The sequence below is a fragment of the Enoplosus armatus genome, chromosome 4 (genome assembly GCF_043641665.1).
Source record: "Enoplosus armatus isolate fEnoArm2 chromosome 4, fEnoArm2.hap1, whole genome shotgun sequence".
Classification (NCBI taxonomy): domain Eukaryota; kingdom Metazoa; phylum Chordata; class Actinopteri; order Centrarchiformes; family Enoplosidae; genus Enoplosus; species Enoplosus armatus.
In genome coordinates, this window is record NC_092183.1 from 18154330 (window position 1) to 18297401 (window position 143072).

The following is a 143072-nucleotide window of genomic DNA, read 5'->3' on the forward strand; positions in this document are numbered from 1 at the left end:
GCACATTTTGTGTAGACTCATCTCTTCCCTTAGCTTCTATGGGATCTTAAAAGTATATTATAACAATATTGACATATGCACAGCAATGACCACATTTGATCAAACTTACTGATGCCAGCTTAATCACCTTTTCTTCCAAATATTGTGTTTTAAACTTATCTCTGTAAAGGAGGAAGGTTTTCTTTCCCTCCAAGACTGCGTCATGGCCCTGTGGAGTAAAAGTCATAACTGAGATGCTAATATGGCATTTTCATTCATAACAATGTCTGGAATGAATAAGACTGCAGATATTGAAAATCACGAGGTATTTACTTCTGTCAAGTGTAAAACCCATATGTCAAAAATATTGGTACTGTTTTTAGCAAACAAATCAATCAAATTGATTCCATGTATTATATTTGAGGAGTAAGAACCTTGTCCTTGTCCTAAGATAGTTTCAGATTTTCTCCTTTACTTTTATTGCTCAAATGCATCCCTCTTTTAAAAGAAACTACTCTCCATCTACTTTCATAATATTTCTGGTTATTGGCTGTGCTCTCTGACTATTAAGGGGTGTAGGTTGTATGTGAGGCACAGAATTTATATTGTTGCATTGTTATCAGCTGGAAAAAAAAAATGTTGTACTGGTCAGTAGACATGGCAATCAGACTTAAAGAGAATATCGACTGACAAATGCAAAGGCCAAAAGAAAGGTTCAGAAAAGCAGTGCCAATGAGAACACAGTGCATACAGAAATGAGCTTCCAAGGCCATGCTTTCCCTTCCCTGCAACAACCAGTTTTCACTGCTGAGCTTCCTGGCAAGTGTCCACTTATTTTCCAATTAATTTGGCCTCAGAGAGTCTTTTCTCAACTCATCTACGTGGTTAAATGAACAGACCTTCTTGCACTTTTTCAGATAGTTCAGATAGAAGTTCACACACCCTGCAACATCTAACTGTAAATCAATAGTTTTGTATCATAATTTTTATTTTTTATTTTATTGCATGGATGGTCATCGACAAATGAAACTTTTCTGAGCTTATCCCGAGAAAATGCAACTGAAATGAAAATCACAACTTAACAAACTGAAAATGTAACTTTTCACACATTACATTTCACAGCATTCCTTATTTCTGATCTCAGATAATTAGCTTGATAGTAACTAAGATTCAAACATTAGATTGGGATTTGCCATGTTAAATCTTTCAAAGAGTAATGGCCTCTAATGTAAACATCATGTAGCAGACAGCCTCATGGAGTTAGAACAAATATATATATATATATATATATATATATATATATAAATGAGGTGAACAAAATGTTTCCCTTTAATGTTTTTATAGAATAATTTGATGATCATTATAGACTCTAAATCATTTTTAATTTATTTGACCAAATAATTGCTCTTGATTTGACATTTGCTGGTGAGAATGGATGCTTTTAATTATAATATATAGAATGTGACCTCCTCTAAGAGAAAACTGTGTTTATGTTGCTTTGTGTTAAGGAATGGTGCGGAGTAAGGCGGTGACTACACCAAACTATTTCCACATCTAAATGAAGCCATGTAATTACACACTTTGCAAACTCAATACTTCATCAGTCATATCATCTCACTGTGTTTGCCACTTTTGTTTTGTGACACTTTTTGTAATGGACAGATAGATTTTGTAGAATTTATATGATCCCTCCATCCCACTCCCTCAATATAGTTTGGTGGTTGGACAACAATACAGGCTGCACCATGTTCTGCTGAACAATAATCCTTCTGTGTAATGTGTGAATGCTATAGATATATGTCAATGACTTGTTAAACAAACTCAGTAACAACCCCCTCTTAATAGTGCTTCTCCAAGAATAATTTATTTTATGTTTTTTTTTATGTTCTATTGTCCTAAAGTGGGCGGCTGAACGCTCTGAAATTGGAATTTGCCTCATCCTCGTTCTCTGCTCCATGTTGGATCCAAGCCAACATCAGCAGCCATCTTTGTGCCAAACTGGGTTGCAGGGTTGGCTGATCAAAAACAATATGTGATGAGAACTCCACAGGAGCAACAAATCATAAATGTGACCTCAGTCCGCTAGCAGTTGAAGGCAGCCTTGTGCTAATGTTTGTGTTTAACTGTTTGATTTAGCCTCCGTGAATATGGCTTTGGGCTCATTCATGACAATTAATAATTACAGGATTTAAAAAAAACAACAACTCATGTTTGAAGAGATTTCAATAATGTGTAGATATTATAGGCTACTCATGTCATCTTATGGACTACAGGGTGGCTTCAGGGATTTTGTGTTCTTCAACAGTGACACTATGGTGTTCAGATGGAGTCGATACTCACTGTTTTCTGTTGTGTTGTGTTTCCTTTTCATTACAGTATATCCTCATGTTTGCATGTGCACGGAAATGTTCCAAAGTGCTACCCTCAGATGCTGTGGGTGGTGCTCATTTCTTTATTATGCATGAAAATAAAAGTCACATTGGGTGAAATGGGATAAACAGCAATTCAAGACAGACAATTGAAAACACACACTGGGATAACTGTTCTGTTTTTTTTTTGTTTTTTTGTTTTAAGAAAACAAGGGGTCTTGTTTAAAATGTTGTGGATGTCTTTAGCCTATTTCATGTCTTTATTACCTTATAATAAGGTCCTTTTATGATGAGCTGAATATTGAAATGAATTTTACTATATTCTTGTGATGGGGAGATGTGCTCCCCTGTTTACTTGGCACTTCAGTTTGTTGTAATGCAATTGTTTTGTTATTTCTATGTAAGTACTTGAATAAAGAAAAATATCACTTGCCTTCAGTTTACTTGGGTCTCTACGTCCACGCGCGCACGTGCACGCCAGCGCGTGTACCGAACACACATACACGCGCATGGCATTTAACTTGATGAATATGAACGGCATTAAAAACACACATTTCACAAAAAACATGTAAGCAGTTGCCGTCAGGCATTACTATATTAACACATAATTACGTTTGTAAGTATTTCTTTCGCTTTGGTCGTTTCTGTCAAAAAACTTCCTTAAAGGAAACACGAGCGCTGCGGACTTCCTGTTTAATGCTCGACTGTTGACTGGTAGAAAGGGATGAGGTCCTCGGAAGATAATAAAACTACCCAATGAAACCGGAATAAAAGTTCACTCAAAATGAGCTGGTATGTATGTTGGCTACACCGTTAATATAGCGTATTAGATTAAAAGTATAACTTTAAACGATACATTAGTGACCTAGAACAGATGGTTTGACGACCGGGCTCCGGCTATTTCCTGCTAGCGCTACACAAACAGTAACACTACACTAGAACAGGAGTTAGCGCTAGCTTGTTAAACTCACGGCTCACGAATAAAATCTCTCCTACAGACTTTTTTTTACAGTTAATCGGTGGATAGCAGTGTCTTGTCTTGTTAAACATTTACTAGCAAAGCGGTAGTTGTTTCAAGCAGCTAATAACTTCGATCGAAATGTTTTTGGTAAAGTCGAGTGTTTAGCTAACTTGTACCTAGTTAACGCTAGTTTAGTTGCTGAAACGTTAGCGAGAAAATTACCTACCAAAATACAATGGACTGACACTACTATCTGGAGTTATAGCTGTTTTTTTATACTGTTGAAATAAACCTAGCTAGCCTGTGCCTTTAGCATACCATGGAAACTCAATGTAGTTAACTGTCAGGTCAACAGGGTCAACACTGAAGCCATTTAAAGGGATTTGATCATCAGTTTACAGCAGTCTGTTAGCAGCTAACGTTAGCATTTTGACATGCACTTCAGATCCATTGACGATTTATATACTTTTTGTACTCCTGTATAGACATAATAGTAACAATGATGATGTGTAGTTTACCATTTATGAATGCATGTGTATTAATGTGTAATATCAGGTTTTATGGGCACAGTTGACATTGTTAGGTCTGCCGACCCCATCTTTGGATAGTATTTAACTGGAAGCGTCTGTATCCTTTGTCAGCTCCACATCTAAAGCCACCTTAATAAGTATTGTAGCTGAGACAATTAATTTATTAATCAATTAGTCAGTTGACAAAAAATATTCAGCAACTATTTTGGGGACCAATTATTCTTTTAAGTAATTGTTCAATCAAGTACGCCAAACATTTTCAGCTTCTCAAATGTGAGAATTTCTTGCTTTTCTTTGTCTTACATAATAGTAAAATGAATATCTTTGGGTTTGGGACAAAGCTGTCAATTTCAAGACATCACCCTTTGTTGTGATGGGCAGTTTATACTTTTTTCTGACATTATTCCATGGAGATTAATCGAGAAAATAATCGGCAGATTGAAAATAATAGTTTCAACCGTAATCAGCGGGTAATATGAAAATGATTACCATGTCATTATTATTGTATGATATTTGAATAGCTATATACCTTTAAACCAAATTGTGTTCCTTGACGTTTTTAGTCTGTAGTGCTTTGTCATTTTCTATGGAGCCGCAGATGGTTATGGAATTACGTTCAGTAAATGAAGAGAGTTGGTGTGAACAGTTGGTTTTATGACATAGCCTGCATGGATGATCTGCACAGATATTAGCTGAATCTGCGAGTCTTGTAATCAGAGATCTTCCATCCAGCTGGTTACCTCCCTGAGAAAGTAAACAACAGCAAACAAGTCTGTGCTATCATTTTCAGCCAAATGGCAACGAAAAAAAGTATTAGTCCACAGCAGAATATGTTTTGTGCATTTCTGATTCTTGACTCTTCTCTCAAATAAGTTATGTTTATTTAAATAAAATGCATATGACACAAAATGTGTCAGTTGGCCTGACAGGCCCACATCAGCACTAGTTCCTGACCAAACCCAAGTTCTCTCAGAAGACGAGGAAGCTCATAAGAAAAAGTTCACTCAAGGGTGTATGAGAGTTTATTTATCATTGGCTCCACCATGTCTCCTCATGTAGGCTCTTTGTAGAAATAGCTATAGTCTGAATTTGTAGCATTATGTACTTTGGTCATGTTTTGTTCAATATAGGATTTCTTTTCTTTGGTAGACCTTTGTGTCGTCTTGATTTTTTGGCAGCAGGCTGTTTCATGTTTAATAGCAAGGCTTGTTTGTGTTCCTGGGAAACAGTTACCCACCAGGTTCAGCAAGATTTGTGATCTGCTGTAAAGTCTGCGTCCATCACTCTGTATTGTATTGTTTCACAAATGGGGATGGCATGTTCCGTTGTCTTTCACAGCCAACTGTGTGTGGTACCAATAGTCTGTTTAGGTCTTGAGGGATTTTAGGAAATCAAAAAGGCTGTCGTTTTTTAATAGATCAGATCTGTAGCGCAACATTGATAAACTTTTGGTGAGTGTTATAATATATATATAATGTGTTACTCTTTGGTTATTTGACAGAAACTTATGCAAAGAAATGGCTGTTAAAACAGTAATAGCTTATTTGGTATGAATTTGAATCACTCAGGATTCAGCTATGAGTGTAGTTTATTTTTTTAAGTATGGGAAAGTTTGCCTTACCAGTCCTGAATTGTGTGCTGCTGTTTAGGAGTTTAAAAAGAGGTTTGAATAAATTCAGTTTCTCACAATTCATGAATGCAGTTCAATGTGTATTATAACAAACTCTTTCAGTACGTCCGTGACGTGTGTGTACATTAACTCTCTTTATAATACGTTACACATTCTTAGTGTCATTTTCAGGCAAGGCAGTAATCAAGTAAGCAAGACAGCGTTACTCAGTTCAGTCAGACAGTCAATAGCTGGCAAGCGGCGCTTCTACCAGCACGCACCGCCAAACACAAGGTCAAGAGTGGGGTGCTCGACCAGTGAAAAGAGTCCTTTATGGGCTCTGCTGACTGATGCATTCCAGTAGGGCCTGCACACTTGCTTCTATGACGTGAGAGGTTTGACTTTGGGGTCATCATCAGAACAATTCCACTTCCCAACATCTTCAACCAGCCCTCTGTGCTCCGTGGAATATTCAAGGTCGAATGATGCACTATCCCCATAATGGCATACACATTTGCAGTTTTCATGAAAAGCCATTGGTTCTTCCAGTTGGTGCATAATGTGTCCCGGATAGAGAAGACTGTCTTGTCTTTGTTCTTGCCTACGTGCTTACTTGATGGCAGTGACGTGTAGCCTATTACAGCAAAGATCAGATAGCTCTGTAAATGCAAGTTGACCAACTTGCTGATGATGACAGCAAATGTGTAACAGAGCAGTTTTTTAATGCATCTGGGCTTGAAAATGGGACTGAATATTACCAATAACCTCAAGTTATCGTGATTCTCTAAAAATACTATTCCCTAAAACTATCCTGTTTACGTATCTCTTGAGTTATTGGTTTGTATTTATGTGTGTGGGTAAATGTTTATTGGTTAACTGAATCTTCAAGTACTGTAACATGTACAAATACTATAATGACTGTGATTATATTTATTAAATTGTCCAAAGTATTTAAGGCAATATTCAGCTGAGCTACCCATGTCTGCCATCACAAGGCTAAGGTTTCTTCAGCTGGTGTAACGCATACGTTTTCTGTCTTCTGCTGTCTTGTGTCCGGCCTCCACCATGTCAGACACTAGTTCTGGATTCACAGGACCCAACTTACCAGTGTTTCTAAATGTGACAGCCCCCACAGAAATATTGCTGTGTGAAGAAACATTAGAAATGATTCTCACAGTGACTACCATCCTCCCTCTTTCTCATTCTCTCCCTCTGGTTGCCTGCTACATTTTCCCTCTCCCTCCACTTCACTCTGTGTGTTTGCCAGTTCTCATGAGCAGTTGAAGAGAGTGACCACTTTCCTTTGGCTCTTTGTTGAAGTGGATATACTCTGAATCTATAAAATTAAGGACTCTCTTCATTTTTTTCCCCCAAGCAAATATATTCATTGGTACATTAAAGGGAAAATCCACCCTAATACAGTTACACTTAGACGACCTCTCTTGATGTCATCGCGAAACAAATCCTGTCATGGTCAGCCCTGCCAAAACATAGCAAAAGAGAACATTGAAAGCAAACATTTAAATATATGTTTCATGGTGCAACGATGGCAGCTTGGAACACTGTAATGTTTATACTTAACTCTTCCATTGGGTTTTTGCTATGGATGTCGTGATTTTCTCCCCGTCACACCCACCAAATGGGAGCAAACACCAAAAGCTGTTGCCAAACATTGTGCAATGTTGGTAGAAAACTGATTGTCCAACCAGAAAAACACCAACTAATGCAAAATCTGAATGCACCACTAGTGCTCTGCATTTAAAAGGGAATGTAAAACACCAAATCCACAAACTTGTCAATTTTCTAAAAAATACAACCACATTGGCTGGGTTTTAGCACTGTGCAACCACCATGTGTCCCCTTTTTACTTATGAGTCGTATTATATTCCCTTAAATTTCAGCTACAAAATTGTTAACTGTTAAAATGGACACGCACTGCTATTGCACATATTTGTTAGTTAAGCTTTATTTATTCAGGAGATCTCACTGATCAAGATCTCTTTTACAAAATATACCTGAGGCAAATTACATATATACAACATCATAACAAGACGATTCAGTCACACAAAGCAGTCATCACACACGCAGACACACTAATTAAAGTAATCACAAATATTATTAGCAAGAAAATCTCTAATGTCCCTCAGAGGAATGAGTGTCGTCAATTTGTTTTGCGGTTCATTCCAGTAGCAAGTTGCATAGTACCAATTAGTATAAAAACCTATTAGTATATATGAGCTACTTGTGCAGTTGTGTGTAGTTGTAGTTTCTGCCTGAATTAGGGATTTATCATTTATAAATACTGGAAAATGTTGTGGGTAAAGGTCTCAAAAATCATGAGGGCATATGTCAAACAAAGAAATACTGCATTAGCAAGAGGAACAGTGGTCACAAGCAGTAGGTGCTCAACCACACTGACCGAAAGGGTTCATGGGAGATGTACTCAACACCAGACACTAGTGTTATGGAGGCAAGTCATAAACCTTTGGTGATTAGTTAGTATGTGTCTGACCAGGCTGAATTGATGCTCTAGTTATCATAGTGGGAAATGATCTGTTGTATTTTGGAAACGGAATTCAATACATTTTCAAAGACAGCTACATACGTACGTGTTGCACTTAATGTGACGTTATAGTGTAGTAATCAGGTAATCAAAGAAAGGTGAGTCACATTACGTGGCAGTGAGTAATTTCTGTGGTTATTTTCCGTGTTGGCTCACCCAAATGATGACACAATGGGTGAAACTGCTTTCCTGAGCCAAAAGCAACAACGTTTTTAGGCATCACTAGTCTGTTCATATTCCAATGAATAAAGGATAAATTCAAAACTTAAATTAATTTAAGGCCTGGGCAATTCGTACCTGATACAACCTAAAGTACAGCATCAACACAGAGCCAGCAAATCAAAGGAAATCTTGATACCTGAGCCACTTGTGAAACCTGTTTTTTTCTTTTACTAGATTAATCCGGCTGTTATTTGACCATGTTGAGTTTTGTGATTGAGCTGTCATCAAAAGGATCTTCCCCTCTTCCCCACACATCAGTGGCATTCCCTGGTTGCACAACGAGGCCCTATATCACACCCTCTCTTTTCCATCTCATTAGTCTACACACCTTTCTTTTGACGCAGCTGCTGCCTCACCCTGCCTGTCAGCGGCAACTGTCCATCATATAGCTTAGATTTCAGGCTATTAGTGCCACATCAATGACAACCTACAGCCAAGCACATTGGCAAGGCAGTGTTTTCTGTCTCATGGATTCCCAAAGCACTCTGATGCTCGGCAGCAACTTATTAAGGCAAAGGCAGGGTTTTGAAATGGGGATAAAAGATTGTGTTTTAACTAAGAAGGAACATGTTTCTGTTTCTTTTCCAAAAACTATAGTCAGGTTGTGTGTTTTGTCTTTCAAGACTGGAGAAAAGTTTGTATTTCATTCTGGAAATTAGGTGCAGCTACTGCAGTTACACTAAACCCCATGACATGTTTTGTTTCTTGATTGATTTGTTACACTGGTATCAAGTTTTCTTTTAAAAGCAAGTCATTGTCCCGGCTGTACCCTTTTGAGTCTCAATATATTAGGGTGTCTGCATGAAATAGGCCTGCTATTTGTCTGATATACAATACAGCGGGTGCATCTGTGTTTGATTGCCAGCCTGGGTCACGCAGTAAAGCCACACTGAGAAGAGGGGACAACCACTTCTGTCTAGTGATATCCGCCTGCAATGGTAGCCAGATGTGTTTAGTGATGACATGAAGTTAAATTACATGGCTTTGACAGCACGCTCTGGAGAAGCGGGAATTAACAGCTTCAGGTTGTCCGTATCAGGGATCTGAAAGAGGCGCTTGTTCACCTTTCGACCTGCACCAGCCTCGAGTCAGCCATCATGCAACTGATGACAATCTAAGCTTTCAGTAATTCCACCTTTTAGGTAGTGATTTTCAATGTGTGTCACCTGTCATTTCAGGATTCCCTTCAAGATTGGACAACCAAAGAAGCAGATTGTCTCAAAAACTGTAAGTCACTCACTGGAACAAAAGTTGACTCAATTCACTCACCACTCAAAAAGGTTTAGTGCATAAAGTTCAAGTCTATGTAGATTAATAAAAACGTGCTTTTTGGCAGTATTTGTAAAATGCCTTTGTGAAGTTTAGCTGTAGTTGTTCAGCTTTACAAAAGGTATGTACAACATGAATAGTAGTCTAAATAATGTCATCAGAGTGCCTCACCCAAAAGACTTATTGGATGCCAATTTGTCTGAGCCATGCAAGGGGGCAGAGGTGGTTACCTTGAAGTGACAGTGAGTGGGTGTTCTCCTAGCTGGAGAAAACCACTTCCAGTGTAATGGGTCTGTGGCCCGGTACTCACTGTCAGACTGGTTTTCTAGCTTCCTGTGCCATCCTAGGCAAAAACCAGGGAGTGGGTTAGAGACAGCCCAGTTAGATGATCCACTAGAGACAAAGTGTCAACTGCCCTCCTCGTTGTTTTGGCCACTGTGTTTAAATCCAGGAGCCCACAGAACCACAAGACAGGAACCCATGCTGCCTCTGTAACCTGCTTGGCATGTTTTAGAGAAATGGTTGGACAAACTGTCTTAGCCCTTATTGACCCTGGGAAGTTGATGTACTCAAGTATTTTACCTGTATTTCAACCGCTAGGACCCAATGGAGTCCTAGTTCCTTAGCTGTGGTCTATGCCCCTGAACTAGCCCAGGAACTATTGGCGTAAAGGTACAGGAGTAAATCATTGAACCATGGTTGAGTGGTAACACAAGCCTTGAGACTGCAACAACGTATGTAGGCTACATCTTTCATCCAGACTACAAACAAGCACTGGTTGTTGCTAGTATGTATTACATCTCAAACCATGTGGTCACTTTTTAATTTGTTAACAGTCTAATTTGTCTAAACATCTTCAGATGATGTGGAAACGTAAACAGGAATTCTGTCCCCAAATTTATTCCTTACTTAGTTCTTTGGATGTGTAGTTCCTCCAACTCTGTGGTCAAAAAGTGCCATACGATTATCGTGTGTTCATACCTTGATTGATTGATTATCCATTTGCTTAAACAATTAAAATGAACATACGTACTGAATAATGGATTCACAGAATCTGACATGAAATGTGTTTTTTGTTGGGTTTTTTTAGGTTGAAAGAGACTTCGAACGAGAATATGACAAGCTCCAAAAGTAAGTTTGCATTTTGAACCAAGGTCTATATTAAGGTAGACGTTCAAAGAGGTTTTTTGTATGTGGTATTCATATCTCTTTAGAGAGTTTGTATTTGTGAGAAAATTGCGGTCTTTTGGTGCCTTCAATTTGGTGAAAGGTGATTTCTCCTACACCATATCTGTGCCCACATAATGCATTTTATTATATCTGGAAGAGAGGTCAGAGATGTCCTTGAGCCAAGATGAAAAATGTGTTGTCTGATGGTCAAAATTAGCATATTAAGTCAAATCTTGTCATCAACATTTAATTGTCAACTTATTTCGAAATAAAATGTGTTTTTAAAGAAAACTTAAATTACAGACTTTCTATAACTTACCAGCCTGCTGCTGTGTAAAGTGCAATGTGGGATGAATGAAGCTATAAACTACTGATACAAAAGTTTGGTATTATTTATTATTATAATATATATTGGTTATTGTGCATTCCCTAGTCAGAAGTATAAAGTAAGAAATATGTATCAGTCACACTGTACTGGGGATGTCGGAAATCTGAAAACATTGGAATCTTTTCACAAATGTATGCATGTTGATCCAAAATTAGATTGTTGTTGTTTGTTATACAATCATTGTGTAATTTTACTTAACATGTCGGTATTTTGGCTTTACATGTTTATAAAGCACCCTGAGAAACTCACACTTAATATGCTCCCCATCGTACATACAGTTTCTTTGTCGCACACAATTTGCCAATCCCTGCTGTGTTTGGTCACTTTCTTTTCTCAACAATGAACTGTGAAAGGACCCATGTTTGAGCTATGGTGGAGTCTGAAATTAGAAATTGGGAAAGAGAGCTTACTTTCCATTAGATATTCCCCTAAACCTCTGATTAACCTAGATTTAAGATATAAGTTATATTCCTATGAAATGCATAATTTCAAATTCAGAAGAAGCTTAAAAATATTTCCACAATTTGTGGATGTTGACATGCTCAAGGATTTTTACAAGTAGCCTAAGATAAAAAGTAAATTTATAAACTGTTGACAGCTATTATCTAACCAGCCTACCTTGAATTGAGTAAAATGATGTCAGTATTTCTATGAAACAAAGGAGAGAGGGGTTCAGAGCACATAAGCACCCAAGACCTGAGAGCTCAGTACATCCGGGCCTTCTCTTACTGTGAGGCCGAGGTTATAGAAACTCCCTGAGGGCCCCACAGAATGAGTGGGAGCACCATTTTCCTCTCAGGTTTTGTTGAGTAGGAGGGCCCATTATCAGGAAGGTGTGGTGCCAGTAGACCTTATAGATGAGTCAGAGTTGCAGGCATGTACAGACATTTAAGTTCCCCACCCTAGAGATCCATATCAACACATCATGGTGCATCTGTGGCCTAAATATACTTGATAGGCTTCACCATGATTCCTGTTTTTGTATTCTAGATACAAAGATAGATGACTTTGGTGTAGTTTGACTTGTGATTTTGTGCCATGTGCACAGCAGCATGCTTCTCAATGTCAGTATTTGAGTTACCTTTTTTCTTTTAACATAAATGCATATCATAAACATTTTTCATAAGGAACTCTTACATGTGTTGTTATATATGATTGTGACCAAAATATGTGGTGCTGTAGCTGGGCATTGTACGTTTTGAAAAATAAACTTGTCAGAGTTCTCGAGGTGACAAACTATGTAACGGTGTCACTTATCTTAAATGACATAAACACTGATACAATATATCTGCAATTAGCAAATATTAGCTGATCTATTGGCCAGGGTTATTTATCTGTTGCGCTCTAAGCTGGACACACACATACACACACACACACACACACACACACACACACACACACAACAGCAGCTTGAATGCTAACTGGATTCATGTCCATTAGTTTATTTACCTTTCGAGGGTCTCCAACCAACCTTCCAAGATCAGCATGTCTAAGAGGGGTGTGAGAAAATGAAATTTGGCTTGAATTATTCTGCGAGATGCACACATGCCAGGTACTTGTGTGAATGGCAATGAGCAGGTATTAACCCAAAAGGAATCTGGTGTGAATGGTGAAACGTGGTGGAATACCTGTTCCTTTTCTAGCGTCGTACAAAGGGTTTGTGTGTGAAAGTCATATAAAATGCAGTAGTGTCTTTCCAGTTTTCAATAGGCCATGTGGTTAGGTGATTGTGGCTGCACAGGCCCAACATTGTGGCAGGGAGCAGCAGCTGTTCCACTAGGCCGCTCTATTTGCACCTTTTGGAGAGCGACTCCAGGCTCACCTGGCGTTCATCCAGAATGGCTCTCACTGTCAGTGCTGACAGAGTAGGCAAGATGTAACAGCATTGTGCAACACATTTTAAAGTAGGAGGTACTATCTGGAACATGAGTTTCACATGCACAAACAAGCACTACACAAACACAAGAGTGTGCAGGCACTGGTCTCAGAGCATGCAAGTTTGTTTACATGGTGAGACGCTTTCACTCACTATCCCGCAACCCGATCTTCATGACTGGCAGGGTTTTACTGTTATACTGTTATTTTCCTCATCTCATATTTGTCTCCTTTCATTACTCTCCAGTGTTAACTGTGTCAGCCAATTTACAAGACTATTTTAGTTTTACATGATGCCCTCCATTGACTCCACTGGCATTCAGAATTGCATTCAGTCTAGTTTTGTAGTATGAGTTCTCAACTGCTTCTACTTGCTGCCATCACAAAGACAGAAAAGATAAAACTGTCCACATATCAGAAGCAATTTGCTAGTTGCAGGTATGACTCAAAACAGAATTGTAATAACATAGCTGCATGAAAATATTGTCTCTTAGCTCTTTAGATGTTCTCAACACAACAGAAAAACTGTGATTGTCTGATCATACAGTGAACTGAACTCTTCACAGCACATTCATAGTTCTGGTCTACATGTACATGAAGATTTATTTACTGGGCAACCTATGTTATGTAAACATAATTATTAGATACTGAATAAATCCTGCCTTAAATATTGCTAATAATGTTGACTATAATGTGAGTAGCATCTTCTGCAATTAGGAATGTCTATTTCTAAATATATTTTGATTACTTTAGAGGAAGGCTGATATGGCTGATGAGACCCAGTTACATCTAATTGGTGAGAGAAATACAAGAAGTTACTGTGGAGATTGTTCTGACAGAATGTTTTTTTTCCGGTGGTGTGAACAATAAGGGATGAAGTTACATCATTTACTGCAATTGACATTTTTGGAACAACCTCCATCTGGTCTGTGGCGATTGAGTGCAAAATCCTAAAACACGTCAAGACAAACAAAAGCATGTAGAGGACAAGTTATGATAGAAAATAATTAATGATTTTTACTTACCCTTAGACCCTACTTCCTCAGAGTCTACTAGTCCTTTGTTAGGGCAACAAACAAATAAATAATTGAAATTGGATTCACGGATCAGAATTTAAAATAAAAGCTGTTATGATACAAATGCAATCTGACATCGGCTAATACCACAACATATACGTTTTTTTCTACTGTTGTTGACAGTTGCCCAGGACCCCATATGCTCTTTTGTGACAAAATGTACAAAATGTCTGTGTTATGATTGTACTGTATGTGATTCAGAAGTTTAGAAATGACTTTAACTAAGAAGTTATTTGGCTTCAACACTCTTGGGATTATCTTGCACAAAATGTTTGGTTTAATTTTATGATAACACAGTATGTTGCCCTTTTTTAGACTTTAGAATTTCCTTTACTGTCCTATCACTTGTGTTTTTGTTTTATGAAATGGAGCTGTGTTAGCTAACTCATTGTGTTTTCTTTGGACAAATTAAAAGGGCTTTTGAGATATGTTATTCTTTTGAAGCCTTACTGCTTAGGTTTAACAGTTTAAACAGCCAGTATGGAGGCAGCAGAAAACCAGTCACATTCATGTTTGGTTCATGCACTTGTGGGCTTGCTGGAGTAAGGCACAGTTTGTTTCCCAGCTGCTGAACAAAAAAAACTGCCAGAAATCTGTATTTGCAGGCCATTTTTGGTTTGCATAGCCATATGTGTGTTTCCATTACCTTTTAAATCTTGTGGCCAGTGGCCATAGTGCCCCCACCAGAAATCCTATGGGACTACACAGCTATTGTCTTCCTAGTTAATGTCCTCCCTCAAAGCAAAGATGGAAATGAAACCCCACCACATTCCCGTTTTCATCAAACCAGGAGAAGTGATATGACAGCAGTCTCAGGGGAGATTCTAAACCCCTCGTTTGCCTTAATTGATATAATGAATGGCATGTGTTTTCAGCCTCCATAGTCTGGTAATTGCCATTTTTAACACCCATCAATGGAATATGTGCAGTGGAATGATTGAAGACATTAATGCTTTTGAGCGCAAATGTAGTTGACAGTAACAAGAAGGATTCCCTGTGTTATTAATTAGCTAACGGATGTTATAATGACATTTTATGTGGAATCAATGAAATGTGTAATTCCTTCTTGAACCAGGTTTTTTAATATACCGATTTCCTTTTCTAGGTTTTTGATTTGGATCTTTTCTTTGTCCATGTCATCACGTCTTGATTGGATGGGATAGATTTTGAGTTATATCTAGATTCATTATGATACGGGTGTGAAGACGGTGTACTTTTTTGTTATTTTTTTCTGTTCTGTTTCTGTTTGTTATACATTTCAGCCCATATTCCCCTTTTTGTTTTCAGTGTTACTCATGCTTTACTGTATTACTAGACCAGAAGCTGGCCAATAATCAGTCTTCTTCTTGTCTTACAGGCTGGAGGATCAGACGAAAAAGCTTCACAAGGACATGAAGAAAAGCACTGAGGCTGATTTAGGTGTGTTCTGCCACCATCATGTGTGTTACCGCTGGGTGTGACATTGATCTCCACTTGTTCACCAACATACTTGATGTTGCTTGGCAGGTTTTTCAGGGCTAGAAAGACGTTTGGTTGTCTTGGTTTGTTTGGTGGTGCGTCAGCTCTCCGAACAACTTGACAAATGAGACGAGAGAGTGCGGGCCTTCGCCTTAATCTTTTATAGGTTTTTCTATCCTATCATAGTGTGTGTGTTTTGGATTTATGTGTGTATCTTTTTATTCGGTGTTCAGTTAGGGCTCGATTTATCTACCATCTCTGCCTTCATTTAGTCAAGCATTTGTCAGCCACAGAAACCATGTTTACTCTACTTTTTATTTGCTTATTTGTTGGTTTTGGAGTTGTGTATTTGGGAAGCAGCAGTAGACATGGCCTGTGGTAAGTAGTCAGTTGTGGGGGTGGAGGAGCGGGGATGGATGGAGGAGTGAGAGGCTTCTTCATTTCCTCTCCTTTGTGCTCTGGAATATGGATGTCTGCATCATCAAAGTGTCATCGCTTTCAGGCCCTCATTATAGTTAATGGATTCCATCTGTTGCACAGGTCCTGTCTCCACCAACTGCTACCAAACAAAGAACTGGACCTACTCTGCATGTCAGCCCTGCATTTAATACGCTGCTTTCTATATCGACCATCATTTATCAAGTCAAGGGTGGTGGTATGCAGAGCTCTATTGAACTCACTGCCAATTAGCTGGTGGGGGACGATAATATCTTTTAAGGGCTACTCCGGTTTGCAATTTCAATTAGACTAAGTAACAATTGCTCAATTTGCTTCAGTCATAGGTGATTACAGGAGATTTCTCACATTTTCACACTACTAATACAAATAATTCAATCACTAGGTCACCTTTTGATTTTCACGACCCTATAATCAACATGTCTCTCCGTTATATCAGAAATTGTCAAGTCAAGCAGTTACTTGTCAGATGGAGAGAGACGCAGAAATGCTGCACTACAATAATTGATTGGTTGAAAATTGGTCTTTAGAGAATCCCATCGTAGTGTGAAAAGACTGTTCCAGATCTCTATGAAGCCCATTTTCACCACAGCCTCACCTGTCAGCTTGTGTCTCCTCAGTGAAGCTCATTTATTTTGACTGTGAAGCCATAATCTGATATGTGCTCTGTGTCTAAACAAAGTGGCATGAGTGCAGATTAACAGTAATTGGTGCCGTCAGTGTAGCAACATTGCAAAGATTCTTGGTGTTCTGGTGAATATTCAACACGGCAGCCAGCCCCACCAACCCCCATAGATTTTTACAATGAGGGCAGCGCTGTGTCATTTTACTCTCTACCTCACTTTTGAAGAGCCGACCACATACAAACACATACACTGATGAAACCCTTAAAGCCTAAGTGTAATCCACAAAAATTGCCCCCATGGTTTAAGAAAAATGTAAAAAATCTGGTGTTGATTTGGATTAGAATATGTAAATGAGGACACCTTCAGTAACCCTATATTTTTTATTTATGCATTTATTTTAAATCAGCTGTAATCTACATGATTGTCTTTTCGCGAAGGTATTTAATCACATTTTAACAGTATCCTCTTCTTTGTGTTTGTGTGTGTGTCTGTCTGTCAGCCATGTCCAAAGCAGCAGTGAAAATCTCTGCAGACCTGCTCAGTAACCCGTTGTGTGAGCAGGACCAGGCCTTCCTGGAATCCATGACTGCTTTAGATACAGCCATGAAAAGGATGGACTCCTTCAACCAGGAGAAGGTCAGACTCAATCCCACAGTCTTTCACACTTTAAATTTTTAGTGTGTTATCTCACTCTTTTGCTGTCTTTCTCTGCTTTGTTTTCTTGGCACTTGCCATTGGCACAGATACCATTCGATTGGTACCAGGGGAAATGTCTTTCCTCAGACATACAAAGTAGGAAACTAGACGGATTTTTGTTGAAAATGCATGTTTTCATATTTGTCAATATTGTGCAGCCTGTGGACTAAAAACTATCCGTATGTCTTTCCTTCTGCTGTTTTTGAAAAGCATCTGTGGCATCATCCTCTATAAGCTCAAGCTACTGGTTATCAGCTGTGAAAATTGATGCATTTGTGACTCACTGGTGTCTGAAATAACTCATACAATGGGAAGGCCTTTTCTCAACAGGAAAATATGCCCTACCACAAAATTCATAGAAGTAATTCTTTTTAACAGCTTCTGTAGTGAACAGGTCTATTATATTGCTTATATTACTATATTACTTATTGACTTAAACATTTGGCTTCAGTTCAACACTTTTTTTACATCAATGGTTCACCCCACCCAATATAGTCTTTGAAAGTTACAGTCCATTGTTTCCTGTACAAGATCAGCTGTAATCGGCCTGAATCACCAAAGACGGACAGTCCAGCAGACAGACTCAATCTGACAGCCATCCATAGAGCCAAACCTCTAGTGTGGCTAAAATGTGCTCCATCACTTCCTTCACCTACATTTCCTCTCTTGCTGCGCATTTCTTTTTGTTTGTATTGAGAGCATTTGTTGATTTGGAGTGCGTTCTCATAATCTTTGTGCTTTTCACTCTTGTATGTTTTGTCCTAAGGGGCAACCAGACAGGCAGACATTTCTTTCCAGAACTCTAAGCAACACAGCATTGTCTTGCCTCGCTCTCTCACAGCTGTACTTTGTGAAGATCTCTTCTTTGGCTGTCCTCTTCAGATTATTTGCTGTGTGCAGTTCAGGTTTTTGATTAGAATCATCGCCACAGGTAGTTATAATGTGAATCATAGTGGCATTGCATGTGTGCATCCTCAAGGCGCTACACTGTGAAGGGTAGACTTTTAAAGAGGAAAAATACAGGAGAACACAGGAGATCACACTAAAGCATATACCGATTGACTTTTTTCCATCTGTGTTTTCTTGACTCATTGCCCTGCTGTTAGGTGTTCTGGGCTTTTTACATTTGTTGCCTTAAAATATTCCCCTTTCTTTTCACATTTAGTTGTGTACCAGAATGATTTCATAACCTTTTACACAACAATGATCTAACAAGGTGGAGAAAATGAATACTTGAATACAAAGTGCATAATTTATTTTACTCTGTGGTAAAATTGTAGTGTAGTATCTCAGGAATAGCACACCATCTGGATTTGTACGTATTGGGGTGAGTGGACATGATTTATATTTTCTACGAAACCTCAAGAACTGGACTAAATTTCCATAGGAAGTCACCAAATAACCTATTCCCAAGATAAGTGAGTGAAGCAGTGTCTATGCTACAACCCAAACTCCCAAAGAAATGTCTTGAAGTTTTCAAGTTTTCATTAAAACTAATTTTTAATATTTTTAAATATATATTAGATAAATCTCATCACAAAGAATGTTGAATACGAGATTTGTGTTTTAGGCGTAATGTCAAGAACTTTCTTTCTACTTTGATAGAAAGCGACTTAAATGTCACAAGGAAAAGGAAAATCATTGTGTTGAATGTAAAGTAGGTTAATGTGTAAGGTGGAGTTTAAGAATCTATACTGAACTGTTTCTTTCCTTTCTTCTTCAGCTTTAGCATACCAGTCTTTCAGACTGGCTTTGCTCACAGCTCATCAAATTTTACAGGAGCAATTTTGAGTGACTAGACAAAGTAGAATGTGGGTTGGACTGAGCGTGTGGGTTTGTGACCCGGGGTGCGTATGTTCCAGGACTTGGCTTGGTCGAGTGCCCAGGAGAGCACTCCTGCCAGTTAGACTGTTTTCAGTATAGAGTAACTTTTACATTCTTCAGATTTTATACAATATCAAATTTGCTTTTTTAAAATTGTTTTCATTGTCTTTGATTTTTGAATTGAAGAAACATTTTCAACAGCACCACCTCGCACACTTGACTGTCAATAGATAGTGATGTTGGGTACTCTAAATCCACCTCTTTGTTTGTACATCATTTGAAGACGTTAATTAAGTTAAGTGGAAGATGTTAATCTCCGCCAGACCTGAGAGGTCAGCCCATTACTGGATCCTGCTTGAGCTTTCATGTCGCTCCTCAGTACCCTCATCAACTCAGTCAACTCTCATTTTAATGTGATTTTGTACTTTCACATTTTAAGCAAAAGGCGCAGCTTGTCTTTATAGTGTATAGTTGTGATTTCATTTTCTGGCTCCATGCTGTGTAGTTTTCCTGTTTGGCTCTGTGACTGGGATGTGTTTGACAGTGATTCAGCTAGGCAGCACAGTTCTTCACTTGTGGAGGACAACAGTCACCAACTGTATTGACGTGGTTGTATTTTTTTAACACACTTTCATCCAGAGTGGGTTTTGACAGCTAGGTCACACCTGATTTTCTCTGCACTTCTTTCAGTCTTACTAAATAAAAATCCTTGCCTTAACACAATGTTCAGTTCCAGGTTTGGGCCGGGCTGTGTGTCTCCTTTTTGTAGAGTGGCTAAAAGTGAGCTAAAGGCAAAATAGTGATTGTGGGCACTTTTTGGTCAGCCTGCTATGTGGAATATCACCTCAGGTTTGCTAGGTGTTTAAAATCCAGCAGAGCTCACTCGAACACTACTCGAGCTTCTCCCTTCAAGCTGACTGTTGATTCTGACGGCACCAACAGCAAACCCTATTGCTCCAGCAAAACAGACACAAAAGCATCCACCCTTTGCTCTTCTCCGTGTTGAGACGAGATGTTCCGCCGCGGGGCCTGCAAGTGAGAGAGCCAGCAGATAAAACGTGCAGCGATAATGAAGGCAGCAGTGGCCCAGGTCTGTGTGTTTATTTCTGGGGCTGAGGAGGGCGCACAGCCCCGCCGGCACACTGCTGCCGAAGCTGAGCCCCAGTGTAGATGGCGGCAGCGCAGTAGAGGATGCTCCGTTTGGAGGGATATTGATTTCCTCTGCGATCTGTGTGTATTTTTGGGAGGCCTGTGTGCCAGGATGGCCTCTGCCCCGTGACTCACTGATGGAGACTACTGCTTGAGCGCCGGCCTCAGGCTCTGCGGGGCCTCCAAGGAATAGCTCTGCCCCCCCTCTCTGTGGGAAGGGGCAGAGGGTAGAGGGCACCAGCATGCTTAAGCAAATCTGCCGCTGTTGTTCTCCCTCCTCGCTGCATGCTCTCACCTTAGAAGCAGCGGCGCAGCTCAAGTCGGGGAGGGGGGGGGGGTGGTGGTGTGAATATGTAAAACAAAGAAAATGTGAATTCCCATGTACTTATTTGTTATTGGTTCTCTGTTTTCCCTCAAACCACAATCAACCATTTTGTACTTGGAAATCTGCCGGTGTGAAGCAGTGAGTGTTGCTGTATGTTCTCATAGATGGTCAGGGCATTTTTACAAAGCACAGCTGCGATCTCGCTTCCTTGTTGTTGTGTGATTGACTGTCCTTCCAATAGCGAGTGAACATATGATTAGTGGAGCTGCTCACTGTTCTCATGCAGCTGTCACTTCACATCTCGCTGCTTTAAATTCTCCTTCACTGTTCACAGCATCTATTCTTCGCTTGACTCGATTGCCTGGATAACTCGAAGATATAGTAGTAACAGTCATATTGAATCTGCAATGTAAATGACGCTGGAAACTTTATTAATTGTGCGGCAACTTCTGTCGATGAGACGTGGTGCCGGGGCTGGAGGCCTCAAGATGAGATGTTCGTTTACTTCCATTTAACACCCCCCTTCCCCTCCTTCCCTCCCCTGTCGGTTCTGGCAACCAGAAGGAGAATGCAGGAAAATATAAACTGTTATTGTTAAAATGTTTGTTTGCAAAAGAACTTTCATCTTGTAAGGCAGCCCACCCTCCACAGGATTTGAAATCAGTTGGGCTTTGCTTTCATGTCCGTCCCCTGACAGTTCCATCCTTTTGTATCGCAAGCTCGATGAATATTCAGGGGTTTCTCCTCAGGGCTTGTGTACAATAAAAGAGTCAACGTCACGAAAGTTTCTTTGCACCCCCCCCCCCCTTTTTTTTTTTCTTGTGTGCTCTGTTTGAATTACACACAATTGTTGATGTTTGTGCAGTGGCATTACTTAGCAGCTAATGAGTGAGAGATGTAGAAGCTGTTTTGTTCTGACTTCAGTTTTGATGTTACTCAATTTGACAATGAATAACAATTAGTAATGTCACTTCCCTTGATATAGTGGTGCTCATTGCTTATGTTAACAGTTGTTTTTTGTATCACAGGTCAACCAGATCCAGAAGACCGTCATCGACCCTCTGAAAAAGTAGGTGTCCATCTGGATTTCTCGTACTCTTGAATTCTTTTTGTTACTTATATATTGTTAGGGTTGGCTTTAAATGTTTCTCTCTACCAGACCAGGGTCAAATACTTGTTGCCGATAACTTTAACATTTACTTGGAGTAGCAGAGCGGTGGAGTTTGTCACATAGACAGTGAATTTAAAAATGCATTACAAAATCACATGAATGTTCTGTAAATGCAATTTAGTTCAGTTTTTGTGGCTTATGTGGCAAATCCATATGACACTCTGGGCAGATTAAGTCCAGTGCCCCATAACATTTTTATTATTTGACCCAGCTCTGCTCTTCACACTCGTAGTGCATGACCACAGGAAGGAGTGCAGTGTAGTAATACAAACTGTAAAAATGAACAAGGGAGTGAGTGGTGCTGCTGTGGTGGTAGTGTGTCTGGAGGAAAGTTTATTTGGTTCTCATTCCTAATACTCGCCCCCATCTGAGCAGGCTGTGAGTGCTATTCCATTCTTCAAGCCTCACTTTTTCAAACATGCACACACACACACACACACACACACACACACACACACACACGCATGCAAAGCAGAGGTACTGAAGGGAGTGGTTGGACTATCCCACCCGTCTTCCGGAGCGCTTGTTAAGGTTTTGCTTCCTCCTCTTGGCTCCTCCCAGGAGATTAATCACATGCTGTAAGAGAGCATGTGCATATGTTTCTATTGCTAGTTTATGTTGAACCCCATAAGCCTGTTTCAAAATAACCAATGCGAAGACATTCCTCCATAAAACATGAATAGGTTGGGTCAGTGTGTGTGTGTGTGTGTGTGTGTGCGTGCGCGCTCTAAGCCCTTTCTTCCTCATGTGCTCTGGTGGCGGAGCAATGACAGGATGGAATGGTTCTAATTTCCTCTTCCTGGTGGGCGGCAGGCGGACGTGTGGGCAGGCTCACAATATGGCAAAGGGCCCAGCTTCCTGGGCCCAGAGACGTGGATTGGTTGAGCAGGAGAACTGTCTCAGGACAGTGCACGCTCTCACACAAACATACACAAACACAAAACCCAGATTTTGGAGGGGGCGCTGTCTTCCAAAGATGGTATTTTAGACCATAAAGTTAGGCATTTACATGTTTCTGAAATAGAGCAGAGGAAGTTTTAAAGCCAAGCTAAACTGACCTCTTCATTAACTTTTTCTCTCCTTAAAAACAGCACTATTAGTTATTAGTTTATCAAAGTGCCCTCTATAGAAAACTGAGACACAAAAGCTACTATACTTTAAAGCTTCCATTAAGATTCCATTAGTCCATCACTAATGAATATTTTTCATTGTTTACTTAGTCTCTAATACTCTACTGATGATCTTGTGTCATCATAAAGAGAATTAGAGAAGAGTTGAAAAGGAGAACGTTAATGTTAATGGAAGACCTTGAATGTGTGTGTGTGTGTGTGTGTGTGTGTGTGTGTGTGTGTGTGTGTGTGTGTGTGTGTTTGTGTGTGTGTGTGTTAGTGTTAAGTACATGCCTGTGTCCATGTGTGATTGCTTGCTATTTAAAATTTTGGCATCCATCCTTAATACTTAGTGTGGTAAAATGTACAGTAAACAAATGAAAAAGAGGCAAGCCCCACTTCCCCTCTTTCCCACCCCCACCCCCCGTCTCAGGCCTGAGAATGCCAGACCTGAATTTCATCTACTCAGTGACATCACTGTGTTTATGGGAGGGGAGGGGAGCGCGTGGGCCTTTTGGGCATTTGTGTTATCTCGGCCTCCTAACCTAGCGCTTTCTGCTCCGTTGCTCTTTAGGGTGAGACAGAAGTCGAGCCTGTTTTGAGACCTCTGCCTTGGGTTGAGCACTTACTGGTTAGACCACATTGACCCCTCTCAATCAGAGGAAGACTGCCCCCCTGGAGCAGGTTGTAAGGCCTGGAGCTGACGGGACTATATGGCCCTTAAATGTGGGGCTGATTTTTGTAGGGGCAGGGATTGAATTTCGTTGTTAAATCTTTGTAATCAAAGTTCAATTTTTTGCACACAGGATGTTTGCTATGAAGTTACCTACCTTTTGTTTTTAAATCTTGTCTGGTGTATCATGTATCCAGGCTGCATGAGTTGTCCTGAGTTTTGATCAACAAAGCATGAGGCAAGTTGCGGCAGATCAAACTCTCCTTCTGCTGAGACAAAGGAGGTTCTGCTGACATTTACGTCACACACACACAAGTTCCCATGGCCCACTGCTCTTAAACCATTTATACAACAGGTGGAAGTTCTTTTGCGTTCACAGCAAGCATATTTTAACAAAACTTGCCACGTGATGTAACTTTGTCTGACACTCTTAAGTCCTCATCTGAGACCATGACACATTGGAGGTGGTAATTTTCACCTAAACAATTCCCTTTCCCATATTTTTAGTGGTTTGCTGTGTTTTTTTGCAGTAGTGAGTTATGTGATGGTGATAGTCAAAAGGGACAGCCAGCCTCCTAGACTGAGGGTGTCTAGACCAGACTTGGGCTTGGCCGATGGGTCAGACTGGCCTGTCTGTGGATTGGCAGCTGCTCATAAACACACTCTCTGGTCCAGATGCTATTTCCATCCAGCCTGTTCACCACACCCTGACCTATCACATGGACAGTGGTATGCCCTTGGTCCCCGTGCAGCCCACAACCAGCGCAAGACCTCATTCAGGCAAGAGCAACCGCAAATGCAGACCTAGCCGGCTGACCGGTAGTTGTCCAGCCAAGGACATCGAGGGAAAGACCAAACTATCATTACAAAGTATAGTCACCTTCAACCAGGGCCACTGCTGCATATTCTCCTGTGGGAGCCTTTGACACAGCTGAGTCACTGTAACCTCTGGACACAGAGTCCTGAATATAACCGTGAGACACTCGGCGTGGAAAGGACAGGAATGGGTTAACAAGCAATTGGCTTTGTGTCTAGCTCTTCCTCCTCCTCCAGCGCCAGGAGAGCAGCGGCCCTTAAGTCTCTCAGTGTGCTGAAACATAGTAGTTGCTGGCAGTGTTGTCCCACTTTCTGAGCACAAGCAGCAGGCCATCGTGGTGTGTCATGAGGAAATTGCACCGTGCTGTCAGGTGAACTGCGTTGATAAAAATGCGATCAGCCTGAAAGCTGGTTTGCTGCGTGTTGCCTATGCGTTGTCATCCGCCAATAGGATTGTGTTGGAGAGCAGTCATGCCTAGAGGGCAGTTACATAATCCCTTGGCACTTCAAGTATGTGTACACTGGAACAGATAGTAGACTTGAGGATCGGCATCCACCCCTGCCATAAACTGGGCCAAAGTGGTATTTTATAAATAGCGGTAGAGCGTGGGCCGCGGGGCTGGGCTGAGCTGAGCTCCGTGATGTCACTCGAACGCTACAAGACCACTCCTTGCTTAACTTCCTGTAGTAAACAATCCCTGCTTGTCTGAGACTGAGCCTCAGTACGCATCACTTTCTACCCCCACCCCCTCCTGCCCTCTGGTAAAGGTGCACGGGCAGACACAGCCGCGATCTAGGATTTCACTGTCACTCCACAGGTTCTCAGCGGTTCCCTCATCTGCTGCACAGAGTAGGGGCAGGGGTTGGCATGGAGAGGGACGTAAATCATGAAGCCCACACATTCTGTGGCCAATAACGCTATGGGCGGAGGCGCACATATTAAACTATTGTAGTAGTGTGCCTACACAGTTGATGAAATGCTTTAAATGAGTCATTCAAAAAGGCAATATCTCACTCTTCATTACGATTGTTTTTATTACAGGCTCACATGTAACAGACACCTGCGTGAATAATCTTGTGGCCTGGATTTTTAACAACACTGTCACTGGTTTGTTTTTACATGTTAGAAAGGCCAAGAATTAATTTATCAATGCACTTCTTGCCTAATTTACTTTGCTATTCCTTTTATAATTAGTAGATTTAATAGCAGCTGTCTTAATTCCCCCTCACATATATAATTTTTGTATATTCTTTGTCTTTTAAAATGTATGAAAATGGAAACTACCTCAGTTTAAAGAAATAATGTTGGGCCTTTATAGCAGGCTGTATGTTAATGGTGCATACATTCGACGATACTTTAATCCTGTAGTTTAGATGTTAACTTTCATTTAATATTTTTTAAATAAATATTATTACATTGAATATTTCCTGTATATAGTATTCCTGCTTCCCATTAAAAGCAGCCACAAAACCAGTGCAACAAGTCCCAGGATGAAGCTCAGACTCCTGTTGCTAAGTTACAGATGAGTGTTTTCCTATTTTTAGTGCTGAAGACTAGGATTCTCGTTGCAAGAATATATTTTTCATTTGGAATATGATAATTGTCACAAAATGAATTGTTTCATGCCATTTTGAACTACAGTAATTAGATAATAGATTAGAGGAAGCTTAATGCAGAGCTGTCCTCTGGGGTTTGAGAGTACCTCTACAATAAGATGTTGAGGAGAGGGATTTTATTAATTCATAATGACTTTTATTAAGATAGGATGCAATGCAGAATGCATGTCTACAAATTTCATAGAGCAAGGAAAGCTGTTTTAATGATTTCAGTAAGTTTTTCCACTGAAGATTCTGTGGAATATATATATATATATTTTTTTTCATTTGAGTACACTGGTGTGAGTGTCAGGGTATTTTTTGTTTGCATGCATGAATGCTCGTGTGTTGTTTAGTGCTCTATTGGTTGTGTCAGAGATGATATAAGGTTGTCTGTGTGCTGATTTGTTGCAGGTACAGCGGCGTCTTCCCCAGCCTCAACATGGCAGTGAAACGCCGGGAACAGGCACTGCAGGACTACAAACGGTTGCAATCCAAAGTGGAAAAGTATGAAGAGAAAGAAAAAACTGGGCCCGTTATGGTCAAACTACATCAGGTACTGTGAGTTTGAATCTTGCAGCTGTGCACGTGCTGGTCCACTCCAATGCTCCCTCTATGTACAGAGGAGCAGAGTTCACTTGCTCTTACATGTTGTGCATATTGTGAATTGAGCGTAATAAGTAGAGAAAGACACAAATGCTGACTGGATATGAACAAAAATAGTTGAGCACATGCATACTGTACATGTGCGCTCCTTCACCCACGCAAGCTACCAGGCCCTCAAGTAGTGCCTTTTCAAAAAGGCACTGCTGCACATCTACAGGCACGTAATTGAGAATTGTAGACACACACATACACACTATGAGGCCACTACAGAAGCGCACACATTCACAGATAGCGCTACAGTGTTGCCTATGCTATTGCCTCTAACACATCCTCACATGGCGAACCACCCACACACATTGAGAAAAGCACTGTCAGGGGAACAAAGCCTTGAAGAGGCCCCTACATCCCTGCCCTTTGAATCCCTGCGTACTTTAAGAAATGATCCTGACAAAACACTCGTATGCCATTTCAACTGGCATGTGTAAAGAAAACTAACTAATGATCATACCATAATGCAGCAGATAAACAATATGTTGCAGTTTGAATATAGCGACTCCCCCCTTCCCCTTAATAAAAATTCTCACCCTCTCACACATATTCATTGTGCATTCCATAACTCCATGCCTACAGTAGACTACCCACTAATACATTCACACACAGATCAGTGGTGCTGGAGTCCACTCACAGCCAAGTCTGCCCACATTACCCACTCCTCCTCACTGTGGTCGTGATTACAGCCTTTTTTTTCTTTTCTTTTTTTTTTTTTTGCACTGCTTCTCCGTGGGAATTAGGCAAATATTTTTCTGAACAATAAGAAAAATGACACTAAAGATGTCTCCAGTGCTGAAATATACTTACAATACTTAGGACTAACTAACTATTTGCAGTTATTTGATTTTCTCATAATCTGCCACTCTGTGCACCACTTCTTGTGGAAGAATGTGTAAATTATAAACATGAGCTGACATGAGTGAAGCGAGGGGATGTTATGTAAAGCTAGAACTGATAGTGACCGCTGGTGACCTGTTCTTTTCTTTCCTCTCTCCCCTTCACCCACACCCCAGGCCAGAGAGGAGCTCCGACCGGTCAGGGAAGACTTCGAGGCCAAGAATAAGCAGCTGCTGGATGAGATGCCCAAGTTCTACCACAGCCGCATTGACTACTTCCAGCCCAGCTTTGAGGCTCTCATCAGGGCGCAGGTTAGTGGACACCCCCCCGCCCCCCAGAGATGTGCACACAATGAGGCACTCACACGTGCACGCACACACCCACCCCACAGTGTGCTGTTACGCCCTCTGAGCACTGGTTAAACAGTGGATAAAGTATCTGATAGAAGGGAGTGTATAATCCTGGCAGTCTGTCTCCCTCCACGCAGTCCTAATGTGATTAACCCCCAGTGATGGCCCACACTACTGTGTTTAGCCCAGGAAGGCCTCATCTGTCTGGCACCACTGCAGCCCTGCAAGTCTTCCTCTAACCTGAAGCTTCTTTTAAAGCAGCTGGACATCTCAAGTTAGCGCCACCATGTCCCCCTCCCCCACCCCAGACCTGCCTGGCCATGTCATTTCCTCTTTGGGACGGTCACTGGCACACTCCTAATTAGTAAACTAGATTATCCCAGACCTAATGACAATTATGGAGTTCTATGATGTACTTTGAAGTTAAAATGAGCAAACTGAGCAATCAGCTATAACCAGCATTACATATTTGCACAAATTTCTCTTTTAAGTTTAAATCCCATTTTTACCTTTTTTATCTGACTTTGCATGGTTCAAGAGTTCTCATTAGTCACACAGATGATATTTTATTCTGGCTACATTGTCTTTATTCATGTAGCTCGCACACATGAATGAGCATTTACACATGTTTACACACACACGCACAGCCACACGTGGGTGGCCAGTGGACTAGTGGACCTCATCCCCAGCCTTACTGCATGTGCTCGGTTTCATCCTCCACTCCCTTCTCTCCCAGCCGCTGTTGCTGCTCAGCTCCCAGCGGCAGCAGGAAAAGGCACAAAGGCTGCCTTTGTTGTGAGCCTTCAGCTTCACGACTACGAGTCCTGTCCAGCGACTGTCAGTGGGACATTTGGCCTGACCTGTCCACCTGTACAGATGTTGATGAATTGAGACATTGTCTTTTTTTTTCCCCCTCAGTTTTGCATTCTCTGCTGCATGCAAAAAAAAACAACCACTTAACAGATTACTTTCTTTGTCCCTTTTTCAGTTGATTTTCTTTTTTTTCCTGAAACAGTGGCCATGCATTGTTTAAGGACTAACTGGACAGAATGTGACTTAAATTATTCATTATTTTTGTAGGCTAAGAGGTCAAAGTGTAATCTCTCTGTATATATATTAAGCAGCTGGGACTATGGTATGTTAAAATGCCCAGACAGAAGTCAAGTAAATTAAAGCTCTGCTTTACCCAAAGGCTCCTTTATGTATCGTAGGTGGCCACAGTTGTGTGAGGCTGCGTTTACTCCTTGTGGTGACTTGACTAATTGTCTGGGTGCCCTCTGTAGCAAAGACACTCTACTATTACACAGATCTGGTGTACCTTATCATCACTGGTCCTATGGACATTTCCGATGGCCCTTTCAACAAACCCCTTTTGGGGGGGAAAAAATATCCGCTTTACCCCCACAAAGAGCAGTAACCGGATACTTCTGGCCCACGCGTGGTTTAGGTGGCAAATATTGGTATAAACATACAAAAGTCTTTCAGACTAAGCTCTTAAAAATGCTCATACAATGTGATTTAGAAACGGGACTCTTTTTTTCCTTTTGGCTGACAGTATCAAATCTGCTCATGACAGAGTGAAACAAATGTTATTTCTATACAAGATGCATGATTCTTAGTTTATTTCCAACTTGACCTAGCCCTGATTCTGTCATGACCCTTAGCGAATCAGTAAGCATTTCTCCCACTGCTGGCTTGGTTGGTCTTGTTGTTTCGGCCTACAATAGGACACACATGCAGTTTCAGAGAAGCCAACGATGCCCCCTTAAGAGCATGGTATCGTATGCATCGTTGCATGAATAAATATTGAGGTGTGTGTGTGTGGGTTTCAAGGGGTTGTATTTCCCAGTACTTTCATTCTCTGCCTACTCTTCTGGAGTCTTGTAATGTGATTAAAGTCTATTAATCATCAAAGCAACTCTCTAGGGAGCCTGACTCATGAACTAAGGGGAAGAAGCAGGGGTGGGAAGTGTCAAGAAAGCTTTCAGTGAACACTCGCTATCTCTTGTTCAGATTGGGAGAGAAAAGCAGGGTCACTACCCACTGAAGTGTTGGGTTTTTTGGGGCTTTGTCGGAGTTGTTTGATATCTGTGGGCTCCCTCTTCTCCTCTCGAATCACTTCTCATTAGCAGGGTTGAAGAGGTATGAGACCAGCAGCTTCCGACTAGTGTAAGTAACAGCAAGGTTAGATTGTGCGAGTGGAGCAGAGTGCAGATATGAATTTGGAGTTTTCTCCTGAGAGGCATCCAAGAGAGGTCTGTGGATTGACCCTGTCGAGTCTTTATTAGAGGACAGACAGGACTATTGTTTTTCTGCCATCACAGACTTAAGTCTTTCTTTTTTTCCTTCCTGCCCCCCAGGTGGTCTATTTCACCGAAATGTACAAGATCTTCAGCGAGTTAACAGACCAGATCGACCAGGCAGGGTTGACTGATGAGCAGAGGGAGAGGGAGACCGAGGCCAAGCTCAGCGAGTTGCGTGCTCTGTCCATTGTCGCTGACGACTGAGGGAGGAAAGCTGAAAACCGGGAAGGGCTCCTTTCATGCCTCTCTGAATGGATCGCACTCTTTTCAGCTTCCTCCGTGCAGTTCAAACGGACAGCAGTGGCCTTAACCTGATTATCAGTTTGTTTCCTCGCGGCCTCATCGCCCCCATTCCTCTTGCACTACACTCCCATGTTTCATTCTCCCTACAAAGACTCTGCAACTCCTAAAGCAGCTGAAATGCCACATTAACTAAGCCATCAGCCAAGTGCAACATCATAAGCCAATATGTTGTGTTTTTTTAGTAAAGGAATCAAACAGTTCTCGTCAGAACTAATTAATAGGGTTACACTTCTTGGTTTCAGAGACGTCTATAAGCATTTGTTTCTAAAGTAGGAAATGAGCAAGGAAATGTTTTTATTAGTCACATCAGCTATGTTACCAACAATCTGTGAAATAGTTTTTATTACCCAGCTTTGAAATTACAAACACTACAGACTGAATGTTATTTAATGTACTGCAGGTTATCAGCAAGAAAATGTATTTCTGTATTTTGGCCTTTGCTTGTTATTTCCATGTTTAGCTCTGTGCCATGTTGTGTGAGGGCTTTTTATTGGGGGTTTACAGGATGATAGTGGTAATGTCACCTGTGCATAATGTGCCGACATTGTCCCGACTGTGGATGTAACATGAAAACTAACTTGTGTGAAGTTAGATTGTGTCTGCGCAGCGTGTTGAAAGGTCGGCCACTCAGGCTGCGGAGAGAGCGAGTCCCTATTGGACTGGAGTCGCTGTCCAAAACAAAGGCTGGTGCTCCCTCTGGTGGAAAATACTGATCACGACACAATTTCCTTTTATTCACACCATCCATCGTTTGTTCTGTTGTTGTGGTTCAGTTTGTCAGCAATGAACCTCACACATTGTTGTCCTCTCTCTGTACCCTCTACACCAGGGTTGGAAGCCAAGTTTCTTTGGCTTTCCTAAATGTTGGACCAAATCATACTGTCATTGCACTCCTTTGTTTCCACCGTTATCAGGTTCTGCCTCAGTATGATGAATACGCTCTCGTTTATGGGGCTACATGGTAGCGTACACACTGAATGTGCCCATATCATGTTAGTGGATTTTTTTTTTTTTTTTGAGGTGTCACACCAAGAAGTTAATTATTTATTCTTTGACATGTTTTGATTTTAGAAATTATTGAAGCAAATGCTTAGTCGATTGTCCATCTTTGTGTTTGTAAACGCAGACTGTTTGAGTTACACGTAAATAACTATTAATGAAGCCGTTTTTCTAAATAATTCATGAGTTTAAGTTGTAGTGTTTTTTTTAACAAGTGAATAATGTTCGAGTGGCTTTTATTTAGGTTTTTAAAATGTATTAATATTACAATCTGTTAAATGTCATCAGCTGTCATCTCAATTTCTAATCAATCATGAAATAAATTAACTGAGAATAGCAACCACGTCTACAATCTGCATTGTTAACCAGTTACTATTGTCTAGTTTGAATATCCGCTGTGTATTACTCAGGGTGAGTGCAGGTGGTGTTAGGAAGTGTTGCAGAACTGAATCACACAAGAGTCATCAGTCACTAATCTTTATTTCTGTTCAGTTTTACTTTACTGGAATTAGTCAGTAGCGTCCTGTCAACAAATCTCAATAACCAGTATTTACAATTAAGCCTTTTTTTGTTTTTCCTTTTTTTTGTTTTTTACAAATCATTGCTGGTTTAAACCCTCATTAGTTTCAATGGTTTAACTTCAGGTGAAGGATAACATGTTCATAATGGGTTATGAAATCAAATTCAAGGATGCTCACGAAGATGGATGTGATGGTGATACGAGAGCCCAACAACCGTAAAATACAAACCTACAGTTAATGCAAGTTCTATGAACAACAACATCCCAAGTACACCCACAATTGTCCCTTTTTAAAATCCTTACATGAGAAGAGAACAGGGCAGCGTAGATTAAACGTCTAACTTTACGTCTCTGCAGGCTGCTTCCTAATAACACCTGTGATTCTTATCTCTACAGCTAGACAATAATTTATTTATCAGTAAAATCTCCCAGTGAATCACAACTCTGCATTAGTGACAAGGACAACGGTGAGAGTGGAATAAAAAAAAAATGGTTTGGTCCCATTCGTTCTTATTTTTACAAGTGAAGAGTTAATACATTACTTTGTGTGAAAGAGGTGGACACGTGTGGACGTGAATTAAAACTTTGAAGAAAAATACCAATATTCCAAAATATATCCAGTTGTATATTTTAGATAAGGCACTGCTGGACGTTTTTAATTTTCTTCTCCCAGGTTCCTGTTGCATTTTTCTCCCTTATTGGACACCAGTAACCCTCGGGTGTTGTGCGTGAATTACTGAGTGGAGTCCTTTTTTTTTTTCTTTTTTCTTTTTTTTTTCTTTTAAATGGCCGTCTTGCTGTACATGTTTGATATTTGTTCCTGAAAGACTCTGCGGATGTCGGCACGTCTACTTTTCAGCGTGGGGGTGAGAAGGCCATTGGCGACACTGAATGTCTCTGGATGCAAGTAAAGGTCCTTCACCTGAACGGAGAGAAAATCCCAACAAAAGTCAGCGTTGGGAGGTTTGTAGCTTCGCAAATTTGAACCAACACTGATGTCAGCAGAGACTTCTCACCTGTTCAAAGGACTTCAGCCCAGCTTCCTTCCCCACAGCTTTCATGTCCTCTAATACTGCACTCTTTAGATCCTGTAGAAGGACCAATAACTCAGTTAGTTCTTTTGGAATGCGTACAAGTCATGTAAAGTTATGAAATTGGGGTTTATGTGACATACAGGATTCTGGCACAGCTCTTCATAGGATCCCACACACCCTCGCTCTTTAGCCCAGTCAACAAACACCTCAGGGTCAGGCACGACTATGCCTATGAGATAAGACTGGTAACACGAAATACAAGCGCAAATCAAAAAGTGAGCCTGAACCACAGCGAATGTTTTGAATCTTGATCACAGTGTATAAAAAGGCACTGTACCTGTAAACTATCTCCGTGCACAAACACCTGCAGCACAGGAACACAACGCATGTAGACGTTTTCTATCTTCTCTGGAGCGATGTACTCTCCCTGGGACAACTTGAAGATGTGCTTCTTCCTGTCGATGATGCGTAGTGTCCCATTCTGGCAGAGGGAAGCGTTAAACAGACACATTTACTCACTGACGAGAGCAAGAAGATGATATCGGTCACCTGTAGAGTGATTATTGTGTCTGATCTTACTGGAAGCCACTGGCCCACATCCCCACTGTGCAGCCAGCCGTCGCTGTCCAGGGCTTCAGCCGTCCTTTCTGGGTCCCTCAGGTATCCCCTGAACACACTGGGGCCACGAATACAGATCTAACAGGACAAAATGTCAGCAGGCATCCAACTGTCAGGTAATATGTATAGCATGATTGCATCTTTAGACTAAGCTCACCTCTCCGTCCCCGTTCTTAGCATAGTAGTTCATCTCGGGGATGTCTACCAGCTTCACCATGGCACAGGGCAAGGGGGCACCAACATGACCTGACAAAGACACATCCACACGCCTGCTGAGGACAGGATTAACCAGCACGGGCACAAAAGCTCAAGCAATTTAGAGGAAAAAAAGCTGGTCTCTTACCTGCGCTCCAGTCTCCCGGCATAGAGAAGGTGCAGCCTGCAGTGCACTCCGTCTGGCCGTAGCCCTCAAAGATCAGACAGCCCATAGTGGCTCTGAGGAAGGACAGCACAGTGGGGGAGATGGGTGCTGAAGCAGTCAGAGCGAACCGCAGATTACCTCCTAAACTGGCCTGTAAAACAAGTGATGCAGTATTTATGTAAAACAGTTCACATACATCATCATCATCATCATCATCATATTGCAGGGTGCAAGCACATTTGCATCTTAACAGCATTTTCAACCTAGACCATATTTTCCCATCTGCATTGACCACAACGAGCCAAAATCTTTCAGTTCTTGCTCGCCTGCTCGCCTGCTCCTCCAATGCACTCCCACAGGACCAATATGCTCTGGGTGATTTTGGCATTGATTGCTGGAATAGTGCTTCTCTTGTAAAGTTTTGGATACAAATGTATTGACTATTTTCAGGGCTGCTGGTCTACACGTACCACTGTGTTAAGTTCTGCAAAAATATAAATAGTGACAACTGAGTCCTGGATTAACAGAAAATATGTCATTAAAGACTGAAACCAAGACTTTGTTTTGTTCGATCTCTGAAGAGGCCACTGGTCCTGTAGTGACTGTAGACTGGAGACCAGCAACTGACCTGAATCCTGTTGAACACCAGTTTGTCCCACAGACTGTTGTTGCGAACGACCCCGCTGCTGAGCTCCGCCTGCTTTCTCCTCACAGCGTAGTGAAGCAAAGCCCGTCGCAACGGAGAGGTCACAGAACCCAGGATCTTTGTAGAAATCAGTGGAAAAAAAATGTTCAAAAACAGAAACCGGGCAAGAATTATGGTAGCCTTCTAGGTGCTAAATAGGGCAGAAAGTGACCAGATCTGAATCTAATTACTGACCTTGTCATAGATGCGATTGAGTAAACGAGGCACAACAGGAAAGAAGGTAGGTCTGAGGGTTTTAATGTCATCCATCAGAAGAGAGATGTCGCCTTGGTAGAAGCCTACTCGGGCCCCATGGCAGAACATGGAGACCTGGGACAGAAATGGACTTAATTTAGAGTTTACATACAAACACACACTTTGAAAAAAAAGTCTGAGAGGAGGATCAACTACCTGAATCATCCTCTCAAACATGTGGGCAAGCGGCAGGTAAGAGATCGACACATCCTCCTGTTGGATCACAAACGAACCCTGAGAGGAAACGAGAAACAAAATGAGCAAAGCACCAGGGAGAGATAAAGATTCAGGCAGCGGCGGCACGGTGAAGCCTCGCAAGCAATCAGACATGCTGTATGGCTTTTTCAACAGCAGTTAGATAGCACAATCGTTATACTGGGGCAATTAGTCAAAGTACCTTGCAGCGACAGGGGCAATCAAACAGCCAATTAATCATACCATTAGACACAGCAGGGAGAGGGACAGTTTTGAGATACAGAGACACAAGCAGATGGGAAGTGACGCTAGCTGTGAGGCTGTTCTCAATTAAACAAGGAGGTGGAAGTGTAGACAGACCTCCAGGATCTTAATGACAGAGGAAGTGTTGGAGGCGATGTTGCCGTGGGTGATCATGGCTCCCTTGGGCTTCCCTGGATAAATAAACAAGACATTATTGCAGTGCCCTGCGCAGCAAAAGGAAACTACAGCGGTGCCATAAAGAGAGGTTGTTAGTGGGCACTGAAGGACACTTCTCTAATGATGTGAGTGAAGGATAATTATGCAGAGTCGAATGAAATCAGACGGTACCTGTGGTTCCACTGGTGAAGCAAACCACGGCCAGATCCTGAGGCTGGGGCGGCTACAGCAGGCAGCAATAAAAACATGAGAATATGACAACAGGCTTCCTCCACTCTTAATCTAAGCTATGTTTACAAGTGAGTGTTAATGACATCCTATGGGACAGGAGCAACGATAAAACTGTCATCCTCGCATTTAGAGGGGGATTAGCTATTTACTAGGACCAGTTTGATGCGGTGATGTAGCAGCTGAGAGACAATAAACTCACCACAGGATCTTTGAGGTTCTGCCTTCCCAGGTCCTAAGATGTGGACAAAGAGGAGTGCTTCATATCAATTTACATATCGCCATCGACGGCTAAATTAAAAAGGGGATGCTTTCGAATGAGTCCGCATTATAGGGATTCCGCTCACCATGAGCTGCTCCAGTTTCAAAACCTCCACCTTGCAGTTCTTCGCCCTCTCCACAAAGGCGTCGCTGAAGTCGCTGAAGAGAACCAGGCAGGAGAGCTTCGGAGTCACGCCTGTCTCCTTGTTCTCCAGCAGAGACGCTGCCTTCTCCTCCCGGTCGCAGATCACCAGAGAGATCTCCGCTGAGGACGCAGAGTGACACGCAGACGAGATCCACTTCATTGAACCCGTGCCACAGCAGCAGGAGTACAACAACCGATGCATAGATAACTTACAATAACTTCTACTTTCAACAAATGAAGCATGAAAAGAACAGAACTAAACACTATAAACAGTAACTAAATGATTAACTACAGTTATCCGAGTTACTCATGAATCAGCAGATTAAGATTTGATATTAAAAACATACAATAAGCTTATAAAATACAATTCATTGTTAAAGATTAAAACAGTGGTTTAATCTGTGCTTTTTTGTAAGGGGTTAAAAGTCTATGAGATGTTAGCAGTCCCAACAAAGAGTGAATTCCCTTCTAGACTTTGAGTACAGAGGGAGGTGATATTATTATATTATTGTACAATATTTAACAAAAAAACTAAGATTAGAAAAATATCTAAAAATAGAATATCTATTTGTACAGCAGAACTTTGTTTTTCCCTTTCTTTTTTTACCCGTACTTTTACTTTCATACTTTATGTACACTTAGCCAATGATACATCTGTACTTTTACTTAAGAAGGATTTTGAAAGCAGGACTTTCACTTGTAATGAAGTATTTTTACTTTAGTAAAAGAGTCTGAGTACTTCCTCCACTGCTGCCGCCAACATGGCGTGTACCTAATTATCTCCTCTATTCTCTTAGATCTTATTTTTTCCTTCCTTGGAGTTGCAAATATACACACAGACTCTCAGTCCAAAACAGTATTCAGGGAGAAGGGTCGCTGTGTGTTGCTCACCGCTACGGTCTTGCACATTAAGTCAAGTCAAGTTTAAGCTAAAAGTTTATATTCTGTGGTGAACTATTCCTTTAGAATAATCATACATTCTCATTAGCAGCGTTTCTGTTATTTCTATATGCAGGTTTTCTCACCCAGGTTGAGTATGTGGACCATGGCCTCCAACCCCAGTGTGTCATACAGAGGCACCACAGCCATGGAGTAGGTGTAGCAGGCCAGCTCGGAGATGATCCACTGTCACCAGCAGAGGGAGACAAAGCAGCACTGTTAGACTCATTTCCAGTCTTCACACGCCACAGAGTACTCGTTAAGTTTGGCATCTAAACATAAGGGCAGTTATGCGTTTTGATCTACATTACTGTGTATACCATTTATACTTACAAAACAAACAAAACCACATTCAAAAAATAACACACCGCCCTGTGTGTAGATTGGTGTGATGAGAGGTTAAGGGCTCTGATGGAGCAGAAAATTATCTTTCACCTTCAGTCTATGCAGGAATGACAAGGATGGCTTTGGCTGACGGATATATTACAAAATGAGTTTGGGAGCAGACATGCTCCAATATTAGCTGCCCTGGAGACCCACATTCAGCACCAGCACTCTGCTCTCAATATGAATGAAGGCAAACATGCTTTCAGGGCAGACACAGACAAAAACAAAATCATATTTTAATTTGCAAAATTCGTAGACAATAATGTGATCCTGGCCTCTAAGGGTAGGAACAAACCTCTACGGAGATGTGCGTGCGAGAATAAATTCAGTTCAGGTGAAATAACATTTTTAACTATAGGGCTGTTTAGAGGTTCAAGGATCAACAATCTTAATTAGAGGCAAGAAACATGCATGTCTTAAAAGTTATCTGACCAATTCTAAAGCTCACAGGAAACAAACGCTGCACTACGGAACAGTGACGAGTCCATACCTCTGGTCTGTTTTGTGCAAATATCCCAACAAACTGCTGCGGGTTCGGCTTGCAGCCTTTGGCCAGCAGCCCAGAGCCCAGCACCTGCGCCCGTTCAGCCACCTGAAGAATCGGAGATGCTCAGTCAACCAACAGCAAAAAGTAACAGGTGACACAGAAGTGCTACTCGAGGATCAAAATAGTGAAGAATAAATAAATAAATAAATAAATAAAAAAGGTGTCAGACCTCGGTGTAGGAGATCCACTCGTAGGGCTGCCCCGGCTTCCTGAAGCCAAGACACGAGCCATTTCCTGGGAGGACACAAGACAGTTTCTTTCTGACAGCTACAGCTAGAGACATGCACGGGCAATACTCTCCCTCAATCATTTATCATGCTCCGGTGGAATTATGTTGTGATGAGTAATTGTAGCTATTACACCGCAGTTGACTAAATTAATGATAAAAGGCTAATGTTAATTATGGCAACCAATTATAATTATAAAACATATTTTAAATCAGACTTCACTTCAGCATCATTAACATAAATGTGACTGTTTAACAAATGAGTTTTACTTTGATGAAATTACTTTTGGTTGTTGAAATATTCATTTGGCCCATTTTCTGCTGCACTGACTGTGAATCAGTGCTGTTGCTTGAAGTCCTACAAAAAGTCAGTTTTGTGCAGAACATAAGAGAACTGCTTCCCCTTTAGTACCTTGACTGTTGTGTGTTTTTGTATTAATGCAATGGGGTTTCATAGTTAAAGCGTGACAGCCACTATGATTACACAACATCATTTAGGCTAAAGTTCACTGAGCCCTCGTCATCACCTGCGATCCTCAGGCCTCTCTGGAACATGTCATAGGCCGTCCTGGTGTCGTCGTAGTAAAACTCCAGCAGTGAGTCATCTTTAAGAAGAGCCGATCGCCTGCAGCTGGGCTCTCCCTACAACAAAACGCCCCTTTAAAAACACCTTGATACACTCCTGCGATAATGACATGAGCCTTATGTGTCTTAACGGTGTCAACAGCGACCGTGATCCACTCACGTTCACAGCTACAGACTGGGCTTGTAGATCACAGGGAGGACGCATGGGTCGAGGACGGGTCACCAGCCAGTACGCAGTGAGAGAGGCCAGGGCTCCTAAACCCAGCAGAGAGGAGGGGGACAGAGACAGGGAGGACAGGGAGAAGGAGGACAGAGGCAGAGATGGCAGGAGACTCCAGAAGTCCTCTGATTCAGACCCTTTGAGTCCGGCGCCGGAGCGAAGTGACCGTAACCACTCCTGGAAATGCATAGCTGAAAGAAGAGGACTGCAACAAAGAGAGAGAAAATACCCAGTGAGACAGAAGGAAGCTATATGCTGCATTTACTTCACAAAAGCTTCATTGTGCTGCAATGAAAAAAATGCAGCATGTCCCCCAGAGGGCACCGCACAGTGAACCTGTAGCAGACAGAGCCAGGCTCACAGAGCCAGTGTGTCCTTTCAAGTCACTTTTAAACATGCAATTTTCCTGCTAAAGCATTTTTATAATGTTTTCGTATTCACTTATTCCCCATTTTATCTTTGGTGTAAATTACTTGTCTTGCTTGCACCTCTCCTTCTTCCTTTTCTTATTTGCTGTGATGCACTTTGTAACTTTCTTGAACAGTAGTGGCAGTATTGACAGTGACAGATACTTATATCAAGGACTGCAACTAATCATTATATTCATTAACAATAAATCTACTGATTAGAGAAAAGGCAAATATATCAGCCAACATTAGCTTATTGCAGATATATCGTCATCAGTTTATATGCTGACCAATGAGTAAAAGAAATTGCAGTACAGAAATGCAGACTGGGTACAACATGTATCTTGGTCACAATTAAAAAAAAACAAATGTGAGGGATCAGTATTAAGTCGTGTGTTTGTGTCAATAATAACAATCAGAGAAAAGCAGCGCGTCCTCACATTTGAGAAGCTAGAACCAGTAACACCTTAATACTTTTGCTTCATAAATGACTTAAATGATTGATTGTCAAAATTGTTGGTGACTAATCAATTAATGGATTCACTGTTTCAGCACTGCTTTTATCAATAAAAAAAAAAAAAAAAAGAAAAAAAAGAAAAGAGATTTACCAGCAGATTTCCCTACCAAGAAGCAGCGGTTCAATGCATTTTTAATAAGAGGAATGAGGGATTTCATTTCACTACAAGTTATTCGATTGTAAATGCAATATTTCAGGATTGTCTAGTCAATAAAATAAACTCACTTCAACTGTATAAAAAAAAGTAACCGATTATATTCCCACTGGATCGGTACTGGAAAATAAGAGACTTACATGATTTAGCCTCGCACTCCTGTAACATAGTCGAACTCTCGATGCACAGAACCAGAGATATCTTTTTCCACACATTCTTACATCTTTCTACATTACTCACTCCTTTCTAACTCCACACCCCCAGATATTTTTCATTTTCGAACTTGTAGCAACGTGTAGCAGGAAGTGACATCACTTCAGGCAATTTGTCATATCTTATGCAGCTCTCTCTGGAGCCACAAAAGCCTTTATACATTCCCCATATGCATAATGCGCTCTCCAAGACCTGTACAAGACCTGTTACATGTAAAATCAGTGGGGTTTACCTTTAAACATCTCCCCTACTATCCACCACAGAAAACTCTGTTCATTTACTACAATCTAGCCTAAACATAAAATGCAACAAAACCTAAAAAGAAAAATGTCACAAAAAACACCAATCATGTCGCTTCTGAAACTGTTAAACAGCAGTCTGAAGAGTCTGGTTAAAAGGCTGAAGCGCACTGGGCCACAGGCTTGGCACCGCTCAGAGAGAGAAGAAGAGAAGAAAGGGCCTGAGCTGTATATGGGGGGGGGGGGGGGCACCAGGAAGTAATAACGATTGGCTTAACAGAAACAGGCACTGAGGTTACTCTCAGTCATGTTGTGCCACTCTTTCATTCAACAGGGAGAGAGACACACTCGGGGTGCGTACAGTAGCGAGGGGCTGGTGGTGAGATAGGGTGAGGGGGAGGACCAGCTAAGTCCACCCCCATGATTCTCTGCCAGATATTGCCCATATCAAAACTGAATGAAAGAGGGAGAGACGGGGGGGGGGGGGGGCAACTTGAGAACAATTTATAGCCTCAAAACAAACTCCGACAGTGTTCACTCACACACAAACTAAGAAACTACACGTCTCTCTTTAAGACTAACAAACCACTTCATCTTCCACCGGGCAAGGAATTCACCTCACTGAATAAATCTCTGCTTTCCCACATCCACTCCCCTCCCCGAACACCCCTCAACCTCTCACCCACTTTCTCCCCCACTACCCAATAGGAGAGGGGATAAGGCGTGATAGCAAACCCCTCCCTCCCCTTTAACCAGGCCGTTCCTGCTCTGCCTCCCTTCCCCTGCATGGGCAAAGCGATTCGTCCTCAGAGGATTCATAATCTACTTTAAGCATCAATTTATCTGAATTAAAAACAGGTTCAGTTTCCACTTCACACCTGCTGGGGCGACAAAGCAGCTGGTGATCCCCTTGAGTCCTTTCAATAAGTAAATACATGGAAAACAAAGGGCTTTATGAAATGTGACAACTCAAAAAAAAATGACTGCGCTGTGAAGAGAGCTTCCTGTAGCCCCTTTCTGTCTCTCCCCACCGCTCCCTCCTCTCTTACTCCCATTCATAATGGCTATTGTCAAGGCCCAGACAGGGACCATTGTGCTCCCAGCTTTTACTCCCTGGAAGACATCAGACAAAAGACATGGCGCACACACACACACACGCACACACAGACACACACAGACACTAAAATATACTGAAGGAAAGCAAATGCACCTTCGCAGCCTGTGCCAGTCCCTGCTGGGGGGGAAGAAAGCTGAATGTTTTGGCAGTTCACACTTGAATTTACATTCAGTGGGCTGACTGCATAGCAGGGCACACATGACGACATCATGCAGAGTGGCGTTTGTATAACAATAACAGCGGATTAAAAGTGGGCTTTGGTCAACAAACAAAATTATGAAAAAATGGAAGATAAACATCCTGCGATAGAGTGAAAATACAACAGCAGAACGCAGGTTCACAGGGAGACAGCAGACGTGCAGCCCGAGGCAGTCGGCATGTCTGTACACATTTACACCAGCTGACAAGTAGAGACGGAGCTGAGAGCACAGAAAATATTCAGAGCTACAGTATACTGGGTGACAGAAACAAGAGAGCAAGGCAGAATGTGGGGCGTACAAAAACAGAAACTCAAAACTGGTTTCGAGACAAATCTGTCATGTAATCAGTGATGACTACAACCTTAATGAATTAAACTGTCAGACATTATTTGTGCACCATTATTTTGGGCGCGCTAAAATGCCACAAGCCTCACATAAGGTGAACAAGGACAGGTGGAAAAACTGGGAGAACTCACTGAAGTGTTTTCAATTTAATTGTAAAAGTAATAATAGTCAAAGTCAAAGTTAGGTCAAAGCAGGGCCTAAATGCAGAATGTGGGGGTTGACGTAGCAGTAGGGAGAGAGGTTTCCAGGGTTTAGATTAATACATGGAAATGGTAGCTTCAATAATAAGCTTTTACTAAGAAGTAGAATGTATCTTGGCATCACCATCAGCATTGTCAGGTAAAGCCTTCTTGTATAAACAAAAGACAAAAGCCAGTCAGCAAGCCAGTGCAGGGGCTTTAAAAGAGGAGAGAAGTTCATTTCTCTGCTCCATTTAAAACTCTGGCAGCCAGACTCTGTTCAAGCTGTAAATGATTTTATGGACTTTTTGTTCAAGCCTGAGAGCATGAAAAAGCAGTCAAGGCTGCTTTTAGCAAATGTATGCACACGATATATTATATTCATCAGGGGAAGACAGAAAAGGACAGGCCTCGATGATGTTCTTTGTCATTTCCCTGTTCAGTTGAACTTAATATATGGATATCATCTACTAGCAGAGCCACAATGGAGTCTTATTCTTCCCCCAAAGCAAAGTTCCTGAATAAGTCCCTGAGTTACATGTGTAGTGAGGTGTACTGTGTCTACTGTGTACAGAAGCCTCCAGAGCTTCTGTGGTGATGAGAGCAGTGCTGGGGAATGTTTCCCCCCTGACCCAGAAAACTACAGGAGGTGACACGAGGAGGGGGTAGGTTTTTTTTTTTTATGGGAGAGAGAGGCGACAGCGTTTTGTACCCACACCAGCAGCAGCAATGAACTCTGCACACTTTCCATGTGCCCAGAGAAGTGAATGGTCCGATGGAGGGGAGATGAGGAGGGGGGGGGGCACACGTGAGGGTGGCCGGGACAGAAGGGGGGAGGAAATGGGCAAAAGAGAAAGAACGAAACGCACGGGTGTTTTCCGGCTGTGATTCCCAAATGAAGCATGAGGAACACAGACACACACTTGGTCACAATGAAGTTGTTCTTGTGGAGGAGGTGAAGAATACAGGAAGCACAGAGAGAGAGAGAGAGAGAGAGAGAATACACCTTCACTTTCCAATTCACTTGAAACCAATCAGGATTCTCACAGACAAGAAAGCAAACACTTATTCATTTTCTCTCCAGCAGCCTGAAGTCTTCGCTCTCATGTAACTAAGCAGCACCAGGTTCAAACATCACCATGCGAGGGTCATCTTCCACATTTCACTGCCACCCCACAGCTCACTTCTCAACCAGTGAGCGTGTTGTCGTGCGCCAGGGCAGATCCTCACAAACCTCAGCTGCCACACTGCACAGTGTCACTGTCAGACACTCAGGAGGGCTGGCCTCTGGCCATGTGGACAACTTTAAACATGTTGCATGACCCAGAATATCTAGACATGCAGGTAGAGAAAGATGCAACACATACACACCCAGCAGCAGGCAGGAGATGAGGACATGGCCACCGAGTGTGACTTGAGAAAAGAATGTCAGAGGGCTGAAACACTCTCCAACCATAATCATCTCCAGCTGGGATCAGACAGAATACCACAGCAGTGTGCTTCACATAACAGCTACACATATGTGCACCCCGGCTCACTTGGAGAATTTACACTGCAAACAAATATCTATAAAACTTCAGATCTCTGCACTATGAAGCACTTCTACAAATGCTACAGCAGAGGGAAAGCACCACGAAGCCAATGTAAGTCAAAGCTTCAGTCGAGTAAGGAACAATGCACATGAAACAATCTCATATAGAGTAGGCGCTGTTGTTAAGAAATCACCGCATTAAACGTGTTTTGAATGCAGCATCACCAAGAACTGCGCCGCCGCGAGGCCCGCATCAAAACGGAATACTTTCAAACTTTATGCAACAGTTTGTTAACAGGTTGATTCATCTTCACAGTTCTCCAAAGACTTCAACAAGCTCCCAGCTCGGTGGCCTGGAAACTCACTTTTCTTGTAGTTAGGTCGGAATCGAAGAGTTTCGCGGTTTCGGTGTGTTTGTGCGCCGAGCTGAGAGAGAAACACAAACCGGACAACAACGAAAGAAACGAAGAAAGACCAAACGGGACGTACCTAACGCAGGCCTCCAGTGTCTCCTCGGATTGCGCTCCAAAGTTACAACTTCAGCAGCAGATCATCTGTCCTCACGTCAAGCTGGAGACAAAGCACCTGTATTTCCGCTCAAAACCTTCAAAATAAAACCTCGAATGATGGAAGCGTTGTTCGCATCCTCGTGAAGTTCGATAGAAAACGCGGGAATGTTCACCCATACAGATAATTTACAGAGAGAATAATGATTTTTTTTTTTAAATATTTATAATTGATTTTTATTCCAATGAGAATACTTTATAAGACTTAATTGAGAATATAATGGAAAACTTAGAAAAACAATGTATCTAAACAAACTATTAATAGCAAAGTATGTCTTTTTTTTGTTTTCCTCTTTTAGCAGTTACTCTGTTTCGTCATTTACTGTTTACTATAAGTCAATCAATCACACCTGTCAATGAAGCATCCTTTTATCGAGCCACAAAATGCATCGAATCAGTTACTTTATTTTGTAGTTAAAATCGCACAACTTCCTGTACTCTTCTTTCTGCCTTTATGTGGCTTGACGCTGTTCTGCAAGACTGGACCGGCTCTGACGTCACTTCTTAATTACGTTCGTGCATTTTGGGGAGAGATCAAACAATGACAGAACTGAATCCCCCATAAAAGGTGAAATTGACGGAGAGATTGCAGATTTAAGAGGAAGGAAAAGACAGCAGCCTGTTTGTTTATTGGGTTACATTCACAGCAGCGACATCACTGAACTCTGTTCATAAATTTATATTATATCACAATTTTACATCAAAAACAGTCTGAGATCAACACAGTAGGCAGCATGGTTCATTTATCAAACAGTATCTGTGGTTGCTGATACTGTGGAAAATAACTTTTTTGTCTGAAAATATAATTACTTCTAGATGGCACTAAGACTGAGGGCAGTGAATCATTTCTGAGGACTAAACCTGAAAGTGATGAAGTATTGTCTTTGTCCAGTTCACAGCTGATCTGTCAGAAATCATCCCAGTTTGTGCACAGCTCCACTGAGCCCTCGGTGTAATGACCACGTGCACTGCTGTCCACAGGGTGCTTAACCTGAAAGACAGTGTGACACGAAAAAAAAATGAAAAAACAAAAGTCCCCCGGACATGTACAGTAGATCTATTCACTGCAACAAGATTATCACAAAACAATAAATAAGCTGAACTGATCGTGTCTTACTTTGGGAATAGCCGGAGAGTTTAATGTGCCTTTACAAAGTCCGTCCCAGTTAAATCCTTCAAACCATCTGAATAAAAACAGAGCATCACAACCTATAAAACCGTGTTTCCAAGCCCAAGGCTCAGTGTTTTCTCTCCTGTGTAATAAACCTGTCATCTTACTTGTGCTTCTGAATGTCCTTGGCCCCATTTCTCTGACTGCCCAGTCTCTCTGAGGGATTGCTCCTTGGTGATGGTAAGCAAACAAGAACACACAAATAAATAAACTATGAATTAATAATCAGATTCTGTCATTCAAGTGGTGGTGTCACAGCAGAGGTCGTGTTCACTACACCTGCAGCATTTCTTAGTTTGCTGTTTGTGCTTGCTGGTGCTGGAAGAGGGGAAATATAATATAATACATAACGGTGGGTGGGTGGAGGGTGTTTTTATGTCTGAAAAAGCACCATAAAATAACTAGAAAACATTAGCTTTCACATTTTGATTCATGGTGTCTAGTGGGTCATATTTACAACACCTGCACAGCTTCTTTATGAGACTGGAGGCACTTTTGCTGATGGTTTTTGGGAAGTGGATCTGATCGATGCCACGAATGGTTGCAGTGAGAATCTTCGTCGGGTCAGAGCCGCTGAATGGGAGTCTGGAGGGGAAAACATGAGCCTGTCACCATCACTTCAGTCTACAACTGGAGAAACGTGCTTAAAAAGTGGACCCTGCACTAAACTGTAAAACTTACCCACCACTCAGAAGGTCAAACACAAAAACGCCCAGTGACCAGAAGTCTGCAGATGTACTGTGGCCTTTGTTTAAGATGATTTCAGGGGCCATGTATCCCAGCGTACCGCAGAATGTCCAGGTTTTCTGGCCCACCTCCACCTTCTTTAGACATCTGGAGCCGATCTACAAAAGGCAGATCTCAGTAACATTTACAGTCACCTTTGGTAAAAATTCAACGGACTACTCAAAATGTGGACTTAAGTTTGTAACCAATTACAGTACCAATTTGGCATAACCATGCTCATCCAGAACAACATTTTCAGGCTTGACGTCTCTGTAGATGACACCGCGACAGTGAAGAAAGGTCAAGGCCTCAACAGCACAAGCTGTGTAGAATCTGGTGCTGCATTCGTCCAAACATCCTCTGAAATGAAACAGTTATGTAGAAGTTCTGATTTAAGCATCACAGCGAACACAACAAATGTGTGAGGTAGACAGAAGCAAGACATCAAACCCTGGTCAGTCTTAACATTGCATTGTGATGAAAGCTCAGCTAAAAACACAGAGGTAGCACTGTAAATATTTTATCAGTATGATGACAAAAAGTGCCTTGCATCTTAATTTTCTTTCGTCCAAAAATACTTACTTATCTTTGAGTAGACTCCATAAATCCCCACCAAGACAAGCTTCTGTCAAAATGTACAGGCACTCAGTGTCTCTAAAGGTTTTATGGAGCCTGTGATGGATACAAATATAGCAAAACGTTAAAGATCTTTTTTAATCATTAACATATTATGTAATCAAAACAATCCCAATTAGATAACTGTTGAAGAACAGACACCTGACTATGAAGGGACAATGAGTCTCCATCAGGATGCGCCCTTCCCTCAGGATGTGCTCTCGCTGACCGTTGTTGAGGATCAGCTTCTTCTTAAGGACCCTCATGGCGAAAACACACTTGATGTTGCTCTTTAGTTGCACCTTACGGACGCGGAAATCAATAGATTACATTATAGAAACATGGAATCCCGAGAAGGCAGCAGCACGGGGGGAGCTGTGTCATTGTGTGTGAGCCGCTATAAGATCAGCCCTCACCAGGTCTACGTGACCAAACTCTCCAACTGCTAGAGTGCAAATCATCTGGAAATCACTTAAGGTGGCAGATGAGAGGAGTTCAGGATCCATGTCTGACCTGCTCACAAGGAAAACAGAGGTGAGTTTGTACCTTCTTCTATAAATGCAAATTACATGTAACTGTTGTAGGAAACAGCGTTGTAATGCTCCTCACCCGCTTCTGGATTCATGGCTTTTCTGCACCTCATGACTGCAGTCAAATACCAACCCACCGATGATGTCCTTGAAGGTCCTGAAACACAGAGAATATTCCCCAAATCTCGGTATAATCCATTTATGACCAACCTGAGAGTTACATTTTCCATGCAGTGAATTGTGTGTCCACTTACTCTCTGTCTATGACCGAGCATGTAACTTCACCAGCAGCGATCACATTCACAGTCCGAACATCCTCTCTAAAGACAGAGAGAGTATCATAAGAAAATCATAATGTTAACAATGCAAAGCACACAATATATATATATATAAAAAAGAAAGCCACTGACATCGTGTTGGCACAAATGACAGTTTTCATAAAAAGCTCTTCTGAGAGTGCATTATTTCCTCCTTACCCCCACAAAGCTTTTTCTCCAAACCACTGTCTCTCAGAGAGGACTGTCTGCTCCTCGTGGCCTCGCTTCTCTTCTGTCACTTTCACCTGGCAAATCCAAAGCGAGAAAAGTAATGAAAAAGATGGTAATGGTGGAAAGCAGCAATGAAAAGCGCCAAAGTCAATTATCACCATCATAATACAATTTCTAAAGCTGCGCTGACATTTTGTCCTCCACAATCTAAATCTTTTTATCTGAAGGCCTCATTTCATCTGTGCAGCAGGCAGAGAGCATGGAACTTTACCTGGCCTTTGCTAATGACATAAAAAGTGTCTCCTGTGGCCCCTTGTCGAATGATGTAGTCACCTTCAGCGTAGTGTGTCTGTGGAACGTAAGGGACAGACGGAGGAGCAAACTGTGGAAAATCATTTAAAAAGAGAGTAACAACAAGAACCAGCTCTCTTACAGATATGAAGATGAGGGCTGTTAACAATGAAGGATTCACTCTCATTCTATCAGAGCACCTGCTTGTTAACTAATGTACCACAAGGAGAGCTGAAAATAGAAAATACAAAGGGACCGCCTGTAAACAATCATGTTTACATGCGTTCCGTCCGGGTGCACACATAATCTCCTGGATGGATTCTGTTTGAAGAACGAGAGACGGTTACACAACACTGCGCCTCAGATTTGAAGTGCTTAATCTGTACCTCCTCCATGAGATCAGACATTTTCATGATGACATCCTCTGGCAACGACTGCAGGAAGGGAACGCTGCAGACACACAGGTAGACAGAGCACACTAACACATCGTCCACGATAACAGCTTTGAAAAGGGTTTGATTGAATTTGCCTGGTGCCAGAGTCAGAAACACATCATAGGAATGTTGATATTTTGGTCAGGCCTGAGTGCAGCATTGTGGTGACAAATAACACAACCCTGGTGATATTGTGTTGGAGGTTTCTGGCCCGCTCCATGTCAAACCAAGTGTACCGGTGTAATGCTCACCTGCTAAGCAGCTCCATTGAATGAGAAAGGCTGTTGAGACCGCTCTGCATAAGTATGGTCTGGTAGCTCTTGCGGTCAATAACCCACAGCTTGCTGTCTGCTTGTGCTGCAGATCAACAGACGGAGGCAGAAGAAGTGATCAAGGTTTGACACACAGGAGCTCAGGTGGAAACACAATCAAGAAAGCAAGTATGGAAACAGCTCTCACAGGCGTATGTAGCTCGTGATGGATGTGGATGTGCCACAGCAGGCCAGGACTCTATTAGAAATGTTCATCGTGTAGAATAAAAAGAAATGTGTGCTTATTTTCCTTACACAGACTTTTAATATAAATCTTATCTTATTTCCTTTACTGTTATTACCCTCTTTCTTTATAATAGAGATTGAAAGAGGCCGTTGTAAATTAATAATGACCCATATTGATTGGTTCACTGAAGTTCCCTGCAAACGGAAGTAGACATCCTCCAGACAGTCTAATAAGATCCACCATCTGATGATATGGTGCAGCCCTGATATCTCACTTCCCCCTTTTGGATTCACCCCGTCGGTTTTCACTTTAGCACCATGTGACACACAATTGAGGGCTTTATTTGGATCCGAGTGCTGTGCAGGATATTTTTGATAAGTGAAACATTGCTCTCAAAGGAGGATTTTCTGCAGTATGTCCTTCGCCACCCTGAACTTCCATGACCTGATGATGAAGCCCTCGTTTTCACCTGCACCTTTATCACTGACACAATGAAAGAGACCATATGAGCACACGCCTCATTGATGGTCTCAGATGGCAACAATGGAAAAAGAAAAAGTAATTTCAGGTCAGGAAGGAGATAAATACAGTGGGCCCTGAACAGATCCAAGAGAAGGACTGGCAGAAATGGACATGGAACAAAGGACAACAGACACATAGTAAAGAACAGTAGATTGGTAAGGCTGACTGTTCGCAAGACAAAGAAAGCAGTTATAAAAAAGGAGAATGAGATGCTTAGGGACCAAACAAGGCAAATAAAGTGATTTTTTTCTATTTAAACTGATCCAGGCTGTTTCGCAAGCCTATTTATTTGTGAAACCAGGTCATGTGCACGAGGCGATGGCTGAGAAGGTTTTCCCACAGCACTCTGTGATCAGACGCTGGAAGGAAATGACAGCACACTTTGTATTTTCTAAAGAACATCACAAATTCTCACACCAGAAATGTATATATGATTGGTTGTGATCCAACCTCGAGAAGAGTGAATTGAATACTAACTATTTGTGAAAATGTTATCTGTAAAGAAAACTCAGTACATGCATGTTGGATTGCAGGGAGGAGATGAGGCAGTCAGACAGCTGGGCTATCTAGAGTAAAGAAGAAAATGTTTTAAATTCCCCACATCTCTGAGAAAACTGTTTGAAGCCGTAGCGTTGTCTACGATCTCAAAAGGCCTTTGATTTTAAATTCAACAGACGTCTTCTGTCCAAGACCACTGCCAGAAATCCGCCAGCTTGTGATATTCTCTTAAACAAGAATTATTTATATCCCCACCATATCATAATTAATTACAGTGAAACTCCACCAGCGTTCCTCCTCCAGTGATATCTTTATCTCCAGCTTCATCAAAATAAAGCGAGAAGGCAACACAATGCTTTGATACCTGAGACAGAGAAGCTGTGGGAGCAGTTGTAGAGGAGAGCCAGCTCTCCAAACATGTCTTCTGGCTCAATTGTGAGAAGCTTCAGTCCGTCTTTTGTCACATCCAGCCTCCCTTCTGTTAATAAACACACAGTCAGTGAGGAAACATAGCACGTACATGGTAGAACCGTTATGTGCATGTGTTTTACTGTCAGGAAATGTAGGGAGACTGTCGAGAGCCTTCAGCCGTCTGAGACATAGTGTACAAACAACAGATATCATCCTTCAGCCAAACGAGGCCACCACTTCTCACTGGTTAGGATGACACGAGGAGAATAGCGACTCCCCATTAGCTGTCACATTACATATGCAGCCAAGATTCCTGCGGACAATCACAGATGAACTCTGCAACCAGGGCGAAGCAGAACCTCTTTTCTGCTGCCTTCTGTATCATGTTGACATTTCAACACAAAACATCAATGTGGGTCACTTGTCATTCCCCTAAGTGCCTCTTTTCATGCTCAAACATGCAATTCTCACTGTGCTTGAGAGAGGTGTCAAATTACTATCTAATCAAATTATGAGCCAGCAGTGACACAACTGATACACAAAGATATGATAAAAAAAACGAATCGTTTTGTCGGACTGCTCTTAAGCACCTGTCATCTCCAGGAAATGTTAATAAATGTCCTCAAGCATGATTAATGTTAGCGATTGTAAGAAGAGAATGATTTACCTTCTAAAACATAAGCCTGAGCCCCGTTGGTCCCCTCCTGAATGACATAGCAGCCTTGATTGATGGTGGTGGGGTACATACAGGCCGTGATGGCCTTGATTTCTCCTTCGTCAAGGTTCTTCAACAAGTCATTTCTCAAAAATGCTGCCTGAATCAGCCTCTGAGACCTGAGGGCATGAAGGTGGGATACTGATGTAAGTCATTAAACGCCTTGAATGCAGTGTCATAGGCTACAGTGTTTTTCTTTGTCTTACTCCTGGCTTTTGTCACAGCTTCTGTGTGAAACCATGGCGAGAGTCACCGGGTCCAGGGAGAAGGGCTCAGAAATTACTGTTTTCCTTTTGGCTCTCTGTTTGTCCTCAATTTGCGCTGAGCAAGCTACAGGGAAAAAAAAACCCAACGCAGTAAGTCAGGTTTAAGGCTACCTGTTGATGCTTTAAAATATGACACATGAAAGCACCATGTTGTGTACACTATACCTGCACTGGCTGCAGAGGGTCCAGGGAGGGAGACAGTGGCTCTGTAGCGATCCAGTTCTTCCTGCAGTCTCCGAATGAGTTCATCCTTTGTATCCAACTCCAGCTCCAACTCATCTATTAGTGTGTCCCTCTGGCGAAGCTCCTCAATCTTTAGCTGCAGGGCAAATTGGAGGTCCCGAAGTGTACCCATTACCTGCAAACACCAGGTGACAAAACACAGCAAAATATATCTCTTTCTCTACGCAAACATGCACATAGTGTACGTGGTATATAGAGTGGGTCCAAATACACTAAATGTGCAATTTCTGTCTGATTGAGTTGCACTTAGTCCTCTTTTTCAGCTACAGTCTCAGTTTACTCAAAGCTTGACAGCGCTACTCTAATTCACCTCTTCCTGTGATTGGTATTATTAATATTAATAATATAAATGGGGAATCAATGAGATATAATGGTTTCTACTTGGATTAGAACACACAGGAGAGTTTGCTTCTTGTCCCCATACTTACTTGATATAAACAGACAGCAATACAAGCAGGCAGGTAAGCAAATAGATAGACATATAGACACAAAGATAGATAGATAGATAGATAGATAGATAGATAGATAGATAGACAGAACAATTAATATTAGGCTTGACTAAACTTGTTTGATGACATTCCTTTTCAACAGGCTGAAGAGGAAAAAAACATGGTCCAGTACAATTCAATGACACAGTTTCCAATGCAATGAAAAAGAAGACTTATAAATCTCTTTGCTCTGTGAGCTTGCAGCACTTAGGCAGCACTTCATTTGGTTTTGAAGGGTAGCGTACATGTGCAAATGCACTATAGGCACAGTATGCTCATGCTGTATATGTCTATGTTTTTCTTTCACCCTAAGAAAAATGAAAATATTTTTCAAGGACACACAATAAAGGATAAGAAAGTAGCGGTGCCATAGTAACGTCACAGAGATAAAACCACTCTTATCAAGATGAGATCATTATAGACTCTTTATTAAGTCACACACACTTTGTATCTCTGCAGAGATATAATACGAATTTTCTTTTTTTTTCGTTTGGGTCGCAGGCGCGCCCGGAGCCATACGCACTCTTAATAGCCTTTGTAGTAGCCTACAGGAATGAGTTGGTAAAATCTAACAACAGAAATAGACTGTTTGTAAACACAGATGCATGCTGTCCTGCAAAACACAACGTCGTACTGTATCTCACATCACACACACACACACACACACACACATAGATCACTCACCACCTGAAGCCTGTCTGGCGTTGTGGAGGTCTTTCTCACTTGTCCCGAATTGGTTTGTCCCTGTTTGGCAGCAGACGGTCCATCCGACAGGTGCAGATCTCCTTCTGTACCCGCCCAAGTGAAAGATGCTCCTTTCTTGCTCGGGGCTGGCCGGGGCTGGGCACAGACAGCAGGCAATCACATGACCAAGACAGCGGAGGCTGGAATGAGAAATGCATGGACTGGATCCCAATTGGGTCAGAGGGTCTTTGGGGTATTTTCCGAGCCCTGGGGAGAGGTGGGTCTCCGGCAAACTGAGCGGTGAACATCAATCATTTAATTCCCCACATATTTGGCGCATGTGAAAGAGACTAAAGGCTGGCCGTGTGCACTGATCAGAGCTTTCCATTGTACCTGCACACAGCACCTTTACACTTTCACGGAGATGTTTCATTTAATGTAAACGCGTACAGCAGGAAAAGGATAATGCTTAAATGGTGTTAGGACAACAATTGTAGTGTTTTTTGAGGTGGCCTGAAACAAACCTATTGTTGTATTTTCATATTAAAACATTTTGAAACGATGATTAGTAATAGTCACAATGATGGCTGGCTGATTAATCGTTAATGTAAATAGTTGTAAATCATTTGGAGGAAAATTAAGACACAGGTCCATAGCTTTGTTCAACAGGACCCAAGCAAAGATATAGACAGACAGCCTAAGTCAATTTCATGTAATAATTTTTACGCTGCATAAATGCTTCACAAAGACAAACAGGCTACAATGTAGAATTCGTAATATTAATGACTAGATTGTAATTATATGTTTTTAAAGGTTGCTCTTTGTCACTTTTTTTATTCCAAACTCCAAGCAGGTTCGTCTTTTTCCTTCATCTTCCTTTTCCCTTTAATGTTTAGCCTAATTTTGGGTGAATTATCCTCCACAGAGAGCAGCCACCAGCAGCCATAACACACTCCAGCCAGTGAGTGGCGGTAGTGTCACATGAGAGAAGCAGCAGCAGCCCGCCTCTGCCGGAGAAGAAGATGGGCCGTTGACAAGAGAGGAATCCCTGTGGCTATCTTGAGCTAGCAAAGTAACGTTATTAGGGAATATTTTGTCGCTGAACATTTGAAGGTCTTGTTGTGTGGTTGTGTTTTGTTCAGGCTATCTTCGAAAATGATCCTTACCGTGAAACCGCTTCAAGGAAAAGAATGCAGCGTGCAGGTAAGTTAAGCACCGCCGAGTTAGCTAACTGCTATTTGTTATCTACCTAACCGCTAGCTGAATTCGCAACATTAGATAGCCATTATAGGCAAGCTAGCTGATTAGCCGACAGCGGTCGAAAAAATTGCATTTCAGTGAAGCAACCGCTCATATGAAGCTTGAGTCTGAAAGTGAGGTTATGAAACGCCACACGGTGTATAGCTTAAATGGAGCTATTGTACAGTCACATGCTGCTCAGTTATGAACCGACGTTACTCTAGCTAGCTTGCTAGCCACATATTTCAGAAAGTAACGTAACGTAACGGCAGCCTAGTTAACCGTAATGTAATCAGACCTTCTGCTGCTAATTCTCTCCTCTACGTTACCACCTGCAAACACAGCAGTGTTGAGCAGGAGCTCTGTAAGTCCTTATTTGGTAGTTCTTGTAGGAAAGGGAAGTCACTAGGCAAATACTTGAAGAAATCCGTGTACTCTCAGCAATCTGTGACGTTATTTGCCCACTGTAGGCCAGACCTAGCGCCAGTTTGTGCCTCTCATATGTAAAGATAATAACGCTACTGTATGAGGCACAAACTGGGGTTACACCAGACCGAATATATAAGCGCATTAACTTTATCAGCATAGTATGTGAGTGTATGGACCACTATAGTTTTTAATATGATCAATATGCTACTGCGTTAGTCTGAGATTTTCTGTGTAGCTGATTTAAAATAACTATATTGATGCCTAGCACAGGTAATCTAGAGCATTTGATGATATGTGTATGAAATGGGGAAGTCCCTCAAATACTGGACTAAATTTTATATTCAGCAGAAGAGAAGTGGCTATAAACCCTATTATTTCAAACTGCGTCAACTATCAATGCTAAAGAGGCCATTTACCTCAGTAGAGGTGCATTTGTCACTTGTGAGTGTGAATTCCTCATTAATTGTTGATTTTATGTAAAGTTGACGCAAAGTAAGAATTTCAGATTGGCTACACTCTTCGGCAATTTGAATACTCTCCGTTTAAGCAGATAGAGGGAATGCTTACCAAATGTATTTTGATTGTGTAGTGTGACTACTTCACCACATTGTTGATCTTCCAGGTGACTGAAGACGAAAAGGTCTCCACAGTGAAGGAACTTGTTTCTGAACGTCTCAACATACCAGCAAACCAGCAGCGGTTGCTCTATAAAGGGAAAGCGCTTGCAGGTAGATTTTTCAACAGTCTAGTGTTTCATAACCTTTTGTGCAGAACTGTAATTGCATGGTCCACCAATCAGTTTTGTACCTGAATCCAGTGTTTACATTTATGACGATTGCATACTATATTGCTTTCCTCAGATGAGCACAGACTGAGTGATTACTCCATTGGGCCAGAGGCTAAATTGAATCTGGTAATCCGTCCAGTGGGGGAGAGGACTGGAGCGTCAGGGACAGCAGCCAGCAGCAGCAGCAGCAGCAGCAGCATCAGCTCACAGGGAAGAGTGTGGCAGACTGTGTCCACTATCCTTGCTAGACACTTTAGTCCAGCAGATGCAGCAAAAGTCCATGAACAGCTTATTAAGGTATTTAAATTCAACATGCTTGCTGCCATGCATTGTAATCTGAGATCAACGCAATCAAATTTTTGCTAATCCATTTTGACATGGATATTTACATTTTCTAAGTTGTTAAATCTTGTGTTTTCAGGAGTGGAGGCTAGAAAGTTAAACAACTAAGTATCAAATGCCAATTTAAAGGCTCTTGGCCCAACTATGTGTGTTTTTAATAATAATGTGGGGATGAGGGCAAAATATAATAATGTGATAATTCCTGACATTTTGACATTTTTTCAACTGACATCTGATCTTTTGCCTTTCGTTCTGTAAGTATAAATGATGCCTTTAAATTTAGGAACTGGATCCTCCAAAGTCTGAACAGAACTTAACAGGTCAAGTTTCCCCCAAATATGGCCAAGAAATGCACCCTTCTTTGCCTAAAAATGGAAGACACAAGCAGTTTATCCTTTGAAGCCCTCTGTATCCCACAATCCATTGTGTGGTCGTCAGTTGTTTAATAGAACATTAAGGCATGCATGGTCAACTCATACAATTGGGAAATGATCATCTAATTTTAACCAGATATTTTAATTCAGGTGTTATCACAGCACTAGATAAATGTAAAAGCCCCTGAAGGTCTCAATAATGAAACCCAGGCATAAACGGCACGTTTTGTCCTTATAAGCACTGCAAGTACTTAATGTATTGTATTGTATTGATTTGTTTTCATTTTGAGTTTACATTTTTCTTCCGTTTATCAATGTCAAAACTCCTAATTACCTTCACTGTGAATAGATATTGTTTATTTGTCTGCCCTGTAAATGGAAGTTATAGGGATATATTAAAACCTCACAACTTTTACTGTAAACTCACTTATCTTGAAATGTGTCCCAATTTGACAGTAGTTTACAATTTGGCCGTTTCATGGCAACTTTCTGGTGATACATTTAGAAGTCTTTTACTTACTATGTTGGTGAGGGCCTCCTGTTGATGTCTCTGGGAGACTAGATGTGCTCATTTGTGAAGAAGCTGCAGGCTAGAGGACCGAGCACCTAAATTAGCACATAACTAACGCATCACACACTCGATGGGTTGGTTAACATGACTGTGCTGTGTCCATTTTACATTACCCTACATTTCTGAAATACTTATCTTTTGTTGGCATTTGTAGCTTCCAAATGATGTGGTTTGGCTTCAGGTCTGCATTACTGTAGACAAAACAAATTACTTGAAAAGGAGAAATCCCATGCTTCATTAAAAATAGAGCAATATCACCAAACACATGATCTGGTTAAAATAGATTAAGTAGAATATTTTTAACTTGGTCTTTGTCTGTTTTTCTTCAAGGACTATGAACGTTCACTTCGACAACTTAGTCTTGACGACATTGAGCGCTTGGCGGGAAGACTGCTTCACCCTGACGGCGAGGGCATGGACACCTCATACATGGACTAACTGCCTAGCTGGAAGTTCCTTATTGTGATTGTCTTTTGAGAGGTGCTCAGTGCTTGGGGGTGCATACAGTGTTTAGAGTGTGAGGAATGGAAAATATACTATCAGTTTTCTTGCAGAGAGCCCCCACTGGAAGCCTAATCAGTGGCTGAGTGAACACAGATAGCACGGACTGTTGATTATCTCAGCAATAGGGCTTTCTTATCCACAACCAAAAGACTTGGATAAGAAAAGTATAAGCCACTTTGAATTGGTCCTAGTCATTGATGTTGCAGTAATGACACAAGACCTGATCACATAATATTTGAATACAAAGGAGTCCATTTATGCTGTTGGTTGAGCATGATCTCTGGCTGCTAAAACTCCCAGGGGGACATGGACCTCTACTGGAGGGTATTTGTTAGTAATGTCTGTGTTGGATTGAGTGTTTTCTGTTAACCATCCATGAGAAGGTAATACATGTTTTATTCCATAACTAAGTGATGTTCATTGTATGATTTGTAAATATAATGTTTATATATACATACATTAAAACACAGAAAAAAAGACTAGTGGTGATGTTTCCTGTTGTGTACTGATATTTTATGTTAAGTTAAAAAGTCTAAAAGAATAATACAAGTTGACTGGGAAGCGTTTTTTGCAATGTTCAGCATAAAAAGTAGAAGTGGTTAAATAAAATGACAAGAGGGAAGAGGGACATTACAAGGCGGGAACAAACAGAGCGTCTTTACGTGTCGACCAATCAGCTTCCGGAAATGCTCATGAGTCATATTTTATGACCAATCAAGTTGACGAAGAGTAATACTGGTACCGCCTACGGCGTAAACGACGGTTATACATTTTGCTGCTTATTTTGGATAACAATTCTGTAAAATGCGATGTTTTTGATGCTCGCCTTTTTTCTACAGAGTATGAAGGGCCGACACGTTGGATAAGGAGGGAGGGATATTATCTGCTGAACATCGGTAAGGTCATCATGTAGCATCGGTTGTTCCAGCGGCTAAACTAGCGTTAGCACATCTATTTGACTTCCTGCAGTTACCAATTAGCTTTAGCCAGCTAACCTTAGCTGATAATGCCGAGCCTTTCGGCTTGTGCTGCTACATTATTTGTTGTCATGTAACTTAGACGTTTGGTCATTGCCGTGATTGAATGAATTGCCGGTTTTCAACTTGAAATCCTACTTTGGTTTGTGATCTGGGAGGATTCGACACAGTGGTCTAACTGATGCTTGGGCGTTAACGTTAACGTTACACCCCCTCTCATCAGGACCACTTGTACCTCTGGCAAAGCAATGGTGTCTTGCCAGCGGAATAACTAGCTTATTTATTTTTTACATTTGCATTCGCATTCATTTAACACAGTGTTATGTTTTTGCAGAGAATTGCAGCCACCTTAATTCTCAAGGGGTTTTGGGATTATCATTTTCCTACGTAGTGTTTGTTCAGAGTTATTCTAGTTTCAGCATGATTTAACGTCACCTGAGTTACTTTGCTGTACCTTCTTTATGTCTGTTCACGTTTGTTCTGTTTCATCCTTATAGTAAGCTTGCCCAGTCTGTTGGAAGGATGGAGACTCTAATTCCCACCATCAACCGGCTGCAGGAGGTCTTTCTCACAGTGGGTGCAGAGGTCATACAGCTGCCTCAGATCGTTGTGGTTGGATCTCAGGTCAGCCAAGAAAAAAACACAATGAAGAAAGTTTAATTTTAAACTAAAACATTAACTGTAACCCCTGCTTGAACTTCACTGCTTCAGTTTGAGTTTGTGATTTGATCACACATTGAATATGTATTGTTAATGTGTCTGCAGTGCACACTGAGAGAAACTGACTGTGTCAGGGCTGCTAGAAACGTGGCTGAATTACTCTCATTATGTGCCTGTTTCCAGAGCAGTGGAAAGAGCTCTGTGTTGGAGAGCCTGGTTGGACGGGACTTCTTGCCTCGGGGATCAGGAATAGTCACAAGACGGCCCCTCGTGTTGCAACTGGTTAATGTTGCCCCTCTGCAGGAGAGACTGAAGATCGAGAGTGGTACCTACACTTGTATTCCTATTTTAAATAATAGGGGAGTTGTTTTGAAAACGCACAATCATTTTGGTACAAGTTACGATATACTGAATATCAGCATATTAAAGTAGGACAGCAGGTTTGTTGTTTCTGTCTAGGCATTGAGTCTGCTTGAAGTAGTTTATGTGTGATTAGCACTTAGGCATGGCGCTTTCACTCACTGTTTGAACTGCTAGCTACTCCTTGTAGAGCCTTGGTCTCTCTTTGCTAACATGCAGTCTTTCTTCCCCTTCTTATTCACTACTTTTTCAGGGAATGGGGTAAATCAAAATGCCCAAAACAGCTACCCAGGTCTCTGTATATTTGGTCTGCATGAACTTTGTTTAGTCTCGTCATTTCTTCTGTGAACCTCCTTCATACATTTTGTTCATTGTGATCTTCATTGTCAAGCATGATATAAGTCCATTTGTAATCTTTTCAATTGTCATTCTTTCTCCCCAAACCGTAAATTTAACTGCATCTCTGTAAAATGACTTACCACGTACTCTTCTATGTTTGCTCAGGCGTCAAAGCTGAAGAATGGGGTACATTCCTGCACTGCAAGAACCAGGTACATTTATGTGAAATATTTAAAGGATGTGCAAGCAGCCTTTGTCCTGTATTATGTGCTGTGTTTAGTTGATACATCATTCTCTCACATTTTTTGATAGATCTTCACAGATTTTCAGGAAATTCGCAAGGAAATTGAAGCAGAGACTGAACGCAGTTCAGGTGACAACAAGGTGAAAAGAAAGCTTTGATATAAACTCAGTGATGCCTTGAATTTAGCTTTTTACACTGCATTGATTATTTTCTTTCCTTTTTTCCATCCCCTCCAGGGAATCAGTCCTGAGTCCATACATTTGAAAATTTTCTCTCCCAAAGTCCTTAATCTCACCCTGGTTGATTTACCTGGAATTACAAAGGTAAAAACAGCCACTTGACAAGGATGTTGATGTTTTTTCATGTGTACAAACATAATGGCACTGGATCATGATTAATGCTGATTGCATTGCATATCTGCAATCATCAATGATTCACAGCAGCACCCCATCTGTGCTGTGCTTACAGTAACGCTGGCTGCTCATTGTTGTTGCCTCAGGTTCCTGTTGGGGATCAGCCAGAGGACATTGAGGCTCAAGTACAAGAGATGATCTTGTCCTTCATCTCCAATCCAAACTCCCTCATCCTCGCAGTGTCCCCTGCCAACTCTGACTTGGCCACCTCTGATGCACTGAAATTGGCTCGTGAGGTTGATCCAGATGGTAGGAAATCACACAGGCGCCTCTACTCAGATTTCATTTCAATTTTCTTTTCTCTCCATTGGTGCTTATTACATAAGATGCTTCAAGTAGAAATGCATTATAAATTATTAAATGTGCATGAAGAACACATTATACTCATGTCATTTCAGGCTATTGGACCCGCCAGTCTTCACTGTTAACAGCATTCTGACAGTAAACTGTTGCTTAGAAAATGAATGTTGCTGTCATGGTGCACTCTGAAGAATAGATTGATAGATGATGAGAATTGTATTACACTTTGATAGTGTGCCAGTGAGGATATCTGTATCTGTATCCAAATGTTCCCCTGCTGGCTTCGCTCCTGTCCCATCAGAGACTTGTTTGCTTGTTTTCTTCTATGATGTTCTACTGTACGCTCTCCTCCTGTCTTTCTCAATATAAATGATGAAAAACTAAATTGGGAGGACTGTTAACTGTCCTTGAAAATATAATCAAAGATCTCTGTGTTTGTGTGTCTGTTAGGTCGTCGAACACTGCTGGTGGTCAGTAAGCTGGACCTGATGGATGCAGGGACTGATGCTCTAGAGGTCCTTCTGGGTAGAGTCATTCCAGTCAAGCTTGGGATTATCGGGGTGGTTAACAGGTTTGCAATAATACATTGTTGATTGTTTTATTTTGTTCTAGCTATGTAATGTTTTTAAGAAAGTGGTTCATATCCTTGTTACCCCGATCATCTGGCTACTCTCTCCCTAATTGGTGGTCTTCCTAGGAGCCAGCATGACATCAACACCCAGAAGAGCCTGGAGGACTCAATGAGGGATGAGCAGGCCTTCCTGCAGCGCCACTACCCATCGCTCGCCTCCCGCGCTGGCTCACGCTATCTGGCCAAAACTCTCAGCAGGCTGCTCATGCACCACATCCGGGACTGCCTGCCAGACCTCAAAACCCGAGTGACTGTGCTGAGCGCCCAGTACCAGACACGGCTCAACAGCTATGGCCAGCCAGTAGAAGACCACAGTGCCACCCTGTTGCAGATTGTCACCAAGTTCGCCAGCGATTACTGCAACACCATCGAGGGAACAGCCAGATACATCCAGACCTCGGAGCTGTGAGTCCGACCCCTCTACAGCAGCAGGATCTTTGTTGAATAGCAAAGGATTTTGTGATGAAAGCAGCGTTTGTTTCATGTTTTAGTGAATTGTCTCAAATTTTCTCATCTAATTTCATCTAATCTCAAATCATCTAATTTAGCACTTTTGTTGCACAGCTCAGCATTTTACTTTGGTTGGCATTGGTTCACAACGTATGTCATGAGCGTAATGTCCTTGGGGTAATGTCATTGTAAATTGAAGTGCTATCAGCATCTTCTGTTGGCACCTTCATCTCTACAGCTCTCTTACCACAAGGCAATTAATTCATGTAAATATGTAGTGAGCAAATATTGACCCTTTTTTTTTGGTTGACTGCATTTAATTTTGGTGCAATTAACATTGCTGACACACAGCACTGAGAAACAGCATTGGTGTCACAGCTGAACCCATCTCTTCTGCAGCTGTGGGGGTGCTCGGATCTGTTACATATTCCATGAGACCTTTGGCCGCACTTTGCAGTCCATCGACCCGCTGGGAGGACTGACTGAGCTTGATATCCTCACTGCCATCCGTAACGCTACGGTGAGCTTCTCCTGACTTCTATTCGTGTAATTTGTTTAATTCAAATTCTAGTCAAGCTCTCGCATTGGAAGGAATAGCAGGTAAACAGTAGAGCTGGTATGTGTGTGTGATTTGCCCTGCAGGGTCCGCGGCCAGCGCTTTTTGTGCCCGAGGTGTCCTTTGAATTATTGGTGAAGCGGCAAATTAAGCGGCTGGAGGAGCCCAGTCTGCGCTGTGTAGAGCTGGTCCATGAAGAGCTGCAGAGGATCATCCAGCACTGCTCCTCCTTTAGCACACAGGTTAGCCAAAAGATGTTGATTGACTTCCTGAAACAGAGGAGCATTAGTTATGACAACGCCACGTTAAGAAAGTATGTCTTTGTGTTTGCAAGGAGCTTCTGCGATTCCCCAAACTGCACGACTCCATTGTGGAAGTGGTGACTGGATTACTGAGGAAGCGCTTGCCGATTACTAATGACATGGTAATCCACAGCTTAGCTAAAATGATCTTTCATCCTAATTATAATAACTAACAGTCAAGTCCTATTAATTGCCTGAGATATTTTTTCTGCTTTTTTCCTTTTAGGTACACAATTTAGTAGCAATAGAGCTTGCCTACATCAACACAAAGCATCCAGACTTCACGGATGCAGCGCAAGTCTCAGCATCTGTCAACAGTCAGCAGGTAGTTATTTGTCTCTTACAGCAGGTTCTCGTTTATCATGTATTCTGTGTAAACAGCAGAGGTTGTGTTCTGTAAAGCCTTAACCATTATGTTTCACATCCAAACAGTACAGCCCCTTTCAAAGCTTGTAGTGGAATTTCAGGCTCAGCCAAAATTGCTTTGACCCTCTGACTTCCCCGGATTTCTTGTTGTCAGGCAGAGGCCCTTGATGGAGGGAAGCGCTGGAAGAACGAGAAGGTTGCGGAAGAAAAAGCCCCGGCTGCAGGTTTTGGCAGCCCCAGCAAAGGCCAGGCCATTAACCTCCTGGACACCGTGAGTGGTGGGATTAGCAGTAGGACAAAACACTTAGCAGTGAATACATTGCAGACTGTCAACATTTTACTTTGTCCCTCTCTGCCAGGCGGTGCCCGTATCCCGCAAGCTGAGTGCGAGGGAGCAGAGGGACTGCGAGGTCATCCAGCGCCTCATCAAGTGCTACTTCCTCATTGTCCGCAAAAGCATCCAAGACAGGTTCGGCTGGAACTAGTCCAGAGCACATTCTCTCCCCATTTCCCCTTCTTTTTCTGTTGGTGAGTTCGGTCGTTGTTGTTAATGCTGATTTTCTAACTTTGTCTCGGGGCTGTGTCCGCAGTGTGCCGAAGACAGTGATGCACTTCCTGGTGAACTTTGTGAAAGAGCATCTGCAGAGTGAGCTGGTGGGTCAGCTTTACAAACAGCGACTGCTGCAGGAGCTGCTCATTGAGTCACAGGACACGGCACAGCAGCGGACCGAGGTTGCTCAAATGCTTGAGGTAAAACTGGCTGATGCTTTTGTTCTCTGAAAAGGTTCTGAACATCAATTAAAGCAAGTCCTTTCTCTTTTTCTTTCTATTTTAAGGCCAGTGATTTAACTACCCTCTTTCTTTTTCTTTCTCAGGCACTCAAAAAAGCCAACAACATCATCTCTGAGATCCGGGAGACCCATCTGTGGTAGCCAAAGGAAACGAACCAATCCCTTGTCATAGGACAGCTTTGAGAGTATGAGAGTGTATGTGAGTTTACAGCACAGAGAGCGACTGTGTGTGTGTGAGAGTGTGTGTGTTTGTCTATGTGTGGCAGTACCACAGTTTTCTCATGGACCAATGACCATAGCACATTTAGATCTCCTGTCAGCTGTCGCCCTGACCAATACACGGGGGCTGTTGCTTTTCACTGTGAACATTGTGTAGTGACGGAAATTAATTAAACACTCAGGCCAAAAGTGTTACTGCGAAGTTGAAATAAGAACGACAAAGCCGCGAACAAAATCTTTTTGCATCTTTTTGTGACAAAATGTTTGTTGGTTCTTAAGATTGTTCCTGTAAATGTAAAATGATGTAAAGTATCTGTGGAGAATTTAAGTTGTTCTCAAGGGTGTTTTTTTTTGTTTTTGTTTTTTTGATCAAAATGTGTTCACACTGTACAATTTCACACTTTCCAATACTGGGCTCCCTCTGAGCCCCTTTAGCAGGTGCTACAATTATGTTAGCTATGTTGCTGTGTTAGCTTAGATGTGTTCCCTTTGTTGGAGCGCTCACCAGAGATGGAAATTAAGTGAAAATTCAACTCAGTCAACGCTGACTGCAATGCAACACCTCAGACGGGCTACAGTCATTTGCAGAAATTACAGGATGAATCCAGATTGTTTTTCCAGCTCGCTAGTGCTAATCAATATCAGGTTTATTTTCCACAGTCAGATTTACATATCAGCCCATTTATATTGTTAACTGTTGCACTGACCTTCTAGTGTTGTGTGTGGTCATAAACAAGGACCAGACATTACCAACATACACAGACGTATAGCGTCAGAGGCAGTCCCAGACACCACTAAATAGATTTGAAGATAGAAGTTTATATCTTATGGAGATGGTGGTGCAGTGTATTGTGTTTGACGTTAGACCAAAATCTTCCATATGTGTTCAGCTTGGTTGAAATCTGGTGACCGTAAAGGCTGTAGCAATATATTCACATGATTTTCATACTCATACATACTTCATACACTGGTGCACAGAAGCATCTGCATTTGATATGTTTCTCCACTCTTTTATGATGGTAGGACTTCTCTGGTTTCTGCCATTAATAGTACGGAGAGATAAGATAGTTCCCTGTCATTGTTCCTGACCAGTAGTAAGGATACTGCCTCAAGTATAGGAGCCTCAGTATGCGGATACCTCCTGCATGCAGTTTTTTTTGCATTCCCATCCGTGAACTTGCATCTTAAGTTAGCCAGAGCCGTTTCCTTCGGTGCCAACAATCATTTTGTTGTGTAATATCGCTTGATCTGAAAAATGATTCATCTTTTTCCATCTGTTCCCGACTTAGGTTGTTGTTCGGGCAGATTCCTCCCCCAAGTGCTATAGCGATTAATGTGAATCTCCTCTCTTAGCCAAGACAAATTGTTATCCTAAAAGAAATGAGGCTTTTTCTGGAAGACCTGCCTTAACGGGACCACCAGACAGTAACTCTTCTGACGTCGTCTGTGTCATCAGGGAGCGAACACAACAACATCCTGTCAGTCTGTCTTTCTGAAAGCCCTGCGTAAGTCTGCATGTGTGTGTGTTCAGTATGCATGTGTGGGGTTATGAATGGCTGACGTATGTATAATTTGTATTATTTAAATGTATATTATTATTATTATGTATCAACTGCCTCTGAGTTCTTGCCTGCCAATATTTGTGATACGTGTTGTACTGAATGAAGCCTGTTGAGATTGGAGGGACTCATTAAACCCTAACAAAGGACACTGGACAATCTGTTTGGGTGTTATTGGCGACATGCGGTTATAACAATTGATCAGTTTTCATAAGATCTGTTTGTTTTTCTCCCACAGTGCCGCAGCAACACTGTAGATGTGATTAGATTCACTCTGCTTCACTTTATTGATCTCAAGTGACCAAAAAAAAGTCTGTTCGGTCAGATGGATCTGTCACAGCGAACAAGTGTCTTGAAGGGTGCCAACACACACACACACACACACACACACACACACACACACACACACATACTGACAGTGACATGAGCACCCGACTCCAAACCTGTTCTCTTGGTGTTTTGACTCCACACTGCACCAGCTGCCATGGAAAGAGCTACATAAGGTGAAACCTCACTTCACAGTTATATGCTCACATTTAGATGATGGAGTCTTAGTTTGTGCTGTCAAGGCAATCCAAGTTAAACCTGAACAGAGGCTGAGAAGCGAGGTGGTGGATGAGTCGGATGTGGCAGTAAGAGATGAGAGTGAGCGAGGGCACTACAGTCCAGGAGAAAGCATTATTGGCAAACATGATAAGTCAAATCAGTGCTGAAAAAGCCCCACAGAGTATTAGTGACACACACACAGCAGTCAAACTGCATCTGCAACAGAGAGTCAGACTCATCTGGTGTGAGAGCATCGTGCTCTGAAAAGGAAGACGAAGCACAAGCTAATAAACTCTTACTTCAGGTGATTGTTTTAAATTGCCTGCACTTTGTCTCCCACTGTAGCCAGTTATTCTGATCACCCTCTTGTTATAACACACCCCACCTCCCCACCAACTGAGACCAGACTAGACCATACCAATTCTGAAAGCAAGGGAGGGGGCTCGGCTGCTGTATCATGACAACTGCATCGTTTTAGTCACATGAAACCAGCTGAATTCAAGTGGAACCAGTCGAAGACACACTTTGACTCATTTATAAAATCCCATCCAGGCTCTCCTGCCCTCCTCTAGTGGTTTGCGGAGCTTTTCGGGCTGCGTTCCCCTCCTCGTCGCTCCTCCACCGGTGAGCTAGTCAGCAGAGCAAGCTGAACAAAGCCATGGGAGAGAGAGGAGCTTCTGGGAAGAAATGTCTCTCACTGACTCTGTCGCCTGGACAACCGGGTAAGAGAGGAGGGGAGGGAGAGAGAGAGAGAAAGGACCGGGGAGCATAAAAGGAGAGGAAAACAACACATTATTAACTGCTGAGATTAGAGGATTCCTTTAGAGTGTGTGTGGGGGGGGCGAGAAGTGGATTTTTGTGTGCCATTCTCTTGTGAGGTGTCCCTTGGTGTCTCTCTCTCTCTCTTGATGAGTTATTAACTATGACAATAAAACAGTAATTTTTTTTCCCCCCTCTACACCAGAGCATGGAGGAGATGAAATCGCAGAGCACAAGTTCAGCACATTACAAGTGGACCCAGTAGGCCTGAACGCTCCACCTGTAATTCTCGTCACATCAGCCTCAGGTAAGAGTCTCCTCAGTGTTGCGGATGTCGGCTCCGATAGGGATGCTTTTGTTCTCGCCTGATGGATTGATAAACATATTAATCATTGACCTGGCTGTGCAATTATCTAGAAAATGAAAGAGAAAGTCAGAAAATGGTTCAACAAATCAATAAAAGCTCATCCCGTCTGCCTGCAGGCAGCTCGGAAGTACAAGCATTGTTCATCAGAGTAACTCTGAAGCAGATAAGTTTTGGGAAATGGGCTTCATTATGTGTTGTTTACACGCTGGCAGAAAAACAAACTACCATCACTGTAGCGTGGGGGGCTTATTTGTTCTGTTTTATGCAGGAGAGTGAGAGAAATGACATGGTACAGCCCCGGGATGCTTCACACAACGTGCACAGAGCTTTGCGCGTCCTTCATTGTGAGCATTAATTCATCGTCAATAAGACGATGAACAACGTTGTTAGCTGCAAAATGGATCTCGAGAGTTTGACTTGACTTTGGATTCACAGTGTGTAAGGAATAGAAGGCATCGTCCGCTATAAACATGCTGCTGAGGGCTCATGCATAAGGAATATATTCATAGAGCGCTAGTGGTGAAATCAATGCCCCCTTTAAATGAGGTGGTATGCTGGCTGAGTTTACACCAGGCTTTATGTGTGTGGGGCAGGAGGCAGCTTGTGATATCCATATTGGATGAGATGAAGAGGAGATAAACTGAGGAGGATGGGGTTATTTTTAGCTGCTGTCAGTAATGAAGGTTACAAATCTCTCACCTTTGTAGACAAGATAGAGACATAGAGAAAAGGCCGGGCAGACTGAAGGGAAGAAAAGGGCAAGAGAGTGAGGGATGGCGAGCAAAAGGACGGCCGAGAGAGATGTTGAGAGAGATGATTATAGGTGATGGGTTCAGGCTCACAGCAGGCTGGGATTGCTCAGAGCTCCCACCTCACCTACCCCGACACAATCCGGAGATGTAGTGGAGGGTGGAAACGCTGACAATCAGCTCATCCTTGTCTTTTTTATTGGAGAGAAAAATACGTGGGAATATCTGGTCCTCTGGAGTTCACCCTCCTTTTTGCTCTCAACTGGCTGAACACAAGACACGAGACAGCCCAAATACAGCTCTGTGCTGCACAACATAGTCCATCAAATACAGCTGCTGTACTTCGAAACAAGCAGGCAGGTACAGCGTGACCACCTGGGCCGCGCTTGTTTAAAAAAAAAAAACATCAATAAAAACCCATACAAGGTAAGTTCAAAATTGAGTTTTGCGTGAGGGAAGGCGAGGGTATCCAATACACAGTCCCACAGCATGCATAATACAAGAGCAGGTTCATCTTTCAAGCCATTTAAACAAGATTTTATACCTCAAAAACTACAAAAAGACGTTCATTTCAGGCCTCGGTGCATTTATCTGCCTCAGTTTTTAGTCTTAAACTAGATTGCAGACAAAGAAACACAGCCTCACTGTTAAGAACGACACGGCTGTAATATACACTGAGCCACATGGGAGACAGCTTTTATTCCAATAAATACAGAGAGCAGGATGCCAAAATACACACCATTTTTAATCCACACCTGCAAAGGGTTTAAATCGACAGTGTACTCCTAATCTTGAATGAACAATTCTGGGAGCTTGTAAACACATTAGTTATACCAGGCTCTGCACTGCTCTCGGTGCCTTGCAGCTGTACACCGCTTATAATTATTGTACATGGGGTGCAATGTTCTTGGATGCGAAGAAGCATCAGGCTCATCAAGAGGAGAGAAAAGGATGTCCCTGAGGCCGTGCATCACTGTAGTTATCTTTCCTCCACTGTACCTGCATGCTGTCTGTTGCGAGGCACACAGTATGCGATAGAGGGTTAGCATAAAGCACACGCATTAAAGCCTAATAGGCACTAAGTCTGCATTATTAGTCTTTAATGAGTTCCTCGGACCGTCAGACATTGACATCTGCACCACTAATCAGCCTGTTTTGATGTTGAAACGGACACAGAAATGGAGCTGTGGAGATGTGCCGATAGTCCTCTCATTTAAATATCTTTTTCTCCATGAATATTAAACAGGAGAAAAGCACAGCTTCTTCTCACAGATCTTTGAGGTGCTGGTCGTTTGTTTGAAGGGTGACTGCTTCTTCGGCGTGTGTGTCTTCAGTCATTCCCCAGGCTTTTCTTCCCCCCCCGTTTCTTCCATTCCACGTCTCTCGTCATATTTCTGTGCTTGTCTGCGTGCCTCCTCTCATCTTCTGTTGATGAGAGCACTATCATGAAAACAAGCTGGAGAGGCAGAGAGGAAATGTAACAGGATTACAATAATCTAATTACCAAAATTAGCAGCTGTATTCCATTTCATTTACTGTAAATGCGCAGTTATATCTCACATATATTTGTTAAAGATTGGTCACATTTCTTGGACAGAAAAAATGTTTGAAGGGGAAAAGGCGGCTTGCATTATGTCATTACAGAAAACAACATAATAGTGCTCATTTTGAAATAACAGCCCATGATGGGCCTGTAAATTACAAAGTATAATTTACAGCTTGTAAACTGGAACAAATGATTTTCTTGTTATTCTAGAAATATGAGGCACTGTAATCCAAAAGTAACTGAAAATAATTAGATGGTTTTGTTGAGACTGCATATTTGGTTCTCGGTTTTCACACTTCCCCAACACCATTAATGAAATTGTCCTCTAAAAGAGCAGGAAGCTGCGTGGGCAGATGCTGGTCTGCTGCTCTCCCATTACAAAGGTGCTCTGGTGTTCATGTCTGTGAGAAAGATGACATGGTCATTAATAAAAGGAAGTGTTGTGCAGATAGAAAAAATGGCCCAAAATAAGCCTTTCAACAAGTATTCAACAGGTTGTCTTTCATAGATGGAAAAACCCTCCATAAAACTGCATATGTAAGACCTGTGAACATTTGAGAACATTAAACACTGTCTCTCTCAGAAAGTGAGAGAGCTAAGGCTGTGGATGATGTGGCCATGAAACACATCCATTACCAGTGAACCGGAGACTGACTTTATGGACACAGTGACTGCACACAAGGTGATTTTCGTCCTTACCACTGCCATGAAATAAAGTTTATTCAGGTGTTAGAGCACAAACACAAATCCCATAAATCAACAGGCCTGCAGTTCATTTGTCGTTCCAGGGTTTGTCTCTCAAGAGTCTTTCTTCTCTGCCTTCTAACACCAGGAGTCTTGGTCATTTTTACAAATATTGATTCAACGGCGTGGTTTGTAAATTCTTCTTTTTTTTATGATGGATTATCACTTCAGCCACGGGGCCCAGCTCAGCTATCTTTTACACATAATCAAGATTCACTGTCTTACCTGGCTGACCTTAAAGCACTGTTCTAAAGAGAATAGATAAATTGCTGCAGTTAGCCGGCTCACTGCCACTTGAATACAAACCGTCTGCAGTGTCTTGTGTGTGGAGGAGTGGGAAAAAAAGTGGCACCTATTGACACCATTAGTCAAAGGCTGCCCATCACAGGAGATAAACCCTCTCTTATTCCACAGCTCTGTCTAATATCCCACTCGCTCTTCTTGTCAGTAATTAGACAAGTGAGATGATTTAATTTGCTGCAGAGCAGCACACCGACTGTTGATATGTAGAAAGCCACCCGCAGACTGTCTTCGGGTGATAATGACTTGTACACACTGACAGAGAGAAGAATTAAATCGCAGCTTTTAGCCTGTCTCACCCCCAAGCTCTTGTGATCAGCATCTTAAAGCAGGGCTCAGCCAACCATTTTCTCTTATAAGCCCTTGAGAAAGAAAAAAGGCTCCCCCCTCCTCAGTTTTCTCCATGTGAGCTGCCAATGGAAGCCCTTCGTTGACAGCTGCTTGAGGACAGACTTAATTCACACGTCCTTGCTCGTTCAATGCAACTTTGGAAGTTATCTTGTCCTTCATGGCGCATGTCTGGCGCATCATGTCAGCTGCTGGTAGTTCAAACATCTATTTTGTGCTCGTGTGCACCTGCCCAAGGAGAGAAAGGGTTGTTGCTTGAAGTGAGCGATGATCAAGTGGTGTTATGTGTCCCTGACAGGTGCCAGCATGGATGTGGAGGATGAGCCGCTGCTGTTTCAGACCAGCTGGGGAGGGGAGGAAGATGAGGAGGAGGAGGAGGAGCAGGAGGAAGAGGATGGAGTAGCACAAGCAGCAGGGCAGAGCTGTCTCTCTGGGGAGGTGTGTGGGCTTTGGAGGGCAGTGGGGTGGGTGTACACACATCCCTGGGCCAGTGGAGTGGTTTTAGGGGTAGTTGTCATGCTACCGTGTGCCCTGTTTGCCTACATGCTCCTCTACTGCCCTCCTCTGGACATAGACCTCTCCTACAGTGCCTTTGAGGTTCACAGTCACTTCTCTGCAGAGCGCTTTGACGCCCTCGCCATCGCTGTAAAGACTCAGCTGGGCTCCTGGGACAGACGTAGGCGAGACTTAGATAACAGCGAGTCTGAGGCCCTGCGGGAGCTTCTGCTGGAGAAGCTGGGCAGACAGGGAGTGTTCAACTGGACGGATAATGAGGGCGCAAGGTCCTTCACTCCTCAAAACCACCCTTTACATGCAGGTGATGATCAGAGGAGAGGAGCTGCGGCAGGCAAAGATAAAAGGACGGTGCCTGATTGGGGTCAGAATGAAATGGGGAAGCACAAGAACTCAAATCACCGAGCAGAGGAGGACGAGGAGAGATCATGGGATGGAAACTCCACTTTGCCGCTCATTAGGAGGCGCAGGTTTGCTCCCAATTACTACTTGCAGAGCCAGGCTCTGTGGAGGATCGAGCTGGTGTTTGTGGCTCAAGGGGAGGGTGATCGCAACATCTTCACCCCAGAGCGCCTGCAGACGATTCACCGCGTGGAGCGGCTGCTCATGCAGCACCCGCAGTTTCACCAGTTCTGCTGGAAGCCTCTGGAGATGTTGAGGGATCTGCCACTGGGACCGTCCTACTGCTCTCCACCCAGCTCGCTCCTGTCTTACCTCTACCCCAGTGAGAGAGGAGGGAAGATATACTACGATGGCATGGGCCCGGATCTTGCTGATATTCAAGGTGAGTTCACAGTAGAGAAAGTGGAAAAAATAAGAGCTTTCAAGCACAAAGGAATACCTGTAAGAGTCCTCCTAACAGTGCTGTTTATGTATTCCCAGGTTCTCTGAGTCTGGCCATCACCCACCCACAGTTCTACTGGTACGTGGATGAGAGTCTGTCCCCTGAGCATCTCTCCTCCTCTCTCTTACGCAGTGAGATCCACTTCGGAGCTCCTCTTCCTTCCTACTACTCCCTGCAGGACCGAGCTGACGAGCAAAGATCCCGCTTCAAAACCTTTGTGGTTCAGTATGCAGACATCCTGGCCAAGCAGTCCACCAGGTCAGGAGAAGATTACTGCAATGTTGGCCATTTATTACAGTACATCATGATTCCTTTCATCATTCCACATTACGCGTCCTACACATTGTTGCGGCTGAAGTTTGGCGTTGTTGTGTGTCTGCTTCCCTCCTCCCAGCCAGGTGAAGGTGCTGTATGGGGGGACAGAGCTGTTTGATGATGAGGTGAGACACACCTTTCACAATGATATGATGCTGGCTGTCATCAGCGGAGCCTGCATTACTGTGCTCGTCTATGTCCTTACCTCCTTCTCTGGTACAGTATGACCTGTTCCTTTTTATACTTGCACCAGTGTGTGTGTGTGTGTGTGTGTGTGTGTGTGTACATATCTCAGTGTTTGAACTATATATATGAATGTTCACAAGCTCCTTGTTGTTTTCTCGTCTCTCGCAGTGTTTCTGACTTTCTTTGGACTCACCAGCATCGGACTGAGCTGCTTGATGGCTCTTTTCCTATACCATGTTGTCTTTGGCGTGAGGTACCTGGGCATTCTCAATGGAGTTGCAGCCTTTGTCATTATCGGTATTGGTAAGGGAAAAGAAATACATCAGTTTTACATTAGAAAGGAATAGTTTGGCATTTTGGGAAATACGCTTATTTGTTTGGAAACGGGGAAACATGGCATGAATCTGTGAAAAGGTGACAAAATCCACCTACCATTATCTCTTAAGCGCACTAATTAAGATGTCATATCTCGTTTGTTTAATCCATACAAAAACTTAAGTGTGAAAAACGACACATTGCGGTATTTCGGGGAGGTTTGTGCCGGACTATTTCTTTTACAAGATTACAAGCTTCCCGAAGCCTTGTCGTCACTGTGAGGCAACCAGCGGAGACTCCAGGAAGTTACAGCGCCAGGCCAGGAAATAGTCCAGCACATAAACCCCTGCAGAACAGTGTCCTCCAGCAGCCAGTTAGCTAAGCTAATATACGTAAAGCTATGGCTGCTATTGGTAGCATCATATTTACTGTACAGACATGAGAGTGCTATCAATCTTCTCACCTAACTCTCAGGAAGAAAGCCATTAAACGTATTTCCCACAATGTCAAACTATTGCTTGGAAGGTTGGAACACCTTTTTACAGTACATTTACCATAACATGTGCTAAGGCAGCTCTTTTGTTCTCTCACTGTTGTTCAGGGGTGGATGATGTATTTGTGTTCATCAGCACCTTCAGACAGGCCTCCCATCTGCGTCAGCCGCAGCAGCGAATGATCTACACAATTAAAACAGCTGGCCGAGCTACTTTCCTCACCTCCTTCACCACTGCAGCAGCCTATGCTGCGAACACTTTCTCTCAGGTAATCATAAGAAGAGGAATGCAGCCGTTAATAGGATCTGTACAGGAAGAATAAATGACTCTCCTGCTATGGATGAATAGAAGTGCCTCTCTCAGCAGACAGCCATTTTCATGCGATAAGCACAAATTTAATGTTTCAAGGTCCTTTACACTGTGCTTCATTTAACTGACACTTAGATCCCAGCCGTGCATGACTTCGGCCTATTCATGGCCCTCATTGTCAGCTGCTGCTGGCTTTGGGTATCAGTCCTGATGCCAGCCGCCCTGTGTGTCTGGAATGAGTGTGTGGAGCCTCAGGAACACGCCTGGTTGAATTGGTGAGGCGTTATTTCCTTACTTTTGTGTGAGATGTTATTTGTGCATGCTGTGCGACACCACGGGTGAGATGTAATCCCTTCAGCTGTCTCCCTCCCTAAACTTCCTCCTCCCTCTCAAGCTGGAAGCTGTTTTCGGGCCTGTCAGCCAGCCACGGCCCTTTGTCAGATGAGGATGATGATGTGGCCCTTCTGTCAGTGGAGATGGAGCCAGGTGAGATTATTATCTGCCTAGCATTGAATGAATGATTGGGGGGTGGATGGGAAAGGGAATGAGTCCAGGCTGTAAAACGCTGCTGTCCAGGCACCTCTAAGCCCCTGTCTTTGTCTCGGCCAGGCTCCTGTGACACAGACGGCGATGCGGCCATTCTTTCCCTGTCAGTGGAGACACCTCTGTCCCCTCCAGGGCAGCAGCATGTGGGTGTGGTGAGCACAAATCTCCAGTGGGCCCTGAAGCACTTAGTGGCAGAGCCAGCTGTGGAGCGCCGAAAGGCCGTTCTGGGTGAGATTTGATATAAACTCTGAGAACTCACAAGGGTTTTGACACGGCTAAGCTCAATTTATTTTCAAGAACTTATACTTAAAAAGATCAGGGAGACATTTCTATATATCTGTGAAGCTCTTGATCTATGATTGAGACATGAGAGTAACCTGCAGCTCAAATAAGAACCGTTGAGGAAATGCTGTAAACTCTGTCCAGCCTGAGGGGAGTTAGTCTGTCAGAGGAAGAGCAATCGCCTATCATGAAGTATTCATCCTCCCTCTTTTCAGGAGTGACTGTAATTGATCCTTATTCCTGATCTGTCCCTCAGCTGCTCTATCTACTCCATCAGTCCCTCCTCTCTGCCATTGTTTATCTTTGTCTTCCTGTCGGCCCAGGTGTCTTCCTCCTGGTTCTGCTCTTATCTGCCGGCTGCTGCTGTCTCCTGAGGCCGGCCACTCACGCCCCCCTTCTTTTCCGCCGGGACACAAACCTCCAGACTCTGCTGGCTCTGAGGAGCAACCTCAGCGGTCAAGGCATCTCCTGCCCTATGTGCTCAGGTGAGACTGTGGCAGTGATGGAAACACACTCCCCAGCTAACCTCAGAGATCCAAAATAAATATCTGACTTTGCACGTTGTGTCCTGCAGGTGTGTTCATGGAAAAGCCCCACCCTTTGTACACCCACACTTCCTCGTCAGCATTTAAGTTTTCTACACATCAGCAGACCCCGAGCACAACAACCTCCACTGCTCCTCGGAGCTCGGTAAAACCAAATTCAAGCACCAACCAAACAGGTAAAACATTCAGCACGTAACAATCCTCTTCCTCTTTATTTAAAACCTGTTCCACTATTTTGAAATATTGTACTTTGTAATGTTTTTTGTAGGCCCTTTACTTACAGTGTACATATCAAAGTTGGACCTCAGAGCCTCTACAACCCTTTACCGCTTCTCCCTTAACACCAGCACTCCCTCCCCGTGGAAACTGTGCAGCTCAGAGCATGAAGAGGTGTCATCATTTCAGGTTAGAGAGCAAAAAAAAAAGTTTTTTTTATATAATTAGTTGTAATGTTATGTCTCCCAACTGTGATATGCACCACTAAAGCGGCTTATAACTAATCTTGTTTCCTCTGAATAGGCTTATAATCAGCCCCGCAGCAATTACACCACCAGAATGACAGTGTGTGTTTCCCATGTGTACCACCCGTACCCCAGCTGGATGATCACATCCGCCTCATGTGACCCCCGTCATGGCTGGATGCCAGAGTTTTCCTTTTATGCAGCATCGTCTCCGCAGCAGCACAGCAGGTGAAAACACAAATGAGGAAATCAGAGTAAAAGTTGATCGGACGGTCATGTTGGTTTAGTGAACAATCTGTCACTTGACCTCTGCTTTCTGCTCTTAGGAGACTGTGCTTTGCCCAGCGCCGCCTGAGACCTCATCCCAGCCGAGTGTGTGTCAACCCGCCTGGCTGCGGCATCAGTTCTGGGCCTGATGGACCCACACAGGGAACCTTTTATACTCCTCTCCCCAGTGGTGAGCGAGCTAGTGTCAGAAGGCATCATTAACATAAAGACTGTTTGTTAGCCCATCAGGAAAACTGTTTCTGCACTGCATGTGTCGCACTGCTGAAATGTCTTTATTTATGTCATTTATTCTCATTGAGTCTTAAAAACAGAGAAAATGCAGTGATATGACACGTTTTCCAAATATAGCTTCTTAAAGTGGCTCTCTCTGAACCCACTGGAGGATTTTTCCTCAGCACTGCAGTCGTACACATATTTTTACACTGTATAAATAAATGCCGTTGAGAGATTTCGCTCTGCTTCTATTTTCAAAGATCCCTCATCTGCTGCCAAAATGAAAGCATCCAAAACGTTTGGCTTCAACCCGTGCAGCGGCGGAGCGTGTGGCCACCCAGCGGTCCGTCCTCTGGTCGACACCGGGGCGATGGTCTTTGTTGTCTTTGGCATCTTGGGAGTCAACCGAAGCGAACACAGGGACAACCATGTTATTGGAGATATGGTGAGGGTTACACCTGCGTCATTATAACCAACAGAAGTAAAGCAGAGCCAGATTTTTAAATGATGTATTCTCATGTGGTTGACGTGGTGTTTGATTCTCTCCAAAGGGCAGCATTATATTGGATCCAGACTTTGACATTTTCCAGGAAATGGGGCATCTTTGCAAAATCTGTAAAGCTATTAGTGCAAACAGACAACTTGTGAAGCCAGGAGGAGCGCAGTGTTTGCCTTCAGGTAAAAACCCAGTGAAATCTTTAATTTTAGCTTAAAATATCATAAAACAATAATATTAAACCTTATAGAGCTGACCATTTAACTAATTTACTAATTGGTCAACACAAAATGAATTGATCGATTATTAAAGCCGGTAAGCTACATTTTTCCTCAAATGTGAATATTTGCTGATATTCTTATTCCTCTTTAATAGGAAAATTAAATATTTGTGGGGTTTGGACAAAACATGACATCTGAAGATGTTAACTTGTGGTTTGAGAAATTGTGATGACCATTTTTCACCATTGTCTGACATTTTGTAAATCAATCAATCAAGCAATCAGCAGATTGATCGATAATGAAAAGAATCATTAGTTGCAGCCCGAAAACACGCCTAGCACAAAGCTGTGAGATAAAGTGCTCAACAAATGGGTAAAAAAACACCTGGCAAATCAAAAAGAAGGTAAACCACGACATAAAGATAATCCTATATAGAGAATGAAAGTGTGTAAAAGGTCATTCCCGTTCTTCTGTTCTCTTCAGGTAATAAACTGTCTTCTATTCTGCCTCTGCTCCATCCCGAGTGTCACTCTCTCCCCGAACCCAACCTGCTTCCGGGGCAGCTCTCCCACGGAGCGGTGGGGATGCACGGAGGCAAGGTCCGCTGGCTGTCCATGGCCTTTGAGTCTGTGAGTCCCTTCATCTTTCAGCTTTTCATTATCCTGCATCGCAGAGCAGCACCTAACGCTCTACCTCTCTTCTCCCAAGACTACATACAAGGGGAAATCTTCCTTTCAGACCTATTCCGACTTCCTTCAGTGGGAGAACTTCATCCAGGAGCAGCTCGCCTCCCTCCCGCAGACCTCCGCTCTGCAACGGGGTTTCCAGACCTGCGAGCACTGGAAGCAGATCTTCATGGAAATCATAGGCAAGTGAGAGGTGCCATTGCACGTCGAAGAGTCTCACTCTCCGTGAGAGGGGCAGCATGTAAATATCTGATAATATGCTGCTCTCTGGTCTGTTTGTAGGTGTGGAGAGTGCCCTCTGGAGTCTGCTGCTGTCTCTGGCCATCTGTGTGGCAGCTGTGTCTGTGTTTACTGCACATCCTCTGCTGCTGCTGCCAGTGCTCATAACCATTCTAGGTAAGAGATGAAGTTGCATGTTCAGGTTTGGAAGTGACTTTTTCAAAATTGAATGTTGAGGCCTGGGTCGGGATCATGTGTGTGTGACACATTCGACAGGAGTGATCTGCCTGGTGGTGGCGGTCATGTATTGGCTGGGCTGGGAGATGGGAGCAGTGGAGGCGATTTCTCTGTCTATACTTGTGGGATCTTCGGTGGATTACTGCCTGCACCTGGTGGAGGGATACCTGCTGGCTGGGGAGAGCATGCCATCTACACCTGGTCATAACTTGGTATGGGAGTGTAAATTTGACTCACAGCAGCTATTATGAGCAATGATGAGAAAACTTCCACGGCATGTTTTCTGTTTACACACATGCTAAAACAAGCTAATGACTAAGATTTTGGATTTAATAAGGCGAGAAGCACCCTGAAGGCTCATGAGTCAAGAAGAGCGCCTCTTCCTAGTAAACTGTGTGTTGTTTGCAGGAGGCTCCGGCAGAGAGGCAGAGGCGGACGCTGCAGGCAGTGAACCATGTGGGCGTTGCCATAGTGTCCAGCGCCATCACCACGGTGATCTCCACGGTCCCTCTCTTCTTCTGTGTCATTGTGCCTTTCGCCAAGTTTGGCCAGATCGTGGCCATTAACACTGCCGTCTCCATTTTGTTCACCCTGACCGTGACTGTGGCCATGTTGGCGTGCATGGCCCCCGCCCGCTTCAGCAGACCCCCCGGCGCCGTGCTGAAGGCCAGCCTGGCCGTGACGGGGGCTGCAGCCTTGGGAGCGGCTCTGTGCTGGGTGGGAGGACAGCTGGGAGCGTTGGCCTGGCAATCAGTCAGCACGTAAACTCAACCGCCCACCAACTCACACTGATGTCAGGCATGTGAGGAGTTCCTCTGTATGCAAAAATTAGAAGTGTTAGCACTGTATTTTCCTCCATGTTCAGGAGGTATATCAGATCAGTAAATGATCTCCTACTTTACAGCACAAAGATGTCAGAATCAATTCCATAATAAGAAGCTGTTTGTCATCACCAAATACATATTTTTCACTTGTATTGATCAGTGGATTCTAAGTATTACCCTCCGGGTACTTCTTCTAAAATATAGTGTCAATGACTGTGACTCACAGTAGTGGGTTGACCTTTCTGGGTTTACATGATGATTCAGCCGAGGTATTTTTTTTGATCCGATATCGCCTTCAGCCTAGAGGTGGGGATGATTGAGTAATCGTTGGGAAACACTGGCTGAGTCACGGTTTTCATCAGAGTGTAGCTTACTGAGTCGTGAAGAGTTACTGACTGTTCTGTGACCTGCTGTTGTGAACACCGTCAGGCCATCGCGCTGTGACGTCCGTGAGGATCGCTGTAGCTGCTTCACTTGATTCACGGCCATCTTGTGAAACATCACATTTTGTGTTTCTCTCAGTTGTGCATTGAATGTGTTTTTCAGCCACATTTTGTAACAAAGGTTATGATGTCCTGGTGTGGCTGGATTCAAAGGTGTACTAGTCAGATTTACACTGTGCACCGTTTTGTTAAATGTGATGTAAATGTTTTCGGTATGCTGCTCTCACACCTTCTGAGCTGAACCTCTGATGCTGCCAGCACACACTTGTTTGAGGAGTAGTGCGTACAGTACTCACCACAAGACATCCTCCTCTTTTCTGATCCTCTCACATGTTTATATCTTAGATCTCTCAAACTGCGTAAACGTTTCTATTTTTGTCATCAGCACAAATTGAAAGAGACCTCTTGTGGGGTCCTCAGGTGTGCCCTCTACACGCCCTCCACCGCACTTGTAGGCACTCACTGTAACCAACCCTGCTCCCTCCTCTGCTCTCACACAATGTGGAGCACCACTCATACACCCATCGACGCCAGCCTCGGTCTGCCCCGCAGTGCAGGTGAGGGCCATTTGTCAAACCAGAAAACACAATAATGGTTAGGGAGAGGGACTGACTCAATTGTGGAAAGAGCAGTAAATTTCTGTGAAGTGTGTGTTACTTGTGAATATCAAATAAAACAGGTGCAGAAAGCCTCGGGTCTTTTTCTTTTGTAAAAGCTCAGCGCTGTTTTCTTCTGCATTGTTATATAACGGGGCAGCGGAGCTGGATGAAGACCTGTCACTGTTTGCTTCCAGTCACATAGTTACTGGGAGAGCTACAGTCGGCGGCGTCACATCACCAGTTGGCTGTCGTTAATTATTCATACGAAAACGGCTCCGATTTTACACTGAATCGCAGGGCATCAATGTTTCATGCCGGTTATATTAAACAAAAGGAAGTTGTTCTACATACAGAGGCGTTCCTGCTCATCGTGATGGAAACAGATGTAGGAAGATGGAAACAAATACTTTGAGTAAAAGCAGAAAAACCTTGGCAGGCTTTTGTTCCTCTGTTTTATTTGACTGAAGCAGCAGCACCAAATGTGTTATGCTGCAGCAGAAAAAGAAAACCATTGTCAGAATAACAGAACGTCAGTGGAGGAACTTCAGTCGTTTAAGTGTAATTTTTGGTTTACAAGACACGTTTATGGAGATCCCATTTCTTGCGATGTCATGTTTCCTGATCTACAAATACTGAAATGCAGTCTGTCCTTACTGGAGCAAAGACACTCCTTCATTCCTTTTTACATGAATGTTCTTATTTGTGTTAATAGGAGTATGAGTTCACTTTACTAAATGAGAAAGGAGGACACATTTCAATCTGATACAGATGAGTGTAGTAAAGTACATCAGTTTACACAAATCCAAACTATGCTGAATAATGACATCAATCTTCTTAGATAATTGAATAGAAATTGAGACCATATGTGTGAAATTCCACCATCAAAGGAAAACGTAAGTTTATATAAAAAAGGTGCCTGCACCTTTCAGGAATCTTTATTGTTTATTCACGAATGTGAAATGTGTCTTGATCTGCATGTATTTTGCAGCACTTTCTGTTGGGTTAAGTAGAGTCAGGGCCAATTTCAGTGGTGCAACAGCACTGCTCTGCTCCTCGTGTTTTTATAAAAAAGCTCAGCAGGACAGTAATGGAATCATTATTGAGGGAGAGTGAGGTTACATGTAGGGGAAAGCTCCATCTATAAATAGTGAATCAAAGATGAGATGAATAAAGGATATTTATATTTGGCTTTGTTGGGTTTTTCTTGTGTTTGCTGAGTGTCAGAAATCCCTCAGAAACTTATTTCAAACTCACACCAGCGCGTCCTCACAGTGTTACTCCTCCAACTCAATTGTCCTGGATTGCACTCAACCGGCAACTCAGTCAGCGCAAGCAGGGGTTAAATCAGGGGACGCTTAACTTCGCACATCTTCAGCAATGCGAGACACTTTTCTCGGTCTTAATAATTCAAACAACGACTAAAACACGCCTTTTCCCCTCTGTGACGGTGCTTAACCTTCGTCTCCGCTTCCTCACAGCTAGTAGGCTTTATTTTGTTCCCAGCCTTCATCCCCTCACGGAGACTGTCAGGTATTCCACTGTGCGGTGCCACTGGGGCGCATATGAAGTTCCATGCGCCTTTACGCATGGCGCAGTTGTTGGGCACGGAGCCCTTATTGCTTCATCTCGTGAAGCGGGCGTGTGTTTGTGTTTGCGGTACCGGACGGACCCAGTGAGGCATAGACTATATTATGTAGTGCAACTCCAGGTTCGATGAGTTGGCTATAGGCGCAGTTTCCTTGAATAGCTGAAGAAAAAAGCTGTTTTTGAGTGTCTGCTCTCAGTCCAATAATACACAAGGTGAGACCGAGGTGACGCCCACACACCAGGTGGACGTGGACTGGGAGTTTGTTCAGTGCTGAACTATTCATATCTATACAACCACCTACAATGTGTTTATGATTGAAATTGTGAAATTGTTTACTAGAGCAAACAATTCTTCATTGATCTATCTCTTGATTTCGCTCTCAAAATGCAGCAGATTGATGCATTTGGGAAATAGGATGCTGCTTCCGGAGCCTGACAGTTGACTGGGTCGAGCAGAGAAAGAAGGATCCTCACGCCTTCTCTCCTGATACCTCGCTCCAACTACATCATATTGCAGACGAGATATAATCTCTCAATATCCTCTGAAACTGCCTTTCACTAACAATAATGCCTTGCAAAGCAATTTTTGTCAACAGGTCTTGATAGCTCATCTCCAAGCTAAAGTAAAGCTTAATTAAAGGCTCTATCCTACAGAGCACCAGAGTGGCCATATAGAAAAGAAAGGTTTTGATTCATTCGTAGGCACGAGATACAATTTGTTCGCATGTTTTTGATTAACATTGATCTCGTGCCCCCTGAACGCACTGCAGGCTTAAATTGAAATGAAATGGCAAAAAGGCAGGTTTACAGTTATCAGTTAATATTGTGACCAAAGGTCAGACATCAGACAGGTGTGTCAGACTGCTGCAGTGTCACACAACATTATTCTCATAGTGCTGAGTGAGAAAGAAATGGAGAAAAGGAACGAGTGAGCAACATAGTATATTCAACATAGACCAATGGCTACACATTAGAAGGCATTTATAGGGCTAATTTCAACAGTACCTTTCCACCTTTACATTATATATGTAATTAATATAACAATAAATACCCGGGCTCATTTGGTTCTTGAGAAATACTTCATTGTACCATGAAAAGGCATTTTCTCTGGAGAGAAATTATTTTACATCAGAACTGTAAATCAACACTGAAACATAAGTCATATCTTTATTACCCCATGTCACAGGGCACACACAATGTTCAAGTATGCCCGAGAAACTAAATGGAGCAATTAAAAAAAAACAAAACAATGAAGAATAAGAGAGATAAAATGCATTTAAAAATAAGTGAACTGGCATTGCATTTCACAAAAACTCATAAGCTCATGATTTTGGAACAATTCACTGTAAAGTGCTAACTGGTTCGAGCTGAGAAAAGCACATGTTCCCTTTGAAAGATCACACACATTACTTTATACATGGAGGTACAGTAATAGCCAGTCATCAGGCAAGCAATTACCAACCAGAAGACATGGACCACAATTCATTTATTAGTCCTTTAATAAGATAACTGCTTCCTTAATTTCCTTGTTAATGGTAACAACGAGAATCTTGCCACTGGTTGCCAGGACAATGCCAATTACAAATGCTGGTGTTGCCACTGTACAGTTTTCCTTCTTTCCTTGTAATTACATGCAATTGACTGACATACAGTATCAAAATCTCAAGTCAAGTCCTTCTAATCCTTTTACAGATAGGAATCCTTGAACCAAAGGGATGAGAGTGTGAGGAGAGGAGAGCAATTATTGAGGAGTGCAGGAGACCTTCCCATACTCCTCCTCCTCTTCCTCTCCTCTCCCTGGATGTGGTGGGTTGGCCCGACAAAAGCAGGGATCTGTCCAGCTGATGCCTGCCTTCCTACAGGTCCTGAGAATCCACTGTTTTCCTTTGTGCCTCTCATTAGGAGGCATGTTTAAAAAAAAAAAAAAAAAAAAAGAAACAAAATAATTATCTGGAGGGGACTGGGTCAATAAATTTTCCCCTACTGTCTGCCTAAAGCAGACGTTCATCCTCCCACCCCAATCCTAACCATAAAAAGGTAAAAACAAGGTGTACTGCAGAATGGCTTTACTCCTCACAGTCTGTGGGGGGAGCTAGAGCCCCTAGGAGCTGAGGTGCGGTTGGTGGTCTTGCGGTTGTTCTGTCGTGTCTGATTCACCTTGGTGGCCGAAGGTTTCCGAGCGTCAGGCTGGCGCCTCCCCTGGGGGCCCCTCCGTTTGCCCCTTTGCCCCGCACGGCCCCTTCCGGCCCCCGCTGGTCACTTGCGTGAGTGCAGTGTGTCCTGGAACTTGGTGCTGGTGTAGCGGACATGAAATCCTTTTTTGTTGATTGTATCGTCAGAGCGGAACTTGATCACAATGGAGTCACCGGCCGAGTAGATCTCCTCTGGAGGCTGTCAGGAGGGACAAAACAAGAGATTCATTTGTGCAGTCGCTTTATGGTCCTTTGACTGCACTTCAATTAAAACTAAAGACTTCTCACATGCTGAAACTGAAGTCAAATCAGTGACCATGACGAATGGCTTCTGACTGCAGAGAGCTGTTCTGTAACAGACAGGGGCCACGTAAGGGTCCGGGACCAGGACTGGCCCTTTCCAGCTTTATTCTGATTAAGGCTTTGGCTGCTAGTGAAGTTATATACTCTGATGATGAGTTCCAGGTGCACCACTCCACAGAGCCCACTTCTTCCCTGAACAAAACCATATACTGCACGGCACTTTTATATTTCTACTGTCTTGAGTATAAAGTCGGCCAGACTGTTCCCAATGAAACAAAAGGGGAATTAACTGCATTATGTAAGCGCAGAAAATATGCAACACTTGGCCTGGCCGTTTGTCAGAATAGTCTTATCACATGAATATTAATTCGGAACATCATACTGGAAAATAATTAGTTGGTTGAGGTGCTCAGGCAGCTGCACCGTGGCTGCAACAAAGACAAGCGCTGCAATGTCAGAGCGGCCAAAGCTTGTGCAACCAACTGTAAAACACCAGACTTTTGATTAAAGCTGCCATTCATAACATGAATAATATATCTACAATAGTCCATAAGGCTTTAAGTTTGTGGGGAAAAGGGATTTAAAACAGAAAGTGGACTACAAATTTTATTGTAGACCCAGCAATGTGTAGTCTGCTATTTAACTGAGAAAAGCCCTTGAGCTAAACGTAAGCCTCCTCATACTATAATGAGTTTTCACCCTACTTTGGACTGAATTGTGTCAGTTTATTTCGACCTGTTTTATAAAAGGAAACTTGATTGAGGAGCTGCTCCCTGGGGTGCTGAGGGTGTTATGTCCCCTCCAGCGAACGTTTCATAGGAACAGGCGTGAGTAAAAGGCCAGAGCTCATTATTGAAGTGTGTAAATGAGATCAAGCTGTTCTCTGACCTGAGGAAACTTGTGTTTCTATTCCCTGCTGGCCTCATTGTTCCAGACTCTGGCTGCAGCCTCAGCATTGGCTGATTAATTTGCAGCCACAACCCAATGCCAGAGACTCTGATAGGCTATCGGCACCCAGGGAGTGACGGCTTGCGTAGACCTACAACCGCCTCCACAGCAACACTCCCAAACCCAGAGGAACACGTCAACTTTAACAAAGTGATTAAAGCCGGACTGGAATCAAAAACTCCAGGGTAGTTCACAGAGTCACCCTTTTACAACCCGCTGGCAAATGTTACTCAACAGCAGTGCTAATTCCAAAACAATTGTCTTAATACTCCTGGTGTTATACTGTAAAACAGAAAGGTGCTGTGACAAACCAGTTGTATTTGTCAAAGAAAGGACCTTCAGAGAGTAGCGGTTGTTAGTAAAATGTTCTTACCCCTGAGCCACAGTAACGTCCCAGCCTTGGAGACTTGGTGTCAGCTCCATCAAAGAGCTCCATGTAGTCATAGCCGCAGTCCGCCTCCTCCTCAATCTCAAAGGTCTGGAAGATGAGCTCCACGCCGTAGCCTTTCTCCGCCGAGATCACCCACTGACAATCGGAGGCTCCGGGGTAGTTGTTGTCCCCAAACTGGGCATGGGAGAACAGGTCCTTGGTTTTGACTTCAGCCTTGAGGCGACCTCCACACTCTGCCAACAGAAATGTTGAGTTGAGTTGGACATTTTGGAGCCAGTGGCCAGTTTTGCTACAAGCTGCTGTGCATGTCGATCTCTGGATCATTTGTGGTTTTACAGTCATCCCGATACAAAGGATTCACACACATGCTCTGTTGTTAAATATGAGTCATAATCATTCTCAGACAGGGTGGTGAATTGCGAGCAAAACTAAATCCCATACGCATCCAAACATCTTTGTGAGGTCCGATATGAGTAATTGAAATTAACTTGATGCACCCAAAACATGAAGGTTTAGAGATTTTACTGGAATCCCTCTTAGCTACTCTTGCGTTTTTTCCTCAACAGGAAGAGAAACTGAGTACAGTTTACAACAGCATCTATTCTTACCTGCAGTATGTGATGCCTCGAAGCCTTTTTTCTGCACAGAGTTATCAGAGAAGAAGCGAATGAACAGCTTGTTCCCACCAGACGTGATGGGTGGGGGCTTCTTGGTGCCACAGAAGCGACCCAGACTTGGAGCTTTTCCATCTCGCCCGTCGTAAATCTCAATGTGGTCGTAAGCACACTCCAAGTGGGCCTCCATGTCGATCTCATTGAACGCCTGCGACAAAAACAAGATGATGAGTGTGTTCAAAGACGTGTGTTATAAATAGAAACATCGCACTTTAAGCTTCCTTTTTTTAAATCAAATGACATTATCTTGACAGTTATGTGTGTTATTTCTAGAAAACTAGTCTGCACTGAAAAACTGTAGTTCTCTCAGCACACAGGCAAACTAGAGCTGAGCAGGAAATGTTTGACTGAAGTATGTTTTTTTGCATTGTTATTGGCATGCGTGACATTATAAAATTGGTTAATGAAAATAATGTAGTGTATGTCGGTGACACAGTAGACAGAAATGCAGATAATAACAGAAGGGGGAGCCACACATCATCGTTAGGAATGGCATAACAGCTTCTGACATCAGCACAGTAAACACAGATGTCCTCAGTGGATTTAGCAATTCAATTACACAACAAGCCACATACAAATAAATACATGATTGACGAGTGAAATTATACAGAGAGCAGGGAGGAAGTGATACATACGATTTTGATGCGGTGGCCTGGAGTGGTGGTGAGTGCCCAGGTGCATGCCTTCTTGCTGGGGTATTTATCCGGCCAGTTGGGGCTGGTGATGGTACCGCTCACACTATTCACAGTGTGATCACAGCCAGCTGTAAAAGACATCACTGAGTCAACACAGACCTCTGTATCATGCTAATATGGAACAGGCACTTTGACTACTGCACTCAAACTGTTTCTGACACAAGTAAAGCATGCACTCATCGACCATAATGGTCTGATTGCAAAAAGTAAAATAAGCCAGGAACAAGAATTCATGTGCAACCATGTCAAACAGACAAGAATCTGGCGTGAAATACCTTCTTTACAGTCGTGTTTGTTCTCATGCAGCACAAAGCCACTCCTGCACTGACAGCTGTAGCTCCCAAAGGTGTTGACACACTCATGTTGACAGCCACCGTTCTCCTTAGAGCACTCATCTTTGTCTGAGGAGGCACAGAGGACGCAACCTTGATGACTGTTCCCTGTCGAGACTGACAGAGCTCCAAGTGACCGAATGAAAAGCCAAAGGACTCACCTGAGAAGAACTGCGCTTTAAAGCCCTTTTTGGACACTGTATTGTCTGATTTGAACTCAATGCGCATGTTGTTGTACTGGGAGGTAATAGCTTCTGGTTTCTCTGCCCCACAGAACTTCCCATGTAGCCGTGAATCAGCGGAAAGCCCGCTGCGCACCTCCACGTAGTCATACTTGCAAACCTGAGCAGAGAAACAGAGCATGTGAAGAGGCCGGGACATTTTGTTTGGTTGTAATTATGAAACACAGGTAGGAGAGGAAGACTTTATTTAGTAGTTTTATTTATGTATTTATGTAGTGCAATGACAGAGAGAGAGAGAGAGAGCACAGAACAAACCCACCCCGCGTCGATTCATAATAACCCCAGTGCTCACGTCATTGCCCTCAGTCTCGAAGACGTCAAAGAGCAGAGTGATGCGGTACTGCGTGGGGGCAACCAGCTGCCAGATGCAGTTCTTGTTTGGGGGGTACTCTCTGGGCCAACCCGGGCTGGTGATTGACCCATTCAGCTTGGTGATGAAGCCTCCACAGGCAGCTGGACAGAAGACACAACATGGGAAGAGACAAGGACAAATAGTTAGCTTGATTCAGATGCAGATGTGTAGATAGAAAATAAATTATATCACCACATGTTTCAACAGGACATGTTCCAAATGTTGTGTTGCAAATCATACAGCTAAAATGAAAGCCCTCTGAAATATCCTGCCTGTGTCCTGAATAAACCCGATTACTGCCTGACCCGCCTGTGAGGACTCAGGCAAGCTTTGTAGCAGTTACGCAACACACGTTACAACAACTGGTGTCACCTGTTCCCTCACCTGCCTATTTTTAGCTAAAATTAAAGTGCAGTGTTGATCCTTACCAACTGCGGTAGACGTTGTGTTGACACATGAATTGTACAGTTATTGGATGTGGACATTGCTGAAATGTGGAATGGTAAAAGTCACAATACTATTTTTACCTGAAATGCGGATGTAAGGCACCATTTTGTTTTTTTCTCTGTACGTAAATGCAGGTATAATTGTAAAATGCAACCTTCTTTCTTATTTTAATGTGCAATATTACTTTCTTGGCAGTATACTCTTGTGTAAGAGTAGAGCTGATTGCAACGTTGGTGTGAAAATGTTGCAAAGATGAAAATGCTCCCTGTCACACTGTCTGTGTTCCATTTGTGTATGTGAGTGCAAAGACCATTATATTTAATTATATATATATATATAATTATAATTAAATTTAATTATATAATAATATTTAATGTGACTGCACTGCACTGTATTCAACCTGTCTTTTCTGAGATTGTGTTATTTCAGTTTAATTTGCTTGTCTTCCACAAAAGCTAAAAAACTGTAGTGGTGGCTGACTTTCTCCAGGGGCGGACACTGGTTGACAACTTGTACGCTAGTAGTTCCGTCTTAAACAACAACATATAATTTAAGATAAAAATAATGCTTGCATTGTTGTGACTCAAATCTGTAAAAGATAGTGCCCGGCCCAAGGTATCTTGTCCGGCTTTTAGTAATGACTGTACTTATTGTATTTGGGTGGCTAACTGTGTAAAGTGCTTTAGCATGTAAATGACATGGTGAGCAGGACTAGTGACTTTTCTCCCTGTACTTACCCTCACAGCTGCGCTTGTCAGCAGCCAGCTCATAGCCTGGGTCACAGGCACACTTGTAGCTGCCTAGTGTGTTGACACAGCGTTGCTCACAGCGACCGTTGTCCGGCTTGGAGCACTCATCCATCTCTGAAAACACAAAGATATGTTAGGACCCTTTTAGCTGGCCCCCTGGCTCGGTGGCTTACAAGAGAAACCCTCCCGAACAACAGCAGAGCCAGGCAAAGAGGGTCGCACAGAACCTGACGGTGCAATTGAAACAAAATTGTCTGTCATTTTCTTTTAAATATTACAACAGTATATGTTTATTTCAGACACATCGATTGCTGGAACACATCAGATAAAGGTTTACAGCCCTTAACCTCTGACCTTTGAAGAAGTTGGCAGCAAATCCGGCCTTGTTGACAGAGCCATCTGAAACAAATTTCATCCACAGCTGGTTGGAGCTGGTTTTGATGTCATCTGGCTTGTCGTAGCCACAGAAGCGGCCCAGCAGGGGACTGTTTTCAGAGTTTCCATCACGCACCTCCAGGTAGTCATAGGCACAACTGTCGTGTCTCTCAATCTGAAAAAGGTTAGAGGGTTTGAGGTTGGAGTTGGAAAACAATCAGTCATGAAATACCCCCCAAAAAAACCCACTGTGTCATTTAATAAATAACAAAAGAACTGGTGTCTTACCTCAAAAGACTGGAAGGTGAGGCCTACGTGGTAGCCCTGAGCTACAGTAATCTTCCACACACACACTTTGTTAGGCCTGTAGTCGTCAGGGTAGTTGGGGGACTGGATCTGGCCATTGTCTTTCTTTACCTCCCCACCACAGATGGCTGCATGTGACAGTAAAAACAATAAAAACAATACTGAGCTCCCTCCATAGCAATATAATCAGCACATGTATCTGAAAAAAAAAAGCTCTGATTTACGCAATGTGGATTAGCTGAAATGCCTCCACCAACCAGCTCCCACACACACAAGCACACATCATCATCCCTTTGCACGGTCTGGAAACAATGGAGCTGAATGTGAAGTCTGGCCAAAGTCTGATTAATGCAGCGTAAAGTGCCTGACACATCAGCAGTAGGGGAGCCAAAAGCAGTGGATATTACTGCAGCTTCTAGGCACATTGTTGGATGTGTGACTGGCCATGCGTTCAGTCAGCTGAGCTGGAATGGGGTGCAGGGAGGTCAAGGAATGGGTGCTTACCCTCGTAAACGGCAGAGAAACCTTTTCCCACCCAGTTACTGCTGCTGCGGAACTCGATCCACAGCCGGCTGTCGGTGGAGATGATTGGCTCAGGCAGCTTATCACCACAGAAACGACCTGGGTCACAGGTGAAGACACACACACATAAACAATTTGATCATCACAACACCTGAAACAGCTCTGAAATTCCTCTAAACAGCTCTTTACTTTATAGAAACTAAATACACTGTGAGAGGTTAAGAGAGGAGAAACTGTAAAATAGACACGAACTACACTACAATCAGCATCTTTTAACATTTAATGTTTGGTAAACTCATATACTGTGTCCTAGGTTTGACTAGCTGAAAGTTGGTCACTTGGTACCCAAATCAAAACTCTGCCTTTACCCTACAGTTTCTGTAAATAATGTACATATTTTATATATTTAAACACCTGTGTTAAGCTCTACACTACTGTCATTTTCTAGTTTTCTTTTCAGTTTATGATGGTTAACTGAATATCTTTGAATTTTGGACTATTGCTTGGACAAAAACAAAAACACATTTGGAGATGTCACCTTTTTGTGGTGAATTAATTGAGAAAATAAGAATCTGAATAATTGATAATTAAATGAATCATTAGTTGTAGCCCTTGTACAGTATTCTTTCGTTAAAACTGACCTTTGAGAGGCGCCTTCCTCCAGTATCCATCTCGGATCTCCACATGGTCGTACCAACACAAGTGACTCCTGTACAGATCCATGGAGGTGAAGTTCAGAATGATCTTAAAAAGCAAGAGAGCGTGATTACTGATACGGCTCCACACATTGCTAATGCTCAGACAAATAAGAAGTAAGAGAGACACCACGTCAGTATGAACAGTCAGTAATGCTTTATGTTTTTAAAAAAAAAAAAAGGCATCTCAGAGTTGATCTGGCACTTTCCATATGCTCATACCTTCTCCCCTGGCGTGACTGATATTCTCCAGATGCAGTGCATGTAGGCTGAGTATCCATTGGGGAAGCCAGGAGAGGAGAAGTTCCCGCTGCTGTCCTGCAGACTGTCCCCACATCCTGCGCACAGAAACAAACACACACACGGACCAGCATGTAAGGCCTGAGCCATGAGCATGATGCACTGCCAATTAGGCTTTGCCTGAAAACACCTAAGCCACTAATTCAAGCTATACAGACATCAGCTCTGAAGTAAATCCCCTGAAACCTCGCTGCAGAGACAGATGCTGGAATTATAACACCGAATGTGAAGTAAAGGGCAGCTCTTTTATGTTCAAAGGCACATCTGCTGATAATATTCACCCACAACCCCACACGTCACCCCTTCCCTCCCCCACCAACTCCAGATGATGATCACACAAAGGAATAGGGAGTGTGAGACACTTTCTCTGAGCATCCTCTGAAAATAAACCTGGCCCACTATAAATAACACAGCCCTCTGGAGGATGTGATGCATTATGTACGTGTTGCCAGTGAAAAAACACCCTTAGTTTGACTGGCAAAAAACAAGTGTGCAAATGTGTGAGGACTGATTACAAACACAATACACAGCCTCATGGAACGAGTGAGGGAGGCTCATGCCAAGTGGGGGAAAGATGTGTTTAATTAAGACAGAGAGGAAATGATAGAGAGTAGATTGTATCTTCAGTTGTCCATCTTGAGAACTGTGAATGCGTCCATTATTACCTCTGTGTTATCTTTACCTTGGGCTGCATTTAGCAGGAGTAAGGAAAACATCTCCCTCGACTGTTTGCGTTCATTGCTTCCCTCGAGGTTTGTGTGTAAGCAATAAAACGAGAAGCCCCGAGCTACGAGTAGTGCGTAATAATGCTTGGCAGAGGTTTGCCAATACTAAGCCATTAACAAGCACTCGGGCACACACCAGGGATGACAAACACTCCCAGGAATGCTGCATGAATGGGAGATCCGTGGCTCTTTAAGGATTTTTTTTTCTCCCCCCCCCACCCTCCCCCCCAAGAACATGTGGAGACTCACTACCTCATCCCCCACAATGTGCGTCACATCATCCAGTCCATTTCTTCCTCTTAAGACAGAGACGGTCATGAAGAAAGAGACAGATCGCTTTCACAGACACATATAGATTCATTTAAGGTTAAAAACTCCACTAAAACCACACCGGCTGGCCGAGCTCTGGAGACCATCTCTATGTTTATTCATTGAGCTTTAATGTGAGGCTGACAGCTCAGCTATCCTGGCCTGACCTACAATTAACTGTCTGACATCAAATCTATTCAGCAGAAGGCTGTTCTCAATGTACATCTGTTAAAGCTATAAATCCTGTTTACTTCAACAGCATTAAATCCTGTCTCTCCTCTCTGGAAGCATAAACAAAGTGAGTGGTTCGGAAAAGTGCCAGGCTTATGCAACTCTCCTTAGTGTCTCGTACTTTACATTGTACATTCTGTGATGTGCGTACATGAGCGTTGTTCCCAACAATCATTTTAGTCATTGTCTTCTCAAGACCAGCTGTTCTTTTGCGTCTATCTGGGAAAGAATGATGACAAACTTCCTGTCCCTGGGTAGTGTTTACACTCCTCCCAAATTGGGAGTTTCGGACGCTGTAGCCAAGGAACCACACCACATCAATGGTAGATGGTTGGCTATTTCCACACAGTGTGCGCTGAATCTAGGGAAGGCAGGAGGAGCAACAGACCACTCTCTCTCTCTCTCAGGGCTATGTTGCACACACATGCAAAAATAGACAGGAAAAACCCATAGCAGACAGGATCTGTCATTTTGGTCTTACTGGAGCATTTGTAGAGTTTGCGTGCCTGTGCGATATCCCCTTTGCTCAGCCTGGTTCTCTGGCCAATGGGTGGTCGCACTCCGTTCACATCGTAGCGTGGCAGGATGGTGTCCAGGAAGATGCCTCTGTAATTCAGCAAGAGAGACAGACGTTAATGTCGCATGAAATCCCAAAGGCATGCGCACAGTCCTGATAACTGCTCCAACATGCATGCACGCCACCAAACATGTTGGCTCAAGGATTAAGTGACTTACCATCGATCAGCGCAATTCACTGGCTGTCAACATTATTATTAACAGTTTCTAAAGGATTGAGACTTCTAAATTCCGTGATGAAAATGAGCACTGCCAGTTTTGACAAGACTAAGCTAAACACAATGTGGTTATTTGGTAGAAAAATACCACAAATCCAACAGTCTAATTTTCATATTCACTTTGGAGTCATTTTTAAACAGCGATGGTAACTCAGAACACTAATATGTGAAACCCACAGTTCTTCCAGTTAAAACATATAATGCTAATAGACTGCTTGTAATGAGATGTGGCACCAGTTAAACTGGACAGCATGAAGCCTTCTATCGCTGTCGACCTCAGCATGAGCATGCACACCCACACCTACGTGGACACATGAATGATCCTGACCCACCTGCTTGTACTGCCACACACTTTACAAAACAAAGCCTCTGATACACTTTTCCACTTGACACATCATCACTTTCTAATGAGGTACATTAGACCAGTCATAAAAAATCTTAAAATCTTTATCTTGTTTATGTTGTTTTTTTTATCTCAATGGCCATATGTTCCTCCATCTCCAGCAACATACGTATATGAATGTAAAAGTGTGTGTGTGCATGTAGGTTGTGGATCTTACGTTATTCATTTTCATTTCAAAATCAAGAATGTTTACTTTCTGATTCTTTCAGATCTACTCGTCGCTGGCTGAAAATGCACCAGATGGGCGGTTGCAGTCACTTATCACAGTCTTCCTTTGAGGTCGGGGTCACGCGGTCTGTTTCTGAAGTTAATGCTGACATCATTCTTCACACACGTCTGCCCTACAGATGGACCCAAACTAAGAGCTTAAGCCCTTCTCCAGAGTAAAATAAATTGCACAAGCTGTAAGAAGGCAGGGACGTGAACAACCGCCACATTTCTAGTTAGAAGTCCAAAGTGGAAACTGTAAAATCAGGTAAAGCTTTAACGTAGCTTTAAAAAATATGGCAGAACAGAACAGTTAGTCCAGAAAGACTCTTTTTCACACTGCTGTCTCACTTGACACTTTGCTAGTTTATCATCTCTATTTTTCTCTAAGTATTGGCGAGCAATGGCCTGGCTCCCTGGCCGTTCCCATGGTGACATGCCTATCAACGCCAGGCATGTGCAAACAGAGCAGCCTGAGCTAACAGTTTAGACTCTGCCTGTCTGTCTGTCTGCCTGTGAGCTTCCAGGAGCCCGTATGCTGGCTGCCGGTGAAAAACGCCACTACAGCCGGTGTCAGAGCAGACAAAGGGCACACTGGCAGGTCTCTATTTGAGTTGGCACTGCTCCATGCACCAGTCCTGAAAAATATCTCTGGAGCAAAGGAGGGGGCACGCAGAGTTGTGAATCGGGTAACACGCCCAAGACAAAAAGCATGGGGATCAGCCCTGCATGTCCCCAGGAGACACAGCAAAACATCAAGACAAGCCATGAAATCTTCCGAACAACACCCGCGGCTTCCCACGGTGATTTACTGTAAAACACCGAGCAAACACGCTGCCTAATAATGGGGTAACAAAGAAAGACACTGGCACAGGTAAATCAGCCAATCAGCGCTCAAGAAAAAGTGCTTGGAATGACTTGTGAAAAGCTAACAGGAGCCCCTTGTCTGCTAATACAGCTCTGTGAAACATTCCCCAGCCGCGGCAGCCATTCCTCTCTCATGTCGAAACAGTCTCATTGATCAACTCCAGTTCCACGAATTAGGATAGCAACAGAGTCGCAGTGGGAGTGAAAACAGAACAGGCCGGATTACCCGACATAAACATACTTTAGGGCTGCTCCGTCGGGCAGCAGGCTGTCGTACATTCCACATATTTACAAGATCACCAGGTTAAGTCGAAATCTTGACCCAAGAGTGACAAATGGATGTCCTGTCTTTACTTTCTGAGCTGACTGACATCCAACATGAGATAAAACGTCCTCTGAAACACCTTTCTTCCTTTGAAAATACAAAACAATTTGTCAGCTGCAGTGGACTTTGTTCAGGTCACCGAAAGGATGTTTCATGTTTCATGTTCTACATCGTACCAGATGTTATTCTATGCCTCTCTGTTTCCTCACTTTCCTGTTTTCCTGTAAAATACTAAACACTAAAACCAAACAAAATATGTAAAAAAGAAAAAAAAAGAGAAAGTATTTCAGCTCTATTGAAACCTACAGTTTGGATGCACGGGGCCAGACAGGCATTTCTGTACATTGGCCTACACCCAGCCGCAGCCTCCATTTAGACAAAGATTCCCTCTCTGCTTCCCAGAATCTGTTTGCCGCAAGAGCACGGCAGTTGATTTGGGAAGAGGCCCATACACTGAGAGAGTAACACAGGGCATGGGAGAGCTGGTGGTGGGGAAAATGAAAAAAAAAAGATATATACAGCTGACATAGAGGGTCAAGTAAGAACAAAAGAACAGCCAACAGCTGGTTCTCATATCAGAGTGAGGTAGTTATGATCGTAGTCTGGGCTCACTTGTTTTTTTGTTTTTTTTTGCTTTGACTCACGTGTGCCCATAGATCACATTACACCTACTCTGGCTTACTGAAGGCTGTCAAAACTGCTTCGCTATAGGTAGAACATTGCATAGTTGAAGTGACTGTTGTTCCTGCAGCTGACCGAAAGGTTCCCCAATTTTGTTTATCTATGCTAAGGGTCAAAATGCAGTTTTCATACACAAAATTGGGGTCATATCCTGCACATGCCAGCAGGAGGTAACCATAATATTTATACAACTCTATGTAAAGTTGTCACAGCTTACCAAATAATTTAATGTACATGGACAGGTTGTCGAGAAGGGGCTTTGCAGTGAGTGTAGCGATGCTTTTGAAATTACAATGATGACTCAGAAGATGAATCTGAGTCAACTTCTCCCAAGAGGTCTGTTTTGGCTTTGCAGTCACCCAGCTGGTAAACAATACTTCAAATTAACCACTGCCTAAAATGACTAGAGTAAGAGCCCAAGACTGACCAGTGTGTGTCATGGGGCTGTTTCTAGTAAGATCCATCCTCTGACGCAGCACCCCTGTGTAGTGCTGAACGACAGCACAACATCTGGAGGGGCTTCCTGCAGCATCTGACAGGGAGTAAGGAATGAGGTCAGCTGGCTACAAAATTAAGTACTATTATAAGTATGACATGCGACATGTTTCCCAGTATCCAACAAATTCAATTCAATACCAATTTTGGTTTCATCTGCTTCTCCACAGTTTAGCCATTTATGCCTGTTTATCAGTTATTTAGTTATTTACCTACTGTCCAAAGTCTCAGATACGCAAACTTAGAGTCATGTGAATCTATTTACTGAAATTTTCCTACACATGTAAGGGAAACGTTAATTGAGACAATAAAATGTCCACTTCTCCATTCTTTGCCATGTGTAGGTGATTATTAGGGGTTGATCTAAATTGTTGCTTGGAGTGCAGAAAACGTTTAGTAGCACGGCATGTATCATAACACCTGAGTGCTATGAAGGTGCTAAAAGCGTTGCGGCAGACATAGGAAATAAATAGGAGTCCCTGCTGTAGCCTAGGGTGAACACTGTGATGCTAATAATCTCTTCAAAGGGCCTTTAGGAGCATAATGAGGTGGTTCATAGTATGAAAGCACAGCTTTTACAACATAGCCTTGAAAGTGGCACGCAGAAATGTTGTTGTAATGAAGCAAGGCTACTGTTTCTGGGCTAGCTCGGCCCCAGGACCGACGCTGCTTTACTGGGGCTGCTGCTGCTGCTGCAAAAGCAGCGGGGACCGAGGAGAGGAGCCTTAATTTAAACAGGCTGTGGGAAGGAGCTGGCACATCCCAGACAAACACTTTCGCTATGCCTACAAAAACTTGGCTTTCACTTGAAAAAAAAACATAATACTGATCATTTTAAAGTTTTTCAGAGATTGATTTTAAGAATTGTAGCATGTGCTTTGAGCTTGTGTTCTGCTAAAGCCAGAATGAGCATGAAAAGCGTGAAGTGTAAAGGATACTGCTCTGGATGCCAGAACAGGTAAATCCTATGAAGCAACAATTCAGATAGATGTGAAGCCACTCTGATCCACTCTGGGTCCAACAGCAAGAAGCTAAATGGAACTGGACACATCAGAAGTTACATCATACAAGTGTGTAATTTTTTGCCCTCAGTATTTCCAAGACAGCAATAAGTAATTTAATCTTGTCCAAATATTACATAAATCACATTAGTGCTCCCCCAGTCTCCCTAAAGCCCCATGCAATGTGATCATTGATTGATGAAACAGTCCAGCCAGAAGAAACGTAGACAAGAGGAGGAGAGTCCCTAGTTCACAATAGAAGCTACTAAATATAAGACCCACCTTCTCCCAAGAAACCAGTTTCTGTCTTTTTTCAGTTAAACTCAAATAGTGAGGAAACAATTCAATCCAGACAGACATTCAAGGAACAGTGAGGCTTTTCTAAACTTGATGTCCTCTGGCTACATGTTAGTTCTCTCGTGATTTATTATTTGGGAGAATTAAGTGTTTCATTCTTTCTTCTTCTAAAGCTTTGGGAATCCTGCCACATTACTCAGCAGCCGCCCATAGACACAGACCTGGTGCATTACAGATCTATACAGTCATAAAACTCGATGAGCATAAATGGAAAACAGGATGATGGGTTAAAAGGTTGCAGCAGAGTGGGAAACAGCTCGGCCTGACTTGATCTCAGACTAGTTTTCATGTCTGGGGCGTTTGCAGTGGAATTTGGCTTGGCCCCTACCTGGAGAATGTGTTCCTGGCATAATGCATGATACTGTCAAAGTCATAGACTTCTCCCAAAGAGTCCACCTCCCCCGGCTCCATCTTCAAAAAGTTATACTCCTGCCCTGTGGAAGGAAAAAGGGAAAAGTACAGTTGAAATATGAAGCTGAGTCATGCTGTGCAACCATATGTATGTATGTCAAAGGTGAATGCAGTTCTACTCGGTCAGAAAACTGTATCATACAATGAGGTTACTGATACAAATGGGCCACCTGCAGTAGTGCAAAACACAATTGGTTTGCCAGTGATATTTCCAGACACGGACTGTCAAGATTAGTCATTTATATGTGGTTGACCAGTTCTAGAAACACTTGCTTTAATAGGAATCTGCAGGCTGAGGATGGCGTATACTCCACTGGTGTTTGTTTTTTTCTCTCTTTACCATCTTAGCCCAGACTCTCTGTGCGTACAAATGCGTTACTTTTATTAGTTTTACTGCATCTTACCAGCATTATTGCTGAGGGACCGGTGTGAGACCTATGCTCCTACCTGGCTGAATGTTGTCCCTGATAATGCTGACGTGTTCGTCTCGGTCAGGCCGCGTGTGCTCGTGCCAGAAGCCAATCACATGACCCAGCTCGTGCACCACAATACCAAACTTGTCACAGTTTTTCCCAATGGATATGGCCTGGGGGCCTCCGCCGCGACGACCCACATAGGAGCAGCATCTATGAATCAGGAGACACACACACACACATACAGAGGCAGTGTAAACAAAGCCAAAATATAGTGACTAGACTTTATGTTTTAGTAAATGAAACACTAACAAGCAAGTAGAAACTACAGAGAGAGGCCAAAAACAGTCTCGTTTCCCAGAGGAGAAGAAGGAATGTGTCTGGCATAACAAGCTCTGTACATATATAATGGAGCTTGTAATGAGCACGACATTATCTTAACAACCTCTCATCTGTTTTACAGGAGAGCTGTACGAGGCGACCCGTCATCCACACATACAGCAGTGACATTCATTCATCCCTCTGCCAATGCAAACGCTGAGAGTGACGGTAGAAGCTGGCTGGCTGCAGCGCTCCATCTCAGCGTGACATGAAAGGTTCAGTGTGGGAGTCTGGAGGACGGGCACACACATCACGGCCCTGTGGGCCAGACAGCCGCTCTCTAATTACCGCGAGCCCAGCCGTGCTCTCCTGAGACACGCCTTGAACTTTGCACAGGACAGATGGGGGCCTGCTGAATATGCAGCAGAGTCAAGCTTTCCCACTGCTAACCGCTGCCGCCTGCGTGGATAATGTCATCCCTGTTGCTCCAGAGGCCAGTTACCAGGCTAAAAATGGCTATCAACAGTTGGCTGGAAAAAGTTCTGTTTCATGAGCTGCATCCGCTTTCTCTTAAGCTGTTTGTGCTGAATGATACATATCAGTGGGAGAGGTATATTGTGTGTAATGACATAATGGTTCCAGCTTGCGGTCTAAATTCGTGTGAGGTTAAAACATGGGAACCGGGAACATTTTAGATATGCGTGTCCCCTGGGAACCTCTCTAATACTTCCTCTAAGTTCTGCTCAGTTTTGGCCTCTCTTTCCCCATAATCTCAAATTAGTAGGTCTGTCTGGTTTGCGTTCCCAACAGCAGCAAGTGCTTTAATTTAAAAACATTTCATCATTTAATAAAAGAGCCCTGCATATTCTAACAGGTTGTCAATAGTCGCTTAGCAACAACAACAGCCACAACCAGCACTTCCCCTGAGTATGTGTTCAAGAAGAAATGCCGAGTGGACACTGAGCCTAACCTCAGTGGAGTGCATTAAACAGGGTTATGGAGAGGCTGAGGAAGTCTCTCCCTTGGGCGCAATTCTGCACACCATGTATGACACAAGCGCTCAGTGACTGATGCAGTGTGATGATGAGGCACAGGAAACATTCCTTGCCACTGAATGGCTGACTCTCTCAGGACTGGTAGGGGGCTGAAATAACAACTCACACAGAGACCGCGAACAGAGAGGATGAACAATGGTGAAAGGCTGCGGAGCAGGAGGCAAGGACAAGTACTTAGGCGCTAAATCATTAGCTGGAGATAACGAAGGCTCAACAGAGGCCGACCATTGTTCAGTTCCTTCACGTGGGAGCTAAAAACCCCACTGACTCACCCACATGGTCGGTAGGTGAAGACAATATAGCTCTCCTCCTGCGTCCTCTCAATAAAGGTCACACAGGTGTGCTTCTCCCAGTGCCGCATGGCTTGGCGGAATATAGCCCGCTGGCTGCCTGAATAGGATGACAGGGAGGGTGAGATCAGTGGAGCGGACAAAAACACGCTCACACACACAGCCGTTTATAGAAAACATGAGATGAATAGAAAAGAGGACAGCTGGAAGCAGCTTTACCAACATAATGTAAACCTTTTTAATAATAATAGTTTCATAATATTTAGATTAGATAAAAATTGCACTACTTATTTTGCTTTTGAACAATTACCCAGCATAACTGCCAACATATAAACTTTTCTTTTAAGGTGACATGACTAGATGACACGTTACTGCAGTGTGTGTCTTTATTTCTTTATTCCTTTATTCATATTGATGAATTAGTCTCAGTTAAAGATGATGTCTCAATGCTTTATTTTCAGGTAATAGGGTGAATTACAGAAGCAAGGCACTATCAACGTGATCTTTTGATCTTTTGATTATGCATGCTGCATTACATGATGTACATAAATATATTCCTTGTTAAAAAGGAGCAGGAGTGAGTCTTCCTTACGTACTTACCACTAAAGTTACCACTGATGACATAGGGAATAACACCCTCAGGCCAAACGCGTTCAGGTCTGGAGGTGGCAGCCCTTTTCCTGCGGCGTGAACCTTGCCTATTTTGGCTACTGTGGTTGGTTGATCCTGAAGATTTAAAATTAAGACAACAAAAACAATATAAATGATAAATGATTCAACTCATGTCTGGGTCTAATGGAGCAAACATTTTTTATAAAGAGCAAATATGCTTCCCACTTGGATAGCTCCTCAGATGATAACAGAGACTTTTTATCCAAAAACTACAGAACGATATTCACGCTTTAATGCCGTTCAGAAATTCTAATTATTATTTCTCATTTAGGAAATTACATGTACTGCCTTAAAGAGACGTTTGTTCAAATAACATTGTTGCTGAATTCTTTCTTCTTTCAAATTAATTTCACCACTTTAATGTCACTCATAAATGCAGAGTAACCATGGCGACTAAGCTCCCACCTAAACCTGGTGATTATAATAAGAAACATCCTTATGTGAACCCCATATAACAAAATCCCCCTACTGTACTGCAGAGCAGGCGTAACTTATATTGAAGCAAACAGAAGTACTATCATCTGACAACTGCTATTTGCACTCCTTTAGATATAAACAGTTTGGATCCCAAAGATCAAACATAAAGGCAAACACATATTGTTATAATGTTTTTGTTGGTTTTCAATTGATTTACTGAACTATGCAGCTTTGCAGCAGAAGAAATCAAGCTAAAATGTCAAACAAACATTTAGATTTTAATTCTAGACAATCTAATTAAGGATTGCATTACATCAAAAGGTAAAGTGATGCTTCAATGTGTCATTTCCTGCAGCAACATCCACTTTCAACAGACAAAATGGTGAACTACAGAGAAAGACACCAGCAACGTGGCGTTTTCTTGTCATCTCAACCACAGCCAGGAATAATGTTTTATAGTTTTGAGAATTTGTGACCTTAAGACCTTAAATGTTGACTTTTGATTATGTGTGCTACATTACATCATTATACAAAAACAAATCCTTTGTTATAAAAGTGCAGTCATTTCCTTAAAAGGAGGATCAGTAAATGTGAATAGGAGAGTAAACTTCAGCAGTCTGATAACCAAGAGAACAACTGACAGAAGACTTTTAGATACAGCTCATGCAATGCAGGAACTTAATGGATGTGTTGGAAAGAAGCCATGCCTTTAAATAACACAGTTAACATTTATATAAAAAGACAATGTGCTGCTGTACCTTTATATTGTTCCTTCTAATTCTTTTCCTTTGACCAAAACGTTTAGGAGAGGGATAGATCACTTGGATGTGCTTTAGAGAGCTGGGATACCGCAGCTTTTCTTTCCACATAAAGACTCCAACAGCTGATTTCACTCAGTTTCTCATATTTGGATGAAGGTGCTCAAGTTAAATCTGTCAGCGTTTCACTTTAATGGAAACCTGCAGAATCCCCATGGCACACTGATGCCCGTCCCTGGTTCAGGATTTAATAAATGATTAATTTAACATCTATTAAAACAATTAACACGTTGACCTCCATTGTGGAGTTTTTTGTGATTGCTGCAGTAATAGTAGAGTAGGGATATCTGGCACAACTTCACATAATACAATGGTACATGGAGAAGGGAAATAGTCTGAGGAGGTCAAAACTCCAGCAACACTTGCAGTGTAAAGAACAAGTCTATTGTGAGACATCACCTGGATGACCCTGATGAATGCTGATGTGACGTTGCCACAAGCTTAAACGTGCTGGTCACGCAATAACATTGCTCTTTATACTGCAGTGTAAAGTATTGCTGTGGAAACAAAAACAAGTACATCTGGTTTCAGTACATCCTGCACAAGGGTTGTTGCTCCATAACCCATCTTTTCTGACTAAATTTGATTAACATGCAAGCCACAGCTTGCGGTCCGTTTTTTAATTTGCTGGAACAATGTGTTCTGTTGAATTTCAGTCTGCACGAGGAAATCTTAGCAGCCCGGCGAGATCAATTAGCACGTACACTTGTGCATGTGTTGAGGAAAAGACTGATAACAGCCAGATCTGCTCGCTCAACTGATAAGAAAGAGTGCTGGGGAGACAAAACTAGTGGAAGATGTGTTAATTACAATAATATGATTATATCTACCACCCTCATTCATGGTTAGGCCGGGAGGGTTTTTCTGCTGTGTTCAGGTTCATGAGAACTGAGCAAGTTCATGAGATGCCCTGTGAGATGAAGTGACAGACTTGTGTTGAGAAATCTTTTGAATCCACAAATTCAATTAATTGACACATGGAATAAATGAAAATTATGATTTGCCTTGTTTCCTGAAATAAGGATGGCTTGTTTAATAATTAACATTTTATAATGAAATCATGAAAACTGATTATTGTACTTTAGATTCATTATGAAACTTGACTGACTTCCTTTCAGATACTTGATGTGTTGATGAATAACTATGATGGTGGTGACCTAATGAGGTCGAAACAATACTGTGTAAACATTATCTTGAACTAGTAATTAGGATCCACACCTGTGTATGGTGATCTGGTTTATATACTGTAGTAACAGACTGTCTGTGCAGCCTGAGGAATGGGAACAAAACATTACCGTGGATAAATGTTGTGCTCATGCTTGATGTGTTTTTAAAAGAACAGCGGCACAGGTTTTCCATTTTGAACAGTAGCGTTGCCTTTCCACTACACAACAATTAGATGTGCAGTGACTAACCTGCTCAAGTGGACATTCCGAGATGAGTGAACACACAGTCTGTCTCTGTTGCAGCCCTGAGCCACGAGTCTCCTCTTAACTCCTTGCCCCTGAGGTCACCATTTAGTCTGAAAATCTGAAAATCAATCTTACCCAGTGTATATTTTAAGAGCAGTTGAAATGTATTTTTAATCCGGAAAAATGTTCCTCTATATGCTCATTAACTTGAGTGAAAAACAGCAAACTGACACCGCTCAAGCACAGACGGCTACATGCACATACCTGTTGGTTCATGCTCAACTACAGTTTATAGGACTGTGAAGCCCATTGGTCCCTGTTGACTCACAGCCGTTGCTTAAATACTGATTTTCATTTTAAGAGCAATACTTAACCTGACAAAGCTCGGCAATTACTGTCAAACATGGTGATACAGGTGTAGCAATGTGCAGTGATAACACGACAGAAACATTTAAAGAGAGCTCATGAAAAACACAAAGCTGCTATCCGACAGGTGCTGCTGCCGAACCTCAGCTGGAGATGATCGGAGTGGTTTGACAGTTGCAGTGTGTTCATTTCAGTTGTTTCATTGCAATTTTATCTAGAGTGACGAGCCAAAACACTTGCTCTAATGAGGAACTTTCACCTCGAGTTGTAAACCTTGGAAGCAGCGGTTCTGTTGTTGTTACCTGTGTCTGTGTGATTAATGGTCAGGACTGTTCTCTGAGCCAAATCTATTATTCTGTCCACTTTAAACGATCGCAGGTCCTCCTCGTCCAGAGCGATGTCTCCCAGAAAGGCAGCTGAGAAAGACAAACAGAAATGGCACATGTCAGATGACTGCAAGGCAACTCCACAGTATGGAGCGTCAGTCTGAGCCGCCCAGTTGCCTCAAGCTTTTCCTGCCGCTCAGACTGAGTAAGTAGTAGAGCAGTCAAAGCACTTGAGGAAGGCCTCGAGCGTGTAACACACATATAAAAATATATACTTCATTCCTTTCTTGACTATGTTCTGTTGACCCTTTCCTTGCAGTGAAATAGAAACAGAGTTGTGAAACAGCCATGTGCCTGTTTGGATAACAGGAAGGTTTCAAAATTATAGGATGGATGGAAATGTAACCAACATATTGCGTGAAGACTCATGCAGTGAAGAGAGAGTTTGAACTCAGAAACCTGACCGTTGATGTGATCAAATGAGCCATGTTCAGTCCAGATGTTACCAGACAACAAAACTCACACTGTGTGCTTTGGCGTCCTTGGATAGTTAATGAGAGCTATCAGATATGATACAGTGAGACACTGACACTGCCTCAATGGAGTAATACGGGGCACCTTGAACAAGTAATAGCTATTTAATGAGGCCAAGGAGAGGGAAAAATAACCAAACAGTCCCACTTTATGAGGAATGTGCTTTATGGGATTCCTTACTAAATGCCCCATTTCTGGGGAGGATAAACTAGGAGTCCTCTCCGCAGAGACAAGGCGCTCAGTTTTACAGGCTTTTAACACCAGCACGTCTCTAGAATTTATGGCCGGCTTGTGGGGGGGGGGGTGGGGGGGGGGGGGGTTCGGGAGAAGCACAGGGGGAGAGTAGGGCAAAAGGGGTGGCACTGTAATCCGTGTCTGAACAGGAGATGACAAAGAGAGGGGAAGGAAGGGAAGAGAGCATAAAGGCATATCCCCTCTGCCCAAACCGCAGCTCTGAATAGGGAAGGCAGATGTGGAGCAGAAAGAAAATGACAGCCTTCTGGATGTGTGTTTGGAGGTTAGTGTGGTGGAGGAGAGACCAACCCAGAGGGTTAAGAAGCCGGGAGAACCACTAGACTGTAAAGTTAATGGGAGTGATTTACAGTGGTTGTATTTGTCAAAAGTTTGACTCTGTAAATCTTCAGTGTGTCACCCTGATACAAGCTACCCTTACCGTGAAATACACAAGAAAATTCATCATGGATTGATAAACTTGATTTTGTTTAGTTTTGAGGCAGAGTTTTTTTATCTTTTGTCTTTTATCTCCTGCACTCCTATAAAAGTTTGACAAGAGGTCTGAGACAAGAGAAAAATGGATGAAAAGCACAATAGAAAGACAAAAAAACACTTGGCTCGCATCCCTTTCCACCAGAAGAATATCATTGAAACAATCTGGAGTTTGCTCTGGTAGATGCAGGCCGGTCTTCCTCCCTGCAGGTTATAGAGGATACACAGCTCAATGACTGTGTTTGGGATTAGAGGCTTATGACAGCAATAATAAAAGGAGTAGATCACTACCGGCAAGACAGGGCATGCACAGAGGACAGGTTTAAATTCCAGAGGTCAAAGGGATCCTCTAATTTGTGCTCGCAAAAAAACACTAATTCACAACAACCAAATCCCTGAGACACAAAACAGACCACTCACTACTCAGCACTTATACTGACAGCCATTGCCAAAAACGCCACTGATAAGGGGAAGCTACCAGATGTTGCACAGTATAGGATGGATAGGCTGACTACAGAAGCACATTTTTCTCTTTTATCTTCACATTTTTTTACTTGATTCCCAGAACTAGCGGAGCGCTGAAAAGAACAGGCAGTACGTGAACAATTAATTCCAAGTTGCTGTCATATAACACCATAAAGCACTGAGAAAAAAATATTCAAAACAATTCTATGAAACTTCTTTTTCACTCCATATCGACTGGGGGAAAATTGAACAATTGGAGACGTTTCTTTTCACATGTAGTGTCAATTTGCACATATTAGCAGTGTTGTGTGCAGGCTGTGACCAAATAACGAGGTGCAGGCTTTCTCCCACCCCCATGAGGTTCACCGAGGGCTGCGCTCTCTGCCCAATCCTCCACCACTGTGCTGAAGACAGGCCGGTTAATCCGCAGTGTCATTGTTCTCAGACAACAGTGGAGATTGAAGTGAGCAAATGCACGGCCTGGCGGCATTAGGACTCATTTCCCCCGGGCACAGCAGTCGTCCTGGAGACGCTGTTGCAGGTTTACGGAAAGACTCGCAGGGATTGTGAATTAATCCCCCTGTCTCCTGGCTTTAATTATCCACAGACACACGGTTTTATGAATATTTTGTACACAACTCCGGGCTGGGATTGAGGACAGGCTATGGAGAAAGGTGATAAACTCATCTAGATACAGAGCGCTGTAATGATGTGAAGTTCAAACACAGGGAGGCTTGTGTGTTGTGCTGTAGATTAAAACCCAGTGAATGTGGCAGATGGCAAGTGATCACCATAGAGTACAGTGCTGCGTCTCTTTCCAAACATTATTCATTACCTTAATGACAACAGCTGCAGCTATAATACTAATATCTATGCAGAATAGTTAGGTAATAATAGCAGGGTTTTTAGTTCATATGTCCTTTTTTAGTCAGAGAAAACAGTAGGCATTCAAGTTTAAGTGTTAATCTGTGTTTGTATATTACACAAACTAATGAGACTAAACCGAAAATATGATTTTTGATGAAATGTTGGATTGATGTGACTGATATTTGATGTGTTATGAAGTCCAAACTCCCCCTGTCAATGATTTTTTTTAGTTAATCTAAACCATCTTAATCCTACTCATCTCAGACTGCCCCCATCAATCAGCGCATCCTGTCAGATTACACATGAGATCTCAATCAAATTAATCCCATTGATTCGTGTAATGCCCTAGCTTCGACCTCCACGGTGTCAAATACTCCAGAACTATTCCCATAAATCTCCTTCCGTGAACACCAGACCACGACATCTGCCACTGAAACCTGCACAAACATCAATACTAAGCCTAAACAGGCACTGACACCAGCCTATATTTAGAGGGCCAGCTCCACTGCGAGGCCACGGTTTACTCCTCGCTGTGCTTATAGAGATGACATTTAGTCTTTCCCTATACAAGACCTAATGATGAGGGATGAGAAGGCCTGGCCAGTATGTAAGCCTGGAATGCATCACAATACCCTGGCACCGCCTTTCACAACCTGTGTTTGGAAACAAACGCCGCATTTGAATTCCAATAGAGGCCAATAGTGTATTGCGTTAAGGCGATTACCATCTGATGACAGTGTAAGTATCACTTTTCAGGTTTCATTCTGTACCAGCCCTTTCTGCCCAAGTATAGCTGCCAGTGTAGCCATTGTCCCTCCAAACATTATGTGTTTAAAACTGCACGGGGAAAAAATAGCAAAGCTCTTGTAACATGAATATTGAGACAAACGGTTTCTAAGAAGAATAAGAGAAAAAAAAGAGCATAATCCTAACTAAGGAATGATGAATTGTATTATGCAGGCTTGTTGTCGTGTAAATATGGTACCTCTCTCCTCTGTAAAAACAACACCAGCTGTTATTTCCTCAGCAAATGCTTACCTTGACATTTCCTAACATTGCAGTTTGAGCCCAAGGCAGGAGAGGGAAAAAAGTCTGCTCATTTCAAAAAGTTAACTAAGGTATAATTAGGAGAGATATTCTGGCGAGCTTCGAGTGATTATTTTCCAATATATCCTGAAGTCTCATCAGCTGAGATCAAGACAGTTACTGACAGTCACCGCACTGCAGCTTCAATCTTCAATCTGACAAAATGAGAGCGGCTCCAGCTGCAAAGGGCACACAGCAAGAGTCTGCCTCCCCTTTAACATTTCACACTCCATCAAGCCCATTAGCAGATTGGATTTCCCTGCTCATCCCTGCCACTGATTACTGATATACCCTACTGCCAGTCGAACCCCCTGTAATGACTCATCAGCTCGCCAGCCATTTGTCTTTTTTAATGTCAACGATACACTGTATTTGAGCTCCTTACATGGATGAATAGTTCATCGCCACACAGCAGGGATTTTCAGCTTTGACAAAACTTATTTTGACCATCCAGACTTCATATTTCTGGTTTAGACAGCAGACTAACACATACTCATGCAGTCTGGTGTGAGGATAGAGCAGGTTTTCTCAGAACAGATGTCCAAAGCAAAGTTTAAATGGGTTCGTGGATAAACTAAATCTGGAAGATATCTTAAACCCTCAACACTTTCCATAAATAACAACTATCTGCAGCTGAAGAAAACACCTTAAGTATTCACTACAGGTGGAGGGAACAGAAAAACAATTCTTCTCCAGATGAACAGCAACATAGCGTCGATGAATTATTTAGAAAAAACAAACAGTGAATAATGAAGAAGTGACTGTTAAGCTGCTCATTATGGCGGGCTAATTGGGCATCCTTTGAGCCATTTAAAAGAGCTCTCCCTAAGCATTTGTTGTTACTTAGGCTCCAGACTTGGTATTAATGTCATGCAAGATTAGTTATTACTTAGCTCTGACGACAAACATATTGTTCCAACTAATGCAGCGAGATCATGCCAATAGATCGGCTCCCTAATCACCTGAACCCTGCAGAGAGAGAAGTGGCAGGGGTCCTGTAACGTAAAAAAAAACACTCAGTGTGGGCTCGGCTATGCAGCCTGCATTCCATGATAAAAGAAAAGCATCTGCTTAAGTGTTGCTTAAAGGCCCAATCATGAAGTTCAACAGGCGGCCCTTTCACATTGCCAGAGCAGGACTGAGGGATGGAGCTGGGTAACGAGTGTCATCTGCTTTGAGATGCCAGTTTCAGAGACTCAGCTGAACAAAACCCCGAGACACAAATAAAAACAAACTCTACGATTTTGTGAAAGGAGGCAATTCACAAAAAAAAAAAAAAAACAGTCAACACAACCCACTGGTCTGGGTCGACTCAATATTAAAAATTCATGTTGATGCTTTTTAGCAGAAGATTGTTTTACATCTTAACATCACATTATAAATCTCTCATGCTACACAAGTGACTGTCTGATGAGTAATCATAATGTAGTAGGTCACAGAGGCCCTTAACAGGAAAGTGAGTGACACTTCAGTGAATGGAAACCACACTTATGAGAAAATAAAAGCTCTCAAACATTGTTATCAAAAAGAACCCGGCTGTTGCATTTTAAATGACCGAATCACAGTCAAGGCCCGACACTGAGTGGCCAGAGGAATGACATAAGTCTCTGTTGACAGCAAAAAAGCAGGCAGATTGCGTATAACCTACCAAGCGCCCACGTGAATGGTCTGCACTCTCCTCACCTGGGCTGGTGTGGCACAGTGCGGCAGGCCTGCCCTCCACCTTCCAGCCGTGCTTTCCCTTGGCACGGGGTGAATGAGCTACAGTCTGTGTGAAGTGTTTGAGCCAGTCAGAGGAGAGAGCCGGGGGCCCAGGGAGACAAGAAAACCACTTGCATAAGAGGGGACAAGGGAAGAAGAGGGCGTTCAGGTTGCCCTGTCTGCAGCCGAGGCCACAGCTGCACAGGAGCTCAAAGGCAAAAGCACATATCCAAAGCCTGAACGCGCACAACGGACGGCACGGACAGACAATACAAGAGTCTTTAGTAGATTAAGATGCCTGCTTCATAAATGAATGCATATGTACACGTCAAACCAGTCACTGCTTTTGTGATTATCATTTAAGCGGAGCAGACAATGAGCGTGACTGGTTCTCATCCATTTTTCATTTTGAAAACGAGTGGATCTAATCTCAGTGGGTTGTTAGAGTCTTAAATGACTTCCTGGGATGCTGCCAAGTTTGGAGTTCTGCAAACTAAGGAATTTTCCACTGGTTAACTTCCTAAATAGATGGCATTACTTCAATGTTATTGCACTGCTCGCTTCAATCAATGCACATCTCCATCATGTCTGGTATAGTGATGAGTTATTTAATCCCTTGTAAATGTGAACATTTTGGAGGGATTTTTTTCTTTGGCTTAACTGGGCAGGAGTGGCACACATGCGTTGTGGAGGAGAAAATGAAGAAAAGAGAAATGAAGACGTGCATTTTAAATAATCTGAGGAAAATAAATGAAACGGTCACCACTTGGTCAATTAGCCAGATGACCAGCCGTCATAAATTAGCCGAGTATCACAACAACATTCACAAGCATTTCACTTTCAACCCACATGTATTGCCATGTCATCAAAGAGCAGTGTTAAGCAAAGGGCAGCCATACAAAGGGCAAGCATGAAATGCACTCCTCACACAGCATTACTGCACCAGAAACTTCACACGGCACGTAAGCGTTTTCCTGGGCGGAAGCAGCAAGACATGAAAATGCTGACCTCGAGGCCACAGAAAGCGATCAAATAGACTCAGTGCAGTGACGTGCTTGAAAAATGAGGAGAAGAAGAGAGAAAAATCAATAATCCAAGTATCATCAAGTCCATACTAGTTAAAGGCACGAGTGTGGAGTTGACTACAGTGAAAAATGTCATCTCTGGTGTGTCAACTGAGCGAAGAGGAGTAGGGAGTAAAAGGGAGAGCTGACAGATCTTGGACATTTTGCTGCTCAGAAAGAAGGAGAAAAGCAGGTGGGTGTTGGAAGAGCTGGAGACTGGGAGGGTTAGGAGAGTGGGAGTTTGTGCTTGTGACCGTCTCCCAACCACCTGTCTGCAGACGCGCCCAGAGGAAACCATAAACAAAACTGCACTCCATTCAAATGAATGTAATAATGACAACAAGTCAGAAAAAAAAAAAAAATCACTTGAAATATAAACACAGCATCATCGACCTTCGTCAGTTTATTGGTCATCTGAACACCGTGTCCATGTCCAGTATATCCATACTAGTGATGCAAAACAATCTGGTGTGACCACTTGCATGACTCAAATTAAACAGTGAAGCGAAAACAGGAAGCAACATCTTCACCGACTTGTACATGGGACACGGTCCATCTGCAGCCTGACCTTTGTCATGTTTATGTAAAGCCACAACACTCCTAAAGCAGTCTTTATGTCTCCCTCGACACTCACTCTTCTTCTCAGAGGGAAGACGAAGAAAACAGACAGGCTGAGGATTGAATTGTGTTTTATACTCGGCTGCCACATCAGAAATGGTCAAATACCAAATCAGTAAGCACTTCCAGGACTTTAGAGGTCATTTTGACTGAAGCCAACTCTCTGTATCTGTAACCTGAATACTTTCACCAGATGGAAAACACAATCTGTTCAAACTCCCCCAAAGGGATTTGGCAAGACAGTGAGTTCACAGCACACGCACACACGTACAAACAAAAAAAAAAAAAAAAAGAGATTACATTGACAAGTCAGATAGGCTTTTGCCAAATAATGGCAAAGTATGCAGGTCTCACCAGCAGAGAAGAAGCAGACAACACAAGACAACAGCCAGCAGAATTATTGTGTGCATAATTACTAAGATCCACTGTACTCTCCTCTCTCCCCTCCTCCACTTTGTTTTAGTGGCCGTGTGAACAGCCGGTAGAAAAAAAAGAAAAAAAAAAGACTATTTGTGCAGTGACAAAAACCAACCAGAATGGGAGCAGAAGTCTTAAAAAATCAAAGTGCAGATTTCCTTTGTTTGGCCAACAACTCAGGCTTTTTAATAACACACAGCGGACAGCCTGCAGGAACTACATGATCACATTTTGAAGAATAAAAGTGGATTTGCCGCAAAAAGGCAGGCTGTAACTTTTCGACAGGCACTTTAGCCAAAACTTTTCCAGTCTCGAGAAATGTATTCATCCTTTTTTTTATTTCCATTCTTACAATCCCAGCAGCCACTCTCGGAGCTGGGTTATCCTAGGCGACTCAGTGTGGGCTTCAAATGTTTCAAACTGCAGAAACTATGTCACTCCGTACAAAACAAATGCACATAATGTTCCCTCAAGCCTTTTAAAAACTACATCCACTACTGTCATCTCTCCAAAAAGCGTCTCTCTGGACGATCTCTGCAAGCTCCACAAACAGATTCGTGGCATGTTTCTACCTCCACATAAAAGGTAATTCACACAGCGTAGTACAAAAAAAAGGGGGAAAAAAAATCTCACCAGCTTTACAGGGATCCTTATAGTCGATCGCCTCTGATGTGGCAGTGTGATCCACATAGTAGCCCGGATCAATCGCCTCCAAATCGATCGCCAATATCACGCCGAGACAGGATAGAAGAAACAAACATCTCGCCGTGAGATCCATTATTGTGGTGGGGGAAACGGCGAAAGGCGAGGGATAAAGGTAAAGGGAGAGAGGGGCAGAGGGAAAGAGAGAGAGAGAGAGAGAGAGTGAGAGAGAGAGAGAGAGAGAGAGAGAGAGAGAGAAAATGGGAGGTTTTTGGGGGAAACGAGATCCCTCCGGAGGGCGGGTTTTAAGTCCAGCCTCTCTCCGGTGTCTTCTTGGCTCTGGGGGCAGTGATTTCTCTCTCCTCCAGCCGGAGCTGCGGGCTCGCGCAGAGGACTGCCTGAGAAACTTTGATGGTATGGCAGCTCCACAGGGGCGGCGAAAATGCCCTCTCATTCGCCGATGCCCCTGCGCGTTTCCACTGCTCCCCTGTCGGTCCATCAGGGGTCCTTGAAGAGCCTATGAGGGACTACAATGTGGTTCACTAGATGTTATCTCTCTGTGAAGAATGAATTGTGGTGGTAGCTTCCCCTCTGCGGTCTCCACACTCCTCTGTTTATAGCTATACACCTAAATTCAATATTAAATCGAGCGAAGTAAAGATATCATCATATTTAGCTCCCTGGGGCAGGAGCTTGTTTAATAAAAGGGCCCCTCGGCGTTCAGTTCAGGCTCTCATGTTGTCTATAAAAGTGCGGAAAATGCGAAAGTTCAGATGAAGCTGTACTTACACGACACATTTGAGGCTTTTTTTTTTTTTTTTTTTACAGTTTAATTAAACTTGTGTGCACTCAAAATAATCCCTCCGTCGCTTTCATGTTTTCCTTTTGACACACGCGAGCTCACGAGACTGCCTAGCAGAAACGCGCACCATTTACGCACGCACTATAATTCACACGTGCGCACTCGACTCCAGCCGCCCACTCGTGCTTCCACGCGCGCGCGCGCACACACACACACACACACACACACACACACACGCACACACACTGAGCTTGACCTCTGTGGAATAGGCTTTACTCACGTCTAGAAGGAGTCACGAGCAAATTGAAGTGAGTAGAGCGCCACCTGTTGGTGATTTATGGAACATTACACGAAGACCGTAAGTCAACCGTAAATAAACATACAAGGTCGGTGTGTGTCATGATAGTCTGAGTTTGGTTTTATTAATAGTATTAATCGGAACAGGGACTTCCCTGGCAGTGGACTTAAAACCTACATTTATTTACAACATGAATTAATCACATCTATTATATTACAGACTCTCTTGATAAATATCTGTGTGTGAAGAGATGTAGGCCTCCATACATACTGTAAAGTATATGGACTATTATCAATTTTTTATTATCTACCTGTACCTGTGAGTATAAATATATTCTATGTACAGTTAGTTCCAGCTTAATGTTAATGTAAAGGACAATCCTACTAGGAAAGTAAAATATGTTACTGGCATCAACATTGCACTGTGTATATTACATATCAGAGTTAAAGCTCAAGGTCTTACTTTTAGGCTCCTATCTAATTTTAATCTGAAAGTAAATAACAACCAAAACATTTATTCAGAAAGGAGAGAAATTAAGGTATTCACTCAATTTCTTCTCTATTGCTAATTTCTTGCCATTAATATGCGGTGGAGACCTCGGATGGATTGCTTGAATATCCTCTGCTGATGATGATGGGAGGCGACGCCAGCAGCTCTGTTGTTCTGACTGGCATCAGTTAGCCAGTCCCTCCCTATTACATACAAAGCCTGGCTTATATAACAGAGAAGAGACACACACTCCTCACTTTATCTCATCTGACTGCTGCCTATGTGTGGAATTTAAGACAGGATGTCTGCTGAGATGAGTGGGCTGTATTTATGCTGCTGCTGTAAACACGGCAGTATAACTATCTCGCATGAAAGTGAGTGTCTTCATTATATTTTGAATAAGAGGAGTTGCTCAATGCTACAAGTGTTGAACACACAGGACCAAATATTTACATTAGCAAACAGGGAACACAGGCGAGTGTCTTCAGCAAATCTGTTTATTTATTTACTGTGGCAATTTCAAACAAGAAGTTTGTATACAGTGAAGTGATGACACACTGCAGATGGGAAATATTGCCTTATACAGTAGTTTAGACCATGGAACATGAGGTTATAGAGGAAACACATGTACTGTTTATCATAAATACAGACAGACATGACCCGTTCATGTATTGCAGCTTTGTGAGTGCATAGTGTATATTATTCAAAGTGAGCGTTGCACAGGTGCACAGTCAACGCCAGGCATCTTTGACAACATACTGTAGCTTCAGCAATCGCATGAGTCTGACCAATACGGACATTTAATTAGCATGACACCTAGTTCTTCTCATATTTTAGGCCTATCATATGATGAAGTCGAAACACTGTAATGATGTGAATATAATTACAATGATAATGTCCAGACATCAAAATGCTCCACACACAAGCTGACATTCCTGCTAATCATACTTGTCTTGGCCTATGATAAATGAGATAATGACAAAAGGATTTCAACTTAATATACACGCATAAAAAGTTAAAGATTAAAGAATAAAAAATACATTTCTAGTTGAGATGTGGGTGTACGGTCAGCATCGAGAGTTGCACATCTGTCCCTTTGCAGGCTGTACAGTGGCATTATCACAGTCCAGGCAGGTTGCAGTTTATCCTCACATGATATCATTTCCTCTCCCTAGATGATAACATGTGACATGTTGCACATCTGGCTGTCAGAATTTGCTAATTAAAGTTATAGGTGTAAGAAGAGAGCACAGAGTGTAGCATGAAGACCACCACTGCAGTATTAGTAGAGTCAGTGCAATCCATCTGTACATAGAGGTTAAGCGTGGCAGCGGCTCAGCCACAGCCGACAGTGGCTGCCTGGCCTTTTCCATCCATCTCTCTGGAGGATGTGAGGCAGGTGTGCTGCATGTTGTGGGGTGGTGTGCTCATCATGGCAGGGACTGTGCAGTCTCATCAGCAGGCTGTGGCTGGCTCCCAGATACCTCTGGCACAGCACCAGCTTACATCAGGTGTGTCTCATGGAAACCGTGAGCCGAGATTTTCACTGCTGTAAAAGGGCAGAGTGAAATGAATGACCTCACAGTCCAGAAAAGAAAATGTAATAATAAACCTATTTATGTTAAAGTCTTAAGGACAAAGAAATGTTTGACATTTACTTCTTTGGCTCTAGAACTGACTGAGTGCGTACAGTATCTTCAGTAATAATGTGAGGATATTTTCAGCCATATCAGGTGCACATTTTCAGAAGCGCAGCTCCCTTTTCTACAAAGCCTCCTATTTAGATTAAGATAACACTTAGCTGAGGAAGTCGTTTTCACTCTGCAGTCATGCCAGGTTTTTCTGTAATTCTCTATTACGATTGTGTCAAAATATGAAACGACTACTTAACTTCACTTATTTGTCAAAATACTTGTGACTCTAAAATAAGGGGGCATCTGTTCTATAAAACAAGGTCTTAAATCACAAAGTAAAAGCGGTTGTGCACACTTGAACCTTCTAGTCAGCGTCATTTCAAACAATAAGAAACATTGTGCCTTTGTTTATACACTTATTAATTGCTGCATTAATTGCTAATCTGTGTGTACCTTAAAATGCACATTAAGCTACCAGGATGCAAAGATCAATTGGGTGAAGGATTACTATTTAGGGCAGGTTATTAATTATTCATTATTTAATTCTTTATCACCACAAAAAAATAGTTATGGTCTGCAAAAATATTTCATGGCGTTGTGGTTGCCATAGCAGCGAAGATATTCATAAGCTGCTCAAAAGGATACATTTCCTTGCGTTGTTTGGATGAAAATGTGGGCAGTGTGAAAGCAGAAAAGGCAGACGTTGCATGAATCAACAAGAAGCCAACACGTGCTACCACATTAGAGATAATAATTAGCCAAATGAAGAGCTCCAAGTAAAATGTGCCTACACCGAGGGCCATTAGATGCTTAAATGAGACACACCTTGGGCTCATGGGTGCGAGCCGGCATCACAAGCTCACCAGCTTGGCTGAGAGATCCCACTCTACTTGGCTGTGCTCCTCGAAGGGTCACCGTTATCGAAGTGGGGGCTTTCTGCCCTACTGACACACAAACAAAACTACTCAGCACTAAAAGCTAGACATGCTAATCCCCAGAATATACTAAAACGCACTTGAGCATTCGACTTTGCCACAAAAATTGTCAAACATGTTGTAATGGAAGTCATCAGATTGACCTTTATGCATTGTGGGTAGGTTAGCAAATTAAAACAACAGCAGGATGTTGGACAATGAACATAATGAGAAGTTTTAGTCAAGTGAGGAGGGTGAGAAATACAACTGCTTCACACAGCAATGAAAACGTGAGTTTGATTCCAGTCTTTATTGTAACAACAGGAACAGAGCTTGGGTAATTGCCATGTGCTAATTTTATTGCTTTTCAACACGTCTCTGAAAGAGGTCAGCATTCATACTTATCATAAGCCGGTGATTGAATGGAAGGGTTTACAAAATGTTACTACATGAAGAGGCAGACAAATTAAACAAATATGAAATGATAGCTCTAACAAACAAATCTGACATACAAAAGCAGCCTGGATTGCGCTTTTGGGTATCTTATTAAATTTGGTCAACTTTACCAACATTGGTTTCACACATTTATATTTTACATTTGCATCCATTTCTACATGAACATTATGTGTCAAGCATAAGCTGGGAATTTTGATCTTACATTTCCCAAATGGCTCTTTCTCAACATGGAAACAAAACATGCCGTTCGCCGCTGATCTGCCCTCTGATGCTGTATAGCTGCACATCTGACCGCGAAAACCTTATAGCAGTCAGGTTCTTCCAGGCAAACTATCTACACACACGTCGACAGGGCTGTCCTCTACTGCGGCAACCCTCCCTGGCCTACAGACGTCTTGAACTACTGTTTCCAAAACAAAGGATGAATGAACCCTGGCATTCAACGTGGCCGTCGCGTTTTGGCAGCTCGAGACATACCAGCGGTCTGATTGGTGATGTGCGCCAAGCCAGGCAAGCTGCTGGCAAGTTTGGCCAGCCCGCCATTGGTGAGCAGCTGGTGGATGGCGGTGGTTTTAGCGACTCCTCCTGTGGTGACCACAGGCACCGCCCGGAGCAGAGTACTGCTGCTGGTACCGACGGAGCTCAGGACCTGACCCTGGGGCTTGCCACAAACCGCCTGAGGGTGGAGAAGAAGAAGACAAACAAATACTGTAAGGTTTAGACAGACATGTACACAACAACAGACTGAGGACGAATTTAATATTTTACTTCCATTCGCTCTCACAATGTCCTGCTTTATGTACAACACATTGATATAAACAGGGTGGACAAAATATTTAAAACCACTCTCATTATAATACAAGACAATTCAACAGCACCACAAACTACAACCTCAAAAATCAATGCCTCTAAAACATTACAACCTTCATGAGGGTAGTATTTATTGCAGGTCTGTAGTTGTAGTTTTAGGTGGACCTAATAAACTGGCAACTGAGTGGGCTATATATTTGTGTGTGAATCTGGTAATGTGAAAAAATCCTACTAGCATACCTGGATACATTTTTTTGTATACAACACTGGTCAACATAAAAGGCAAGAAATGAACTCCTCTGTTTTAACCGGTTAGGGTTAGGGTTACAGTTCATTTATACACACTATTTACAGGTGTTTTAGCCAATTAACCACAAAACTATGCATACTTGCATTGTCAGTATAGTATACATAAGTCCTTGACTATACTTTAAACAAGCAAAACGTCCATTGTGGTCGTTCAAACCTTTATGTAATGTAACCATAGAACCAAAGGTACCTGGGTGCTGCCTGTGTTGGCTGCTGTGGAGGGCAAGCTAGGAGTTTTGGTGACGATCTCCTGAAGACTGAAACTTAGGCCTTGTAACAGACTGCTGGCGGAAGGTGCTGGACACAAACACAAAAGACAGTGAAAATGGAGCTGAAATTTGGGTGAAATCAATGCCAAAGAAATAGGAACACAACTTCTTTTACAAACTGCTCCCACCCAGTCCCCCCACAGGCCTAAACTAGATGGACACACACTCTCTCTCACATACACACACACACCATATGAAAGTCATGTCCAAAGGTTAAGGTTTGGGACAGTGACAGACAGTGATGGCGCAAGAGGTGATCAATGATGATGTTTGCTTAAATGTGTTGTCCTCACACACTGTTCTCATCTGGTGTTCAAACTCTACGAAGCGTTTAGAACTGCACTGTGTGTTTAGGCAACTGTGCTGAGGTTAGGTGCACAGTTGAGAGTGCAAACAGGTGTGCAGGGCAGGACAGGACAGAGATACCTTGGGCAGTAGCCGGAGCTTGCGCCTGGACTGGTGTGGAGGACCCTGACACCATGCAAGGCTGCACGCTGTTGAATGAGCTGGAGCCTGGGGACAGGGCACCAGACACCTCTGAGAGACTACCAGACCTGCAGTGACACACATAACCACCAATCTACTCAGGAGCTACCCCAGCAAGTGCTGTTTGGCCATCACTCAGCTCCCAAACTCTGAGCACACCACTCATCAATCCCTCTGCACCAGGCACACTTTTGTCCACTAAGGTGGGAGTGGGCAGGGGTGCAGGCATGATTAGGGGTTTAAGCGCTCTACACTCAATGTGTCTGTGTGTAGCAGATCAGCTAGCTTACCGATGGCCTGTAAGAAGTCCAGAGAGCTCCTTGGCTCCAGCCACAGTCTGTCCCACTGTCACTGTTAAGGGCTTCCCAGAGACACCCACTGCATGGACATAGGATCATATCATGACAGTTGGTTATTTAACTTGGAGAAAAGAACAGATACTTCATATGGCCGTTTTTTAGAAAAAGGCTGAAACAATTACCAGCTAGTCGTGCATTACAGGTACCACACTTTTTCATACCATAAATGGTTTTCACTACCAAGCAAAAAATACATTTCTCTTATTATCATTCCATCTAGAGATCTGTATGAAGGGTGCTGCTCTTTTTCCCATCCTGTCTGCCCACTACCCGATTTTATCAATCCCCAAGAAAACAGTGCCTGTTTACTCTGATCGTAGGAAAAGAAAAGGCCCAGGCAAGCTTTCTCACTGTTTAAAGAAAGCCCATATGTCCCACATGTAAATAATGAAGTCAGGATAGCAGGTCTAGTACCTTCCTGCGCAGCAGGGTTGATGGTGCCCCCTGCTGACTCGCTTTGGGAAACAATGGTGACCTTGATCTTGGCTCTCTTGGAGGCTTTGCTTGGCGTGGGACTAGGCGTCTGCCTCCTCTTGCCGTGGGATCTCAGTTCATCTCTGTCCAGGCCCTCCATCTGATCACTGGTCACTGGCACTGCACCACACAAACAAACAAACGCACGCACATAAACACATATAAACCTGCTTTGAAAAGTGCTTGGCAATATAATGTGTGCTATTGAAATGTAAAATTCAAAGCATGAAGAGCTGTGTAGTGAGGAGCCAGTGCAGTATTTTAGTATGTGACATTCATATACAATTAAGGGCAATGGAAACAAGGAAAGAAGTGAAAAGGCACAGAGGAAAGAGAAAGGAAGAGGGAAAGACACTTACCAAAAATACAAGGCGGAGTGCCAGGAGGAAGATTTTTCCTCACAAGCATGTTTTGTTTCATAAAAGCAGCAAACTGAGCTGGAATGAATTGGAAAAAAAGCCGGAAAGGAAAGTTGTAGGAAGAGAAGAGACAGAGGATGAGAGAAGAGTATTTCAGTCACGTTCCATCTTGCCCCATCAGATGTCGTGACGTGATAATCTCTTAAAAATTTCATTTGCAAATCACTTTCCCATCTCACATACCACCCCGTCTGCTCAGCTGGCACGCTTTTTGCAAAATTCAGCAGAAGCTGAGGTGAATGACTCATTGTAACAAGTGTACATAAACAAGCGGGGCGATTGCGAGAGCTGTGTACGCACAGGTACCAAGGATCACTGCGTACGTGTAAGTGAACGTCCATGCGCTCAGAAATGAGTGCAGCGTTGAACTAACCTTGAGCCTGCTTGTGAGTGAGTACTGTGCCAGAGCGCTGCATGTGTGTCTTGAGGAGCTGCGTAGCTGTGATCAGACTGGACTTCTGTGCTGGAGACAGACCAGATGTCTTGGGTTTGGGACTTGAAGTGGGACTGCTACAGACACTAGACAGATCCTGAGAACACAGTGAAGAGGAGAAACATCAGAAGAGTAATGATTCATTAGTGTCAGTCATTGAACATGTAGACAGTGTAAACCTATTTCATTTAATATTCATTAGACACGATTAGGGCTGTAGCCGACTCAGAATTTGTCTTTCGAATCGGATTTGGCTTTATTGAACTGCCAGATTTTTGAACAGGGTTCGGCGGGACGTTCAGGGTGACAGCAACGTTCAGTAATGTAGTAAACAAACCAAGTTAGCCCTCCGAGCTAATGCGTGCTAACTACGCTAACGACGGTTCGGAAAAAAACATGGGGTGTCCAACTGATGACTGATTAACTTTCAGGGGGCAGACACGATACTTTGATTTGAACATGGTTACAGCCAGCCCTGTATATTCCTCCCAAATGCAGTGTATTCAATTATTATTCCATGTAGAAATAGAAATATTATTTAAAGTACTTTAAAATACACTTTAAAATGGTCATTGTAGCCGCTGTTAACTGACCTCTGAACCTGATGGTGAGATGGGAACTCTAAGCGCAGGGGAGGAAGGTCGTCCTCTCTCCATGTCAAAGGGAAGCTCCCGTCGAGGCCTTTTCTTCTTCTCTGTGTCCAGGTCCCTCATCTCCCCTGAGCCATGGCCGTGGCCCTCTGCCCGTGTGAGGACGCCAGACAAGAAGTCAGCAATCTCATCCTACAGATCAGTGATGAGAAAAAACACCAACATAGGCATTTTTGACATTCTCAAAGGGTACTGCAGATGATGAGAAACTCTCCAGAGAAAATTTAATATTTACAGTTACAAGGACCAACCTGAATGCAGCGGTCCACCATGGTTTGCGTCAGTCCCTCTGATTTCATCTTTGCTGAATTGATTCTGTTAAAGGAGACATTTAGTGTTACTATTACTATGAAATGATATTAAAGTCACACTCAACTAGAAAGAATATGATGTAATATGATTTCTTGCTCCTTAAACCACCAATCAGAGGTTGTGACTCACCTGAGGTTGTCGTCTGCTCCTCCCACCACCACCATGCTGTTGTCTGCCCTCAGCTTCTCTCTGAGCTCCTCCATACCTTCTGTGCTGCACTGCAGAGCGTTCTGGCCAACCACAAACAACACTGGGGTCTTCATGTCCAGCAGCGGGTCATCCACATCCTGCAAACCAGTAACACATTAACATTCATTGCAACTACTGACTTGAAGCCAAAGTTCATTTTTTTCAGCAGAAACAATGAATTAATAGAAAAGGAAATCACTGAAAGATAAAGCCTTAGGTCCTACCCCTCTTGGCCCGTTGACTGTTTGCAGCGGGAAGCCGAGACACACCACAGCAGTCAGATACTCCATAAGGGATACCTGTAATTAATCAGTATTTAATTAACTAATGATGCTTTAAAGGAAAGGAAAGACATCTGCATTTTTTACACTTAGCCTCACATTAGATCGGTATGATACATGATGAGAAGTCTTACATGACAAGCAATGAGGGCACCAGCGTTCCAGCCAACCAGGATAATGGGTTTGTGGGGGAAGTGACTGTGAACCTGGTGGTTAGATTTTATAACACTTGATCAATACAGCTGCATACACATTGTGTACAACATCAAATATTAAACAATACAGAATCTGTATTTTAGATGCATCTATTTCTTCCATTTTGCCTTCACAGTTATCATCACTGGAGAGTTAAATGAAGCGGATGAGACAAGAAAAAATGTTGTGTAATTAATTTTAATAAGAGAAATTCTAACACAATATGTCTAGTAGGTCAGTTTGTGGTTTAATGTGCACGTACTGAGCATTATCTTTTAATAATACACACCAAAGAAGAAAGTATGAAACTTAGAAAAGACAGAAGATAGAAATTAATATTTCATAAAGGCTTCTTTATCTTGAGCCAACTTGAGTTATCATAAATATAAAATTACTTAAAGTTTTACACATCTCAGCAAGTCTGTTTTGATCATTTGGCCAGTATATGGTCATCTTTCATGCAAAAAATGCTATTTGTTTGTGCACATTAAAAACAAATCTACTACATGAATTTCACAAACAGCACACAGTTACCAAACAAAGTACCAATATAAAAACATCTTACCTCCATGACCTTGGCCCTCACAGTGCCCAACATGTGCTCTAGGCACTGTGTGATGCCAATATTTGCTCCACTGTTCACATGACTGTGCACTGGGATGACCTGATATAAAAACAGCTGTTACAGGCACTTTTCTGAGATTAATAAAAACCCAAATTCTTGGTAACATATAGATTTAACTGAGCGAGACTTCAGACCTTTCCCAAACAAGAGAGCTGCGACTGCCAGAATCTCATTCGCCGCGAGGTAGCAAGGGCAGGATTGGTGGGACTTGATGGTGCAATTAGGATGAGTGGGGATCCAGGAAGCTTGGTCTGAAACAATGAAGAAAACAGACAGGGATCCGGTCTTTAACTGTCACGATCCATGAAGAATTAAGTTTTTCAAAAAGTTGTTAAGAAGATGCTTTCTATTACAAACTGAGAGTGAATGGTTAAGTATTACTGGTTTGTTTTGAGACAGGACTCCAACAGCTGGGTCCCAGGGCCGTTTCAGTAGCAGAGACAGGGCCTCTGCACTTGGAGCGCCAGTCTTTGCAGACGTCAGCAACATTCTGTCAATCAGCAAGGGCAACTTCAAAGACACAAAGATTAATAGAAATTAATCAAGAATCCCAGATCCTGCAGATACTGGTGCAGACATCTGACAGGAACATTCAAGTACACACATCATACCTTGCTTTTGAGAGTCTGCAGCACATCCAGGTAAGCAGCAAGCATGGCGAGACTTAAGGATTCAATCATGGTAGTGTGTAACCAATGCGTCAGTTTGGAGTCCCAGTTCACACTGGCTAATGCATGCCGCACCTTCCTGGCACATTTGTCCACAGCTATCCTCCGCAAAATTGGCTCATTGGAAGCCTAAGTGAAACAAGATCACACAATAGACTCAGTGATACTTCAGTCATTTTGAATTGAAGAAATAAAAATTATTCATAGCCATGCTGTAATTTAATCCACAGCACACAAAAATAAGTTTTGCCATGCCAACAATGTCAATTTACAAATGGATTTAGTCACACCTATCACTTCACAGGACACTTCACGAAACTCGAAATAACTGGGCAGGTGCATTTCAAATTATGATACATGCTGGTTTGTCGATAACCTCCCCATTTGATTTCACTTACATTTAGCGTTTGGCCTGAATCCATATGCTCACCAAAAAATGAATAGTTAAAAACCGCTACAATACCGATTTTTGCCAATTTTAAAGTAGTGTGTAGTCACCGTTTTAAAACCTCATTATTGATCCACTCTCTCCACTTGAGGGTCTGTCACAAGACCGAACCCAAACACTGCTTTTAGTGTCAAAAACATGATATGTTTACTCCCAACAGAGTACACTGTTTTGCAGCAGCTTTCGAGATATAGTTGCATTGATTTGTTGGGTGTATGACAGACGAAAACCATCCACATCCATAATGACAATCTAATAGAGAAGTGACGTAAGCTATATACACACTAGAGTTCAAACAATCCTTGATGCACAGTAAATTTAGCTTTACAGTGTCTTAGTTATCAAACAAGGGGGAAAGCATACACACTGTTGCAACTCTAGACTAAGCATTACATATACAATGTGTAATAACTACCAGACTGATTTCAGAGAGCAATTAATGTTGAATTGTTTCAATCCAGCACTCACAAATGGTGCTGAAGAACTTACACATTGTCCTCAATTTAATTTTCTTGGGAAAATAATGAGATAAAATGAGCACAACTTACATTTTCATTGGCCAGGCGGGCTAATCTCTCAGCTTGTAGAGCTTTAAGGACTTTATTGAACAGTTTGTTCTGGGCCACTGACCATCCAGTCCTGAAACACAATAATGATAATGTAATACATACAAGTGTCAAGTAAAACAGCAGATAATAAATGAACAGTGGATCGCTCCAGATGTTTGATTACTTGTTTATATGTTCCTCCCAGTCGTCAGGGGGTGGAGGGCTCTCAGCAACCGTACGAGCAAACAGAACATGTCGCTCACACTCCTTCATCACACTCAGAGCTTTCTGATTATCATACAGAGGAACAGGTGTCGGTGTGACTGTTTCCACATCTATTACAGAATCAGAGTCTCTGCAGACAAAGGAAAGAAGATCAAATTACTGCAAGGCAGAAAAATAGTCACAAGAGCTAAGAAACAGAGTGGGAGGCTGATGACAATCCCTAGATATAGTCTGATATCTAGTTCAGTTACAGATTAAGATCAGGTGCTTTTTGACTCACGACAAGGCTTCAGGCTGGCGACGAGGGGTAACAAACAGCGTCCTTGTGGGCCGGGCGCTGCTGGCATCTGGGTGGGCATTCCACGGCTTGGCATAGCTGTGGTCCAGAAACACCAAATCCAGCTCTCTCTCATGAGCTGACAGCTGGAAAAGCAAGGATGTGCCCATCTTTCGCGCTGATATCTGGAAATCCTTATCCCCACCACGATGCATCTTCTTCCTGGGCCCCAAAGGGCCCCGGGAAGAGCTCAACAACTTGTGTGGATTCAGACCAAACTGGCGAAGAGGAGCTGAAATGTATTATTTGAGATGTAAAATCAACAAATTCCTCTCTTTGCTTTCCACTAAGGAACTTAATATCCTTTTATGATTATGTTGAACACAATCTGAAAGCTGAAAGGTTAAGGGGCAACAATTCTTATTAATGATTAATCATTTACATAATTGTTTAAAGAAAAAAAGAAGAAAAAAGAAGAAAAAAGAAAAGGTTCAAGCTTCTTCAATGTGGACATATGCTGGTTTACTAAACTATACTAACTATAGTAACGTAAATTGCATATCTCTGGGTTTTGGACTGATGGTCAAAACAAGACATTTGAAGATGTTACCTTGGAAGGTGATGGACAACATTTAATATTATTCTGAAATTTTATCGACTAAACGACTAATCGAGCAAATAACCGGCAGATTAATTGATAAGGGAAATCGCTAGTTACAGTCCTAGCATAATCTGACGTGCAGAGCTGCTTTGTCTAACGTTACAGTGAGCACCACCCATTATTGCAATGTACTGCATACTGTTAGCTTATATAGCACCATTGACCTGTTTTAGGTTGAATATAACTTCTAAACCAAACATTGACACATCGGTAATAAATATAAAACTATTCTACTTGGCAATTAAGTCAATATTTATCATTTACGTTAAAGCTGTAACGTTATAAAGGGGCTGACGACTGTGGGCTGGCCTGGCATGCTAACGTTAGCATAGCAAGCTAAAAGCTATCTGAATGGCGCTATCGCTGCGTTCTGCTGCTCACCTTTTCGCTCTATAACTCCATGTTTGTCGTGTCGGTTTAAACTCTTGTTTCGAGCCAAAAAGGGCCGAAGAAGGGCGTTATTCTGGGTAAATTCTAGGGGTTATATAAAACACTAGTATTTAGTGCGTACAAGCCTCATTTCCTTTTGTTGTGTGATGTGTTGCCATGTTGAGATCCAAACCCCTCTTTTACAGGGCACTAAAATCAAGTCGGAAAGCCAGGACTACGTTTTAACCAAACTGGCAACCCAGTTTGTGGCGCGTCAGTGAGTGACGCAAAACATGGTCTGGACTGCAGCAGAGTCTGGATCATTTACAAAAGTACACGGTACCTTGAATAATAATAATAAAATAATGAACCTAATGCATGTGAATAGTCTTATTCGGTGTGTTTAGTGAGTTCCTTTGTAGGTAATTAAAGGTAATGTTAAATATAGCCCAGTTTGTGCCTCTCATGTGTATCTTACGCCACGAGCCACGCGTTATAGGCGATTTCGTACACCAGAAATTGAAAGAATGATCTTAATTTTCGATCTTTTATTTTATTTTATTTTATTTTTTTATGTTTAAGGTTTGAGTTTGATATAAGTTTGTTCAAAGACGTGCATGTTAACAGGCAGTGGAAGTCCAGAGCTGATATATATGACGAATGTCACCTCAGGTCATGTGACACTTGACGCTAAAATATGTTATCCCATATTAATATGCCTAATGATACCAAAAGATTTGGACATTTTTACGCCACAAAAGTACCACTAATTCTTCTAAGAGAACATGACTACGAGGAACTATATTTTGTCATATCTTAAAATGAACCTGAACTATGTATGACATGACTTTATCTCTGTTGTACATGGCACATGATACATACAAACAGTGGTGACCACTTTCAGTAAACTGACCACCCCTCCGCTCCCCTTATTTAACTCCAAAGGTCCCTGCTGACACACTACTTAAAAGACAGAGCCCTTAGAATACAATCTACTTTAACCTCTTACGTAAACACCATTCAAACCAGAAAAGTTTGACTGTCACTATGGTGAGTTTTAAAATTGTTGAGTTATGAAATTCTGGTTACAATTGTTTGTAGCTGTTGTTGTGTTTTGACGGGATGAAGTAATACAAGAGAGATTTGTTATAAAATGCGATGCTTACTAGTGCATAATGATTCATTTTGACTCATGGCATGGGCCTCAAGTCATGGTAGTCAAAATGGCAACACTTTACAGAGTGATTAATCTGTGTTTTATGCTGGGATACATGTCTGGATTCAGTATGCTGAGATCAAATGTTAAAGCTATGATGTTTGTTTCCGTTTTTCCTGTGAAGAAATATTTGGCTCTGGCTTTGCTGCTATGTGCTCTGGCGTCACTGTCAAACGCTCAATGCTTCAGTAAGGCCGTGAGACCAGGTAAAAGGAAATTTAAAAAACACACAGTACTTATGGTTCATACACACGTTTTCTTCATTAGATTAATATCAAAACATTCCACACATGATGACTCATTATGACCACCCTTTATTTCCACTCATAGACATGACCCATTGTCAGGACGATGTGGATAAGACATGGCATGCAGTAGGATCTTCATGGAGAAACAGTAAATGTTGGGACTGTTCTTGCAGTGGATGTTGCGCAGTGTAAGTACACAGATCCCAACATTTTTGTTTTTAAATGGGAAAAAATATGTATTCATCTCTGAATTTGCATAGTCTACTGTTAACTGTGTGTTCACTGTGTGATTGCAGGTATTCAACTCCCAGGTCCTTCCCTGACGAGTGTGTGTCAGTGTTTGACTCGGAGGCATGTCAATACATAGTGCATAAGAAGGACGACCCAACTGTACTATGTCAAATTTATGGTGCAGTAGGAAAGTAATGGAGTGGACTGAAGGTCTGAAGTATTTTCTTTTTTTGTTGTTGTTGTGAGACTGGAGAGAGAGAGAGAGAGAAACACTGTTTGTTTTGGTGTTTGGAACACACGACAAAACAGGAAACACAGCTGACGGAAACTGAAAATAAAATGCTGCTACAAATGAAATTTCAAATAAAGAAATAACTAAATCATACATTTCTTGATATTTTACTCCTTTTTGCATGAGAAATAAGAGAATTTCTGGTTACTCGTCACAAGAAGTAAGTGACTAAATAAAATGGCTTGGGCTTCAATTATTTTCAAGGAAAGCCTCCTTTACAAACTGGAGTTGGGTTTAAAAGATGTGGGCATTTAGGAGGCAGTCTAACAAAGGACACTGTTGAGTTGCATTGTGGGAAATGTCGGATCCATTGTTTTTGGTCCAAAGTTTAAAAAAGTAACCCTGGTGATGTAATCAGGGTTATCTCAGCTTGGGCTTGAGACTTACATGTTTTGGGAGAAAGCCTGCATTACACATTGGAGGTGTGAGTTTTGAAAAAAGTGGGCCTTTAAGAGGCAGCGGGGGTCTAATGAAAGATGCTATTAAATTGCATGATGGGAAAGTGTTTTTGGAGCTTGAGTCGTACTACACTCAAAGTCAAAACATCTCATGTGAGTCCCCCATCTTTAGGGAAATGCAATACTAAATGGTACCACTTTAACTTGATTATAAAACTGACTTGTAATAAAGAGGACTTTAATTCAACTCCATGGTCATGTTGTTGTCTCTTAAGTGACCAACACAGCTCACTGATGTTGTGGGGCGGGAGTTTTCAAAAAGCAGGATAACACAAATAATACTGCGTTAACAAAGAGAAACAGTGGTCTTAATTAGACCTTCAATGATGGATGCTGCCCAAGTATAACAAGAAGAAACTATAGCATCAAAGATGACCACATGACAACACCTCTGACAGTCACAACAAAAAACAAAGGATTTTATGTTTGACTAGTATCGTCTGCAGGACCATTATATTGTGTATATTCTTTCTGTTATTTTGTCCATATACCCTACATACCCCAAATTTGTGAATATAAACTGGAGGCTAAAGTCCAGTCCTTGCCCTGTGTGGATCAACAAACAGTTATTCTTGTGACTGACTGTAACAGCAGTTGTGATTGGCAGGGGCGGGCGACTGCATGAGCCAATAAGAACCTCTATGTGATGTGTGTGTGCTGGCTAGGATCTGAGGATCTGTCTGGAAAGCACAAATAAGTAACATTTCATTTGTATTCTATTAATTTGGCAGGCGCTTTTGTCCAAATGGGACTTACACTGTTCAACCTTGAATACAAACTAGAATGTCATCAAAAATTGTAGGTGTCATGGTTTCATGACAAACAAAAAGATGCCAGCATGTAAGAATCTGGAGCTCTGCACATCTTCGTTAAATAATACATTGAGAATTTTGCCAAAGACTATAGAATTTCATTAATTTAATAATAATTTCCTTTCTAGCATAAGATCTGTTTAATGTAACGTGTTAAATCAAACAAATAAATTCATAATCAGTCATTAGATGACCTACTATATAATGGCTGATCTGCTTCTAATACAAACATGGTTCCACCCTTACCTGCAGAGAGTTACAGGCAGACAGGACAGACCACCCCTCCCTCTTGTTTAAGTCCAAAGGTTCCTGTACACTCAGACAGACTTTCCCTTAAAAATACAGAGTATTTTGTGCTCTTACTACCATTCAAATCTGACGTCTGAAGGCTGATATCATCATGGTGAATTTTTATTGTTACTTAAATAATTTGGGGCTACAGTTGTTGATATTCTGTTATTTTTCCGAATTATTGGGAGAGCAAAGGTTATTCAAAATGATTGTGCGTATGGGTTTTGATTTTTAACCAAAGGATCCTCATGAATAATATAAGATTATTACAGAATTGTTCTTGTTTTTTTACTTCTTAGATATTTACAAGTTGATAGAAATTAAGTGAAGTTTTTATAAAAAGCTTTTCTTAAAATATTTGGATTCCAGATCAGATTCATACAGACTGTACACATATAAAACCATTACCAAGTAATTATCAATTTCAATATGCATTTTCATTCCTAGTTGACATTTCCTTGCTTTTACTTTAATAAAATGTGAATATAATGTGAGGTCGAACAGCTAGCCCGGCTCTTTCCAAAGGTAATCTGCCTCTTTCTTGGCGAGGAGCAGTGACAAGACCAGGGTTAATTTTGCCACCTGAGTTTGATTTATGTTTAGTCATAGTCCTTTGATGAAAATGTATATTAGTTTTAGTCAAGAAGATGTTTTAGTCTTATTTTCGTCAGTGACATTACACTATATGGGGTATTAATGATGATGCTTTTCATTTCTTTCTCATGTGAAGAGACTCTTGGCTCTGGCTTTGGTGTTTTGTGCTCTGCCGTCATTGTCACAGGCTCAGTGTATCTCCAAGATCATGAAACCAGGTAAACTAAACAAATTAATGACAACAGATCTCTCGTTCCTCAGTAACTACTCAGATGTTTGTGCGCCACATTGTAAAGTGTTACCATTTTACATGTCGGCATGACTCATTGTCAGGACTTGCTGGATAAGACATGGCATCCTGTAGGATCTTCATGGAGGAACGGTGGCTGTATGGACTGCACCTGCAGTAGATGTTGCAATGCGTAAGTACACAGATTTATGGGAAAATGCACCTATTGTAGCATCACTACATTTTCCGCTGTTAACTGTGTGATTTCAGGTATTTCACCCCTGGATCATATCCTGCCGACTGTGTGTCAGAGTTTGACCCAGAAGCATGTCGATATAATGTGCACAAGAAGGACGACCCCTCCGTACCATGCCCCATTTTTAGTGGGCAAGGGAAGTGATGGAGTCATTATTCTCTCATATAGATTCAAATATATCCTGCCACTGTCCCAGATAAGATTGAACATTGTTGATGGATAATTGCCTGATACAAGTCTATGAAGTCAGACAACTGCTCTCTACTATGCCATGCTATCTCGCTTTTAGAGAAGAGTGCAACCAGTTTGACCACGATGGAGATGTTTTGAAGCTCATGCTGGTCTTACTGCTGTGTACATTGTCAGAACTAACTGAAGCACCCATTCAGTGTTTACCAGTACTCTTTTCTTACATAACCTCACATATACTGAGAATCAAGGCAACGTCTAAATCAACAGGGGGACCTTACAGCATCAGCCAATAGAAACTTCCCAGGGATCACAGTGATGACATAAATCACATGTCTGTACGTAGGGGTGATCAATACATCCCTCAATATAATACAATCCAACCCAACACCATGACAAGCTAACAGTCTAAAAAATAAAATTAGAGATGAGTTAACACCTCTTTGACACAGTTTCTCCAAGAACCAAACATAACACGCTTTACAAAGGTAGTGTTCATTGCACTTTCAGTGTTCTGGTCACTGAGTTTATATTTGTAATGATCTAGTGGTTTAAAAGCAGCCATCAGCCACTTATCACCACCAGGTGGCAGGACAAGCAAGCCGATTCTGGTGTTTCCACTGTATTGTCTTCATCACTCTCATCCTCACCAGAGAGAGAGAGAGAGAGAGAAAGTATACCTGTTTTTAAAATGAAAAGAGCTGTAGTGAGTTAGAGAATAAAGAGAATAAAGTACAAAGAATATGTGCATGTCCAACCTTAAGGTGAAGAAACTTTGGGTTTGAATAAAATGTCTTCAGTTTTTTTGTTGCATCAATAGCTAAAATCACCAAAAATAGTTATGTTTAATTTATAAGATGAAACATTACACATTTCTGGGTAACGTTTGACAGTGTGAGAGCTTTTCCTGCAGGGGTCACTGTTTCATCACTAAATAAATGTGGCTACAGCAGACCCTGTTTTTTTTCACTTCCCATCAACTTTACAAAGTTTGATTCAAGGACAATACTACCAGTATTCATTCCTTATCTCAACAGAAGAGTTGTATTTGTCTGTGTGCTTTTGGGGGAGTCAAATTAGACTTTGGATTATAGATCTTGTAATTAATTGGTAGACAGGTTAAACTACACAGGCGCCACTTTCTTTATTCATTCCCACATTCTGACTACCGGTCAGTGTTTGCAGCATAGATGATTAATCAAGCACCAAGTACATGTGTTTTACATTTCTACTGTAAGTGGTTTACATACTTCATGCATAATGGAACTGTAAGAATTCATACTATGCTCTCATTTCTCTCTTTGACAATGTGTGTATGCATGGTTATTTGTTTACATGGTACAGGACATTCATTCTAGCACAGCTAATGCCTTGGAATCAATGTAGCCACACTTTTAAACATGTGGTGACCATTTTGCTAAAATAATTGAGCCATTAAGCTATTTGAGCTGCAGAGTTGTTAGTGCTCTGGTGATAAAGGTAAACATACTTTGTTCTCATTTTGTGTGGTCCCCTGAGAACCAAAACATCCTTACAATTTGATGTCTGGATTTGGACAATGTGAAAAGGCCAGATCAGAAAAGCAAGCATTACGTATTCATACCAGCAAGTATTAGAGCAGAGTCTAATGGTGTCTGTGAACTGAGTAGAGCTGCAGTTACATCATTAGAGATGTTGGACCTGTCACTTTGAAAAAGGTCTCACTAACTTTAATACTAAACAACTTCTTCCTAGTGGATTTGTGAACATCTGACATATCCAAGAGTTTGAAATATTAAAGTGAAACTCCACCCAAAATCTATCTTTGGAGTATGAAACTCTCTCTAGGCTTGGAAGGAAGTGGTAAAAATCTCAGAAAAAAGCTAGTGGATTTAAAGATTTTTCCATTCTTTTTTTCGATCAAAGGGACTTGAAAGTGGTATTAATTTTTTCAACCGTCATTACAAAATAACTAAAATGAAAACAAGGATTAATTTCAATGCCTGCTGAATCCTCCCAGATGACATGAATTAAAAGATTGATTTGGTCCCCAAATATTGCAAGCTTTGGTTGAAACTAAAGAAAATGAAACCACTTTACATTAATGACACAGCCTGACCTTTATCTTTCCTCAATTCCAGGTAGCCGTTCTCATCAAGATGGCCTTTTTCAGCTTGAAATGACCTTTCATTATCTTTCCGTTGTTCTTAGGGTAATGTCATACAGTATGCCGTCAATTGTCTGACTGTCACAACTGGGTGTCACAGCTAATTGCTGTATCAACTCTAGGATGGGGACTTCAGTGAATACATGCGTTGTTCAAATGTTCATATTAGTCATTGTGTACTGTCCAAATATTTGGACAAATTGTATTTTGATGCTTTGGCAACACTGCGTTTGAAACCTTCGAGCCACTAAAGCTTTTTGAATTGAATTGAATTGAACTGAATTGACATACAAGCATTCACTCTCTCCTGATGGTAATTTGATCTTCAATTTTCATAAATGCAGAATTGCATTACACAAGAAAAACATGGCATGTTTATATTTATTGCAGATAAACTCCAACCAGCATCCAAGTTTTGAGTAGATAGTCCGTCAAGCTTGCTGAAAACAGAACAAAGTAGTCATGTAGAGAAGTCTGTGTACATTAAATCCCAATCAAAGCAGCTGGATCCCGGTTCCTGATAGATGGCTGTTTATTTTTAAAAAACAAACCTCACATGATCGTTAAATGAGGGACTGTCAGATTCCTTCCTATCTGCTGGCTTGTTTTGGCATTCACTACTATTTTAGAGTAGCTGATTATAAGACTTTTGGAGTGTGTGAAACAAAATATACCCACATGTGAGAGCTGACGTGCCCTCTTTCACTCCAGTAGCAGACACGCCACATATCTGGATCTCATCCCTCTGTAAGGCAAAGCCAATCATCACATACCTGAGCAAACACTCTTGACTTTCTTGGGATTCAGCAATGGGGAGGTTCAAGCCTTAATTATTGCACCCATTTGTCAAAAGTGTGACGATTTTCATTGGTAGGCAATTGTCCAAACTCTGACATTATATAGAGATTCTGGACTCGGAGCAGGCACATTTTGAAAGAAATTTGGCTCCCTCAGAGACGTTATGCTGCGCAGTAAAGGGCATCTTGAGTAGGAAAGGGAAAATTTTAGAGGAATAAGATGATCACTTCCTTTATACCGTAGCCTGGTGCATGTCATGGTTTATATCATAGATTATTGCTTTTTTAACCTGAACACAATCTGTCCCCACTTTCTCTGCTTCAGTCTTCACCCTCTTACGCTCATCAGAGCCACACATTTGCCTCAAATCCCTGCTGGTAGCGTAAGGGCACAATAAGGAGAACTCTTTATTCATGGCTGGGTCAATTTTCGTTTATTTCAGCATCATGGATCATGACTGGGGCCCTTCACCTGTGTGTGTTTGAATGCTTTTAACAGAATTCCCTCAGCTTTTTCCTCACTTGACTTTCCACTCTTTTTCACTCGTGTTGCACCCAATTCATTTTAGAGAAAGAAACATGGAAAGTAACAGTGTAGAAAATTGAGAACAGATTTCATTTTTGCATTTTAAGTTTGGCTGTGATGCGTGTAAGCTTCTCGTAATGCCTCATTGCCAGCCAACACAAGCTAATTCCTTTTTCATTCCTCTTGAAGAGCTAATTCAATAAAAAAAAAAAAAAAATTAATCCTGAAGGATGGAGACATCTTTTCTGTTGCAAACAACAAAATATAGAAAGGGCATATTGTTGACGTCAAAAACACAAGGGCCATCTTCAGTTGCAAGCACTCCAGTTAATACTGGCTTTAGGTGGTGTGTCCAGACTTTCTTGACTGGAGTGCCCCAAGTGGACACTCACCTATGCAGGGGAGGGATGAACGTTGGAATAGTATTCATTCACCATTTCAGCTTCCACTGCTCATATCTACTTCTATTAGCCTACTAACATTACAGTATCTTACAGTTTCTTACATTCCTGTGTTTAAACATTTTAATTTAAAAGATAAATAGACCAACCAATCACAACACAACAGAGTGGCGCCATACAAATGTAGTATAAAGGACAATGGGATGTCACTCCCTGGACACACCCCTGGCCTTTAGGGCCATAATTGCCATTGAGGTAATGTCCTTGGTAATTTTAATTTATGTGAATTTGTGGAGTTTACATTGTCCAGTTAAAAACGTACACATGGTGGGTATTTGATAAGCCAATTCTGGTATTTTTGGCTCAGTATGTTTAAGTATGACAGCTTTCAGAGCGACGTCATTGTCAGATGAGTGGGGAGCAGAAAACAAACCAGACTAACTGAGCCCCTAGATTAACACGAGAAGTTATTTGTATGCCATAAACTGCATTTGCAGTTGCAAGTAATGTTACTATGTGTCCCTATCCAGAATGAGCTTCTGTGCTCTATATGGAAGGGAAAGGGAGATTTTGAGCTTTTATTCCGTGGTGCCCATTGATGGTCTGGGACCCACTCACCGGTCATTTCTCACTACCTGAAAGAGGTAACTGTGTGTAGTCTCAGTTAGCAAAATCACTGCTCAGTCATGTTAGCTGCAGCCGACAGATGTCTATCAACATGAGGCGTTGTTAGGGTTGGCTCATACACCAAAACCAGGACACAACACCAGTGTACAGGTTTACTGCTTGAAAGTTAATTGAAATAAATGAATATATGAATGAAAAGCACATACTGAGCACCACAAAGGTTGTTGTTAACATGGGAATCTTTCCATCTCTACTGTGAATGTAGCGTTAGTATTTCTAAAATCCTGGCTACAGCCCTGCTTGACATACAGAGTGTTAACATAATCCGATAATATATATCATATTCACCAATCCACCTGACAAGCATGGATTTACAGGAGGAAAGCCATGCAGACACTGATGATGCATGATGACTGCACTCTCCTGAATTTTACATTCGCGTGTCAGACACGCTGTAAAAGACACATTCACCAGCAGCCAAGTATTGAATGCATGAATAGAGTTCGTGGCCCTGGGACGTGCTCCTTCTCACAGGTCTGTGGTGACAGGCAGCTCTTCTGTCAGCCACACACAATGTAGCAGCAGCTTTTGGATCAGTCTTCTGATTGCAGCGGCAGCAGGTGTGCTGACCTGGAGTGGGGGGTGTTGACGGCCGTGGTGACGGAACTTGTGGCAGCTGCTCCAACAGTATATTTTGTGGGGGGGAAAAAATCTAATCAAATCTCTGACCCTTGGCTGGAGTCTGGATGTGAAGTATGAATGCGTGTTTGCGTTAGCCTTGAGATGGGCTGGTGAGCTATCACTGCTTTCAAACCAATGTATGCTGTGTACACTGAATGCCATAATCATTTCTATGTGAAACACATTGATAATATAATATGTAGAGTTTAACTTATCTGCGTGTGAAAAAGTTTCACACCACTTAATGTCTTAAGGGTCTCCCCTCCTCATAAGCATCTCTTATCGGCCCAGCCAGCCAACAGTAATCAGTGAAGATCAGTGGAGGCAGGAAAGTTGAGGGATGAGGGGAAGAGGCGGCGGATAAACTTCCTGTGGAATGTGCCTCTTTACTCCAGCAAAGGGTGGAGTGCTTCTTACAGACAGAAGAGGGGAGCATTTTACCCTATTTCTTTTTTTTTTTTAATTATTATTATTTGTGGTCACAGTACACTAGGCAAGAATACTTCCCTGTGTTAGTAAACAGAGATAGTAGTTTCGGAAGATAAGAATTTTTTTCAGGAATGAGGAAATGACCTTGTGATGTCAAAGCCTTGAGTGAATCGGAGTACATGACAGTGACACATTTGATTTCAAACAGCACATTTTGTCAGGTATTTAAAATATTCTTTGGTCAGATGGACAGATGTATGTCGATCATGGCTCAAATTGTGAAGCCCTTAAATGCAAATCTTCCAAAAAGTTTAAGCAATTAAGTTTGTGTTTCCTAGATGTCTTCTTTCTCTTTTTTCCTCCCGGGTAAAGATAGTTTTTCTTCTTTTTAGCGTGACATCCATGCCTCCATGTTTTTAGTAACTGTCCACTTATTACATAACATGTATGGCATGTGACATAACCAACTGCTGATAACAACAAGTTACATGGTCAAAGTTGTCAATAAGGATATATTCAAGAAAAAAAAGATATTTTAAGCCTTTAAAAGAAGAAAGTAAAGTGGCTGAAACAATACGCAGGTCTGTGTGGTGAACTGAAATATTGACTTTTTAGGAGACAGATAATCTGAACGTCTGTGGGAGATTGTAATTTTTGTGATTTTGGACTATATATAAATAGAATTGGTTTGACTTGACTAAGTATGTGTAGTACTGTGTCAAACTGACCAAGGCAAAACAGAATAACTGTGATCCACCTGCATAATATGTAAATGTCTAAAGTAATAACAGTCGATAAAATCAGCATTATCTTATCCTACTCGCTGCAAGAATTCAACACAGAGAAAAAAAATTATGTCAATCTAGAAACCAATCTCATCACGAGTGTATCTTGGACTTTGTTTTAACTGTTTCACTGCTTAAAATACAATTTCATCAAGCATATTCCCCAGTGTTGAATTGTCTAATGTTTGTTTTGGTTGTGGATGCCTGATCAGAAGGGATTACGGAGCACAACACAGTGAAAAACTGCTGACCATCTCTGTGATAACAGATTCTCTCAGAGTTTGCAGAGATGACCCTGAGATCACTGTCCCAATGGGGAAACTGTCAAAGCAAAGGCCATTTCAATCTCTATCTGTAGAACCTTTCTCATATATTAATACATATTTTTAAATCTCTAAAATTCACAGCAAATCAACTGAATTTGGCTTAATACCACATTCATTAATACCAGATGTATGCATGTGTGCTGTTGGAGACTGGAGAGATGGCAATATGTAGCACTCAGTGGTTCAGCACCCGTTATGTCTTCATTGGAAATGAAGTTAGATTGAACTTTGACAAGTCCCTTATCCATTTATTTTGATTTTTCTGATTGAATTTCCTTTTATCATCAGATTATGTGGGTACACACCATCAGTTCAAATTAACTCCATCAATTCCGCACAGGTCCTGTCAATGCAGTAATTAGTCAGCAGTGCTGATTATTACAGATGCTCAGATGTGGTACATATTTTGTAGAAAGCTGACACTGCATTGAGACACCACTTTCTGTAGATGAAAATAGAGTTGCTTGTTCCCCAGAGTGACCGGAACAGATATCCTTACCACTGTCATCCTACCTCCTGGCACAACAGACTGCATTCATCACATGTACAACAAACTTCTGGTGGATTGTAGTGCCACACTAATGAGTAGTCAGCGGAGTCCTTGGAGACCACTGAGCAGCAGTAACAACAGCAAAATGGATATGATGGCACTACCACAGCACCTGGCTTCATCATTTCCACGTGTGACTAGGCTGGTTTAGAAAATCTGCTGTCGGGTAGTCATCTCTCTGCATAACGATGGGTCAGGTAGTTGTTAACAAGAATATATTCTGCATACTTTTTAAGTTTCTATCAAGATAAATACCAGTGCAATTGTAAACAAAAAAAAAAGAAAATTACAAAATGCTTCTATATGAGATTTATCATTTGATGACAATGGCAATAAGATAGTTTCAGTTCAAATCTAAACCAATCAAAATCTATCTTTATTATATTTGTAGTTTTCAATGCAGCTCTGCTTGATGCCCCACGCACACTCCTAAACATATGTATATAGTGCTAATTGGTTGAAAAAGTATATTTTTAGCAAACCTACAAGGTTGGTAACCATTACTATGGATTTACTATGGAGCTATTTATCCAGAAAACCTCTGAGTTGAGTTACTCTGACATGAAATTGATCAGTTTTTAATCTCTTTTTACTGTAGTATGCAGTTGGACAGGCTGAACCCTTTAAGATTTAGTCATGTGTTTGTTTGTTTTTTTATTTCTGTAGGTTTTAATTGTACTCTCAATAAATCACTGGTTTTGTTGTGGTTTCTTTCAGCAACTGACATAATGAGGAAAAGTCCTCTGGCACAAAGGGAGTGATGCATGTGAAGTTTCTTGCGGCGACAACAGCTTGATTTGACAGTTAGAAATAACGATGATAATCAACAGAAAATCCAATGAAACACGTTTTAATCACCTCATCATAATTTCTGGTATTATTAACTGTAATGTAGGCTAAGTACTCACATTATTGTACTTCCCAACACTCATTATACATACAGCTTGTTAACGTAAAAGAACCCATTGTAAAAATGTTACTTAGTAGTTGTGGCAACCATTTTCTTTTCCCATTAACTATAAAGACATTTTGTTCTGTATTGGCTGAGCTGGCTGTGACTCCAATGTTCAAATGATCAATAAACATAAACTATTCATATGGCAGTTTGATGCTGTCATGATAATCTGAAAGATGCATGTACATTTCACCTGCACTGTCTTTCACTGAACCTTCATTGCGTACGTGCAGATCGGAGTTCCAACAAGTGGAGGCTCAGTCAAAGCCTACTTAATGCTTGGCTGAGGGAAAAAGGTTGACAAACATAAGACAAATGATCAGTCACTGTAAAATGAGATGGATGGTGTGAATTGAAGCAGGCATTAAGGGGGTTGTCATACGCATCAGCAATGTTTCCTGCGCCTGACATCTCATCTCTGGTCTCCAAAATAACACGCAGGTTTCTGGCAGGCGAAGCCCTCCAGATTGAAATAACAAACTGAGCAGCAGTAGGAGGATAATGCTTTCTCCTTCTTGGAGCTCTTGAGAAACCCTTTATATGCCATCGCACATTTTCACAGCAGATTACCGTAAAGTGGAAAAATTACTGTTTTCCCATCTTGACATGCCACTTCATGAAAGCGGTTTAAAGAATGATACTGATACTTTTATTACAAAACGGATCTCATTTGCATTGCTTTTGACTAGCCTTCTCAGAAATAATAACATTGTGCCAACCAAGCTGAGCTCTGGGATACATGACGACATGGCAAAAAGGTCAGATGGGGCCAAGAACGTGAGCAGGCAGATGATCAGACAAAGCTCCAGGTTAGTTATTAGAAGGAAAAGGTAAAATCACTGTAATACCAAAACTGTCTGTTGTAAACATCCATCACAGTTTATAGACTGACTTCCTGGTACAACTTGGACTTACAGTACTTGACATACAGTTTCCCTGTGAAATGATGGATTATTGCAAACATTTAGAGTTTTACCTTCAATTAAAGTGGTTTAGATTCGCTGACTAAACCTGTGTGATCAGCTGATGGTACAATGTTTCTTGTCCCGTCTGACTTTGTCATGGCGATGTTCCCAGAGCTCAGCAATTACTTTGCTGACTACAATGTTACCATAACTGATAGAAATGATGAACAGAACCAATGTTGTAATAAACTGAAATAATGCTTTAAATCCCATCAGTGAGAAACAAACTGCAGTAAGTGGCCATTCACAAAGCTGTCATTTTAAACCGACCTCGAGCTAGACGTCTTATCATCGTGTCTAAACACAAGCAATTGACTGTGTTCAAATAACGATAACTTGGTGTTTGTTATTGTGGGTATTGTGGGAAACCAATTACCTCAACGCTTGGCTCCACTGTGTGAACCCGAGTCTCTGGAAGTCAGTGTTTGTCTTCACGTTTTCAAGCCATTTTCATCAGCAGGACAGATAAGCTCGATCCAGAGGAAACGTGGAAGAATATTCACTGACTTTTATTTAAAAAAAGGGGGTAGAAATAACTGGGATTTTGTGTCTGTCTCTGTTGACCCAATTCAATAAATCATTGTCTACAACTATTACCTACTGTTTGATGGAGGGGATGTGTTTGTTTCCTTTAGAAATCAACAGACTTCATCAAACACATGGAAGCAATATCCTTGTGTTTTTCCTTTGCTGCGGTGGGTTATTAATCACAGTACCAGATGGGTGGGTAAAGTGGTGACAATTTGAAATAACCGCTCTTCCAATAGATCACTGGTTGTGGGCAGCATCAGGCTGGGAAAGGATTGATGAAGTATGAGATTGGGCCGAGTGTCCTGAGCAAGCCGAGTCACCACAGAAGTGGAAGCACCAGAAAGTTTACTTCACCTCAAAAGACATTTCATCCCACTCCATCTGCTGGCCTCTGACCTGAGGGATCAACAAAGCACATCATCACATCATTAATGTTACTTGCCAGGCTCAAACCAAAAATTGGCTGCCTTCAGTTGCTGACAGCATGAAGTACGTGGTCAGCCTTACGTTTTCCAGAGCAACCCTGCATTGACAGCAGTCACCTATACAGTGACCTATTCAGTGTCCCCAGAATGCCATTTCCCAATCTAATCAGGAATGTCTAATGTGTCCTATTACATTGCCAATTATCATGAGGGAAGAGACTGGGACTGGGAGCTGCACGGTGGCAGCGTGCCAATATGACACTGCTGATAACAGCTCTGTGGGGAAGTCACATCCACTAATGTAGTAATGTAGTCCCAAGGAGCTCTCAGCTTCTCTCCAGATATTTGATCAGACTAGAAAAACCTACCATTACAGGTCTGTCCGAAGGTGCAATACACGTCTGATTCATTACATTAACAATACACCCCTTAAATGGCTCTTTAGTGTATTTCTTATGAAAATTGAGATTGTTTTTTTCAGAGCTGTAAAGAAGATGGGAATTATGGTGTGGTGAGGACCACTGCAATTTGTAACTAGATAGACAGACGGAGCTTCGATGCTAACTGAGAGCCAGAGAGATGTCAGAGAGAAGCGTATGCCTCAGCTGGAGTCTTAAACACAAACACAGCAGTCTGCAAATATCTGTAATGGTTTAATAGTCAATTCTGATATTATGAAAGTGAAGCAAAGATTATCTGTGACAGCACAGCTGCTTGCACAGCTAGAGTTGTGCAAGGCTTAATGCTCCTATTATGGCACAGGCTAAAAATACAAAAATGTGATCTTTTTTTTTCCCCCTGTGAATTTCTTTCTAATTAGGTAAGGGTATCATGAAGTAATGCATTCCTATTAAGAACTCAGTATGAACCAAGGGACACAAAATAAATATATGTGCAAAAATATGTGTAATAAGGAAGATCCTGTTTCAGAGTCAAATTGGCAAGGATACATCAGGAGAGTGGTCAGTATCCAGCAAGTTATTTCGGAAGCAATCATTTGATAGCAATATGTTGTTGCATTTACTCTGCTGCACAATTAAGAAATCTGTTTTAACTTAACTAATAAGTTTGACAAACACAACTCACGGTTTTTCTGAGCTTTCAACTGTATCACACATCAGAGAATGCAGTGTGCTTAGTTGTCATTCGAGATGGATCAGTTGACGTGTGAGCTCAGTAGTCATGATTTAATTTCTTTTGGCACTTCTTGGAAAAAGCTAAGTGGACCTTTACTTTTTTCCCCAAAACTATTTAACAGGCCTTTTCCCCGGCAGACATTTTGACTTGTCATAGCAGGAAAAGCACAGGTGTTAGTAATAACATTAACAATGGCCCCGTTCTGTACAAGTGTCTCAGTGAGTCATGACAGTGTGACCGTGATGCGGTGTGCAAAATGGGATTGGATTTCAGTCATCATTTATGTAATTATTTATTACATTTATTTATTTTCTACTGTAAGGTGTAAAAATGTCTTCTCTCTGAAAATGGCCTATTCCAATCATTTCATTATATCATCCTCAAAAAGTCATACTGCCATTTCTTACAATACCTGTTACTGAAAAGTAATCACATTACTGTCATTTCCTGTCCCATATCCTTTGAGAGCATGAACGAGCAATACAAGACGGGTTGAGGTCTTTTGATTCATTTAGCATCTGTCTCTCAGCCCTCAGTGCTGGTGTAGTAAGTAAGAAAGCTTGAACTGGATTCAACTGTGGCTGCACTGTGGCAGGGGTTGACCCAGGGGATGACCATGTGGAGACCAGTGTGAGGGCCTGAGAACAAGACTGGAATGTCAATGTACCAATACACAAGCAACTGTAAACTGCAGTGCTGGGCCTAAAATAAACCCCAGAGGCACTTTAAATAAATATATAGGTTTATGCAGCTATCTCTTGTTTTCCTATGTAGAACATACCTTGTGTCTCAAGGGAACTTGTCTTTGAAGAATATAATTGCACTGAGGATTCCCATTGGTCTGAGCAAAGTTCCCACAAACTCCCATTGGCCATGGCTCTCTGTGGGTGTTGTGTGTGTGTGAGATTAATCATGCTGGCGTAAAGAAACCCAGACATTTCCAAGTTCACAATGGTCTCAACCCCTCACCCCCACAATCCCCACCCCAAGTCCTCATTTCCCGTTGTCTCCTCCAGTAAAAACAGCCTGTGTTATCTCCTGGATTGCTGATAATGCTAGTCGCGCAAATGCAACAGTGTTTGTTCAGCCATTATGGACTAAATGCACCAGAAAAGCCTCTCTACTTTGCAGCCACTATCGGGAGTGAAACTTATTACACAAGTCTGGAAACAGATCTGTTCCCCTAGAAATCCACCCAGGCCAGCTGTGGTGAGGCTACCCCTTGCACTGCGACCAGAGCTTCTTAATCACCAGCATCAGAGTTTCATCATAGTTTTGAAGTTGCGTAATTCATCTACTGATAAGCATGCAGCTTCGTGGTATGCCATGATGTCCAATCAGTGCACAGTTTCACTTATGCTGACTCATTTCTGTTTCTTCAAACTGGAAAACAAACAGGCTGCAGGTG

The 143072-nt window shown here is 42.2% G+C and overlaps 8 protein-coding genes across 12 annotated transcripts; 4 read left to right on the forward strand and 4 right to left on the reverse strand.

The window, feature by feature from the left end:
- The first annotated feature begins 3045 nt into the window (after positions 1–3045).
- bin3 (bridging integrator 3) lies at positions 3046–31860 on the forward strand. Its single transcript, XM_070904212.1, has 9 exons — positions 3046–3140; positions 9412–9460; positions 10593–10633; positions 15369–15430; positions 17051–17187; positions 21574–21614; positions 26325–26466; positions 27581–27715; positions 30115–31860. The coding sequence occupies exons 1-9, from the start codon at positions 3133–3135 to the stop codon at positions 30259–30261; spliced, it is 762 nt and encodes a 253-aa protein (XP_070760313.1). The 5' UTR covers positions 3046–3132; the 3' UTR covers positions 30262–31860.
- On the reverse strand, positions 31821–40244 carry acsl2 (acyl-CoA synthetase long chain family member 2). The gene is made up of 20 exons (XM_070904210.1): positions 40204–40244; positions 38926–39190; positions 38708–38822; positions 38124–38188; positions 37898–37999; positions 37107–37206; positions 36023–36201; positions 35878–35910; positions 35619–35670; positions 35388–35461; positions 34989–35066; positions 34773–34907; positions 34521–34655; positions 33875–34043; positions 33689–33777; positions 33493–33609; positions 33251–33394; positions 33054–33155; positions 32896–32967; positions 31821–32801 (listed from the first exon to the last, which is right to left on the reverse strand). Exons 2-20 carry the CDS (start codon positions 39172–39174, stop codon positions 32661–32663), a joined length of 2151 nt encoding a protein of 716 aa, XP_070760311.1. The 5' UTR covers positions 39175–39190; positions 40204–40244; the 3' UTR covers positions 31821–32660.
- Positions 40245–45360: 5116 nt separating this feature from the next.
- prkg1l (protein kinase cGMP-dependent 1, like) lies at positions 45361–53341 on the reverse strand. The gene is given in 22 exon segments (XM_070904211.1): positions 45361–45444; positions 45571–45637; positions 45732–45794; positions 46087–46209; positions 46306–46469; positions 46569–46710; positions 46933–47022; positions 47128–47267; positions 47382–47478; positions 47575–47652; positions 47750–47815; positions 47972–48057; positions 48255–48332; positions 48661–48724; positions 48960–49065; positions 50591–50704; positions 51305–51471; positions 51559–51682; positions 51784–51976; positions 53034–53135; positions 53137–53292; positions 53294–53341. Coding segments are annotated over 22 exon segments (2352 nt in total).
- Positions 53342–54067: 726 nt separating this feature from the next.
- On the forward strand, positions 54068–57727 carry ubl4a (ubiquitin like 4A). The gene is made up of 4 exons (XM_070904682.1): positions 54068–54236; positions 55324–55429; positions 55562–55785; positions 57106–57727. Exons 1-4 carry the CDS (start codon positions 54189–54191, stop codon positions 57211–57213), a joined length of 486 nt encoding a protein of 161 aa, XP_070760783.1. The 5' UTR covers positions 54068–54188; the 3' UTR covers positions 57214–57727.
- Positions 57728–58778: 1051 nt separating this feature from the next.
- Positions 58779–64220, forward strand: LOC139283887 (dynamin-1-like protein). The gene is made up of 16 exons (XM_070903956.1): positions 58779–58880; positions 59100–59241; positions 59781–59827; positions 59928–59999; positions 60096–60182; positions 60359–60521; positions 61023–61143; positions 61270–61608; positions 62053–62173; positions 62296–62451; positions 62544–62633; positions 62738–62836; positions 63032–63148; positions 63237–63346; positions 63468–63627; positions 63753–64220. The coding sequence occupies exons 1-16, from the start codon at positions 58779–58781 to the stop codon at positions 63807–63809; spliced, it is 1983 nt and encodes a 660-aa protein (XP_070760057.1). The 3' UTR covers positions 63810–64220.
- A 2430-nt stretch (positions 64221–66650) lies between these two features.
- Positions 66651–78740, forward strand: disp3 (dispatched RND transporter family member 3). The gene is made up of 22 exons (XM_070904808.1): positions 66651–66714; positions 66957–67058; positions 71104–72102; positions 72201–72420; positions 72557–72693; positions 72832–72966; positions 73580–73740; positions 73917–74056; positions 74176–74267; positions 74391–74555; positions 74933–75094; positions 75184–75330; positions 75423–75559; positions 75674–75843; positions 75942–76072; positions 76377–76561; positions 76668–76794; positions 77317–77462; positions 77542–77701; positions 77802–77915; positions 78015–78187; positions 78384–78740. The coding sequence occupies exons 1-22, from the start codon at positions 66651–66653 to the stop codon at positions 78738–78740; spliced, it is 4224 nt and encodes a 1407-aa protein (XP_070760909.1).
- Positions 78741–82576: 3836 nt separating this feature from the next.
- On the reverse strand, positions 82577–112103 carry bmp1a (bone morphogenetic protein 1a). Of its 2 annotated transcripts, none has more exons than XM_070903670.1 (20): positions 111959–112103; positions 103824–103937; positions 100437–100562; positions 99819–99936; positions 98205–98383; positions 97675–97780; positions 92698–92822; positions 90874–90989; positions 90598–90700; positions 89939–90055; positions 89417–89562; positions 89108–89303; positions 88742–88867; positions 87498–87658; positions 87125–87305; positions 86907–87032; positions 86572–86699; positions 85871–86084; positions 85245–85495; positions 82577–83819 (listed from the first exon to the last, which is right to left on the reverse strand). In XM_070903670.1, exons 1-20 carry the CDS (start codon positions 112101–112103, stop codon positions 83685–83687), a joined length of 2913 nt encoding a protein of 970 aa, XP_070759771.1. In that variant the 3' UTR covers positions 82577–83684. The 2 variants fall into 2 exon arrangements, with proteins under 2 accessions (XP_070759771.1, XP_070759770.1); XM_070903669.1 differs by having other exon boundaries at positions 100437–100534; positions 103781–103937.
- Positions 112104–114995: 2892 nt separating this feature from the next.
- kansl3 (KAT8 regulatory NSL complex subunit 3) lies at positions 114996–125716 on the reverse strand. Of its 4 annotated transcripts, XM_070904041.1 has the most exons (22): positions 125580–125716; positions 124541–124829; positions 124220–124390; positions 124036–124126; positions 122983–123168; positions 122753–122881; positions 122506–122622; positions 122312–122410; positions 121686–121757; positions 121495–121569; positions 121211–121368; positions 121021–121084; positions 120713–120901; positions 120060–120216; positions 119627–119704; positions 119208–119387; positions 118725–118812; positions 118375–118502; positions 117870–117976; positions 117038–117236; positions 116016–116134; positions 114996–115105 (listed from the first exon to the last, which is right to left on the reverse strand). In XM_070904041.1, exons 2-22 carry the CDS (start codon positions 124750–124752, stop codon positions 115100–115102), a joined length of 2625 nt encoding a protein of 874 aa, XP_070760142.1. In that variant the 5' UTR covers positions 124753–124829; positions 125580–125716; the 3' UTR covers positions 114996–115099. The 4 variants fall into 4 exon arrangements, with proteins under 4 accessions (XP_070760142.1, XP_070760143.1, XP_070760144.1 ...); XM_070904042.1 differs by lacking the exon at positions 119627–119704; XM_070904043.1 differs by lacking the exons at positions 114996–115105; positions 116016–116134; positions 119627–119704 and having other exon boundaries at positions 116396–117236.
- Between the last annotated feature and the right edge of the window lie 17356 nt (positions 125717–143072).

Coding starts and splice junctions, on each gene's coding strand:
- LOC139283887 (XM_070903956.1), top strand. CDS start 58,779: ATGGAGACTCTAATTCCCACCATCAACCGGCTGCAGGAGGTCTTTCTC. Junction 62,452..62,543: donor GCTCCTCCTTTAGCACACAG/GTTAGCCAAAAG, acceptor TGTGTTTGCAAG/GAGCTTCTGCGATTCCCCAA. Junction 63,347..63,467: donor CGCAAAAGCATCCAAGACAG/GTTCGGCTGGAA, acceptor CTGTGTCCGCAG/TGTGCCGAAGACAGTGATGC.
- ubl4a (XM_070904682.1), top strand. CDS start 54,189: ATGATCCTTACCGTGAAACCGCTTCAAGGAAAAGAATGCAGCGTGCAG. Junction 54,237..55,323: donor GAAAAGAATGCAGCGTGCAG/GTAAGTTAAGCA, acceptor TTGATCTTCCAG/GTGACTGAAGACGAAAAGGT. Junction 55,786..57,105: donor TCCATGAACAGCTTATTAAG/GTATTTAAATTC, acceptor TTTTTCTTCAAG/GACTATGAACGTTCACTTCG.
- bin3 (XM_070904212.1), top strand. Junction 21,615..26,324: donor GTCATCGACCCTCTGAAAAA/GTAGGTGTCCAT, acceptor GATTTGTTGCAG/GTACAGCGGCGTCTTCCCCA. Junction 26,467..27,580: donor TTATGGTCAAACTACATCAG/GTACTGTGAGTT, acceptor CCCACACCCCAG/GCCAGAGAGGAGCTCCGACC.
- bmp1a (XM_070903669.1), bottom strand. CDS start 112,103: ATGGATCTCACGGCGAGATGTTTGTTTCTTCTATCCTGTCTCGGCGTG. Junction 103,938..111,958: donor TAAGGATCCCTGTAAAGCTG/GTGAGATTTTTT, acceptor TGTCTTTCTCAG/CTGCCTTTCTGGGAGACATC. Junction 89,563..89,938: donor TTTCTCTGCCGTTTACGAGG/GTAAGCACCCAT, acceptor TGTCACATGCAG/CCATCTGTGGTGGGGAGGTA.
- acsl2 (XM_070904210.1), bottom strand. CDS start 39,174: ATGCATTTCCAGGAGTGGTTACGGTCACTTCGCTCCGGCGCCGGACTC. Junction 34,656..34,772: donor TCAATCGCATCTATGACAAG/GTCAGTAATTAG, acceptor ATTTCTACAAAG/ATCCTGGGTTCTGTGACCTC. Junction 33,778..33,874: donor GCCGGGAGACTGGAGCGCAG/GTAAGAGACCAG, acceptor TGTCTTTGTCAG/GTCATGTTGGTGCCCCCTTG.
- disp3 (XM_070904808.1), top strand. CDS start 66,651: ATGGGAGAGAGAGGAGCTTCTGGGAAGAAATGTCTCTCACTGACTCTG. Junction 72,694..72,831: donor TGTCCTTACCTCCTTCTCTG/GTACAGTATGAC, acceptor CGTCTCTCGCAG/TGTTTCTGACTTTCTTTGGA. Junction 76,073..76,376: donor TTATACTCCTCTCCCCAGTG/GTGAGCGAGCTA, acceptor CTATTTTCAAAG/ATCCCTCATCTGCTGCCAAA.
- kansl3 (XM_070904041.1), bottom strand. CDS start 124,752: ATGCATCGTGGTGGGGATAAGGATTTCCAGATATCAGCGCGAAAGATG. Junction 123,169..124,035: donor CCCGCCTGGCCAATGAAAAT/GTAAGTTGTGCT, acceptor TGTTTCACTTAG/GCTTCCAATGAGCCAATTTT. Junction 122,623..122,752: donor TCCTGTCTCAAAACAAACCA/GTAATACTTAAC, acceptor TCATTGTTTCAG/ACCAAGCTTCCTGGATCCCC.